The sequence below is a fragment of the Chelonia mydas genome, chromosome 11 (assembly GCF_015237465.2).
Source record: "Chelonia mydas isolate rCheMyd1 chromosome 11, rCheMyd1.pri.v2, whole genome shotgun sequence".
NCBI classification, from domain to species: domain Eukaryota; kingdom Metazoa; phylum Chordata; order Testudines; family Cheloniidae; genus Chelonia; species Chelonia mydas.
The window spans coordinates 42,049,992-42,194,170 of record NC_051251.2 but is presented as its reverse complement, the minus strand read 5'-3'; the positions used below and the strand labels follow the sequence as shown (position 1 = coordinate 42,194,170).

Sequence of the window (144,179 nt, the reverse complement as noted above, 5' to 3'; positions counted from 1 at the left end):
GACTGTACCCAAAGAGAACATGTGCAATAAGAAGATAGTGTGGGGAAAATAGTCAACTGAACCTCAAAATTTTGCTTTCAGTTCACATTTTGAGCAAAAAGTTTAGTTTAGTTCTTATCTGTTCTTAACTAATTCTCCCATCTCTAATTAAAACTCAACTGAAAATCCTTGGATGGAACAATTCCTTTTGTTTCCTTGTGAGTTGGACAGTGGTCAAAGTGAGTGGGAGTTCGTAGTAGCTGAGCTCCAGAGCATTTTTTTCAGCAGGAGATGAGAACCAGCACTCCTAGTGTATTAAAAGAAAACCAAATAGAATTCAGACTCATAATCCATCTAGTCCAGTATCCTGCCTCCACAGTGGCCAGCACCAGATGCTTTGGAGGAAGGAACAAGAAGCTCCCCAAAAGGCAGCTGTAGGCTTATCTATCTCCCCGCCCCGTGAAATCTCATCCTGTTACAGTACTTGGTAGCAAGAGACAAAACAAAACAACTTTAATTTGAAGCTGGAGATCTGGGTTCTATTACTGGCTGTGCCACATACTTCCTGTGTTACTCTAGGCAAGACATTTAGGGCCTGAGCCAACGCCCACTGAAGTCAATGGGAATCTTTCCATTGACGTCAATGGGAGCTGGATTAGGCCCTTATCCTCACAATGTCCCAGGCTGTCCATCTCCATCAATGGTATAGTAATATTTTACCTATCCCAGAGGGGTGTGGTACGGTTTAATTAATTTGCTTGTAAAGCGATTGGAAAGTCTCAGATGAAAGATGTGAAAGGAATATGTAAGTGTGAAATCTTACTGTGAGAGGCATTGCTAAGCAGTTAACATTTAAAGCGTGTTCTGAAGTCAAGTGAACTCATGCTTACAAACTTAGGTTCTGATTAGTAAGGTTCCTACACATATGTACAAACTTAAGCATGTGAGCAGACCCACTGGCTTCAGTGGGACTACTCATGTGCTCAAGGTTATCCATATGCTTAAGTACCTTGCTGAATGGCAGCCTTACAGATACTCATATGCTGAAGATTAAGGACATGCTTAAATGTTTTGCTGAATCAGGACTTAAAATCCTGATTGCTCATATTCTGTCTGACCATTCATACCATACATGTTCAAGCCCAAGAAGTTCTAAATGCCAGTAGTATTGATTATATGAAATGTCACAGGTGAATAGCAGTACACTTATAACATAAAAACAAGCAAAAAGTCTAAGGGCAAATAGCTCATGACAATTTCCAGGAACCTTCCTCACCCAATAACACACTACTTTTACTTAGCATTAAAATCACAATATGAATTTGCATTTTGAAATAGTTGTGTTGGTGGTCTCTTCATGCTTTCTGAACATCTAACAGTTAGCTAAGCAAACACACGTGACTGATTAAAAGAAGAAAGGGAACTCTTTTTACAGGGACCATTAAACTTTAACTACCATCTGGCAGGGAATGATTAGAAAAGATCAAAATTAAGGCAGTCAACACAAATACTGTGTGGATACCTCAGGGAATTGACATGGATGGAAGACGGTGGACTTGCGGCTATGTTAAGAGACAGACATAGAAGGAAGTGGTGAACACATCCTTTATGGGTGTTTCCCTAATGGTCACATTCATAGCTACAGGAGCAGAAAAAGAGTAGAAATCAGAAACACCTGGGAATAATCAGACACTATCATAAAAAGGAAAGTTAAAGCATTATACAAGAGCCACACCATTTTTGTTTCTCTACAAGTCAGGAAGGAAATGTTTATTGTGGAGGTGTGTTGAATTTGGCAGGTAGTTAATATTCAAATTAGCCTTCTAACTTTAAACTGGAATTTTAAAGGGGGTCTGTGCTATATCTTTTAGATGAATGACCTTAGGGAGCATGGACCTGTGGTTAATCTGACTGAACACCGGATGTCACTATTTATACACACAAATAGTCATTCTGGAGGTATTACATGTATGATTCTTAGAACAATCCGGCCACAACTTTTCCACATTAGTTGAAAGCATCTTGAATTGTCTGTATTCTTGATGTAGCAATCTCAGTGAGCCAGAGCTTCCCCTCTGCGTGTGTATGAACAGGACACTTTTCACAGCAGATCTTCTGCATTGGTGGAAGGGGTGCCACTTATAAGGCCTGGTTTCCTGACCTCTCTCCCTCCAAACACACCCACCCACCATCTGCTGCACTGCACTTTGTGCTATGCGTACTGGGGATGGTAGGGGAGTCCTTGACAGACTCATCAGGATCCCAAATCTGCACTGGCTGCTCCCAAACTGGCTGGATTTCTAGAGTGTAGCCCATATCATCTCCCTCTGCCTTGCCTTTGTGGTTGTTACTGAACAGCTGCAACACATTCCTGCCACAAGCATTAGAGTTCAAGGAGGGGCAATCATCTACGCAAGACAGCTCATGCCGCCACTGAACTGTGGCAGAGAGGTCCTTTTCCTTTGAATCCCCAGGAGTTATGGGATTGGGAGGCTCTGCCCCTCAGACACCCCAAACTCCACCCCCTTGAAGGGAAGCTTTGCATTAAACTTCATAACACCAATCTCAGAGAGTTTTTCTGCCTTTCTGGCCCCAACTCTTGGGGCAGAGGTTAGCTGATCTCTGAGGAAAACCATGCACCAGAGTGCTGACGCTAGTCCAGAGAATGCATTTGTATCATTTCTTGCTTGTGTTATCACAGCACTGTGTTAAATATGGAAGAGTTTTAAAAATCTAATTTAGTTTCTTTCATGTTTTAGGGCTTGGGTATTTTTACATTTATTCAATGTGGTCAATCAAACTAGATTTGCCAGTTTCACTTCTGCTCAAGCACAATGCTCTTGTGTTTAAAATTTCAATATCACAGGGAAAAAATTGAATTAAAAATTCATGAAATCTTGCTAGTTATATTAGATTTTATAAATACATGTTTATGTTAAAAAAGAGAGAAAAGGTTATTAGGACATTAAATAATTCTGATTCCCCTTGGCTTTTACTGCAGTCAAGAGATAAAAAATTTCACAAAATCATAGCCACGGTAGATATACAGCATATTTTAAGATCAAAAACTACTTTGAATTTAAGTGAAAGTGTAAGAGGAAGTTTGCAGCTTGACAATACTAAAAGTTGTCTTCTGCAGAGAATAATTCAGCAGGGTCCAAATATTGACAACAAAGTTTCTTCTTCTGGCTTGATTCTGTGAGACACTGAGCACCTCCAGCTGAGCCCAGGAAGATCTCTCAGTGGCATGTTGTAGGTAAAACCACTGGCACTGATTTCCATTTTAGGATCCTATAGATCCCCCCCCCCCCAATTTGTCTATAGGTCTTGTGGATTTTCAGTCTTCGTCTCCCACCCAACCATACTCAAAGCTGCTCATTGGCTTGCAGTATCAGGTCATTGACTTGAAGGTTTAGCTCCTTCCTTCGTGCCTGTTCCTGCTAGATGCTTAGTACCTGCAGCCCCCAATGAAAAGTTTGATTCTCATCCCACTGAAATCAATTGTAAAATTCCCACTGATTGCAACAGGAGCAGGGGCAGGCCACGGGAAGGCAATAGGAGCTGAAGGCATTTGATTTCTTGTGGACTGAGTTCTAAATGACCTATCATGGACTTCTTTTTCTTCCTAAAAAACATTTGAAGTCATAAGGCCATACCGTTAACTATTTTATGCTAACACTCTAAAATTCGTGGTCAGGCTGGACTTGTTTCAGCCTTTGGGGCTTTTAGGCTCTGATTCAGCAAAGCTCTTAGGATCAGTTTTTAAAAAAAAGGTATTTAGGTGCCTAAAGTTGCAGATTAGCACCTATGGGGATGTTCGAAAGCACGTAAGGCTGAGACCCTGAAAGGTATTTAGGCACCTAACACTGAAATCAATAGGCGTTAGATACCTAGGCACTTTTGAAAATCACAAAGCACTTCTTTAGGCACCTAAGTACCTTTAAAAATCTGGCCCTTAAGCACATGCTTAACTTGAGTGAGACATGAGCACATGCTTACAGTTAAGCTCGCGCTTAAATGTTTTGCTGAAACAGAGCCCTAAATATTAACTGAAAATATATCTAGTGTTTTACAGATGTTTGGTTTCAGGTAGTGTATATATACGCTTGCCTTTTTCCAGGGCAATATTAATGGTAAAGTGCCCTGGAATCTGGGCAACGGGCATGTAGAGCCAAATTCTGGCTGGACTGTGCAGTTGATCATATCTAAAAATCAGTGGCCCTTAGGGGAACTGCATGGTTGGAAATTGTCTGCCCTGACTCTAGCACTCTAACCTACAGAAACCCTGTTCCACCTATCCTTTTGCCTATGGCCACAAAGATGTGCTGTAGAGTTGGGATTACTGATCATCAGGCATTGTGATGCAACTGTATTAATTTAGCCACATTCTAAACTATTTCCAGCCCCATTTCATGCATATTTCTGGCAACAGAAGTAATCTGGGCAGGATGGCAGCCACAATATGGCAGCCACATTAAGGTTGCTTTATTTATATGCCAGTTGTTGGGGGGATGGGTTACGTCAGTTTCATGGTTCTAGACAGAATTTGGCCAGAGATGTTCTGTAAAGAGGTAAAATTGTAGTGTCCTTTCTCCTCAAAATATATTACAGTCTTATGGCAATAGAGGTGCAATAGAGGTCCGCCTGACAAAGCGATACAACACTGGTAAGCTTCTGCAGTTTGTGGCTTTGGCTTTGATGCAGGAACCTCTCAAGTATGCTCAGAGTATATAAAAGCCTATGGCTGTCTCTTGTTAACAAGGTGCAGAGCTTTTCTTCTCCGCATGCAAAATTCCAAACACAGAGCCAGATTGAAAGAGAAATACAGTAGACATTTGTGATTTTATAATGCCCACAAGCATCTACAGATGTGATCCCATGTAATGAAGCATGTGGCCCTAAACGGGAATTATTTGCAAACAGCAGGATCTCCTGGCAGAAGCGATGACACTTGCTGTGTTATGAAGGCTTCCCTTCTAAAACCATGTTTGGTTAGCACCTATGCCCTGTTGAAATTGGCACAGCAAATTCAGAGTGGGAACAATGCCAGCCTAGCAGATGGGAATGACTGTAGGGATGCCAGAGAACCAGTATGTTCATCAAGTTTGAATATTAGGGACAGATTCCAGTCCAAGAATGTAAAAATGACAGGCTGTACACTGCGTCTGTACCGTAGGTTAAAGGAATATGCTTTCTCTTTTGAGTTACTATAGTGAATTCAGTGCTGAGACCTAGGAGCTTCAGGACTGTAACAAATGCTTTCCACTTATTCAGCACCGTCCACAGCCAGTGATCTCAAAGCAGTTTACAAATATCAGTGAAGTTAGCTTCATCACTACCCTGTGAGGCACGTAAATATTAACTCATTGTACAGATGAAGAAACTGAGGCATAGCAGCATTAATGGACAGGCTGTGCCCATTTTGGAGGCCAGGATGCAGGACCACAATCCCCAAAGAAAGCTCTGGGAGGATTCTGTCTCAGAAGACAAAATACTTCCCCAGCTCCCTGCCATGCAGGAGGTGTGCATATGCTGTATTATTCCTTTGGATGGTGCAGACTGGGTACCACTGTGCAGCTGTCCAGCTCTTCCTCTCACCTTTGGAGCAGTTTACTCTCCAGAGGCAATAGGAATTAAGGATCTTTATATTCCCATGAGCACAGGACAGCTACTTCCCCCAACCCTTGTGCAGGGGGTATGAAGGCTCTTTTCATCCTTCCAACTTCTTACCACGCACAATCTTGCCCTACGTGACTTGTCCAAGGTCAAATAGGACATCCATGGAACAACCAGGAATAAAAGCCAGGTCTCTCTACTCTCAATTCCGTGCCGTCACCGCAAGACAATATTGCCCTCTAAAAGTAAGAACCTGATGCCACAACCCCACTCTGTACAAAGGCCCACAATTTCAAAAGGGTCTACTAATTAGGGATGCCACCGTTTTGGCCCCCAAAATTCATGGACATGCTTGAAAATTTTGGCCCAATTGTGGCCTAAAGTTTGGCCTCCTATACAGTTCTTTAGAGTTGCAGGCAGGCCTGGGTTCCCCTCCCAGCCACTGGGAAGTGGCACAGGACCTAGAGGTGTAATGGAAGACTGTCTGATGGGACTTTAATACCGCGGAAGGAAGGAGGGGCCAGAAGGTTGAGTCAAGAAGAGGGAGCACTTTGAGTTGCAAAGAAAGAGAGGGACCACAGTGTGAGCAAGTGGTGACTACTACAGCTGCAAGCCAGGATATTCTGAGTATGTTTACATAGGGTTGGTGATCTATGGTGTAGTTGGAAAATTGGAAGAGATGGTTCCAATAACAGGTTTTGGGAAATATGAGATAAAATTCCTGGTGAATTTAAGCTATTACACTTTTCTGTAGTATGGCAAATTTTTAATGGAAAACTCAGGGTCCACATTAAAATGTACTGCATGTTAGCGCACTAATACACTTTTTTTAGGCCCTATTGGAAATCCATCCACTAGGAGACAGTCTGAGGCTATGAGAACTCTTTTTACAAAGGTCTGTTTGAATTAAGCTTGAACAGAGGTCCCAGAGGTAAATAACAACGGCTACTCTGACTCCTCCTAAAAGCAATAACTGAGGCACACGTAAAATATAATATCAGCTGTTATGTCTTAACAGGGACTAAAAGCAACATTTAACAAGTGTTGTGTAATGGCAGGTTTGATGTTGTTAAGATCAAACAGCTAGTGAATGCATTTTTGAAAAACATTCAAGAATGGGTATCATGACATTAACTGCACAATACTCAGGAGACCGTAGGAAGGTTTTACGAACAGATTAAAAGACATGGTGTTTGAGAACAAAGAGCACAATCTGAGTATAGAAGAGCTATAAGATCAACTGAGGAAAAATGGGAAGAAATGTAAACGTTTTATGGCAAATATAAAATGCACCTCTGGGTTGCTAATAAGTAAACTTCAGGTTTGTATTAGAAGTCTATGACTGGAACTTAAATTTACCTCCTGCTTTTAACATAGAGGGTCAGCAGTAATCTGGGACACATATCCTCCACAGCCAAGACTTACAATGATTACATTATTAATGCATGGTATTAATGGTCCATATTAGTCAGCCTTCAATGTAAGCTCAGTTATTTAGGGTGATATAAGAAAGCACAGAGTGGTCCCTTTGTCGCCAGCTGAAACTGAGCATTCTCAACAAAGAAGGAAAGCCATGTAAAAGGGATACAACGAACACTAAACATATGATCCCAAAATTGGTAGTGACAGATGTGGTTGAGGTTTTTTATTATCAGAATGACATCTAGTACTTCTAATGGGCTAAATGGATTCTGATGTTCAAGTGAGAATCCAGTTAAAGGATAATAATAATAAGTAGTGTGGTTTAGAGGTTAAGGCAGAGTATTGAGAGAGAGGAGATTTGGGTACTGTTCCCAGTTTTTCCATGGAACTCCTTATATGATCTTCAGCAAATCACTTAGCTCCTTGATTGCTCTATATCTAAAATGCAGTTAATAATACCTTCTTGCAAGGGATATTGGGAGACTTAATTCACTGATATTTGTGATGTGCCTTGAGATCCTCAGAATGAGAATTGCTTAACAGAAGTACAATGTATTAGTTTATTACTACAACAACAGGCAGTTTAATATATAACACTTTCAGGGCTAATATAGCACTCTCTGATATTTAACTGTTGTTAAAAGAAGCAAATGGCAGGCTCCCGTGCTGCACATATAGAAAGACCAACACAGACAGGGTTGGCTACTGCTGTAATTTGGAGCATCCAGGAGTTGCTTTAGAGTGCCCTCCCCCTTGTCGATAGGCTGTTCCGCAGCTGGAGGCAGCGGTCAGTCCGGTCTGTCAGAAGCAGTTAGCCCATGCTGCCACTCACACCACCATGGCTTCACTGCTGTTTTTAGTGCATTAGCTTGGTCAAAGCTAGAAACATGTACGTTTGCCCTAAACTGGAAATTACGCCTCTACCTGCAATGTAGGTGTGCTTGGGGGACTCTCCTCCTGCCACTGAAATACCCACTTCAGTCTCCTAGCAAGGCCTCTGTGGCTGAACTGTGCAGTGCCTATACTTGGGGAATTCTACCCTGGCGGGCTGATGAGCTTTTTTGCTGCTGCCACACAGCAGTCTGCAGGGGCTGTAGCAGAGGCGAGAATCCCTCCCAAAAAGCTGGATAGATCTAAGACACCCTGGGCCAAATTCTTCCTGATGTAATACTATACCTTATGATGGAATAACATCCAGATGAATTTATCCCCCTATCTCTAGAGTGTGTTTGGAAGCAAAAATTGTGCTTGAAATTGTAAGTCTTGAGCTCAGTATTATTTACTGGTTTCTGCCAGCCATACCAACAGAATAAAAATTTGCATGGAAGATCATTAAACAATATATGGTGTTATTAAAAAGTAATTGTGGGCCTGATCCTTGCACTTCAAAATACCAGCTGAGTGCAGAATTGATCCCTAACTTACTAATACAACACATAGGCCAAGTTCTGCCCTCAGGGTGAAATTCATTCCCATGTATGGGGCCAGCACAAGGTCTCTGCACAACTTTAGATCCACATAAGCCATACTGTGGAGCAATGTTGGGTTTGTGCTGTGCATGTCTGTGGGTGACATATCTACTCTCTGCTCTGTGATCCTTAGCAGAAATTTGCTGAGATGATCATATCTACTTTATGCCGGAAAGTCTGGAGTCCCAGGTTTCCAGGCAGCAGGGAACATGCCCTCCATGTGCATGAGGCCCTTACTTCAGAATGGCCCATTCATTGCTTCAGTTTCAATAACCACTTCATAGCCCTGTACTTTGGATCATTTGTGTGAAAGTATTGAAATCTGCATTAAAGAGATGCTGCCAAGACACTGGCTTTATACTGATTCACACTCCTGGAGAGAATTAATATAACAGCACACAGATAAAAAGACTAAGAGAAAAATTCTGATTGGTTTACACAGGGTTTGTTGTTGCTTGTATAGAATCTTCCTTAGTTTATGTTTATGGCTATGCCACATTACAGATCTGTCCATTAACATCTCAGGGCCCTACGATGGCCTGAGGGTTCATAGTGGGAAGAGCAGACTGAAAGAAAACAGATCCTGCTACATCTTTTCCTTGGACCCAATACATTCCCTTTTCCCTGCTCACTCTGTTGTTGCTGCTATGAGTTAAAGCAGCCTGAACTAGCCCCTGCCAGCCCTGGGGATTAGGGTGCAGAGCAGGAATATAGCATGTAGCCACCTTTGCCCCCCATATTGGCTCAGCTGAACCCCAGGATCAGGGCTAAGGACTTCAGATGAAGGACCGATAAGCAACATTATCATTACATTACTGTGCAGCTGATGAAAGTGCAAGTGGATCTTGATTTTTTTTTTTTGGTAGGGGAGTTTTTCTAGTTGCTGACATTGAGCCTGTCTCACCTTTGTGACACAATAAATATCAACATCAGTAGTTCTTGTGAATCTGAAGGAGAATGCGATCAGCAGCTCACTCCTTGGACATAAAAGAGGACAATTCTGAGTACAGCCTCAAAGAGCAAGAGGAGTAGGATAAAGAAATTAGTATAATGAAACAAGCAACAAGTCCACAGTGGGCTACCACCACCTATGATGCCAAGAAAGACTGAGAAATGCTTCACATTATGTTGACTGTAAGGGCTTGTCTATGGGGGTTTTTGAACTGGTTCAAACTGAGTTAATCTGCTTGTAAAACGCTAACACACACAACACAATGCATCACAGTGCATTAACTTTACATTTACCAGGAACGCTGGAGTCCTCATGCAAACTGGACTACATTGGCTGAAAGTTGAATTACTTTGGTCTGTTATTGATGTGCACGCAACAGCTACCTCCAATGGCTATTCCACACAACTTTGTGCTTGACCATTACTAACCTGTCTCTGTGCCTGTGTGCCCTCTTCTGGTGTCAAGTTCCCAGAAGGACGCCCCTCCTGTATAAAAGCTGGCACAGAGCCGGATTATGTCTATTTTCTCCTGGCTTCAAGTGTATCTGCTTTCTTGTGATACTACAGCAATTCTACACCACAAACCCCACAACATGCCTTGTGTTGCTGCTTGGAGCCATACTGAGATCCTGAATCTCACTGCCATTTGGGGAGAAACGTTAGTGCAGGAAGCTCTTGTGGCCAGCCACCATAATAAAGACCTGTTACTGGAAACTACAAAGCAGATGTCCATGAGATGGCATGACTTGGTTGCCTACCAGATAAAGAGCAAGAAGCTCAGGAGGGCCTACATTAAAATGAAGAATGCAAGGAAAACATTGGGCAGGAGACATGTGACCTGCCTCTCTCATGATGAACTGGACAGGATTTTACACAATTATACAACTACCTGACCCAGATAGTTTGTGGAGCCTGCTGCCAGCTCTGCATCCTCCACCCAAAGATAACAAGCGACACTCATCGGCGGATGAGTGGGACGGGGCCAGAGAAGAGCTGTCTCTGAGCCAGGATCTGTTTGGGATTCAGGACTCTGACACAGACCGGGTTGAAAGCCAACCCAATTCCAATTCCATTCAGCACCCCAGGCCAGGACCAAAGAAAAAGATCCTCTGAAGGGAACTTCAGCATGTAAGTACCTATCTTTACAATTTATTATTTATTATTGTGTTAACTACACTAGCTTCTGCTTCAGGTGAGCCATGGCTGCAGCCATTTTACATGAATGTGAGCTAGAAGCTTTTCTGCGTCTCCAGCCTTTGCCTCCCTCTGCCCATACTTTCCACTCAGCCCTCCTATCCATGTTCCCAAGATGGCAGCTGTTCTACCTGGCCTCCATTACATGCTACAGCCCTGACCACTGGCCATTCTTAGGCCTACACCACGGAGGGCACACATCCATCTACCCATTTTCCTTTCTTTTTCCCTTTCCTCAGCTGTCCTGCCCAGTGAACCCATTCCCCACCAGCACCATTCACTGCTCCAAAATGGCAGCCAACAACATAGCACTGCTGCAGCCTCTACACCACCCTCTCTGTGGCAGATTCAAATAACGAAAACATTTATTTGCACAAAAATGAATGGTTTATTGAGACAGCACCTACAGGAAAAGAAGCCTGATTAGGGTTCATAGTTTACATGAGGTATAAATAAATATTTTATGCACGGTACAGGTACAAAAAGTACTGCTCCCCACTGAGATACTGCAACACACATTCTACCATAAAGTCATTGCAGGACCCTATCAATATTTCCATGCACTTTTTCCATGTCTGCAGGGGAGATAAAGCAGAACTTAAGACTGAGAAATTGCTCAGTTTTGGTTCTCACATTATAGGAGATAGCCATGTGGTCCTTTCCCACAGTATAGCTTGCAAGTCCCTTCCACTCCTGGAGCATGTCTGTGAGGACCATCTTGGTGAATAACTTCATAGCGTATCTCGCTGTTTTGCCCTTGTCTTTTTGAATAAGGCCATTCTCTGCTTCCTAATCTCTTGCCTCAGTATAACATCATCCAGTCAGGACAACCTAAAGGAGATGTAGAGGGGATTACTATCCAGATAGCCCCTGTTGCCCACCATAACCTCTCCAACACCAATGCACAAAGAAAATTGCAAAGCGGGACTATACGGGAACTATACGGGGAACATAATTTCCCTCCTCCAGCACAGTGGCAAGACAAGACAGCATATACTTTTACACACAAAAATCCCAATGTACCCAGTACCTTCCCCACACTCACCCCATTTACCATGTCTGAGGTGCCCCAAAGATCGGGAAGAATCACAGGGAGTTAAAGTCACAAGTACTTATTAAAGAAATGCTATCATGGTCTATCTAGATGCATACACCCATAGCCACAGCACCTGCAATGGCCAGACAATCAAGGACAGGGCCTTTACCAGTGGCAGAGGGCCTGGCCAACGAGACAGGGGTGGGGGACAAAAAAGGAAGACTCGGGATGAGATGTTTTCAGAACGCATCACAGAGTCCCTTAAAAAAATCCAAAATTGGGTGAGAGGTAGAGCACTATTTGAGGACCCAGAGAGAGAAGAAAAAGAACTCTCATAAAAGATTGTGGCAGTGGCTGAGGACAGAATGGGAGTCACCAGGAAAAACATTGCCATAGCCAAAGAGTACATGCAAAAGGGCAGGGAGATGCAGAGGCAGCTCATGGAAGCTACATTAAGCCAAAAATAAGACATGCTCCTGTTTGCACAGCAGGCACTGCAGACCTGTGCACCTGGACCCCGCCATGTTCTTCAGCTCCTTGACAATACAAGCTAGTGGGACCACTCCTCCCTACTGTACTTACACAGACATTCTCCTCACACAGTCAACCTCTGGGCACAGAGAATATTTACAGTAGGGAGACCAGCACTTTTGAGCCCTCCTGACAAGTTTGAGGCATGCTGTTCCACCCCAGTAGCCCTGCAAACAAGATGAGGAGGAGCAAAGATCTATACTCACCTCTGATTTTAACCGTCCTCTGACTTAATGTTCTGCCCTGAACTTTCAGTTTTGGCTGCACTGTTGTTGCTTAATGGTTTTTCCACAGTTGGGGGTTGGTAGCTTGGTTTGTTGGTTTGTTTCAAGTAACAATTGTTTTGATAATAAAGTTTTAATTGAACCTATATTTGTTACATTACTGTTTGTTGTCTCATAATAAAAACAGTTTAAAATCCATCCATTTTAACTCCTCACTAAATAGAAGCCAGAAATCCCTTTACATAAAGGAAAAATCATGGAGTTTTAAAAAAAATAGGCAAGGTCCCACTTCCACCATCCATAAACTATACCACAATGACACATTATAGCTTACAATGACACACCCTGCCCCTCACCCCAACAGGCTAAAGTTGGATGAACAGCTGCGCATTTTCAGGCGTGAGAGTCAAAATAAGAACAATAGGCATCCCTAACAAAATTCCACTGGGTGTTTCCGTTTTCTATAGGTTACTTGCTGGCTGCACCTCTGCCTCCCACCCATCAGTAAGGGTTTCTCCCTGGGTCTCACAGAATACAACATGCTACTATAATGGTGAACTCCTTTTTCTCTGCTGCTTCCAACCTATTCCACAAACAGCACCCTTTCCTTATCAAATGGCCAAATGCACACTCCACAACCATTCTGCAACTGCTGACTCATAGTTTAAAAGTTCCTTCCTTCTGTCCATGCAACCTGCGAAAGGCTTAATTTAACCAGGGAAGCAGGAGATAAGCTAGGTATCCCAGAATAACTGGAGAAACCTCACTACATTAATGTCCATAGTGTTATGCTGGGGGTAAACAGTCCTTTCTCCATTAATGCAAATACACTTGAGTTACGAAAGATCACAGAATCAGGTCTCTTCTGGACTGTCCTGCATTTATATTTGTAATCTTGCCATAGTTGTCAACCAGTTCTTGGAGCACCATTGCAAAATTGACCTTTCTGTTTATAAATTCTGTACCCTGGTGTGGGGGGGCAAATGATAGGCATGTGGGTTCCATTAATTATGCCGATAAATTTTGGGAAACCCATGCTTGCAAAGCCATCAATTTCCTGAGCATTACCCAGCTTTATAACCCAGTGCAATAGTACCTTTTCCATGGCATCATGCACTGCATGACAATGGCCTCAACATTTGATAGCTCCATGCCAAACTGCTTGGCCATGAAATAGTAGCATTTTGGAGTGGCCAGCTTCCAAGTGTCAGTGGCAACCTGCTTCTTCACATTTATGGGGAAAGTGCATGTTGGTATGCTGCTGCAGCTCCAGGGTCAGCCCAAAAAAGGTAGTGTGACAGATCCCCAGGGTACAACCTGGAACTGTGGGACTGCTGAGCCCCCTTAACTCTCTAGCCTGAGCTGTCTCTCAATGCTGCGCTAGTGACAAGCAGTAAACCCCTCCAGGTGCTGTGATCACTCAGCCAACAACATGCAGGGACACACCTAGCTAAGTTCCATGAATACTCTGTAAGCCACTCATGACACACAGAGAAACACGAGCAAATCCCCCCAGCCTTGCGCCCCAGAAACGTACCTTCTAACACTGCTCAAGAGCTTCTCTTGAGCAATGCAAGCTCATTAATTAGTTCGCCACTTTGTCAAAGGATAGTAGATCTGCACCAACCTTTGTGATTTGAGCAGATTCCCCAAGCACTTTAGACAAACTCACCAGTCAGGATAAAACGCTAAAATAAGTTTATTAACTACAGAAAAATAGATTTTAAATTATTATAAGTGGTAGTGTAGCGGGGTAGACACCCACTCCTGCCTTGAGAGGCTTAGAACAGCCCAGGAGAGAGCTGAGTAGGGAAGTAGGGTCAGCTGGGGCCATGCCCCAATTAGGGCTCAGCTGGCCTAATAAGTAGGCAGTGAGCTAGGAGCTGACACTCAGTCAGTCATCTTTGGAGAGGGAGGGACCTGGTTGTAGGGAGCAGAAAATACCTTGGTTGGTGCAGGGCTGGGGCAAGGCCAAGTGAGCTGGGGCGCTCTGGCCTGGAAAAATCCCAGGCTGCGGCCTAGTAGAAGGCCAGGCAGGTACTAGGGTTGCAGAGGGGCAGCCCATGGGTAGGCTGAGGCAGCAGATCCAAGACCCTCCTTGCCAGTGATGAGTGGCTTTTACGCTGCAGTCTGCCCCTGATACAAGAAGCTAGTTGGTGACTGGCAGTAGCCTTACGCTGGGGCAAGGTGGGGGGGATCCTGAGAGACAGTGGGTGTACTGTCAGGGGGCAGCCATCCAAGAGACAAGGGGCACCAAGTCTGGGAGGGATGCGGGGCCAGCGGTGAGGCAGATCGCTGGCCTGCAGAGGGTGTTCTGGAGTCTGGTGAGCTAATTCCCAATGAAGACCAGCAGGAGGTGCCGCAGGGGTGAGTCCACACACTTACAGGTAGGCATAAAGGACAGAAATGGTTACCCTAAGAAACAAAAGTAAAATCAGTGTCTAAATTCTAAACTTTATCAGACTAAACAAGATTTTAATAAAACTGCTTTTCTCACCCAACTGGATGTTGTGGGAGGTTACAGTTGTTAATACACAGGCTGAATTCCCTTCTCAGCCTGGAACCAATCTCCCCAGTTCAAAGTTTTTGTCTTTTCAGCATTCTTGTTGCCTTTGGGGTAGGTGGAGGAGGAGAGAGGCCTGGAGCTGATGTCAGTCTCCTATTTATACTGCCCCAATCCATGTGCATGGAAAGATACTGCCCCAAACATGAAGGAGTCAGGGGTCACATGTTCTACGTACCCTGCTGAGACACTGGGCCTCCATTGTCTATGTGCTTCAGGAGGGACCACTGGGAGGGTGGATTTTCATTAATGGGCCATCAACATGTGGCTGGCTAGTCCTAATGTAACTCTGTCTTAGGGTTGGTAGTTGCTCCTTTGTTGACACCAAAAGGCCACCTATGGGCATCTCCCAGACTCACAACATATTTCAGTAACAAACACATAGCTAACTTCATATACAATGGTAATCCATACAATTCAGCAGCATTGTAATGTTCAACAGATTGTGACTTCTCAAATGATACCTCACAAGGCATACTTTGTACAAAACATATAATCATATAACAGTGGTGAATGTGGGGGTACAGGGTATCACAGGTAGCCCTTCCCATCCTGAAATTCTTACCACTGCTGGTCATCCCAGGTCCACAGAACAATCCTTTCCCACCAATCTGTGCTGGTCTCCCAAGCCCAGAAATGGCTCTACTCTGTGTAGCTGATCCAGGAACAGCTCCTCTAGCACCAACTTCTTCCTTTCTCTCATCCCACTTTCCCCATCACTGAATCTCCTAGTGCTGCTGGAGAAGCTGCCACATTATACATGCAGTGGGTAGTCTCCAAAGCTGAATTTGTCCAGCTCTGAGTGCTGAAATGCACCCCAAGCAGCCTCTGTGTATGCACGGCTCCCACTACAGTGGAGCAGAGCATTGTTGGGTCCAGGCTGGCCAACAGCAATTCAAAAATGGTGCTAGCCTGCCCAGAAATTAATGGGGTGGAGAAAGGGATTTTTCAAAAATTTGAAGTCACCTGGCTTCCCACAACTCACAGTGAAAAGAATCCCAAGATGTGCACTAGTTGAGAGCGCTGTGCAGAGCGGTCACAATGGAGCACTCTGGGATAGCTCCCGGAGGCCAATACTGTCGAATTGCGTCCACGCTACCCCAAATTCGACCTGGCAAGGCCGATTTCAGGCTAATCCCCTTGTCAGGGGTGGAGTAAAGAAATCAATTTTAAGAGCCCTTTAAGTCGGCAAAAAGGGCTTCGTCGTGTGGACGGGTGCAGGGTTAAATCGATTTAATACTACTAAATTCGACCTCTACTCCTAGCGTAGACCAGGGCTATGAAGCAAAGGACAATAGGATATCTTCTAGGAACATAACACCCTCAGTTCACAAGCCGTCTCCATGTGTATGCACGATGCAAAGTGAAAAGTGGAACAGGCACTGCAACGGCATCCTAGTGGTGCAGCTTGCATACAGGGCTTTACCAGACATGCAGCAGAAAGCTTCATATGCTCCCCACATGTAGACAAGTCCTAATTCTCAATCTGGTGCCTTCATTGAGGACCTGGGAATAAAAAATCTATCACTGAGCAAAACATGCACGCTCTCTGGCTCCCTTTCTCTTTCTGTATGTACAGCAGCGGTGGGAATCATTAGTAGCAAAGAAAATATTTAAGCATTTTCCAAACATTTCATAATTTGGATTACACAAGATAAAATGTGCATTAGGGATTATTCTTACTGGCTTATGCAAAATTTAAAATGTTCTGGAAAAAGTGTGTGTTTCCTATTTTGGCAGCATTAGTAAAGAACATTGATATGTCAATCTGAAAACTGTTATCCCAAAAAAACTAAGCTAAAAAAACCTCAAAGTTATTAAAGTACTAGAAATGGAAATCATTGTGACACTGAAGTGGGATAACTAAAACACAGAGCTTTATAATCATATTCTTGGTGTAACTAAATTTTCTCTCAAAAGGAATTTTACTTACTAAGGGCTTGATCCTGCAAACCCTTACTTAAGTGAGTACTGCCATTGACTAGTCACATAAGTAGGGTTTTGCCAGTTCAGGCCCAAAGTCCTGCCGCATTAGGCTCAAATCTTGTAATGAGCTCCACAGGGACAGCCCCTGTTGCGCCTGGAAGGGTCCGATTGATTTCAGTGGGACTCTGCACACAGGCAGGGGTTTGCTCATGCAGAGCTCACTGCAAGAATAAGGCCTCGCTGCTACCAATGCTAGAACTCTTTTCTTCCACACTGCTACATTAGTAAAAATGTCACCACTTAACTATTCAGAAAAACAAACAAAAGCTTTAAGACAGAACCTTCCTCTAGGTCACCTGGTGTGTTTTATGTCTGATTTGTGGTGCTTGACCTTTTATAATGCAAGATGATTGGGGAAGTGATCTTTCTTCTGTGTCTTGTACACTGATGGGTACACCAATGTCCATTACAAAATAATTAATTTGTTGCTTAATAGATTTTTAAGGTCAGAAGTAACCATTAGATCTAGTCTGACCTCTTGTATAACATAGGCCATTGTATTTCACCTGGCTCTCCCTGTCTGAGCTCAATAACTTGTGTCTGACTAATGTATAGCTTCTAGTAAAGCATCCCGCCTTAATCTGAAGACAAGAGGTGGGGAAACAACCACTTCCTTTGGTAGTTTGTTCCAATGGTTAATCACTTTCACTGTTAAAAATGATGCCTTATTTCTAATTTAAATTTATCAAGCTTTAACTTCCAGCCTTTGTTTCTTGCTATGCCTTTCTCCACTAAATTAAAGAGCCCTTTAGTACCCGGTATTTTCTCCCCAGAATGATACTTTTACATAAGCTGAACAGTTGGAGCTCTTTAAGTCTTTCACTGTATTTTTTGCAACCCTCGGATCATTTGTGTGGTTCTTTTCTGCATCCTCTCATTTTTTCAGCATATTTTTTAAAATGGAAACACCAGCACTGTATGCAGTATTCCAGAATTGGTCTCACTAAGGTGGTGTAGGGAGGTGATTTTACCTCCGTTCTCCTCTGTTTATATATCCCAGGATCACATTAGCCCTTTTGACCACAACATTACATTGGGAGCTTATGCTGAGCTACCTGTCCAATATGACTCCTAAATCCTTCTCAGCATTACTGCTTTCCAGTCCCTCATTTGGTTGGTATGGTCCTGCATTCTTTGTTCCTAGATTATCATAGTTAAGTACTAACAAGCAACTTCAATTTTTTCTTGGAAGTCTTAGTTCTGGTCTTTGCATTTATTTTGTATTCATGTTTTACCTAGGGTAAAACTTTTCCACTATTTTAGGGATGCCCTTTACTTGAGCTGTAACTCCCAGTATCAAGTCAACATACTCTTGTCCTGCATGTCAACAACAATAATGCAAAGACCAAGCCCTGTAATTTGGGGCTATGGCATAAAACATTGCAGGGAGCTGTCCCATAAGAATAATGGTTGTGGTTCCTTGGCAGCATTTTCACTATGAAAGAAAGTGAGCACAAAAACTGGTCCAAAAAGTTTTGGACCAGTAAAAGGGGCAGCACTGCTGTGACGTGTGAAAGCAGTGGAAACAAAGGCGGTGTCACTGGAAATGATTTCTCAAAGGAAGTACCAGGGGCCTGGAGCCCAGGCGGGGCGGCTGGGAAACACTGTAGGCTCTTCGGGGCAGGGACCAGCTCCCAGTGCGGCTCTGGCGCCTGCCCATGCTTGCTTGGCCCTCAGGCCCGGCTCCTCGGAGGGATTTCAGTGCCGAACGGCCCTGGCACGACGCTAGGAAGGCGAGCGCGGGAAGAAAGCGGGACTCGGAGCCGCAAAGCCCCAAGCAGGGCGCGCGGGAGGCTGCGCTCGGCGCGGCTCAGTCCCGCCCCCTGCGGCGGGACCAATAAAGTTGCTACAAAGTGACCTTGGGCTGCGGCGTTCCCCCCCCCCCCCCCCCCCCCCCACATCCGGGCGCTCCTCGCCCCCGCCGCGCCTGCGCACCCCGCCCCATTCAGTCCGCTCGACCTCTGCCGCTGCAGCCGGTAAGTGTGGGGGAGCCGGGGACGGTCGCCCCATCTGCCCCCATCTACCTCGCGGCACCCCGGCCCTAACCGCGGTTGCTCTCTCCGCAGGGAGGCGGATTCCAGCGAGGAGGCCCCGGGGACACAGCGCCAGCCCGCAGCCCTCTGCCATGTTCGCCTGCGTGAAGCTCGCCTCCTCCCCGGCCCTGGTGAGTGCAGCCGGCTGCGCCGCCGCTGCGGCTCGGGACAGCTCCGGCGCGGCCCCCTGCAGGCTGCTGGCTTCAGGTCCCAGCTCCGGGAGGTAGGGGGCGGCGGTGAGGCTGCAGCGGGGGCTTCCCCAGTGCCAGGAGTGAGCTGCCGCCGTGGCCCGGCTCCCCCGGCCTGGCTTCCCCGGCCCCTTGCTGTAGGTCAAGGCCCTTCTCTGCAGCCTCCGGCTCCGCGGTGAGGAGCGGGATCTGGGGGGAGAGAAGCGATCCCCCCGCCCCGAGGGCTGGGCGCTGCTCGTGAGGCCTGGCGCCCGCTCAGCCCCTTGCTGTAGGTCAAACTCCAGCTTATCGCTTCCGCTGTGCAGGAGCGAGACACTCTGCCCGTGCCGGGATCACTCGGCGCAGCCGGCGCCCTCCCCGTTCTGCCGCGGACACGGGCCGGTACGAGTCACCGTGACCTTAGAGCGGTGGGAGCCCAAGGACACCAGCAGGCCGCGCTGGAGAGAGGGTTCATTCATTCCTCCCTTGCTAGATTTAATTTTGGGTGTTGTCTCTCAAAAGTTACCAATTCCTTCTTACAGAGTAGCTAAGGATTTTTAAGTGCATTGCAGTGGATTTTTATTACTGCTGAAAAACTCAAGTTTCTACTTTATTCTTCTTAGCTCTGAAACATGAGGGCAGTTACCCTTTCAAAATGAGATCTGAATTATTCTTGCAGTCTTCTGTATTTCACTGTTCAGCTATAGCATGATACTCACAAATAAGCAAGTCAGAAGCACTTGTTTTGATATAAACAAATGGGTAGCAACTTGATTAGTGTCGGGTTACAAATGTTCAGTGTCTTGCTTTCATTTCAATTTCTAAAATGTGTTATCTCACCCTTTGTTTTAAGTGTGATTTATCTAATAGCAATAAAAACATTATTTGCTCTCAGTATTACAGTGCTGTTTAGCAATGGCTCCAAATAATGGATTAGCATGAACATCGACATAAAGAACCCGTTCCAGAAAAGAGGACTGTGAGTTAGGGAATCAGGTGATAAATGAAAGCTTTCTTCTTATCTTGCATTGACATTGCTAGATTTGTCAATGTCCACTGCCTTGACCTTAAGATGAAAGACTTAGTGACTAGCAAAGTCCTTGATCTTATAAAAAAAAAAAAATCACTATTAAAAGCCAGTGCAGTTATGTAGAAATATGTTTGTGGTCAAATATGACACTCTATTTTCTCTTACAGATCCGTGCAGGATCAAGAGTCTTGTACAGACCAATTTCTGCATCAGTGTTGTCTAAGCCAGAGGTCAGGACTGGAGAGGTACCTTATAAACTAAACTCTGTAGCTTCCTAAACTTTCTGGTGAGCCCAAGTGTTCTCATCCTAGTTTTCAAATGTACTTTACTAACTAAAATATTGACTGTATGACAGATCCGTAAAGGGTCATCTAATACATTTTCTCCCATCAAAGCTACAGTCCTTTATGTTCTGCAAGTAACATACCGAAGTCTAAACTTCCAGTCACAGACTCTAGTAAACTCTTTAACCACTCTGGTTTACTATATTTGTAATAGAAGAATGGTAGAATAACTCAAAACTTCAAAATAGCTTTGGAAGATCTCAGTTTGTCTCTGTATTTAAATGCTTTTCATGTTTGTTTCTCAGGGCAGCTCAACACTTAATGGAGCCCAGAATGCTGTCTCCCAAGTAGCACTTAGAGAGTTCCAGACTAGTGCTGTCAGCAGGGATATTGACACTGCTGCCAAATTTATTGGTGCTGGCGCTGCCACAGTAGGAGTGGCTGGTTCTGGTGCTGGTATCGGAACAGTCTTTGGTAGTCTAATCATTGGTTATGCCAGGTAATCCTTTTTTTAATATCACTTAAGTTGCATGCAAACCTATTTAATGATAAACTTGAAGATATATATTGGTAGCAAAGTCTTGATAAACTTCCACTAAAACAGTTAGTGTGTAGAGTTGAAGTAAAGCCCCTCGAATAATTCTTCTAACATGACAAGCTGTTAGAGTATTAGGTAACGGCACACCAGGCACAAGTGCTGAATTTCTAATATTCCAGATTTGGGTATATGCAAACCTTACGTGACTTCTTAGGACAAACCAACTACAGCTAAATCAGTGTTTCATGTTTAGTTCTTCAGTACTAGCTTCAACTCTGAGACTCCAAAACCTATCCTAGACTGAATATAGCTTAACAATATTTTGTAGGGGACAATCCTACATTAATAGAGGGACAAACTGGATGGTGGATGTTAATATTTAACTTGAGATCCTGTGCCTCTTTTAACCCAATTATCAGGATTGTTCTTAAGAAGTAAGGTTGATTACAGGGCTGGAGCAAGAATCTTTTACTTAATGTTGTGCCAAATGCAGCTTTATAGAGTTACTGCAGTAACTACTTCCATGGCAACCAATTTCAGACAAGTGATTCCACTGTTGGAGCTTGAGAAGGGGAAACACCTTTAAAGAGGGAGAGATCTTAGTTCACTGTGTTCATAATTTTGTTTCCCCTATTTCATTTGTTTAATTCCCATACAGTAGTATCTCGAATCTTACTACTGAGCAGACAGCAACTGGCACAGGCATGAAATTACTTAACTAGCTGTAGAGTTCCTGCTTTCTCTTCTCCCCTCTCGCCCTCCCCCCGCCCCAACAAAAATATATTTAAACACTTTAACTTGTTTCCATTTATGAACACTCTTACAAAGTATCAACTTGGCATTAAATGCCTGGTTTTATTTCCCATTCAGGAAACAAAAATATGCTTCTAACCAAACTAGTTACTTTATCTCTTGAAACTACAAAAAAAATAACTGTTTCAAATTGACATTTGTGCTTGCTTTTTTTTTTTTTTTTTTTTTTTGTGGGGTGGAGTGGGGCAGGGAGGCAAGTGTTACAAGTTACTAATCCATAATTACTTTCTATTCTCTTCTTTCCTCCCACACTTCCTCAAGGATACTCAGTTGCAGTTTTAGGGGGCTGGCAAGCCATCTAAGGCAGAAATAGTTGAGTATTATGGGTTATCTGTAAGCCACCTAAATATTACAAGGGTGTTCAGAATAATCTGGATATATAACAAACTCAGGCCCCCAGGAATACTCAATTGTGTGCATTGCACACCAGTGGAATTAACCAGAGAAATCTTAGGCTGGTAGGTAATTACTGCATATGAACTCTCTCCATGTTGATATCTCTGTCTACCAAGGCTCTTTTGGTTTTGCACTTGTATAGACAGGGCCTTCATGTTTGTAATCTTGTGCTTGTGTAAAATGCCATACCCAAACATGGGTATATTAATATGCAGTGTACACAATTTAAATCCAGTCTTAACTTATTTAGAAGTCACGATTGTATGGTTAACTCTGTTAACGTTTGTGTGGGTTTACTGTGTGTTTTCCCTGCTATTAGCAGGGAATCTGTAGCATGAAAGTAATTTAAAATCCTTAACTGGCTCTGTCAGATGCATCAAACTAAATTAGCATAAATTGTTAATTTGTATGTATATAAAACAATCTTATACCTGCACGTTCTCTTTTAGAAATCCCTCTCTGAAGCAGCAGCTGTTTTCATATGCTATCCTGGGATTCGCCCTGTCTGAAGCTATGGGTCTCTTTTGTCTGATGGTTGCTTTCTTGATCCTGTTTGCAATGTGAAGAGATCTGCTGCTCGTAATGTTAGCATTAGTAAACTACAAATGTAATTGTATGTATTTTACTGAGGCTCCCAAAATGTTGGTGTCGTGGAAATGAACATTATTTCCAAAGTCATTTCATTAAAGATAATAACTTTAACTGTCTGGCTGTGGCCTTCATTTATTAATTTGAACACTCTGTCTATTGGGTATGATTTTTGGGGGGGGAAGGATATTAGTTAATGTGAAAAACTGTAAATGGGGGCCTATGCTGACCTGCAGTCACCACAAATTTCTCCTGATCCCAGTGAATTCACATGGAGTATAGGACCCTGTAACCATAACTTCAAACAGAACGCCATGAAGTTTGAAATGCACATTAAAGGCTTTCTCTATGTAGTTATTGCATATATCGTGTCAATTTTAATTTGAAGTTTGATGCATTTGTCATCTTTCTGGTTAAAGACCCCTAAAATAACCTGTCTAAGGCTACTGGTGACCTTAGGTATATGAAATACTAATGACTTTTGAAATAACATTCAGAACCACAATTAAACTTTTAGACCTACCTTCCTCTACTAAAACCATTTTGTTTCCTGTTCCCATGTTCAATTCCAATACTGCTGAACTTGATAATGTGTTCCATAGCACCTTTCATCTAAGGATCAAAATTGGGGTAGTCAATAGGAAGATAAAATCTGGACTGTCAGATGTTTCTGAACAGACCCTGAAATCTTTATTTACTACTTATTTTCTCTGGCATCTGGACTTTGACTGTACCTTGACCAAGACATTTGGACCTTGATAAAAAATAATTGACTACCCCTGATTTAAATGCTTGACAAACTGTGGGTAATGCTGCTACTTTAAGAAAGTCCACTGTCTTTTAAGAGTCCCATAGGTCCAGAAGCTTGGCCTGTTTCAAACCTCATTGCTCAAAAGGGGTTCTGCAATCCAATCTCCTGTATCCAAATCTTGGTCAGTCTTGACCAGTGTCTCAGACTCTTTAAATATCAGTTTACAAACTAATTGGGTCAGAGTTGACTATATGCAGGGAATCTTTAAAATACCAGGTGTGTTGTTCTATAGTGATTCTGCTTTAACAAACAGTATTAATGGGACTGATGACCATATGCAGCTTTGATTGTCTAAACTACAGTTTTCATCTGAGAGATCACTTTCTCAAACTACACACATTCTTGGTGGAGGAGATCAGGCCGTGAGGTCAAGTGTAGTGCTAACTTAATGCATATACCGGTTAGCTAACTCTGATTACTTAAAGGCTACTACTTGCTATGAAATAGAAGTAATTTGTATGGAAAGTACAGAAAATCCCAAAGAAGCTGGGGGTGTGTGTGTGTATGTATGTAAATTTTTTTTTGGTAAAGTAGGCATGGCAATATAATTTGAGCTGTTAAATAACCTGTACACTAAATCTTGTGGCTGTCTTTTAGACAATTATGTACACAACTCCACATTTTCTCTACCACAAACATTGCAATAATTCAGTCCTAGCTGCCTTACTAGCACAATTGTAAAAGTAGTTATGACTAGCTCTAAAAGAAAATTGAAAATCCAGTCACAACCTCCCACGTGGCAGCAATATTAAATAAATGCATGAGACCCTTTACCTCTCACAGAAGGTATATTCGGTAGCAACAAACTGCTAAAGGCTTGGATGATCACAACTGCTTGTTCTAACCTCCCAGCAAGAAAAACATCGCTAATGTTCATATTAAACTCTGTCCCTGAAACTTCTACCTGTTGGAAGTAATTTAAAATAGGATTTCTTGGAGTTTTGTAACCTTAAATTTACTTCCAACTAAGTATGTTCCATTATTCCCCCATTTAGTCAGCTGTCTTGCTGCTGAAAAACATTTAAACATCAAGCAGGCAGCAGAAAAGTCTTTGACATTCAGAAAGACGATTTTTTAAAAATATCCCTAATATAAAAGACAAATTGAACACTTGTAATTTTGGTATTGAAGTAAATTATTTTTCACTGTTAGTAGATACTCAAGAGCAAAAAGCTGCCACTGTAACATGTTTCTGTTTTCATATGTGCATATTCTCCTTCAATATTCTATCCTAAAACCTTTGTTAAGCCTGCAGGCATCTTAGTGTTGAGTGTATATTAACTGTTTCAAGTACACAGTAAGGAGGGCTTACCTACACGACACTTATGAGGTTAATGTAAGTAGGCCTAACCAATCACCTACTTTCTGCAACTGGAAGAGGCTTGGGGAGGGGATACCATACAAGCTTTTGGGGTCAACACCAGCCTTCCCCACCCACCCCCTTATGGTGATGAGAAAAAGTGTATGTGTGTGGTGGCCTCTCCCAAGCCTTGCATGGTTTGGGGATGGTGGTAGAGGGAGGCTAAAACGTCTCTGCAGGCTACTGAGAGCTCTCTTCTCTGACAGGTTTCAGAGTAACAGCCGTGTTAGTCTGTATTCACAAAACCCTCTGGTGGGAAATAGGAGCTAGCTCCTGTCTGAAGCTTGCCAACAAGCCAAAATGTAGTTTTTGAAAAATCTAGTGTGGCAACTTTAAAATAAACCCCATTGTTCTGCTTAGTCCTTGGATATTAAACAGAGGAGCTAAATGAACCATCATCTATGTTATTTGCTAAGTAATAATTCATGTTTGCCATTTGTATTGTGATAATGCTGGGGGATGGGGGTATGTTAAGATCCCAATATGTTAGGGATTGTACAAACCCATAACAAAACTACAGACTTGCCCATTAGAAGAGTTATTGAGATTCTTTGGGATGTCAAATCATGTATCCAGCTGATCTCAAATAAATCCAACCTTTCCCATAAAAGATAATCTACCATCTTGAGACCAATATTCTGTTGTTTGATTTATAGGGGGGAGGGGGTGCAAAATTCAGGTTATAATGTCAAACTGAGTGAAAATTTAAAGGGACACTGGTCAAGCTGATTTTTTTTAAACTGACTTTTTTTTTAATGGAGTACTCTTAGAAAAAAATATGGCCTTAAGAGGTTGTTTTTAACAAGGGGTTTTCTTCATTATTATTTGTATTGCAGTAGCTAGTAGCCCTGATCATGGATTAGAACCTCATTGTGCTAGGCACTTTACACACAGAAAAAAACAGTCCTGGCTCTGCTGTTAATATTTAGAAGGGTCTTTTTGGTGGACCCATATGCAACATTACCAAAGATGCTTGCAGACACTCCTACTCTTTTATCTATGTACGTGCCTATTTGTAGCCTCTTCAATTTCAATTTACTGATAAATACTCTTGCAAAGCTCTGGGTAGACAATGTGCTGTTAACCAAACAGAAAATGATTATACAACTGATGAGAGACAAGATGGGGGAAGTAATATCTTTTATTGGCCCAACCTCTGCTGGTGAAAGACAAGCGTTTGAGCTTACACAGAGCTCTTCTTCAGGTCTGGGGAAACTACTCATAGTGTCACAGCTAAATACAAGGTGGAACAGATTGTTTAGGATAAGGAGTTAACACATGTTGTAATAGACCATTCAAGGGAAAGTGGGGAGTTAACACTGCTGCAGTAATAGGACAAAAAAGGAGAGTCAGTGGATTATAGATTGTTTTAATAAGCCATAAATTCAGTGTCTTTACTGAGTCCATGATTTTTAGTCTAACAAAGTTGTGAGTTTAAGCTCCCAGTGTTATGCAGATTTCCTTTGAGGATGAGGGCTGAGAGGTCAAATAATTGACGAATGAAAAAAAACAAAAAAAACCCAACACATTTTATTCTTTAACCTCAGAGGAATTTTAGGTGCTACATTAGGATCTACTGTAGTTAAATTTTTCAGATAGAAATATGATTTGAGTTGACAATATCTGACCCATTATGGACTGCTTACTGCCATTAAATGATCAACAAGCCTCAGACACTGCAATAAGACTATTAAATGTGAGATACAGATGTGATTTTTGCATTTAATTGAGCTGTTGCTTTAGGTATAATTAAAATAAATGTTTATGTAACTAAAGGAAACAGTTTACATTTATAGCAGTAAGTTTTTTCTGCATTGATTAAGAGCATAAACATTCTGGTTCAAAGAACAGACTTGTAAATGAAGATCCTATCGTTTTCCCCATTGCATTTTAGCAATCATAGTCTGAGGAAATTTCATTGCCCTGTTAACTGTGTGACTCTCACTAATGTTAATTGGATTCAGGTGTCCACAGTATACTAAACTTTGTTCTGGTGATAATGCTAACATTTTGTTGTATGCATACTTTGCATTGCAAATAGCTTTTATTAAATTGAATAAATATGTAAATCTTATGGTTGCATTTTAAGGAGCTATAATTCTGATATTATTCAGCACCTCTGTTTAGCAATCAGCAATGTTTAAATTACATAACATTTTCCTTCTTCATTTATAAAGGTTGCCTTACTGTCTTGGATCAACCACAAAAGATGCTTTTAGTACTATAGCTGCTGGAATTTTTTAATAAAAATGCAAAATGTTTTAGCTAATGTTTTGTATTTTATTTAAAGAACATTGTCAACTTAAAAATCACACTTTTTTGAAATTGGAATTGCTAGTATGTTCAAATATTATCTAAGAATTTAATAAATTAAAGATTAGAAGAGAACTATATTTTTATAATGTTCAATTTGTTTATGCATTAAAAGCATTTTGTGTATAGTCATTTGCACTGGTTTTCCACTGTCCATTTTTCATATTGCTTGTGGGTTTTTTGTACAGTAACATTGGCAGAAAAAAGCATTTTTCATAATAGGAAAATATTGTTGCTAAACTAGAAATTGTCAGGTAGTTCATAGTCAAGTGCAGTTTCCTAAAATACTTTAAATTTTTTTTAATTTGAAGATATTTCAAATGATCAGTATCCTTTAAACTTTGGCTAAGTGCACTCCATACTTGCTAATAGTATTTAAAGTGTGCAAACTGCATTTATTTTTCTGCTTTCAGTGTTTTGAGATACAGGTACTTAGCATAATTCTTACAATATAATTTGGTTTTATTGAGCTGTGTAACCAGCTCAATGTATTAAAATTTAAAATGATAGATTCTGGTAGTATAGTGATTGCAGACAAAGTGATGGCAGGCATTTTGTGCTCTGTAATAGCTCATATGCAGCATAAGACATACTGGTTATGACTGAGGTGGTCGAACCCCTTCTCTCAAAAGTGGTAAGATTTTTAAACTGCCAACTACAATAGAAAGCCACCCATCCACATCTGATCTGTAGGAACTGAGTATTCTGGTAGCATGAGGCTAGTGTCAGCACTGGCTGTGAGACATAGACTTTGTCTTCACTGCAGTGTAATTTCAAGTTGGACATTACAAGTCAGTACAGCATGACCACACTGCAGAACAGCATTGAGTACCCCACATATGTAGTCACACACTGCGTCAGTACTGGTGCTGTATTCAATCCTGAAATGCAAAGATTTCTGGGTACATACCCTATGTCCTATGAAAGTGAACCCTGGGTATGTGGCAACATGTCTGACCCCTATGGAGATTGTTGGCAGAAATGGTCTAGGCCCACAAAATTGCCAGGATGCAAGCTGGTGTTCTGTTACCTCCTTGAGCTTCAAGGAGGTAATCTGCTTGTTTTAACAGTTGGGACTGACCCCCCCCCTGCTGTTTTTTATTGAAACAATAATTATTTGATGTGCCTTTGCAGAATTTGCCACAAAAAGATGGTGGAGGTGGCTTGCTGATACAAGCACAAGACAAAAAGGCCAGCATTATGCAGATATGGCCGCATGGACCGAGCAAGTGCTGTCTTTCCTGTCAGACATCCCTAGGCACACTAGGCAGACAGCTGCTTCTAGATCAGGGCCACAAGCACAGAGTGGTGGGACTACATTGTGAAACACAGGATAACCAGCAGCGTCAGGGTCCAGAGCTTTTGAATGAGGAAACTACATTCATGGAGCTGTGCAAAGCGCCCACCCCAGCCCTTGTGTGTCAGAACACCCAGAAGAGAGAGGCAATAATGATCTGGAATCATGTTACTATTGCCTTGTGGAAATTAGCAACCTTGGATTGTTATAGATCTGTCCGTGATCAGTTTGGGGTTGGTTCAATGGTCACCATACACAAGGAACTTATTACTCTACAGTAACACACGGCAGTTCAGATGGGAAATATTCCCCTCTAAAATGCAGAATTTGAATGGATGAAGTTTCCAAACTGTGCCGGTGCTATTAATGCCACACGTGTTCCCATCCTATACTCCCTTTCTGGAGCAAATGAGTACTTATCAGGAAAGACTACTACTTCATTATGGATCGCTGTAGACATCTACATAGGACGCAGTGGCACAGGCAGCCCCGATTCTAGGGACTTCCAGAGATCTGGTCTGATTCAGCTTGAGCTAGCTAGTACTTTATTCCCTCCTAGCCACACAGTCATCTATGGGTGTTTGTGACCACTCTTTTTAGATGACCCGGCTACCCTCTACTGTACTAGCTGATGAAGGCGTATCCCAATTTCTGCCAAATGGGCAGGAGACTGTACAAGTAGACACTGAGCAGGTGCAGGATGGTGGTGAAATGTGCCTATGGTTGGCTGAAGACAAGATGGTGCTCCTCATAGACTTGCTTGGACTGTAGTGTGTATGATGTCATACATTTGATTAGGGTGTGTTGTATGCTTCGTAACATATACAAGGGTAAGAGGAAATATTTTGGGCAGAATGGATTGAAGACGTCCAGAGTTTGTAGTCTGCTTATAGACAACCAACTAGTGGACATCTTGATAGTGGTGCAGGGCTCATTACAGCAAAGACCATAGGGCATGCCTCTGGCATCCCTGAGCTTCATGGAGTATACTGAGGCTGGTGCCACACTTTGGCCAGAGGCATGAAATGAAATGCAACATTGGATGATTTGGTATGAAAGTGGACATGTCAATTTCAGTTTCTTGCAGTTATCCATTGTAACCCCAGACTCCAGCATGTGGCCAAATAAAGCTTTACTGAAGGTAAACATATTTGGGCAGTCCAGCCAGCATTACAAAGTTGAAAAGATGTGCAGAACATTAACAGGTGTAAGCAAGAATATAACAGTGCAAAATATTCAAACAGCAAAGAGCAAAATAAACTGAAAATATTGATGTGCACTGTTACATCAGTTTGTTCCCCTGCATAGGAATAGGGGCAGAACACAGCAGCTACTGCTGATGGTGTGCGGTGCTATGGCTCATTGATTTGCTCTCCCACACCCAGACTTGTACATATGCTGGAAGACATGGTGCGATGGAAGTGAAGTGATGGGACTGGACAGGTGGGTTGGGCAGTAGAGCTTGGAATTAATTGGCTCATGATCCCTAAAAATCTCTCAGGCATCCCTTTGAAATGCCATGTCTTGCTCCCTCATCTTCTTATCATGGCAAAGGCACTGTGCCACCATCTCCTTTTCAGCCAGAGTTCACGTCTCCTCTGACACTAGGTCCTCCTTTGCAGCCATCCCTTGGCCCTCCTGCTGTTGCTGAACTCCATTTTGTGATGCTGGTCTTACTGCCCGGAGAGTACCAGCTCTTCTGTTGTTTGGCGCTCAGGCTCTATAGCCATTAGCTCACAGAGAGCAGTCTCTAAGGTGTCCTCTCCTCCCTCACTACATCCGAGCCTCTCTTGAAAATTCCTAACAAACAAACAAAAGGTCTGAATGTGTGTGAGTCCCGATGTAGTTTTACATCCTTCCTGTGGAATTTGGAAAAAGAAATTGTAACTTTTATCTCATGCCATTCCATTCACCGCCTTGCTGTGATTGCTAGCTTCTGCCAGATTCCAAGTTTTGTTAACGCACATTCCTAGAAAAAAAATGGTGAGTACCAGAACCTTCCCACTAAGCAAAATCTTCACTGTAATAGGGGAGACTTTTCTTGAGAGGTGGGTGGGGAGATCAGTCCTGATGAAGCAGCAGCATTGGTGATTATATCAAGCTTGGTCTAAGCTGCTGTGGTGTTAGGTGATGTGGTCCTGTTGGAGATCCCGAGCTGGAAGAGGAGAGAGCAGATATTCCAGGGCTCAGACTGGAGACCTTCTGATTGTGCATGGGAAATCTTTCTGTGTCTTGTAGTAGCTGAACTACAAAATGGCTAGAGCTACGGGGGAGGCAGAGGGAGGCCTGCCTTGCACAGGTATAGACCAAGTGGAACTCTGACTTTACAATAACAATAATGGTTGTGCCCACATTACCTGGCTGAGATGCTATATCCTCCACTGGTTCTTCCATGAAAAGCTCCTCCACCCTACTGTGCTTTGGTTTACCAAAGAGATCCTGTGATTTGGGACTGAGGTCTTCTCCAGGCTGGCTGTTCACAACCAAGGGGATGGCTTCTGTGCCTTTACAGACATCCAAGTTCCAAGCCTGCACCCATCCTGACTTCACATATGAGCTTAGGCTGAAATGGGAGCTGTGCACGGGACAATGCATAGAACACCATCCAGCACCTCATAAAACAGGCAGCTCTTGGGTGGCATGGGGCTTGGAATTGTTATTCTTGGCACTCCAATAACTCACCTTGAGCCCATTCTTCTTCTCCCTGCGCCGTTGTCCAGTTCAGTTGATCCTATGATTGGCCAGCAGTTTTTGGGCTATGGAATCTTATAGATGGGCAGTTCTCACTCCAGGCCAAAGGTCAACCAAGATTTTAGTATTATCCTCCGGCCAGGTGGCAGTATGCTTGGCAAGCATTCTTCTCACTGCTGTGTTGGAGACCAGAGATGACAAAAGTTGAAGGTATTTCAAGCAGTGTGGGCCCAAAGATGCTGAGTAGAACTATAGGAAGGTAGCCAACTTCCAGGTAGGGGACAGAGCACAGGTAGATGACAAGACAGAACATAGGAATAGGTGCTCTGGGGACTTCTGGAAAGGGATCGGTGGAAAGGGATTATCGATTGTTATGACTGGTCGTAGCTGCACATTTTCATTGCAGTCACTTAAAGTTAGCATAAAGGAGCAAGCTAACGTGGCTTAGCCCATACCTCAAAACATGATGAATGGCTCACCATATGGCAAGACTATGATATAACTGGAGGGTGATGGTGTCTGTATATGGAGTGTGTTAACAAGAAAACTTGTGACTCACAACAAGTTAATTCTCTAGAGAAGACAAAGCCCATGTTACAGTGTGGAGCATGACAACTACCTTTTGGCCAACAAGTGAAAAAACTTGGAGCAATGCTGAGTGATCACATCATACATTTAATGACTAAAGCTTAGATGTAATCATTTACACAGCCAGCCAAGAAAGCACAGAAAATATAAATTAAAGAATTTTAAAGTTTTTCTAGTTATAATTCAGAAAATCTCCTTGCCTTTGAATAGGTAAGATTAATATGAGGATTAGGCCTACACATGAAGATCTGTAAAGCCTTGTCTGGATTTTCTTAAAGTATAATGAAGTTACTACTTAATTTGGTACTGTAGATCCCTACCAGTTTTGAAGTGTATTTTTTGTACATCATTGTCATATGTTAGGATATAATCTATACATTTGTTTTATTTAGTCATTCAGTAATCATTCTGGTTCTTGAGTGTGTCTTAACTAATTGTTACAACTGTGCCACATTGGAAATAAAGGCTCTGCACATTGTTTTATGGTCTAACATAAACTTGAAACCTGCAATAAGAATATTTATATAACCAAAAACATGCCTTTCTTTCTATCCATCAGTAAAAGTTGAACAATGCAACCCTTTTGCTCTCCAGCCACAACAGGCTCAGAACCAAATTGGATACAAGTAACTCTTCCAGATAACATTGGGATTTGGTCCAGACTAAAATTCTTAAATCTGATTTGTCCAGAGGTATGCCTACCGCTCTGCTCAATGTTAAAGTACATCTCCTCATCCAAATGCTCACCACATAACATGGCCTCATTCCGGCCTCTGTACAGGCACTTAGGATAACCTCTGGGCATGATTATGCACTATCATTTCAATCGACCACCTGCCAAGTAATCCTGAATTACTCCAATCAGCTCTCAATATGAGATCATTTCTGACTTTGGATCTCTTATCCACTCTGAATACGCTTCATCTTAACAAGACCTACTCTGTTCCTTTGCAACAGACCAGTCTTGCCTAAATGAATGACACCTATGAGAAAGGCCCAGCCCCGTCACAAGGAAGTACACTGTTGGCATCAGCTGGGTGCAAAAAACATAAATACCTTGTCAACAAACAACTAACTGGTAAAGCACCCCAAAACCAAGGCCAATGAAAGCAATAACTTTTTTTAAAATGACAACAAACTGATAGCCAAGAAACAACCATCCTCAAAGAGAAAAGGGGTGATTAGATGATCCGGGTGAATGAAGGACATTTACTGTATGGATTTTCCCATTTTCACACTTCTGTGGCATAGTGTTGGCTCCCTGATCCATCTAATGTCTCTTGGAAAACCAGAGAATCAGAATCACAGCTCTCTCTGCCCACTTACGGATCCTAGCTGGTGGGACCCAACTTAACTGCCCCCAGAAGCACCAAAAGACTTGACTTCATAGATATTTATTTAGGTCAGAAGGGACCATTATGATCATCTATTCTGACCTCCTGCACAATGCAGGCCACAGAATTTCACCCACCACTCCTACAAAAAAAACCTCACACCTATATCTGTGCTATTGAAGTCCTCAAATCGTAGTTTAAAGACTTCAAGGAGCAGAGAATCCGCCAGCAAGTGACCCGTGCCCCATGCTACAGAGGAAGGCGAAAAACCTCCAGGGCCTCTTCCAATCTGCCTTGGAGGAAAATTCCTCCCGACCCCAAATATGGCGATCAGCTAAACCCTGAGCATATGGGCAAGATTCATCAGCCAGATACTACAGAAAATTCTTTCCTGGGTAACTCGGAACTCACCCCATCTAATAGCCCATCACAGGCCATTGGGCCTACTTACCATGAATATTTAATTACCAAAACCATGTTATCCCATCATACCATCTCCCCCATAAACTTATCGAGTTTAATCTTAAAGCCAGATAGATCTTTTGCCCCCACTGCTTCCCTTGGAAGGCTATTCCAAAACTTCACTCCTCTGATGGTTAAAAACCTTCGTCTAATTTCTAGTCTAAATTTCCTAGTGGCCAGTTTATATCCATTTGTTCTTGTGTCCACATTGGTACTGAGCTTAAATAATCCCTCTCCCCCTCCGGTATTTATCCCTCTGATGTATTTATAGAGAGCAATCATATCTCCCCTCAACCTTCTTTTAGTTAGGCTAAACAAGCCAAGCTCCCTGAGTCCCCTTTCATAAGGCAAGTTTTCCATTCCTCGGATCATCCTAGTAGCCCTTCTCTGTACCTGTTCCAGTTTGAATTCATCCTTCTTAAACTTGGGAGACCAGAACTGCACACAGTATTCCAGGTGAGGTCTCACCAGTGCCTTGTATAACGGTACTAAAACCTCCTTATCCCTACTGGAAATACCTCTCCTGATGCATCTCAAGACCGCATTAGCTTTTTCACAGCCATATCACATTGGCAGCTCATAGTCATCCTATGACCAACCAATACTCCAAGGTCCTTTTCCTCCTCCGTTACTTCTAATTGATGCGTCCCTAGCTTATAACTAAAATTCTTGTTATTAATCCCTAAATGCATGACCTTACGCTTCTCACTATTAAATTTCCTCCTATTACTATTACTCCAGTTTACAAGGTCATCCAGATCCTCCTGTAGGGTATCCCTGTCCTTCTCTAAATTGGCAATACCTCCCAGCTTTGTATCATCCGCAAACTTTATTAGCACACTCCCACTTTTTGTGCCAAGGTCATTAATAAAAAGATTAAATAAGATTGGTCCCAAAACTAATCCTTGAGGAACTCCACTGGTAACCTCCCTCCAGCCTGACAGTTCACCTTTCAGTAGGACCCATTGTAGTCTCCCCTTTAACCAATTCCTTATCCACCTTTCAATTTTCCTATTGATCCCCATCTTATCCAATTTAACTAATAATTCCCCATGTGGCACGGTATCAAATGCCTTACTAAAATCTAGGTAAATTAGATCCACTGCGTTTCCTTTGTCTAAAAAATCTGTTACTTTCTCAAAGAAGGAGATCAGGTTGGTTTGGCACGATCTACCTTTTGTAAAACCATGTTGTATTTTGTCCCATTTACCATTGACTTCAATGTCCTTAACTACCTTCTCCTTCAAATTTTTTTCCAAGACCTTGCATACTACAGATGTCAAACTAACAGGCCTATAATTACCCGGATCACTTTTTTTCCCTTTCTTAAAAATAGGAACTATGTTAGCAATTCTCCAATCATACGGTACAACCCCTGAGTTTACAGATTCATTAAAAATTCTTGCTAATGGGCTTGCAATTTCATGTGCCAATTCCTTTAATATTCTTGGATGAAGATTATCTGGCCCCCCCGATTTAGTCCCATTAAGCTGTTTGAGTTTCGCTTCTACCTCAAATATGGTAATGTCTAGCTCCATATCCTCATTCCCATTTGTCATGCTACTTTATCCCTAAGATCCTCTTTAGTCTTATTAAAGACTGAGGCAAAGTATATGTTTAGATATTGAGCCATGCCTAGATTATTCTTGACCTCCATTCCATCCTCAGTGTTTAGCGGTCCCACTTCTTCTTTCTTTGTTTTCTTCTTATTTATATGACTATAGAACCTTTTACTATTGGTTTTAATTCCCTTTGCAAGGTCCAACTCTACCTGACTTTTAGCCTGTCTCACTTTATCCCTACATGTTCTGACCTCAATAAGGTAGCTTTCCTTGCTGATCCCTCCCTTCTTCCACTCCCTATATGCTTTCTGCTTTTTCTTAATCACCTCTCTGAGATGCTTGCTCATCCAGCTTGGTCTACAACTCCTGCCTATGAATTTTTTCCCCTTACTTGGGATGCAGGCTTCCGATAGCTTCTGCAGCTTTGATTTAAAATAATCCCAGGCCTCCTCTACCTTTAGATCCATAAATTCTTCAGTCCAATCCACTTCCCTAACTAATTTCCTTAATTTTTGAAAGTCAGCCCTTTTGAAATCAAAAACCCTAGCTGCAGATTTATTTTTATTAATCCTTCAGTTCAGTTTGAACTGAATTAGCTCATTATCACTTGAGCCAAGATTATCCCCTACAACCATTTCTTCTATGAGGTCCTCACTACTCACCAAAACCAAATCTAAAATGGCATCTCCTCTAGTCGGTTCAGGAACTACTTGCTGAAGGAATCCATCAGCTATCGCATCTAGGAAAATCTGAGCCCTATTATTATTACTAGCACTCGTCCTCCAGTCTGTATCTGGGAAGTTAAAGTCTCCCATGATCACACAGTTTCCATTAGTATTTACTTTATTAAAAACATTAAAAAGGGCTCTATCCATATCCAAATTAGATCCCAGCGGTCTATAGCACACCCCAAGCACTATCCCAGGGGAGGCCCTAATAGTTTTCTTCCCCAATTTAATTTTTGTCCAGACGGACTCAGTCATATCCACTTCATCGCTTCTTATTTCTTTACATTCTATCTCATCATTGATATACAGTGCTACTCCACCACCTTTACTTTTATTTCGGTCTTTCCTAAACAGCACATACCCTTCAATACCTGTAGTCCAGTCATGACTACTATTCCACCATGTTTCTGTTATGCCTATAATATCTGGTTTCACTTCCTGCACCAGTAGCTCTAGTTCCTCTATTTTGTTACCTAAGCTCCTCGCATTAGTGTACAAACATCTTAATTTTTGCTGTTTGGCCTCGCTCACATTCTGTACCCTATTAGGCACGGTCATTTTACTACCAGTATAACCTATTAGACTTGTATCTACACTGCCCTTCCTCCTACCCACGGCTGTATCCACTCTTACTTCATTTTCTTTCCTCTCAATGCTAAATTCTGGCGTGGAGATTACCTGGACATCTCCCAACCATCTCCCCCTAATTCCTAGTTTAAAGCTCTCTTAATCAGTTGTGCCAGCCTCCATCCTAGAAGTCTATTTCCTTCCCTACTCAGATGAAGTCCATCCAGAGAAAACTGTCCTCTATCCATGAATGCCTCCCAGTGGCCATACATCCCAAAGCCCTCCTTATAGCACCACTGCCTAAGCCATCTGTTGATAGTCATAATCTTGTCACACCTTTGTTGCCCTTCTCTAGGAACAGGCAGAATCCCACTAAAGATCACCTGAGCCTCAATTTCCTTAAGCGTCTTCCCCAGCCTAGCATAGTCTCCCTTAATACTTTCCAGTGAGAATCTATCCGTATCATTTGTTCCCACATGAAGGATAATTAGAGGATTCTTTCCCGCTCCCTTTAGAATCCTTTTCAACCTCAGGTCTACATCCTGTATCTTAGCACCTGGAAGACAGCATACCCTTCTATTCTCTGGATCAGCTCTGGTTGCAGGCCTATCTATTCTTCTCAGTAAAGAGTCCCCAATCACATAGACCTGTCTTTTCCTAGTGACAGTGCTATTCTCCAGTCTATCCCCTGTTCCCTCTGGCTGCAAGTTCTTTCCATTCCTATTCTCCCTTGTAATCCTCATTAACCCATCCTGTATCCTCCTGGGGCTCATATTTGGTGTAATCTCCATTAACTCTTCCCCTTTTCCTATAGGACTTTACCCTGAACACTCAAAAAATGCAGTCATAAGTAATGATTTTAAAACTGATTATATTCAGAGTCATTAGCTCAAATATTCTGAAGAGCGGACAGCAAGGGCCACACCATCATAACTGTGATTGGACAGCAAAGGTTTATCAAACAGGCTTTGATAATGTTCATCCCTCTAGGAACTTGAATACCAGAAAACTCTTACACAGGTTGTGGAAACAGAGAGACAGGCACAAAATGAAATGCCAGTCTGATGGGACAATACTATAGATAGTGATAGAGTATTCACTGTACTGACTTTACTGAAAACTGCATCACCTGCTCTTCTAGTATGGACCACAACATGAAAAAATCTGGTGGCACTCTGAACACCATGAACTCAGAAAACCTGCTATGTAGATTGTTCTAGTCCTAGCTTGTTTGGTATCTGACACAGAGGCAGTTAATAGCGACCTTCATTGCTTCTACTCAGAGATTGCTCTGCTTTCTCCCCAACCAGATCTAGGCCACTATAATGGCTCTATAGCATATGGTGGAGTGAGATATATTGGGGTTTAGCATCAGCAGTTCTTACTCCTCATCTTGTCCCTGCTGCTGTGTGTCTCCTGTTTTATCTGTTCTTGCCTCCTGTCCCCCCCCTCCCCCCTCCCCCGAGGTTTCTGGGCCAATTTGAGACTAAGGAAAGGCAGGGAACTGAATGACTAGCCTTGTAGCCCACAGTTCTCTGATCACTTTTAGGTAACCATTGCTGCAAGCCATGTCGTGCTAGAAGCTGGTAGCTGGTACATTTTAAAATGTAGCTCCTCAGAAATTGGTGCTATGTGAGAAAAGATGGGAGTGGTATAGTTGGAACAGGTGTGCTGGAAAAATTGTATAGTGAGGGTTCTGAGTCATTGAACCAAACTGTAAACCCTGTATATGATAGAAACCACTTCAAGCCAGAGGGTGTGGCAGCACCCCCAGCACCTATTAGTTGGAAAGTATAAAATCCCCATTGTTCCCTACTCTAAGCCTTTCAAGCCCCATGTGCAATCAAGAATTATTTTACAGTTGTGTAAATCTCCTACATATATATTATAACCTTTCTCCCACATGATCTCAAAGTACTTTACAAAGTACAAAGGTTGTGTGCAATGTTGCTGTCCTTGTGTTAGGCCCAGGATATTAGAGAGACAAATTTCAGAGTAACAGCCGTGTTAGTCTGTATTCGCAAAAAGAAAAGGAGTACTTGTGGCACCTTAGAGACTAACCAATTTATTTCAGCGTAAGCTTTCGTGAGCTACAGCTCACTTCATCGGATGCATACTGTGGAAAGTATAGAAGATCTTTTTATACGCACAAAGCATGAAAAAACGGGTGTTTTACCACTACAAAAGGTTTTCTCTCCCCCCACCCTACTCTCCTGCTGGTAATAGCTTATCTAAAGTGATCACTCTCCTTACAATAAGAAAAAGAGTACTTGTGGCACCTTAGAGACTAACCAATTTATTTGAGCATGAGCTTTCGTGAGCTACAGCTCACTTCATCGGATGCATACTGTGGAAACTGCAGAATGCATCCGATGAAGTGAGCTGTAGCTCACGAAAGCTCATGCTCAAATAAATTGGTTAGTCTCTATGGTGCCACAAGTACTCTTTTTCTTTTTGCGAATACAGACTAACACGGCTGTTACTCTGAAACCTCTCCTTACAATGTGTATGATAATCAAGTTGGGCCATTTCCAGCACAAATCCAGGGTTTAACAAGAACGTCTGAGGAGGGGGAGGGGAGGTAGGAAAAAACAAGGGGAAACAGGTTACCTTGCATAATGACTTAGCCACTCCCAGTCTCTATTCAAGCCTAAGTTAATTGTATCCAATTTGCAAATGAATTCCAATTCAACAGTCTCTCGCTGGAGTCTGGTTTTGAAGTTTTTTTGTTGTAATATCGCAACTTTCATGTCTGTAATCGCGTGACCAGAGAGATTGTAGTGTTCTCCGACTGGTTTATGAATGTTATAATTCTTGACATCTGATTTGTGTCCATTTATTCTTTTACGTAGAGACTGTCCAGTTTGACCAATGTACATGGCAGAGGGGCATTGCTGGCACATATCACATTGGTGGATGTGCAGGTGAATGAGCCTCTGATAGTGTGGCTGATGTTATCAGGCCCTGTGATGGTGTCCCCTGAATAGATATGTGGGCACAGTTGGCAACGGGCTTTGTTGCAAGGTTCCTGGGTTAGTGGTTCTGTTGTGTGGTATGTGGTTGCTGGTGAGTATTTGCTTCAGGTTGGGGGGCTGTCTGTAGGCAAGGACTGGCCTGTCTCCCAAGATTTGTGAGTATAAAAAGATCTTCTATACTTTCCACAGTATGCATCCGATGAAGTGAGCTGTAGCTCACGAAAGCTTATGCTCAAATAAATTGGTTAGTCTCTAAGGTGCCACAAGTACTCCTTTCCTTTTTAGAGAGACAAAGTGAGTGAGGTAATATCTGTTACCGGACCAATTTCTGTTGGTGAGAAAATTTTTGAGTGTACAAAGGCATCACTTCACCGGCCATTGTGCAGAGCCCAGCGACATGGTTTAGGACAGTAAGTGAAGAATGCTAAATTTAATTGAAACTTAAGGGGAAATTTAGCAAGACAAAGTAGAATTACTGAGGATGCAGTTTGGTTGTGACACTCAAGCTAACACTACTTTTGCAGATGTATAATTGCATCTTTAATTATCATTAATTTGTATTACCATAGCCCCTTAGAGCCCCAGTCATGGACCTGAACCCCACTGTGCTGCTAGGCATTGTACACAGAACAAAATGATGGTCCCTGCCCCAAAGACAAAGTAAATTAAATTACCACAAAGGGGTCAGTTTTACATTTCATCTAAAGTGCATTTGCTTCAACCACGCCCCCGCATTATTTTCAGTTCAAACCCAGAGGGAAGAGTAACCATTCGACAGTCGTCAACTAAACCAGTAACAGCTCTTGAAGGTCCCCTTTTCACCCGCGTGACTTTGCTGGCCCTGCTTAGCTTATACCACTACCAGCCTCCTTCCCCCATCCCATTCCACTGCCGGTGACTTGTTGCTTACCCCTTCCGGCCACACAGACACTAAAGGGCCCCATCCTCTAAGCCAATCAGAGGCCTGCTCTGTACCTTCACCAGCAGCACCCCGTGAGTCACGTGACCCCTTTTCTTTGGCCTTGGGGGGAATGTCAGTGAGTTATCGCGAGAAGGGACGGAAGCCTGTTGGGGACCGGGCCTTTAATGTGCGGTTCGACCCATCTGCTCGGGGTGAGTTTGTAAACAGAGCGCGGCGAAGGGGAGCCCGGCAGCGCCTCCGTCGCGTTGTAGCGGGGTTTGTGCGCGGCGCCGCCTTAGCCGTAGCGGGCGGGTGAAGGGGGGCGGCGCGGCCTGGGCTAGCTGGGGGTGTCCGAGAGGCATTAACATGGCGGCGCCGTTCTCCCTAGAGACCCCCGCCCCCACCGCGGCCTGTGGCCCCCGCCGCCCGTAGAGCCGCGAGGTCCGGGCCGGAGCCAGCGCGGAGGAGAGCGTTACCCGCCCCCGAGGTAGGCTAGTCCCCGCGCCTGCCCCAGGGCGAGGCTCCTTTCCCGGAAGCGGCCTGCCCTGACAGGTACAGCAGGCTCCCACCCGTCCCTGGGGGCGGAGGGGCCGCTCTCTCCGCTGCTGCGGGGGGGGCTGAGGGGTGCGGCGAGGCCTGCCCCTCCCCCTGCCGCTGAGGGGGCCGAGCCAGCCTCTCTTCGCCTGTGGCTGCCCTGGGTAGGGAGGAGGGCGGAGGGAGATGGAAAACCCCAGGTGCCCCTCAGCAGCTGCCAAGAGGGGAGGGCTGGGCAGAGCTGACCTGCCGTAGAGGGGGCTGTCGTAGAGGGGGCTGTCGCTCTGCCCCTGGATGTGGATGAACCTCCGTGACCTGTGTCTGTTTCCGGCCTGGCCTGGGTTGTGGTGGTCTGCTTGGGCCCATCACCATTGTGACTGGTGAGTGGGAGCTGGACACTGTTGCCAATTGTGTGTGTTTTCTCTAGGGTCCTCTCAATATCTATAACCTCTTACCTACTTGTGGTCCACCAAGAAGATGCTTTATGTGAGGCAGCACTGGTGCCCAGACATTCAAAGCATGATGGTTATATTCTAGGGCTTGAAAATCTTTCCTAATGTGATCCTCTCTTGCCTCAGGATTAAGTTTGCTAATTGGAGGTAGGGACTTCATGTGCTGCCACATCCTTCCACCTATTTAATTTACATTGCAACCTCTTGACTTTCTCCCACTTATAAAATAATTTTGGTCTTGCAAATAAAATCATTTGGGATACTCCTGTCTCACATGTATTCTGGTTGCCTTTTCTTTCCCCATCCATCCCTCAAATAAATTGTTTGTTCTTTCCAAAAATAAATACATTTTGATCTCTTTCTTTGATCTCCATAATTAATGGATTTTTGAGGTGTGTCCCCACCCTTTAACTAGTAAGTTCTAGGCTGTCTGCTTCTCCAAATAAATGAATTCTGGCCTTTTTGTTTTCTCCTTTCCACCCTCCACCCCATTTAGCAAAATCTTTGTTCAAATCTCCCTTATATCCCAGTCCGTGAATCCTGGATTTTAGTGCCTCTATTGCCCCAAGCTGTCTTGAGTGCAAGAGTTTAGTAGGACTAAAACAAACAAAAATAGCCATATATGTGGCCACTGAGAATATCCACACTTACATTAGATATAAAATATTATGCTTTACAGCAGTGGTTTTCAAGCCTGTGGCCAAGGGACTGCAGACTGTCTAAAATTTCCAAAGGGATCTGCACCTCCATTTGAAAATGTTTAGGGGTCTGCAAATGGAAAAAATGGTGGAAACTACTGCTTTAGAGTATAAGACAGCCACTAGCAGATGGGGTCAGGAAAAAAAATCCCCTATGGGCAGGTTATTCCATAACTGTCAAATGCAGGATTTCTTGAACTTTTCTCTGAAGTATTGGTAGTGGCTATTATCAGAGGCCCCAATACGGCAAAGGCATATGCATATGCTTAACTTTACTACTAGAAATAGCCCCATTGATTTAAAACAAATGTTTGCAGAACTGGGGCTAGAGAAAGGATGCTGGATTAGGTAGAACACTGCTCTGATCTGGTAGTTATAACACCTACTAAAACACCATTGTGAAAATAACACTTAGCATTTATATAGCATATTACAAATTCAAAGGGCCTCATTGCAGTGTGTGAAGTTTAAAAAAACAAAAAATACACTAAACTTTACCAGGATTCCTTGTTACATTAAAGATTACTGACAGAAATTTAAATGAATAATAATAAAAATGCATTTTTTGGGTGGGAGGGTGGGCAACTTATTTGTTTATCATCATTTTATATTTGGGTAGTTAAGTTGTACATTAATATTTTGATCTTCATTGCACACTCAATATCTTTTTCCTGATTTGGAGGCTAGTAAGCCTAATTTTGTTGGTATAGGTGTATTCTTCTTAGTAGGAATTTTTGGAGCCATACAGATTCTGCCATATAGCCTTCTTTCTACTCAGAAATGTTGTCTTATTTGGTTGTATTAAATCTTTTGGGTTCACTGCTGCTCCCATACCTGTATAATCTAATCTGTTTGGTTTTGCATAGGATATACCCAGATAATACTTGTGGCACTTTAGAGACTAACAAATTTATTGAGCATAAGCTTTCGTGAGCTACAACTCACTTATGCTCAAATAAATTTGTTAGTCTCTAAGGTGCCACAAGTACTCCTTTTTCTTTTTGCGAATATAGACTAACACGGCTGCTACTCTGAAACCAGATAATACTGTATTCCCTTAATTTTTGACATTCAGCTGTGTTTCCGATGTGCCTATTATGTCAAGGTCTTCTTCCATTTTTAGCCATTCTAGTTCATCTTTGGGTTTTTTCTTTGTTTAAGCTTCTTGTCTGTAGATATTTAAGACCAAAAATAAAAGCCATGTGCCGATGTTTAACTCTTAGCTGACATACATTTCTTTTCTGAAATTTTATCTGATCTCTACCTGGTGCACCTCCAATATTAGAAAATGTTTATCAAATTCCCACTTAAAAAGAACCTAATGAAGACTTTCACAGTAACAAGCATAGTATGGTTCAGTATTATATAGTAATACTTACTGAAGTCATCAAGTGGTGTGCATTAGCTAGCTTATTTAACTACATGATCTTATTATTAGTGTTACCCCTGTCATCTCTTCAACCATCCCTTGTTGCTTGTTACTCTCACTTGTTACATCTTGTCTTAAATTAGACTGTAAGCCCTTATGAGCAGGTACTGCTTTCCTACATATTTGTCCACCTAGCACAAAGGGTCCCTGCTCCTTCTTGGAGCTGTAGGATGTTATTGCAGAACATATAATAAATAAAAACAACTATATAACACCAAATGTAGATTCTCCTGGCATTAATGGGACACTGTTAACCTACAATCACACTTCTATCTGAAATACCTTTACTGTTGTTACAAGAAATACCTATGATTACTATCTTAAAATCTTACTACTCTAAAGAGATTAGGAAAAAAACAAACCTTTTTCAATTTTCCTTTGTCTATTTGTCAGCACTGAGTTTTCCCTAATTTTTCACATAACAATAATGGAAGGACACTTCAAAAAATCTGATTGTAAAACTGCAAAAACTGGCAGAAGAACTCAAAGGTAGCTGTGTGGTTTCTCAAAGGACTTTTAACTTATTTTTGTAAAAATGACTGGATTGTCCCCATAATTAACAAAAGTGCATATTTGATATAAATGGAAAACATAGTTTAAAAAAAAAAAAAAAAGTAGTAGGTAGTACCTGAAAGATGATTATTAGCAGGAAAATATATGTGTAAAGTATATGTAAGTAGAAAGTCTGGATTATTACATAATTCTGTAATATGTTTCCAAATCTATGCCACATTGTTCCTGATAGTATTCTGCATTAATTAAGTAGTAGAAATTCAGGGTGAAATCCTGGCCCTATCAAAGTCAATGAGAGTTTTGCCATTGGCTTGAGTAGGGGCAACATTCACACTCTGTGACTTAAGGCACAGCTGGAGCTATGCCACTGTAGCACAGGCTAAGTCTACATTTAAATTTCCTCAGTGCCAGAGCTGCATTGCTGTAGCATTTATTGCAGCATCTGGAGGGATTCTCGCGTCACTGTAGGAGGGTAATTAAGGGTGGTAACTAAGTTGATTGAAGAATTCTTCCATCGACCTAGCACTGCTTACATGCAACTCTCAGGGATGTGGATTTTTCACACCCCTGAGAGACATAGCTAAGCTGATATAGCTTTCCATTGCAGACCAGCCCATAGACACTTGCTACAGCAACAGAAGGGGTTTTTCCATTGCTTTAGTAAATCCACCCCATCAACAGACAGTAGCTAGGTGGATGGAAGAATAGTGGTGTTTATGCCAGGGCTTAATGACATCTTGCTGCAACGTAGCTTGGTCAACATAAGTTTTAGATGTAGAATCAAAGAATCATAGGGTAGAAGGGACTGGAAGGGTCATCTAGTTTAAACCCCCCGCCAAGTTGCAAGATTTGGTTTGTCTAAACCACCTAACACAGATGCCTATCCAGCCTCCTTTTGAAAACCTCCAGTGAAGGAGCTTCCATGACCTCCCTATGCAGTCTGTTGCATTGTTCTTACAGTGAGGAAGTTTTGGCTTTGACTGAGTCCAAGAAGTGTAGAACACTTCTGTCTCTAGGTAAATGCAGACAAGTTTCACAATGGAGTGCTCAAAGTGGTGAATTCTATTATTTTGGTAAAGACCCTTTTAAAATCTACTGTTTTGTATAACAGAAATCTTACCAGTGAAACAATTCTTCATATCAAAAACTCAGAAATGAGTATTTGTATCAAATTCATAGCTATATGATGGTGTGAAACAATGTAGAAATGAACTTTCTGGCTTTATTAATAAAAGTTGAAACAGTAAAAATGACCTTGCATATTGTAGTGACAGAAGATAAGTTTTCATTTCTGATTAATTGAATTTCCATGAGAAATTTTGAGATATAAGAACCCAGACAGGTGAATTCAGAAGATAAATCATAATTCACTTAGAAATTTCCACAAAAATATTCTTTTCTGAGAGAACTAAAATTTTATTTTTGCCAAACTGTAAGTCACCTTTGTTTCCAGATTCAGCTAATTATGTAGTTTATCATAAGGTGATGTAGCTTCAGTAACAGTAGAAACAGAAATGTTTCGAACAGTAATGTTTTTAAGGACATAAAATACACTTTAGAAGAGAATATGAATGTATTTAAACTTATTTTTATATCCTATCACCCAAACTCACATTTGCTTATTTGATCCTTCCCTATATTTGTATCAGTATTAGTAATTTTACTTTTTCATATTCCTATCAGAAAACCTCAACACACAAAAAATTATCTCTTGCATATTGCCTGCAGTGCTTACCCTTCCACTTGCCTTACACAGAAAAATGTCACCTTTATTCCAGCTCTGTCCCTGTCTCACCAAGTCATACTCTCCTTGTTCCTCTGCACATACCCCATTCCATAATTAGGTCTGCTGATGCTGTTGGGCTGTGTACTGGATCTTTCTACTTCAGGTCATTTGACAATCTGGACAAATGGGTTTCCTTCTGCTTTTTGGATTGGTAGGCAATGTGACCAATCACCAGCTTCAAACTTTTTTTTACTTTCTGTCCAGCTGCACTCCTTCTACGTGCTCTCTCTGCTTTATGAGCTTCCAAGAAGAAAGCAGCGGTTAGCCATTCAGACGGGCAGAAAATGCTGTGGCTATTTGTGCTTAGATCTCTTCATGATGCTGTAGTTGTTAGATCCCTTCTTTCTCTTCGTCAAGACCCACTAGAGCAAACCCAGCTTTAAGTCTTCTTCCCAGGGCAAACAAAATGGCCTCTTAAAGCAAGGCAAATAGTGGCAACAGCAAAGTAGGAGGCTCTGGCTCTCCTTGCCTTTAGGTCAGAGGTAGGCAAACTATGGCCCGTGGGCCACATCTGACCCGTGGGACCGTTCTACTCAACCCCTGAGCTCCTGGCCCGGGAGGCTAGCCCCTGGTCCCTCCCCCACTGTCCTCCCACCCCCACAGCCTCAGCTCACTGCGCCACCAGCACAATGCTCTGGGCAGCAGAGCTGCGAGCTCCTGGGGAAGCAGAGCTGCAGAAGCTGGCCTGACCCAGTGCTCTGTCCTGCGCGGTGCGTGGTTGGCTCCAGCCAGACGGCGTGGTAAGGGGAGGGGGGTTGGATAGAGGGCATGGGAGTTCCGGGGGTGTGGATAGGGGTTGTGGTGGTCAGAGGGCGGGGAACAGGGGGGTTGAATGGGGGTAGGGATTCTGGGGGCGGTCAGGGAGAAGGGGTAGTTGGATGGGGCAGGGGTTCCAGTGGAGCGGTCAGGAAGGAGGTGGGGGTTGGATGAGGCGGCAGGGGGCAGTTAGGGGTGGGAGGTCCGGGGGCCATCAAGGGGCAAGAAGCAGGGGGGGTCAGACAGGGGGCGGGGGCCGGGCCATGCCTGGCTGTCTGGGGAGGCATAGTCTCCCCTAACTGGCCCTCAATACAATTTTTGAAGCCCGCTGTGGCCCTCAGACCAAAAAGTTTTCCAGCCCCTGCTTTAGGTAGTGAATCCTCCGCCCTCTGCACAGCTCCTGTCTTGTAAGTGAGTGTTAGGAGCTTAGGCTCCTGGTTCCATTCCCATCTCAAAGTGTTTACTGCAAATTCTCCTGAACTGTATTCTGAAGGCCTCACTCCCTTTAGCACTGTCCTTTTATGACAAGTGGTGCCTCAAAGTGGAGCCCACCCAGCTCATTTGTAGTCCTACAGGCTTCAGTGACCAAGCCCCCACTCTCCTTTGCAGGGACAGAACATTGCTCAGAAGATCCACTTGTGCAGGGACTCTGACACACCACAGAAATTGTCATTTAAGCACCCTTCAACCCTATACAAAAGCCTCATGGCAGTACACTGGAGCATATCCTGTGCTAAGGAAAGCACAGGAACTGGCTTGTAAAGAGTATAGCTGGGTGGGAGAACAATTCTTGGAGGCCAGTAATAATTTCTCTGCCTAGTAAGTTTGAACATCAGATGAAAACCCCTTGGTCCAGACTGTCAAATACTTTGTCTCAGAAGATTGACTTACGGTAGGGAGAATCTCATTTTTGTTTTAAACACTTGAACCCTTCCTTTTCACTTTTGTGTTTCAAATCCGGTGGTGGTGGAGGTATCCAATAGGTCTGTAAAACGAGGCATTTACCCACTTCTTTGAGGAGGGTGGATTTTCCTGTAAATGTGAAGCAGTAAATAAACTTCATTTTGTTTCAGCTTTCTGCTTGTGTTCTAGGAATCTGAGAGAAGCTGTTCCAGCCCCTCCAGGTCAGTGCAGCTGTGACTTTTTTTTTTTTTTAAACTAAAAATTTTAATTTGTTTTATTTTTCATTATTTATTAAGTACTTTAATTTGGTAGATTTTCCATCTACCAACTTCTATACTGAAGTGAAAGGTGTGACTTTCAAAAATGCTCAAAATCATCCCAGCTCTCCTCCCCTAGAAATAATGGTATAATTCCCATTAACTTCAGTGGGAACTAAGATTAGGCTAGAGTGGAATGCTTTTTAAAATCTCACCCAGAAAGTATAAAAGTGTAACAAGTGAGCTAGCATTTAGAACTCTGTTACTTATTTTGGTTTGTATTGTTTCGGCTCTAGAAGATACTGCTTTTAACTTTAGATAATTTTAATCCGGTAAACAAAAAAAACTGAACACTTTTCCTCTTGCTCCTTTGTCCCTTTACCCCATCCAAACTAAGATTCCCCATGTTAAGGTTGAAACAGTAGAAAATTAATACCTAAACTTAAAGTAAATATTTTAAATAAACGTACTTTCCTGTGTTCAGTTTTTTATTCTTATAGTCTGCATCACTGCTTATTTTATTGTCAATCACCTAAACAGATCTTTTGTTACGTTTATGTTCTTATCTGAAAAAGACATTGTAAGAAAACAAGAATCAGGAATTAAATAAATCAAACATGCCTTTTTTTATTTTTAAGTGACCATTCTTCCTTGCCTGCTCTGGCTTACCTGTCCAATATTTATTTTAATTGTAGTACAATAAGGATTTAAGGATACAGTTTAATGCCCCTTCAAATCCAAGAGGCTTGCATTAAACATTTTTTATTAAAAGAATCTAGGGTAATTTTTCTGTGTATATAAACAAAGCCATGAATTAATAACAGCAGTGCAGACCAAGTGGGCTACTAGCAGTCATCAATGCATATAGTATGTTTCACTACTGTTTAGGTAGCCTAATAGCTCAAAGAAATGTTCAGTTTCCGCATTTAAAAATAGTGTTTGCTTTGACATTTTCATTGTATCATCACATTCAGTTATGGGCTACCACCCATCCACCCATTGTGGAGGAAAAGAAGAGAACGAGAGATGAATGGATTTTGACGTGATCTGCAAAAAATAAAATAATTAAAAATCTAAAATGTAAAAACTTCAAATACAGTATAGCAAGTACTCTAGTTAATGTCCACTCCACTTCCATTTGCACTCTTTTCTTTTTAAGAAGTTTTAAGTGCAATGCTTTGGGCTTGATGATTAAGCTTTGCATTCATATAGAACATCATTATGTTGTTTATTATTTGTAATACCGTAGTGCCTAGAAACCCTAGTTATGTCAAAATAACTTAATCTTGATGAATTAATGTCGATAAAATATAAGCCTTTTGCTTGAAGGACAGGTGTATGGAGTTTGTTCATTTGATACAGTGAAATTTGCCCTGTAGTTAAAAGGCCCAAAAGACACACACTATATCAACTATCATTACTGTAAGTTCTGTATGTTGTAAATCATTAATTATTTCAGCATTTCTTGTAGATGAGATGCACTGTTGCCCTTCAGACTGTGTTTAAAGTGTCACCTATATTGGTAATGAAAACCTGTCAGAGAAACAAGTTTAAAACAGTTTGCCTGGCCAGTGTGGATTCTGCATAAGCTTTAAAACATGTATAGATTCGAAAGGTGAAAAAATCTAGAGAAATGGTTTTTAAATGCTTACACTATTCTGCCTTTCCATACTGATCAGATAAGCCATGTTATCCTGAACTACCATTGTGGATAGGGCTTGAGTCTCATGCTAAATTATGTTGAATTCTGGAGGGAGGCATTCTGTATGGGTAAAGTAATTGACAGATGGGTAAATACTACTTATTTTCTTAGTTACAATTTGGGGTGAAGTTACTTTAGTGTACACCTATTTAAAGATGTGGCTGTGATCAGAGAAACAGGATGACAAGTGAGGAAATCTTTTTCGTACAAGCCCAATCTAATTTGGGGGAAAGGATTATGCAAGTGGTATTGATCAAGGTCACCTGCTCTGGCTGCCTGACATTGACCAGGTTCTTTAGTTTACTTCTATCATGTGTATAAATAATACAAGGATCGCAGGGCTGGCTCACAAGTACCTGTCAAGGAAACAATTTCCTTTTTCCCATTTGCATTTGCTGTATCTTAAACAGATTATTTTGGTATCTGAAGGCCACCTGTGTTGCTTCCATACATCTCTCCCCACGTAGGACTAACATCAAAGCATACATGTGAAGGCCAGGGATAAAGCAATACAGCATACCAGTAGACAGACAGGTAGAATTACATAAACCAAATGTCTTAGGGTAACATGGCTGAAAGAGTCATATGATTCCAAAGGATATAAAATGCAGCTTCTAAGATCATCTTCCTGGGTCCATTATCCTCCTCCTGTTTCAGTGCATCAAAGTCAAGCTTCTTGTCCTCACCTCCCGCAACCTTCAGAATTCTGCCCTAGCTATGTTCTTTTGCTTGTCTCTCATCACATTAAACATGGCTTCTCTGTTCTGTTAACTATGCTAGTCTTGTTTAGCCGTTTGTCACCTTCTCATATATATGACTCTGCACCTTCTTACACGTGGAACCTATTCTTTGAGCTGATCCCAGATCTCTCGTCAAGTCCCAACTGTGCCATGACACTTAAATCAGTGTTAAGTCAATTATGACTCAGATGAGGATAGTTGGCACTTATATATATTTGAAGATTTTTTTTATTGTACATTATGCCCATCAAAATTGTATATATTTGATTTCTGTATCCCTCTACCCATCATATCCTACTTGTAATCTTAGATTATAAACTCCTTGGAGCAGGGAGCATTATTATGTGTTTTTGTGCTGCTAGCATTAGGGGACAAAATCCTAGTAGAGGCCTTTGGGCACTACTATAATACAAATGTTCAATTACATTTTTAAAAATTACATTCAGAGAACTTTAAGGTTGCACAGTCAAACACTTGGAAGTTTAGGAAATGCCAGAACTAAGACTGCTTGTGCAACCTTAATTCAGCCCCCTTGTGCATATTCATTATAATACCACCAGTGGACCAAATTCGGTGATGCATCCTGGTCACGTGCCTCCTGAGGCATACTGAGCATATGCTAAGAAGATTATAATACAATCTTCAACTGTATGATCACATTTTTTTCCCACAGACCCTCTGCCTTATTCATAGTACAGGATGACTGGTGCTCTGGAGGTGAACCAAGGTTGTGGAGTGAATGAGGCTATTGTTTGTCGGATTCCTACCTCATTTGCTGCATAAGTTGGAAAGAGTATAGTGAATGAAGCAGCGAACTGCAAGAAGAGAGAGAATAAACTTGTGGTTAAGACAACTGAATGCTACTCTGGGATTTGATTCTATCTACTGCCACAGGATTCCTATGTGATGTGCAGCAACTCCCATAAGCCAGATTTTTCACAGGTTGTTTGTTCCTCATTGTTTGGGTGTCTAACTGAACACTAGGGGCTTGATTTGCAGGTGTTTTAATTTAAAAAAAAAAAAAGGGGGGGGGGGCAAATTGAAAATCTAATTGTTGAGCCAGATGGGTGGTCTGAAGGATTGGAAACTTTACCTCCACATCAGAGACCACTAGGACGATAGTTAACAGAGTAACTGGTAGCAATCATAGTAGTATGCTGTGATTCTCTTTGTGGAGCAGCCACTAGATGAGGTGGAGACACACTTTGTGGGTTTTAAAGATTTTTCCTGGCTAGCAAAGGAATGTTGAGGTTCAATAATCCTGCATTATATTCCAGGGTCAGGATGGGTATGTGGTTTTTGTGGTTTTCTTTACCTCATACTCCTATTTCTATCTCTTTTACATTTGAGTCTTGTTGCTTTCTCCTTTTCCATGGACAACAGCAGGGGACCATTGAGATTGCAAGAGGGACAATCTGTCTCTTCCGTTCCGGCCCCTGGCAGCTGGGAGAAGCAACTGCAGGGAACAGCCTACTCAGCCCCCTGGGCTAGAGCATGTTCAGTGCAGTTGAAAACGGGAGCTGTGTAGGGGTGGAGTTTGCTTGGTACAGATAGAATATTTGGAGAATTTAGCTGCCAAGCTCTAGCCAGTTTCTATGGCACATGTGCAAATGGTGGTTTTCAGAGGGTTCTTTCTGACCATAGCTGGTCAGATCCTTATATTTAAGCCTAAAGATTGCAAAACTTGTCAAAATACAGTTTTTCAGGTGTTAATTGGCAGCCCATTACAGCATGATGTCTCATGCTCATAAAACTACCTTATGCCGTGTCCTGCAATAAAATGTTAACAGAGGCCAGATTAGCTTTGACCTTTGTCCAGTGAATAGTTCACTTCAATAAAACTTATTTATTTTCCTTTCAAAGCAGAGAGTCAAACCATTTAAATTTTGGTTCAGTGTGAGTGTATCAATGTTTTTCCTAACTCTGGTTCAGACACTAACTTAGAAAACTTTGAACTGGTTCAGATACATTTCCGGCAGATTGTCACACGCTCTTATGCTTGCATTGTAACTCTTAGCAAAGGAATATTTATTATTGTATTATTCAGGAACTTTCTCAATGAAATTTCATTAAAAAATTTTCTCTGCAGAAATGTATCACATTTTCAAACTATGAGCCGGGTTTTTGGGTTAGGATGAATCACAAGTCACATAATACCCATACCCCATGTTATCAAGGACATACCTGAGGGACTAGGTAAGAGTAACCTCTGTTGGGGCTGGGAGTGATTAGCAATTGGGCCAGCAGAATGGCCGGAGCAATGTACTGTATTTAGTTGGCTCTGTGTGTTTAAGCCAATCACCTCAAAGACTTAATGCAACTCAAAACATTCCAACATTCTTGTAAGATTAAAAAAGAGAGAGAAAGTTATTAAGTAATTAATTTTGAAATCAGGGATGCAAAAAAAAGCAGTAAAGGAAAGCAGCAGACCTATTAAACAATAAAAGATTCACCACCAGGAATTGCAAACATTAAAATTAATCAATATGAAATAATTCTGTTCTGAAAAAAACAAACCAATCTCCCTGAAACAGTGGACAGAGAGGAGAAGTTCTAGGCCCAGCCAGCCAGGGAGGAGAGGTGATAATGGGGTTATTATTAGTCAGAAAAGAACTGATACAGCACCTCTCCCCCTTCAGCTAGAACTCCCTTCCCTTCCTTCCTCTTCCTTTCAGGCCCTTCAGAGTCCCTCCATCCCTCCTTCAAGTAGTCTCCCATAGCGTAACACAATAACTGAGCCTGTGCAGGGTGACCGTTAGAGTGGCATCAGGAAGGAACTTCAGGGTCAGGGAAACAAAGCCAGGAACAGCCCGGAAGCACAGCAAGCCTTACATTCTGAAGTTAATCAAAAGTCCTGTGTTTCACACTCCTCCTGCCTCACCCATCATGTCTGAAGCCTGAGTTACTGGCCTCTAGCACTCAACAGCAAGCAAGAGGAGATGGTGAGAGGAGGGAGGTGTTCTGAGAGAGGTAGTTCTCTTCCAGGGGGAGTCGTCTACCTGAACAAAATAGAGAGAACTACCAATCCCAGAATACTTTTTTCCACCTCCTCCTCCTCTCATTTCTGGTTGCTTCTTGGGAAGTGTAGTCTCTGCTCCTCTCTCTGCAAGGTTGGCGCATCCTGAAAAGACCCTCCATACCTCCTGATGATTGAACCTTCTACTTTGAACTGTTTTTTGGGTTTGATTCCCATTTGGGGTCAATATGATTCAGAGGTTACTGTCTGGGGTCAGTTCTAGTTCACTCAAAAAAATGTTTCTGAATTGTTTTTTATTTCTGTTCAACTCCTTGTTTCAAAGGGCTTGACTTTTGGTCAGAAATTAAATATAAAAAATAAAGGATTATTTCCCTCTCAACCCAATAGATTTAAATCAGATAATCACTCTGTGTGCTATTTTATATTGTCCTAATCCTGTACTAAAAGGGAGAATAGTCAGATAGCAAAGCTTTTGACATTTCAAATCCTGAAATAGACGAGAGGCTTACAGTAGAACTTCAAAGATACAGACACCAGGGTTACAGACTGACTGGACACCAAGTGAAGTTGGGAGTAACCAATCAGGTAGCAGCAGAGAGCACCACCACTCCCTCCCCCCTCCCCCCCAAAGCAAATACTATGCTGTGCCCACGTGTGGGGCAGCCACTTACAGCAAGACACTGGGGCTGCCAGCCCAAGGCAGCCAAGCAGGAGCAGTGCTGGGGTCTGCACGTCTTTCACTCCTCCACCCCTCCCCCGCCAGGAGAGGGTCATGCTGTTTTTACCCTCCCTCCCCCGGCTGGGAGGGACGCACAGCACACCACATATATCATTCCCCCCCCCCCCCCGTAGGGATGGGGACAAGCTTGCAAACTCAGCTGCTGGATCTGGAGCCCAAATTGTGCTTTGTTCAGAGTTATGAACGTTTCAGAGTTACGGACAACCTCCATTCCCAAGGTGTCCGTAACTCTCAGGTTCTACTGTATTTGGAACAAGCTAGATCTGCTAGAGGCACTCTGGTACTGTACTGTTTCCTCTGGTATGGAGTTAACTTGCCACTTTGAAGATTAACAACAAGGTATACTGTCATGGTGGACACATAGAGGTAGTTGTGCCCCTTCTCATTCTTCATCATGATTGTCTTCAGGCCTTTGGAAATCCTAAAGGCTACAGAGCTGCTTCAACTAGCTCCAATATAGGAGTTGTCCACCAGTGCCCCTTGGAGAGAGATCCAGCAATGTTTAGTTAATTAATTTCAAGGCCTAACTGAGACTAGCCCATGTTAGATTTGAAACTGAACCAAGAAAAAAAAAATTGGAATGGAGTACAGCAGAAATGGGATGGTAGTCTCTCTGGGAAGACTTTGAATCATCCATTGAAATTCAAGATGACTGCATATTCCAATATTCTTTTAACGATGCTATCTATAGTGTACCTTGGAGTTTAGACATTCATTTTTGTGCCATGGCACTTGCCTGTGTTCCTTTAAATCTTTATAAAAATCATGATAGTACATATCAACAGCCTGCTTAACAGTTCAACAAATACTGAATGCCTTTGGAAACCTGGGACAGGTCATGAACTCTTTGAAGGGAATAGCAGAACAATTTCAGTCCATGGTTTGTCTTGGCATTCAAACTCTGATATGTCAACCTTTCCCTTGGCAGCCAAAGTCAGAGACTCTTAAGTGTTTCTTCTTGGAATAATCTCTTTGCTCCTGATCTGAGGTAGTCAAAGTCCTTTACTGTTGAACATGTGTGTAATAGAATCAATGCCTTGGAACCTCTTGCACTATATCTTTGCTGCTTTTTCAGTTAAGTGCTTATAGCTAGAGTCATGAGCTCTCCTTTATTGTGTGTGTAGTAGCCAGAAGATCTATCCCGTGGTTGTGAGACAAATTTAGTAAAGGGGAGTGGGATCTCTACCCTTTTGGAACAAGTCTGTAAGCAGTGGATATCAATGACATACATCAGTGACAACGGCCAGTTTAATGGATCTATCTGCGAAGAGTTGAGCTGTCTCATGTCTAAAGGTTAGTGATGTACTAGAGAGAATTCACATCCAGTGAAAATTTAGGCATTTCCAAAAGTCTCATGACCTTTCACGTCCAAACTGTTTGGAGGAGAAGCAGATTTGATCAGTGCGTAGCACATTCTGTTAATAAAGCTGCCATTGCTTACTTCATCTAGCAAGCAGCAGTTGAAACCACCATTCATTGGAGCTGTGTAAAGATACTTTTTTCAATGGTATTTTTCTTCAACTTCTGAATCTATTTCTTATGGGGGTTAAATAAACTTATGGTCTGGGAGTATTTGTCATTTTTTAGTTCATGAAGCAGTTTGGTTGCTTCATTTCCTTATCTTCTATCTCTGAATGTTAAAATGGGCTGGCCCTCTACTGACCTGTTGTATCCACAAATACTATCCAGTACCATTCCTGTTCTTGGTTACCTAGAGAAGGAGGCTCTGTCTGTGGATATTTATTTAGTTATTGATCTGCTGGTCTGAAGAAATACAATTGCATTTTCTTTCACCATCCCTTTCTTTTCTTCTGGCTTCTCATTACATGTTTGTTTGTTTGTTTTTTTAAAAAAAACCTGTCTCTGTATCTCATATAAACCAATTCAGACTTATCTTTATAAGTAGATCTTACTCTTCTTTGGTATCGTGATACTTGCAGGGATCCAGATAAGAGACATTTAGTTAGAAACAGTCTGACTTTTCTTTTTGTTTTTCTTCTCAGTAGTGTTCGTGTATGTTTGTTCTGGATTTTTTCCCACCTCTTTGAGATTTTAGATTAATTAAAGAATTGTGGTTTCTCTTTTTATACAGTGACTTCTTGTAAATACAGACAGTAGTGAAACTCCTGTGTTAGAGGAGCACTCAAGTAAGACCAGGCAATGGCAAAGAAGCTAAATTAATTCTTTGCATTGGTCCTCACTACAGAGGATGTACAAGATACCCACATCAGAAGCACTGTCCCAAATTGATGTGTCAGTAGAAGAGATTTTAGAATAAATTGATAAATTAAACAATAATAGGTCAGCAGGACCAGACGGTATTCATTCAAGAATTCTGAAGGAATTTAAATAGGAAATTGCAGAACTACGAACTGTGGTATGTAGCCTATCACTGAAATCAGCCTCTGTACCAGAGGAAGGTAGCTAATGTAACAACAATTTTTAAAAAGGGCTCTAGAGGAGATCCTAGCAATTACAGGCTGGTAAGCCTAACTTTAGTACAGGGCAAATTGTTAGAAACTATAGTAAAGAATAGAATTGTCAGATATAGATAAACATGATTTGTTGGAGAAGAATTATTACGGCTTTTGCAAAAGGAAGTCCTGCTCTGCCAATCTATCAGAATTCTTTTCAGGAGTCAACAAGCATGTGGATAAGGGTGATCCTGTGAATAGATTTCAGAGTAACAGCCGTGTTAGTCTGTACTTGGAATATCAGAAAGCCTTTGACAAGGTCCCTCACCAAAGGCTCTTAAGGAAACTGGGGGCTTTTCTAAACTTACAGAACTGTAGCAGCTATAGTACTTAGTGAAGAAGCTACCTACGCTGACAGGAGAGCATCTCCCTTTGGCGTAGGTACTCCATTTCCCCAAGAGGGGGTAGCTATGTAGAAGGGAGAAGCCCTCCCATCAGCATAGTGCTGTCTACACCGGGAGCTATGTCAGTATAACTGCGTCACTGATGCTTGCATGAAACTGTGTATTAAATTGAAAAATAGTAGTTCTGAGAAGGAAGGCTGTATCTATGGAGAGAGAAACTCAAATACTGTATATGCATAAATAGCAAGAATACAATGCAATCTGAACCTGATCCATGGTAATGAATGGTATTTTATAATTTATCCAGACACATTACAAGGGAATAACTGCATTTTGTTTATTTAGCATGCACAATAATTGTTTTCTTTAATTACAGTTCATTGCCATGAAAAGGAGAATGTGATTAAACTGCTCACCTTATGAAATTTGGCTTACATGTGAAATCTGCCAGGTATAGACATGTGTGTCTCTGTCTCTGTCTGTTTAGAGCATTGCTAAGTAAAGTAGCATTTTGGTCTTCTGCTGACGACTTATACATATATAAAGTCTTTAGGTAAATATTATTATTATTTATTTTATTAATGTTATAGCATTTCTGAAATGGTATTGAAATGTATATTTTTATAAATATTATTTTTTAAAAAGACGTCTCTTCTGTGGAGATGTGCATAGGCATCCCTAATACACTGAATTGGCTTTAAAGGTAGATCATGAGAAAATCAGGGAATGAGTTGTTTTCCCTAGCTTATTGGTGCTGTGCACTTGTCTCTTTGGATGTTATCTGCTACGCTTTTTTTTTTTTTTTTGTATTTGTAAAAACCAGACATTTGCAATATATTTTTATTCCAATTATAAAAACTGCCTAAGTGATATCTTGTGGAACATGCTTCACAGATTACACATGTGGTATACAGTTTTTTTAATAATTTTGTCTTTCGAACTGAGATGCATGCTCAAAATCTGCTATGTGTACCTATTTGGATTTGTGTATCTATCTCACAGGACTTGTAAAACATACCCTCAAAGCCATATGTGTTGAAATATTACTCCATTGATTATCATAGAATCATAGGACTGTGAGGGACTTGAGAGGTCATCTAGTTTCTAGTTCACTCCCCTGTACTCATGGCAGCACTAAGCATTATCTAGACCAGGGGCGGGCAAACTTTTTGGCCTGAGGGCTGCATTGGGTTTTGGAAATTGTATGGCGAGCAAGTTAGGAGAGGGGGGTGTGGCCTGCTTCTCCCCCCCGCCCCATCCATCACTCCCCCCCCCTCCCCCCGTTCCCTGGCCGCCCCCAGAACCCCTGCTCCCCGCTGCCCATTCCAATCCCCCCCTCCTTCCTGACTTCCCTCCAGGACCCCTGCCCCCATTCAACCCCCCTGTTCCTCGCTCTCCGACTGCCCCAACCCCATCCACACCCCCACCACCCCGAACTCCCCTGCCCTCTATCCAAACCCCCACCCTCCCCCCACTCCCTTACCGCGCTGCCTGGAGCACCAGTGGCTGACGGTGCTACAGTCACACCACCCAGCTGGAGCCAGCCACACCACCGCGCAGCACAGAGCACCGGGTCAGGCTGGGCTCTGCAGCTGCGCTGTCCCAGGAGCTCGCAGCCCCGCCGCCCAGAGCATTGCGCTGGCGGTGCGGTGTGCTTAAAAACTGTTATCCTAGTCCCTCTCCTAGTCTTCTCTTCTCCAGACTAAACAAATCCAATTTTTTCAGTCTTCCCTCAGAGGTCATGTTTTCTAGACCATTAATCATTTGTGTTGCTCTTCTCTGGACTTTCTCCAATTTGTCCACATCTTTCTTGAAATGTGGTGCCCAGAACTGGACAAAATACTCCAGCTGAGGCCTAATCAGCACAGAGTAGAATGGAAGAATTACTTCTCGTTTCTTGCTTACACCCCTCCTGCTAATACATCCCAGAATGAAGTTCGCTTTTTTTGCAGCAGTGTTACACTGTTGACTCATATTTAGTTTGTGATCCACTATGACCCCAAGATCCCTTTCCACAGTACTCCTTCCTAAGCAGTCATTTCCCATTTTGTATGTGTGCATTTTGTTTGCATGTATTATCAAATACTTAGCTCACTGCAATCAGAAGAGAGGCAGCGTGGTTCTTGCTAGTAGAATACTAAAATCTTTAGTAATTCTTCCAGCCTAGGCTTTGGAGGTTGATATATTGGTAACTTGTTGCAATTACTTTTAAATATTTTGAGATATCTTTTTTTTTTTTTTTTTTTTTTTTTAAATCTTATTTCAACCTAGGTAATACAAAGACCTGTGGAATATGAGTGATGACAAACCCTTTTTATGCACTGCCCCTGGATGTGGCCAGGTAATAGGATGCTTTGAATCTATTAATGTTGGTCAAGTAGACAAACACAGGTAAATGTATTTTATGTTAGATTGAAGAGTAGAAATATTTCTTAATGACAGATGCTGGAAAGTTAACTGCATGCTGTAATTATTTTGTAAAGCAGGTGATAGCAAGAATTTTTAGTAATTTTTAAAAAAATTCAAAAACACTGTTCACAGAAGGATAGAGTCTTTAAAAAATAAAAACAAAAGAAAAACCCCACAATTGTCATATCTGTCACAAAAAATACTTTGTTTTAGTTCTGCATTTGTAATTTTCTAAATGGAAACAAATAATGCATTAATTTGTGTAATAGTGATCACATTCTTAACTCTCTAGAAGGAATTAGCAGAAAAACAAGTGCAATACAAAGTGTAATATAGCTCCAGTATTCATGAAATCTGTGGAGGTTAAATGATAGCAGGGTGCTTGTATAGTGAAGCCTGGGGGCATACTTTAAGTTTGAGAAAACATCTCAATTTTCCCCAGTGCATTATAATAATCCAGTACTAGCCTACTGGTTCTAACCATGCTTCAGGAAGAGAGCCTTCCCATTGATTGGCTAGCTTCTGAGAAAATCCCTTACAAACAGGCTGTACAGGGAGCTGAAATCCTATTCTGGTCTTGTGCATTTCCAAATTCCCCTCCCATTTTGAGCTGAACCATAACTTTTTTTTTTAAAAGGCTCCAGAGGCAATCCTGACAATTACAGGCTGGTCAGCCTAACTTCAGTACCAGGCAAACTGGTTGAAACTATAGTAAAGAACAGAATTATCAGACACACACATGAACACAATATTTTGGGGAAGGGTCAACACAGCTTTTGTAAAAGGGAAATCATACCCCAGTAACCCTATTAGAATTCTTTGAGGGTGTCTCCGAACATGTGGACAACAGTGATCTGCTCAATATAGTGTACTTGGACTTTCAGAAAGCCTTTGATAAGGTCCCTCACTAAAGGCTCTTTAGCAAAGTAAGCAGTCATGGGACAAGAGGGAAGGTCCTCTCAAGGATGAGTAACTGGTTAAAAGATAGGAAACAAAGGTAAGAATAAATGGTCAGTTTTCACAGTAGAGAGAGGTAAATAGTGAGGTCCTGCAAGGCTAAGTGCTGGAACCAGTGCTGTTCAGTATAACTCATAAATGATCTGGAAAAAGAGGTGAACAGTGAGGTTGTAAAATGTGGAGACAATATAGAAATTACTCAAGATGCTTAAGTCCAAAGCAGCCTGCTTTGGACTTACAAAGGGATCTCTCAAAACCGCGTGATTGGGCCAGGAAAGAGAAAATGAAATTCATTGTTGATAAATGCAAAGTAATGCACATTGTAAAACATAATTCCAACTAAACATATATAATGATGAGTTCAAAATTAGCTATTACCACTCAAGAAAGAGATCTTGTAATTATCCGAGGACAGATCTCTGAAAACATCTGCTCAGTGTGCAGTGGCAGTCAAAAAAAGCTAACAATGTTAGTAACCATTAGGAAAGTGATAGATAATAAGACAGAAAATATCATAATGTCATAAATTTATCAAATATCATAAATCCATGGTACGCCCACACCTTGAATAATGTGTGTAGTTCTGGTCACCCCATCTGAAAAAAGCTGTATTAGTATTGGAAAAAGTGCAGAGAAGGGCAACAAAAATGATCAGGAGTATGGAACAGCTTCCGTATGAGGAAAGATTAAAAAGACTGGGACTGTTCAGCTTAGCAAAGAGACGACTAAGGGGGGATATGATGGAGAAAGCGAATAAGGAAGTGTTATTTATCCCTTCACATAACACGAGAACTGGGGATCACCAAATGAAATTAGTAGGCAGCAGGTTTAAAACAAACATAAAGAAGTATGTCGTCTTCACACAATGCCCAGTCAACCTGTGGAACTCATTGCCTATGGATCTGAAGGCCAAAAGTGTAAGTGGGTTCAAAAGAGAATTAGATAAGTTCATGATGGATGGATTCATCAATGACTGTTAGCCAAGATGGTCAGAGATGCAAACCCATGCTGTGGGTGTCCCTAAGGCTCTGACTGCCAGAAGCTGGGAATGGATGACAGAAGATGAACCACTTGATAATTGCCCTGTTTTGTTCATCCCCTCTGAAGCTTCTGGCACCGTCCACTGTGAGAGGACAGGATACTGGGCTAAATGGACCATTGGTCTGACCCAGTATGGCCATTCTTATGTTCTTATAATGCCTTCTCAACTCACAACAGGATTGGAAAAGGGATACTATATTTTGTTCTAGGTTATTAACCTTGTTTTTCTTCCCTTCTGTACTGGTCTGGTCCAGTTTCTATGGTTTTAGGTAATACTTGAGGTTTTCTTGATGCAAACAGTGATGAAATATTCACTTTTATTTTATCTGCTCACAATTTTGTCAGTATCCACTGCGAACTTGCAAGTGGTCCTTCCTGCAGGTGTAGTGAGGAAGACATATGTAGACGTCAGGGGAGGTGCCAGGATGTGAATCTCCCAACCTGGGTCAGTTTGTAGTTGGAGTGGTAGCCTATACCACGAAATGAAGCGCACACTAACTTTAAGGAACAACTAGGGCTTGATAGTTAGATGGACACAACTCTCATAATAGAGTTAAAGTTAATATTTCACATCACATCTGGGCAGCCTGTGGTTAGCTCCTTCTGAGCAGACTGAAGACCTTTTAATTGTTACCTGTTCTTATGATGATTACGTAGGTATGTAATCTGTGGTCAGAAAATGTAGCTGCCCATACCTGTAGGGGTTTTCCACATGTAGATGAGTGAAATTTTCCACTGTGTTAAATAATATTGAAGCTAATAAGCCATTTTCCTTTAGGCTTGTCTTCTGTGTTTCTTATTATGTACTAATGACCGCTCAAGTTATGCTTACTCTGTAAGGAAAAGTCATTGCATTCTTGCAGATAGTGCGGTTTGGTTTGTGTGGGGATTTTTGTTTTTTGCACAATCTTGCTTTATAGAAGCAAAAATATTTATTTTAGTACATCTCTAGGATTTGTTCTTAGTCTTATACGGTACCATTTGTGTGGCAGTGTCTAAGTACTGAGTGGTAACGTTGACTCTGAATTTGATTTCTTGTCAGTTTAAGTGAGACTGATCATCATTTCAACATCAAATTGCGTATTTAACTTCTGATTGTAATGTTTATAATTGAGAGATTCAAGGAGGTGAATGTTCTTTGATTTTTTTTTAAAGGGAATTTTAGAGTATTACATTCAAGAGTTCAGCTTACTTTTATTTTTGAAAGAATGTTATGGCTTATATTTAAAAGAAATCAAGAGGAATCCTAATCTGAAACATTGTTCTTTCAAGTAATTTCTGCTTAGCTTTTTGGGCTCTATGCCATGGAGTTAGAGACTGAGAAAACTCAATTGTGTGGCAGGTTTCAGAAGTTACTCGTGATGTGAATTATATAAAAAATGGAAGTATACAGTCGTAGAGATCAATGGGAATTGTGGTTTTTGTCGTCGTGGTAAATGTTGTAGCTTCTTGCATGCACAGTGAGCAGGTAAAATATGTGCTCGTTGCTGCAGTACAATAAAGGGAAAACCAACCTGCACTATGCCTTGCTCTAGCAGTGCCACAGGTCCCTCATTTTCATGAGCACTGAAATATTCACCATGTTGTAAATTAAAATAAATTTAAGGGACATCATCAATTTAAAAATGAAATTTCTCTCTGAATATTTTACCTGTTACAGGAATCCTTGAGGATTGATATAATTGAAAGGGAGTTGAAGAAAATGTTTTGTGCATTTGACAAAATAGTTACATTGTTTAACAATTTTCCCTGTAAAGTTGATCAGTTTCCACTTTGGTTTGTTAGGATATTTTACATTTTTAAAAAAAGGTAATATGTAGAGTTGGGGTCAGGGGCAGGTAGACAATAATACCTGAAAGTACTTTTAGCTAATTTAAAAAAAAAAAACTGACTAGCACTCAAGTTGATAGCATCTCTTCAAGAATTTAATTTTTAAAAATTCAGTGATTTAAAAAATCCATATTAACTGAGAAAAATAAGCGAAATGCTCAAAACTTCATTAGCCCAGAGTTGTTTGCCTTCACTTGTCTTGTGCCCTTTCAGAATGTGGAGAGTGGCAAATTTAAACTTCTGAAAACCCACAGTGCAGGGTTAAGGGTACATTCTATCCCAACAATACAACCTTTACTGTACTTTCACTGGAGCTGGCAGTAGGGTAGTGTAAAGGTTAATAAACTGTCAAGAGAAGTGGAGGATTCTCCATCTTTTGATGTTTTCAAATTAAGACTGGTTTATTTTCTGGAAGATGGTTTAGTCAAACGCAAGGCATTAGGCTCATTGCAGCAGTAACTGGATGAAATTCTCTGGCCTGTGTCATACCGGAAGTCAGAATCTCTGTTCTAATGGTCCTTTCTGGCCTTAAAAATCTCTAAATCTATACTAGGTAGATCTGAGAAAGAACTAAGCATGTCCCATTATTTGTGTTAAATGCCGGAAGTCAAATATGTGGAACTTATCTGCACGGACTCCAGGTATATTCACTGTGTTAGGTGTACTTGTTTTGAATGGTGGAGGGATTAATTGGAACAACTTGGTAGAGCTGTGCCTGTGATATAAAGAGAGGTGCAGGTGTACCTTGAGGGATCAAATATGCTTCACTTCAGCACTGAGTTCTATAGATTGTCAGTAGAGTTGTGCCAGTTACCTTGTTATGAAGATTATCAGCAGTGTAATGGCATACATGACAGTGGTGTCCGGGGCTTTCTGAGGGATAAGTGAAGGTAATGTCTCAGAGCAAATCCTCAGGACAAGGATGAAAGTGTGGTAACATTTTTTGCAAATCTGGGGTGGTTTGTGTGGAGTAAACTCAGTGTTTGAGTGTAGACCAAGGGTAGGTAGGTAGTTTCCTACACCTGACGTAAACCCAAGGTTTGCCTTGGAAAAGAGAAGGTACTAGACTTTATCCTACTGTGCTTGTGTGCTCTGTTCCCAAGTGTTCTGAAGCATCTATGTTGTGAATGTATGTAATTGGTATGCTGGGGAATCGCTCTAAAAGAGCAGTGTTAAGATTGCATTGCAGGGGTGAGCATGTACCTAAACTTCGTATTTTCAGGTTTTCAGAGGTTTAAGTTGAGCCATTTTCCACATTCTGGAAGGGCACAAAGCGTGACTGGGAAACATTAACTCTGCTTTAATGAAGTTTTCGTGAATTTAACTTCCTTTGGATTTTAAAAAAAAAAGCACAATAATTCCTCAGTGTGCTCATGTACCACAGCCCAGGTCTCCACCTCCATTGCCTCTATCTCCTTGGCAGGGATTATCCCAGCCACAGAATACACTGGCCGCACATTAGTGTCTTCAGTGCCCTTACATCATCTCCCTATCTCTCTGCCTGCCTGGCACAGCTTGGTTCTCTCTCCTCAGCCCTCCTGTCCACAGAGAATCAGGCATTAGCATGGAACATGCAGTTTGAGAAACTGGGGAAAGGATGCAGCAACGGTGCAAGGACTAACGTAGAGTCGGGAGAGAGGAGCATTTTTTGAAGGGAGGAGTGAGGTCATCAGAGGAAGGATGATCCAGTGGTTAGGACTGGGGATTTGAGAGACCCAGTTTCAATTCCCTGCTTCACCATAAACTTCCTGTGTGACCTTTGACAAGTCACTTCGTGTCTCTGAGTCTCAGTTCCCTATCTGTAAAATGGGAATGATAACACTTCCTTACTTCACAGAGGTGTTGTGAATGTAAATACAGTAACTCCTCACTTAAGGTTGTAGTTATGTTCCTAAAAGATGCGACTTTAAGTGAAACGATGTTAAGCGAATTCAATTTCCCCATAAGAATTAATGTAAATGGGGGGGGTTAGGTTCCAGGGAAATTTTTTTTTTGCCAGACAAAAGACCCCCCCCCCCGCCCCGCACACACACACACACAGTATAAGTTTTAAACAAACAATTTAATACTGTACACAGCGATGATGATTGTGAAGCTTGGTTGAGGTGGTAGAGTCAGATGGTGGGATATTTCCCAGGGAATGCCTTACTGCTAAATGATGAACTAACAATTGGCTGAGCCCTCAAGGGTTAACTCGTCGTTAATGTAGCCTCACACTCTACAAGGCAGCACAAATGGAGGGAGGGGAGACAGCATGGCAAACAGAGACCCACACCATGCCTGTGAGAGAGGGAGATGTGCATTTCCACTTTAAGTAGGCTGTCACCACTCTTAAGTACACTACCTTGTCAAGTTAATCAGCAAGCTGATACCGCAGCAGCTGCTGCCAGGAAGCTCCCTAAGTCCTGAGCCCTGTTGTGTGTCCCTCCTGCTCTATGGAGATGGGGTAAGCGGGGTGCAGGAGCAGGGAGCCCCCCTCTCCTACCCCTGCCCCCACCCCCCAGCAAGCAGGAGGCTCTGGAGAGCAGCTCCAAGGCAGAGGGCAGGAGCAGCACATGGCAGTGGGGGGAGGGACAGCTGAACTGCTGGCAATTGATAGCCTGCTGGGTGGCTGCTGCACAGGGAACTTAGGGGAGCGGGGAGCTGATAGGGGGGCTGCCGGTCCATCCTGGTTCCAAGCCCCCCACCAGCTAGCTCCACCGGGCTGCTCTTCCTGCAAGCAGTGGACAAAGCAGGCGGGTGCCAAACGACCTTATAAGGGAGCATTGCACAACTTTAAACGAGCATGTTCCCTAATTGATCAGCAACATAACAAAACAATGTTAAGCGGGACGACTTTAAGTGAGGAGTTACTGTAGTTAAAGATTGAGGCACTCGGATACTACAGTGATAGGAGCCATGTAAGTACGTATAATTGATGTTAATATTGATGGATGTGGGGTTTTGGTGGGGGCAGAGCTGAAGCCACTACAGTATCACCTGCTGCACATCTCTGACCCCCTTTCACTCCACTCTTTCCAGCACTATTCCAACCCCCCCCTTACTGCTCCAAGCCCCATATTCCTCCAAGCTGCTCAGACTCTTCTATTTCTGCTCTGACACTGCTCTATCTCCTCCAACATTCCCTCCATATGCCTGCTGCTTTGAGCCCTTTCCACACATTTACCAGCTCCACCCTTCTCTTTGGCACTCCGTGCCCCTGGTGATCTTGGAGGGGCTATAGGCAGGTGGGAAGGTGGTGGGGCTATGAGGATTCCATCAGCTGAAACCAGGAAGAGGCAGGTGGGTGGAGAAAAAGTATCTACCCCAAATCTGGCCATAGTGTATGGGGAAGAGGCTCTAGACATCCATTTTCAGCAGAGGATCCAGATCTTGGCTCTTACGTGGTGAGGCAAGGACTCAGACTTCCCCGTGAAGGGCTGGAACCCCCCAGGTCCTAGCTTACATGCAGAGTGGGAGGGACAGGGGCTAAGACCCCCTCTGAGAGGCAGGAGCCCCCTGGTTCCTTGAGCTTACCTAGCCCCCAGCTGTGGGGCTGTGAATGGGAGGAATCTCCCTTCTCCTCCCTCTCCCCCTTCTACTGCCACTACCTGGCCCGGGCAGGGCTAGGGGAGGGGAGAATGTGGGGCAAACCAGCATTTGAATTATCCTTGGCGTGTTTGGGTCCCTCAGTAGCTGTGCCAGAATACAGCCCTAAGGGGAAAAGCCCACCTCCCAACCTCACAATTCCTGTCCTGCTCCAGCCCTTCCCCCCATTCTCCTTCAGTGCTCTGACACCTCCCCTGTACACACATTCCTCAGCGGTGTCCCAACAAAGTAATAAGAATTTGAAAAAATTGTGAAAAGCTCCTGAGAGTGAGTTGTGTAGTAGATACCCCTTGACCAATGACACATTGACTTGCTATTCTTTTGATCACACTCAGTTCCATTGGTCAGGAAACAGACAAAGACTGACTTGTGATTTAGTTATTCTGTCTAGTAGTCTTTCATCTTCTCTCTATTTAATTAATGGCCATTTCCTGGACAATATTTCTAAAGTAAAATCAGAATCTGCATGTGGATTTTAGAGTAATTTAAAATATTGTTCTTAAACCAGAAACATTGGTCTTGGTAAAACTTCCAAAAGCAGCGCTGCAGAATACAGGCAAAGAGCAAGGATGTGCACAATGCACATTCTCTGAAAGCTGCCAAAGGCAGGGGTAGAACTCAAAATAGATGAGTACAGTGAACACATCATGTTTCCTGAAGCCGCCTAGTTATTGTGACAACAGCCTGCCTGGCACCCTTGCTGCACATGTGCATTTCCATCTCTTTGGCTCATCAGTTTTGGCAAAAGCCATTCTGGAGATCTAAACTCTGTCAATAACTTTTTCAGTATTGTATTGACTGGGTGCCATATGCTAGCTAAATTAAATGTTGAGATCAATGAGATCAGTTTGGGGACTGTTGGAGCCATAATCTGAATTCCAGGTGTGTGCAAAAAAAAAAAAAAAAGATTTTATAAAAAGCTGAGGGATTGTATCTTTGGGGACCCCCCCTTGCTCAAATGACCCCTTTATGGATTATTAACCCTACTCTACAGGCCCGTGCGGCACAGCAAAGACAATCCAAATAGGCATGTGGATTTTAGAGTATTCACAGTGGTCAACCCTTAAACAAAAAGCCATGTTCAACCTTAACCATGTTCAACTTTAGCTATGGCAGCGAACCCACTCTTCTGTAATTGCAAAAACCACAGAGGTTACTGTGCTCAAAGACAATAAATGTTTATAATACTCCCTTTGTGTCAAACGTGTATCTTGACTTTTTGATGACTGTAGGGTTCTTCACAGTATCAGGAAGTAAAAATTTGTTTTATGTTGATTTTTACTGACTCATAGTGTTGTTACTTAATTATTGTGGACATTCATTATCAGTATTGTGTGTATATATATATTTTAGTTAACTCTTTCTGACCACTTGATGGGAGAATATTATATCCAGCATTAACAAGAACAGATGTGTATGTTTAAAAAAAAATCAACTGATATTTTAGTGATAATGATGGTTTTACATGCTGTGAAAATGACTTTCCATATAATTACGTTCACTTTGGTCAAATTCAAAGTTTTAACTGTACTTTAAAACTTTTTGCTACAGCGTTTTACCAACGAGGATCATTTGGCTGTCCATAAACATAAACATGAGATGACACTGAAATTTGGTCCAGCTCGTAATGACAGTGTCATTGTGGCTGGTTAGTATATACTTTTATTAATAAATTATCCATCTTTCTCCTGGAATGTACACAAATTTTGTGGGGTTTTGTACATGATATAATTTCTGTAGACTGGTGAAAGAAAATACCAAAGAATTCCTGTATGGTAAAGATTTGCAACATGTATTCATTATCCATTACATTTCTATCTAAATCACCTCTCTTCACGTGATATATAGGATAAATACAGGATTGTCAGTATTGCAATAGTTGGTTCTTATATGAATGCTTACATAAGTTAAAGCACATACTGTATAACCTTTTATGGCTAACCTCATCTGACACTTAAACGCTTCCCCAAGGTCTTGGTTGCCCTTATAGTTTACATGTACGTTGAAATAGTTTTTTTGTTTTTTTTCTAAAAATACTACACATTTTACAGACTTCAGTTGTCTCAAGAAAATCAATCAATAGTATTGTAAATATTTTAAAATAAATAGTTTGTTATAAAGAAGACAAGCCTTTTAATTTTGTCTAAGTCAAAACTACTTATTTACAATATCTGAAATCAATATTTCACCTCTGAATCCCTTTCCCTTTCTTGGTCAGTCAGAATCTTATTTTCTTATTATTGTTTTATTTCTTTAAAAAATTCCTCTCTAAATTTATTAAGTCTATGGCTCTTATAGACACAGACCAAACATGAATGAACCATTAAACTGTAAATTTTGCTAAGTAAGTTCCTCTTGAACTTCTTGGGGATAGAGCATATACTACACTATGGATATAGTCAAAACATTTTCCATTGGTGGAGCAGTCTAATTTAATTGTACAAATGCACTAGCCCCTCTTTCCAACCTTCTGTTATCTCAAGTTGCTAATTTATTAGGAGAGGCAGACAAATGGAATTCTACAATTAAAAAAAACTGGCAGACTTTTAAATACCATAAATGCTATCTGCAGTGTGTGCAGTTTGCGGGGGACATCTATCCGGCAATCAGGTGAGTGTCAGTGAAACAATGAGAGAGTTCTTTATCTGCCTTCCCAAGTGCGCTACAGTACTTCCATGATCTTCACCGACTGTCATCCACAAACTCCCCTTGAAATTAGTGGAACCTTGTGTAATGTTATCTCCTATATTTATAATACATACTGTACAGTAAAACAGCTTACTTTCCCCTGACAGTGCATAAATTCTAAGTGAAATAAATGGGAGTTTCCATACTATCCAAAATATAAATTTAAAATGAGTACAGAAGTCATTCACACAATAGTCAATGGAAGTGCTGTGATTCTAGTTTTATTATGCAAACATCTTTTAAATCAAAAAAAATTGGGATACTATTTTCACCACACTTTGCATGCAACTTACAAATGACACAGCATATGAATAACAAAAGCAGTAGTCCCTATTGTTCACAATAAAAGAAGAAATACAAAACAGGTCCATGATTCCATCAGGATCCTCTCTGCTAATCCAGGCACTTAGGAGTTGTTCCTTCAGCCAACAAATGGAGACAGAACTCAGACTTTTGATTACATCTTCCCCTGTATCTGTACCATGAGGGACTTACTGGTCTACAAAGCTCAGTTGTGTGTCTCCAGCAGGTGGAGCAACAGTTCTACTTCTGGCTGGCCTGAATGAAAGAGGAAAAGAAGTGTGCCTTGGAGGCCTAGGAAACTTTTTGGCCACATACCATATCTCCCTTTCCAGTCTTATCCCTGGGGTTTTGAATGAGAGAATCTTCCTAATTACCAAAACTACAAGTGAATGCCACCTTCCAAAAGTTAACAGTTATTAATGTAAATACAATATTTTTATCTGATTTTTCTTTATGTATGTAACCATTCAAGCCTCCATTGTAGCCTGCTACTTAGTGTGTATATGAAAGTGGAAAGTGATGAGGTAAGAGGGAACTCCACTCAACAGAAGAGCAAGTCTAATGAAAGGCTTCCCTCTGATAGCAATCTCTGCTCACCCGTTCATGTGTATTGTTGGGTTTTACACCTATTAATTTGTACCAGGGCATAGCAAAGTGTGCCCCCGTCAAAGTGGGAACGAGCCTTCATCCATATCGTAATGTTTATTTATAGAGTGTATTATTAAAAATAACATTAAAAATCTAAGAAAATTGGCCCATGTATCTGATGTGTCTATTTTTAATCATTTAAATATTTTTCAGATCTAACTACTCTCTCCAAAATAGGTGGAAGCAAAACCCACATTATGAAATAACTGACAGCTAAGTTGTTTAATAAGCAATTTTAAGAAAAACTAGCACAGAAATATTCCAAACTGGCCAAAATATTATTTTTACACACACACACACAGTAAAAATATCAAATGTGTTTTGAGTTAAATTGCCAGAAAGTTTTGAAGAGTTATATGTCCGCTTTAATTGAAAAATTATTTAAAATAAATGAGTTGGTAACCTTAGCAATAGTGGTTTTAGGTAGAATGGGCTGCAAGTCTCTATAATTAAAGGGAAAAGTTGGATCTTAAATTTGTTTTTAAATAATGTTAAAGAAGAGTCCTTATTTTAACGAGGTGGTTGTTTGCTTTAGTGTTAACTTTAGGATAAATAACCACAGTAATTAAAACTTGGACATTGGTGGTATTTTCATATTTTTATTTTGAAAATAGTAGTAACGTGTACTTACTAAATGGTATTTTGGGAAAAAAAAATGTTTCATTTCATTTCAGATCAGACACCAACACCAACTAGATTCTTGAAGAACTGTGAAGAAGTGGGTTTATTCAATGAACTAGCAAGTCCTTTTGAAAATGAATTCAAAAAGGCTTCAGAAGATGACATTAAAAAAGTATGTTGGCAACATTGGGCTTAGAAGTTACTGTATACATTTTTTTTTTTTTTTGGTCTGGAAGTATATAGTGTACTGAGAGATTTGTTTGTTTTGATAAAGCAGAGGAACCATGTCATACTGGAATGTACGCTTTAAAAAAATTAATGTTCTCATTATTTTGTTTTTCAACTTTGAAATGCATCAGTCATCAACACAGAAGTGTACGTATAAGTTGTGTGGAGAGAATACAAATTTAGGCCCCAATCCTGCAAAGACTAACACACCTGCTTCATTTTACACAATGTGACTTTAATTGGCTTTACTTCTGTCTTTTAATTATTTAAAGGCCCAATCCACAGTTTATTAAAGTGAATGGGCACCTTTCCATTGACTCCAGTAGGCTTTTGGTGAGGCCCTAGATGAGTAAATGGTTCTAAAAAGAATCCAGTTCTTACAAGAGGAAAAAATATATACATAAAATCTTATACTTTAATTGTTTTGCAGGTATACAGATTAGACAACACTTTAACAATGTACACATTATTTTAACAACTGAATATTAGTAATGAGTTAAACAGTGGTAATCAAATTCAGCAACTAAAAGTGAAGTATGGTTTGAGAACCGATTTTACTACTTTAACTTCAGTAAAAGTGACGTTTAAATCCCTTGACAGACAGATCCCATTTGAAAGACAAATGTTGATAACAACCAAAACCACCACACTTGTTCTTATTGTACAAATTGAATTTTTGTGTGAACTTGAATTGAATCCTTTCCTAAATAACTTTATTTAAATACATTTAGATGTGTTGTCTTTCATTTTAATTCCTTCCCATTTATAAATGCTTAGAGCCCAAACCTGCAAACACTTACCAATGTGAAAAAGTTTACTCATATGAATATAGTTATTCACATGTACAAAAGTATGCAGGATCACATCTTTGGTTTTCTTTGTCTCTGTGTGGAGGTAGCAGAGGCACTGGGAATATAATAGGACCTTATGATCCCTAACAAAATCTGTCACCTGCCATTTTCTGTGTGCCCAACACAGCTCCAAATTATGACTCCTACTAATATGTTCCCACTGTCTCGCACCATTATATGTAGCACTATTGAGCTTGTGAGTACTTGCAGGAGGTTTCCAGAGTGCTCGCTGCCATCTTAGGAGGCTACAGGGATCAAAGAATTTTTTAAACTTCTTTGCAGTTTCTTCAACACTGCTCTTCATCCTCCCAGCTGACCTTCATGTCTTAGGGAGGGATATTGTACTGTGATCTCCCTGAGTGACTCCTAAGGGCAGTGATCAAAGGAGAATGGGGTTAATAGGGAGTATCGTGTGGGAGGAGTTATCTAACTGCATTTTCTGGTTTTCAGAGGTTTTAGTTTCTGGCTTTTAACTTCCATGTTCTGGAAGAGTATAGGGAGAAGGGGCACTCCTAAACAATTTCTCTCTCTTTAATAAAGTTTGGTTGTCTCTTAAAAGAACCAGATAGAAGAGTATAATGAAAGGTAAAAATCTTTCTGGAGAGAATTATTTTCCTCTAAGGTATTTTGGCAGATGGGCTAGTTTGCAATATGTGAGTCACTGGCTAAATACTCTGGACTTTCTCTTTCTTTAACCAGTATCAGTGATACTGGTTAAAATATATGTTTTTAAAGGGATTCCAGATGTAGTCCTCATGCCCTTAAAAGTTTTTCTGTCAGATTTTAACAATGTGAAGCCATTTAAGCAATTAAATATATTTTCCCCATTCTCTTTTTAAACAATTGTGTCTTTTTCAATAATTATTCAATATCTTTGTTTGATAACATTTTTTCCCTTAGCTTTCGGAACTTACATAAGGTTTTGATGCCATACTTGTGATTGTAGTCATTTGCTTGGTAACTATAAGATTTAATAAGCATCGCATTGTGACTTCATGATGTGAGTTCAAAATAAAGTAGAAGTTAGGTTGTAATGGAGAGCAGTTATTCAGAACAAATCTGCAGTCACACTAAAGAAAATTACTGGGAAAGAAAAATGAGTCTTGTGTGTTTTTTTAGGTTTTTTTAAAAAAGTTTTGCCTGAGGTTGAGATTTCCAACTTAGACTTGCATATATTTTGAGATTTAAAGTGTTTTCAAACTTTAAACTTTATTCTTAGCAATGTAATTTAAAATTTTAGCATGTTATGTGGTAAAATGGTATTCGTGATTTTGAGAGTTCTTCATTACAAGCTGCTTATGATTGAATTGAAAATGTAATCAGTTACAGACAAGGAGCCCAATACAGTGTGACCTACATGGTCAGATAAATGGTCACATAATTGTCCTCATTCTCAAGTTGTTAAAATCAGTATGGCCAGCTGTAGCATTCAGAGTACTAGAAGAGAGCAGGCCATGCAGAAGCCCAAGGGACTCAAGATAATACAAGGCAGGGACAGGGGGAGTGGCTTTCTGGAGAATATGGCTATCTTGTGAAGCCGAATACCTTAGGCTCCATTCCCAGCTGTTAACTTCCTAAAGTTTTCAGGAAAGGAACACTTCTCCTACAAGAACTTACAGGGATTGGCCTGTACTTTGGCTGGCCTGAGGACTTGAAAGGAGAGGAACCAGACATCTGCCCAAGGGACTGAAGGTCATGTAGAAGTGGGAATGATGGGGTAGCTTTATGAGCTGGCTCTGCTTTAGATGACCTGTGCTCCTTGAGAACAGAGCCGCTACTCCATAGGGTTGATACCTTCCCCAGCAGCTTATTTTGTTTTTACATATTTTAATTTGAGTGACTAACAGGTTTATTTGCATGTTTACTTTTCTAGATGCCTCTAGATCTATCTCCTCTTGCAACACCAATCATAAGAAATAAAACTGAAGAGCCTTCAGTTGTGGAGACAACTCATCAGGATAGTCCTTTACCTCATCCAGAGTCCACTACCAGTGATGAAAAGGTCAGGAACTTATTTTTCTGGATTCAAAACATTTTATAAAGAACATTCACAGCAATATACTTAGTTTTGTATATATTTACTGGAACTACTTTGGTGACCTAATTGTTTATTGTACAGTGATGGTAGTCATATTGTAAAAGATTCAAAGCCGTCAGCCCTTCAGTTAAATTTTGCTTAAAATAAGCATCCCTTATTCTTCCCACTTGTCCTCCAACAAATTTAGGAGAGAGCAGTTTTTTCCTGGTATTTCTTCTTCTTGTCTTAGTCTCATCTACATGGGTTCGGCTCTTTGAATCCTTCTCTATTCCAGCCTGTCTTGAAGCAGTTCCTCGGAAATGCCACAACTAATTATGTCCTTTAGTATAACATCCATCCGTCTAGTTTCAGGTCTTCAAGCCCTTCTCTTATCTTCCACTTTTCGGTTTAACATCCTGTTTCCTATATATTCCTCCAATGTCGGGCATATGAAAATAAACCATCTAAGTCTGGATTCCCTCAGCTTTCCTATAATTGGTACCACCTTCACACTTCCTCAAATTGTACATTCCAAACATGGTCCATCCTTATAACTCCATGCATCCATCTTAACAGTAATTTCCACTGTATTCAAGAACTGCTCCTGGCTCTTCCTTGGTGTCCAGCACTCAGAACCATACAAAAGTGCTGGCCCAATTACCATCTTGCAGATCTTGCTTTTCAGTTGAATAGGCATTCTCTTATCGCAGATCACTTCACTCACTTTTCTTCATTTAGTCCATGAGTTTTCTGTTCTGTTTATAAGAAAAACAACTTTTTTTAAAAAGGGTACCTTTATACATCATAAATAGGGCTGCAGATTTGTCACAGCTTTTTTATCAAAAAATCATGGCATGATATTGGTAAATTTAGTAAAAGTCACAGGTCTAGGGACTGCTCTGTGATTTTTGTTGATAAATGCCTTGACAAATGAGGGGGCACTGACCACCTGCACCAGCACCGTCCCAACACCACAACCTTAATCCTGGCCTAGATAATGTGATTGTGGCTGTACAAATGACCACATAGTTTACTTTTGTTTGTTTGTTTTTTTGCCAGGTTACCATATAAATTCACAAAATGTCCGTTTTTCTGCTATCAGCCTAACATTTTGTCTGCCTTCTTAGGTTCTGCTTGCTTTTCAGTCCCCCTGTTTCCCAAAGGGGAAACAAATGTGTTTCTTTACTGGCTATTATACTTCTGGTATTAAAAGGACAGAGTGGGAGGCAGGGAGAAGGGATATCTTTCATGATTCAGTGCATCAAGGATGAGAGTGTGACCTGAGCCACCAGACCTTTTCTTGCAGCTGAATGGGCAAAGCAGCTGAAGCAGTTGCGTTATCTTGGGCAAAGAAGACTTATAGGAGGAATTTGCTGCCATCTGGTGCTTGTCAGCTGCTCAGGATCACAGCTCTACTCTTGCAGTACTTATGAGCTCTTTAAGGCAACCACATTCTCCTTCTGCACAGCTCCTAAACTTAACCTGAGCAAGGTTACCCTTTAGGAGATCTATACAGCAGATTTCTTCCGCTGCAGTCCTCCTCTGGTTTCCCACAATGAAATGCTTCACGCCCTTGTTCAAAATCTGGGAGGACTGATGAGCCATGCAACAAATGCAGGTTGTGTTTGGCTGTTTGGTGAGGAGCAAGCTTCAAAGCTGAAGGTCTCTTTATTGAAAAAGCCATGCTGCCAATCCATTCCTATTTAAACTAGAAATGCTTCCAGTTTGACCACTTCTGAATTCAAAAGGCACCATGGAAAGAGAAGCAGTCTTTAGGGCAGCTAGGTCCCTAACTATTTAGGGCATTATCAGTCCAAATCTACAACATAAGCTTCATTCAGAAATCAAATGGAAGCCAGTGCAGCCTATAGGGCACAGGTGTAATATGTTCGCTAAGTGAAATACCATTTAATAAGTGGGGTGCTGAAATCTGTACTAACTGAAGGGTTTTTTTTCATAGTTTTAAAATGTCCTCCTGAGTACAGCAGCAATCAAATCTGACAAAGGCATAGGTAACTGGAAAGGCCTGCATCCAAAGGAAAGATAAAAACCAAGTCCAGATAAAGTGCTCTGCTGCTGCTACCTGTACATACCTCCAAGAGCAATAGAGGATCTAATAAGGAACAGACAATGGGCATGCTTCCTCGATCGGTGGAGATAATAATCTCTTCCTCCAACCTACAAATATCACTTTTATCTGATCTTGATTTGAGTTGCCACTAATTGGTTCTCATTTTAGCCCTATCCTGGTTTGGATAACTGCTCAGCTCCCTGTCCAGAGAATGCATTTATTATGTGTTTTCATTTTATGGAGTATTTATATTCTATTTCAATACAATTAATGGTTATTGAATTTAGTAATAACAAACATTACCATATAATTTCCAGTTTGCTGTATAATGCAGTGCTGTCTCACTAATTTGTTGGGGGGTAGTTGCCATGTACAGTAGGTAAAGTTTATAGAACAGTATACAGGATCCCATGTTAAAGGGAATTCCTTGTTTCAGTACCTTCTGTGAAGTGCTTTGGGGTCTTCAGATGGAAGGTATGTGTAGATGTGCTAAATGCTTGTTTAATATTTTCATTGAATCCTAATTGATTGCCAGTCTCAGGATTATGACAATCACATCCTCAGTCAGTTCTGTTACTTGCCTGGTTTACAAGCACAGTGATCTATCTTCTGTGCTTAAATCATTCTTTAAGATTCACTCAAGATGTAGGTGAGGTTATTTCTAAGCATCTTGAAAGACTGTGAAAGAACTGTAGAATCCTGTGAGTATTTTTCACTAGATAGATTCCTAGTTAAATAAGAGAAATTAGTTTTTAAAAGGAGTAACAAATGTACATAGTTTTTTTGGTTCTTACTGATTCCAGTAGCTCTTTTGTTTCAGCTGTTACATAAACCTAAAAGAAATATTCACTTTATTTTTCTCTTTGCCTTATGTCAGGGCATACTGAAAAGGTCTGTTTACCAAGAACTGATGCAACCGGTAGCATAATATTGATTTAGTTCCTTTCCCCTGTATCTATTGGACTTATTAATATAAACCCTGACAGCATATTGAAGCAATATGTCTCATACCTCAGCAAACTGGTCTTGAATTTGTCCTAAAGTTGTGATGAACAGATGCTTTTCTTGATTTTGTTTGTCACAGCCTTAATTATTGAGCCTATATTTTTGCTGAACTTACTCAGTTTTTTAAAACAGCAGAATTCATTTCACTCCAGCAGTCTGTAAGTTTTGTAAATGTTACAAAGATTGCTGATTTTTCTCTGTAATCTATGTTCACTGCACAATCTTTATTGATGGTCTGTAATTTCAGTGGGAAATTTTCATTTTTCCCATAGGAAGTGTCACTTCAGCAGACTGCACAGCCTACATCAACAATAGTTCGTCCAGCATCACTGCAGGTTCCTAATGTATTGCTAACAAGTTCTGACTCAAGTGTTATTATTCAGCAGGCAATACCTTCACCAACTTCTAGCACTGTCATTACCCAGGCTCCATCCTCCAATAGGCCAATAGTGTAAGTTATATGTGATAGTAAAATATTTTATTACAGATTTCTAAAAAGATTTTGTCTATTTTACATGGTACTTTTGATCACTTTTTCTGCAATTTAATAAATAATGCGGCCTCCAGCTCCATATTCTCCAACAGTACAGTGAGTTTACATTATAATTCTGACACAGTTATGTCAAACAGAATTACTATTAAATGTACAGAATGTGGATAATATTGATACCTTGTTAAAATGGCAAATAGTTTAAGCTGTATTAAGTTTGGACAGGGTTAAACCAAATTAATAATGTATCAAGCTTTGTAATAAGAAATGTCAATATCTTTCAATTCTGTTGTGTATTTGTGTCCTGTTAAAATATTTCCTCCTCTTTGTTTTTCTTAGACCAGTACCAGGTCCTTTTCCTCTGCTGTTACATCTTCCTAATGGACAAACTATGCCTGTTGCTATTCCTGCCTCAATCACAAATTCTAATGTTCATGTCCCTGCTGCAGTTCCAGTAAGTTTACACATGACCTATTATACATTCTTAATTTTAAAATAATGCAGACTTGCATAAATGCTGCTTTTTTTTTTTTTTTTAATTTCAAACACTAACATTTAAAAAAAAAAGATTTTTGGACTTGATTCACATATTTTTGGTAACTATTGTAATTTGTGCTCTGAATACTTGTGAGAGTAGTATATCTTTATCATTCCAAATATTACTTAAATGGTTAGAAATACTTTAATTTACTCTGGAAGGGTAAAAAGCTACTGATATATCTTAAGCCTTAGAACTTAGATTTACAGATTTTGGTAGCTGTTTTGGTTCTAGTGGGCAATGCAATCATATAATTTGTATTATGTTGGCATACTCAAAGATTGTTTTTCATTTTTATGACTTTCCTGGTCAGCTTGTTAGACCTGTCACCATGGTGCCTAGTATCCCAGGAATCCCAGGGCCCTCCTCCCCACAGCCAGTGCAGTCAGAGGCAAAATTGGTAAGTTAGAATTCCATTGATCTTCAAGAAGGTTAATCAGAAAAAATGTTGTTCTTAATAATTAGGTCTTACTACAGATGTAGTTGTTTGATTTAGTCATTGTTATCGTGTGGTATAAATTTTATTTTCTACAGAGGACAAGCTCTGTGCTGGAATCTCAATGCTGGAAAATGAGAGCTATCAATTTGTTTTGGTTTTATGGTAATTTCAGATTCTTATATGATTGTTAGCACCGGGACTAAAACACATTTATGAATTTAGCAGCACCAGTGAAATGTATTTTGAAGAAGAACAATTTTTAACTGTAAACTCAGTCTCGCTCCTCATAGTGAGGAGTAGACGTATATGTGGCTTTCGGAGAGGGAGGAGACACAAGCTTAATATCACTTCAGCAGTGAACCTTGCCTGCCAATAGAAGCAAAATGGAAGAATTACAGAGGTAAGCCCATACCAAAATGGTGTGAAGCTTCTTAGCAGAAAAGACTATAGAAATAAAAACCAGGCTTTTCATAACAACACACCTCCTAATATTCCCAGCTGCTTATGGTCTCTTCTTCCAGGCATGTAACCTGTTAGGGTTTAGGGTATGATGACCTGGAACAGGTGGAAGATAACCAAAAAGGGTAAAGAAAAAAATCAGTTATATAAGTGTACATTAATAGGATCATAATTATAGTGTAAACTTTAATTAATCACTTCCAATAAAAATGTGTATATTCTCCAATTTGTTAGCTAGTTGCTTCAGTGCTTTTTTATCTAACTTTTCTTCATTCCATCTGTTCTTGTAAAATGGAATGGGAACTATATGAAAGAAAAATTAAATAAATGTCCCCCATGTGCATCAGTAGAAGAGCACCACAAACTGAATCTGTCTTGTAGATTACATGAATTTTACTTAGGATAGTGTTGCGTTATTCCTGACACTCATTTATTTGTATATAAAAAATTAAGAGGAGAATCAGGAGCAGTAAGTAGATAAAAATATTATTTTTAAATGCAAAGCAGTAGGGGAATTTAGGGGCAATAGCACCCTGCTAGGGCACTTTCATGGCGACAGCAGGAGCAGGCAGCCCAGTTGCTACCGCTGCAGGAGCCACTTTGAGACTGTTTATATAGCTGACAGGAGGGGATAGAGAGGACCGCATAGAGAGATGAATCCCTTAAAATCCTTTATTAATGTGGGGAGAAGGCTGGGAAGGCCCTCAGTCAGTGAACTTTCTTTTTGGCCTCCACTCCAAACCCTAGTCTATTCAGTAGTGAGGAAGGGTGCAGGGGTACGCCGAGAGATGGGCCAAGGACCCTTTCCACATCAAGTATCTGTCTGTGTGAGGTGAGGCTGCTGGACACACAGAAACCCTTTTCTCTAAAATGATACAACCACTCTGAGGAGTGCATTGGCCACCAGTGAACTCTGAGTAGAACTCTGCTACAGTCAGAGCTACTCTCCTATCTCCGCTCCCTTTGGGTGAGGTGGCGTCCGAAGTGCTGCAAGAGGTGGGAGGACAGTACTAAGGGCTTTTTCTGCTCAGTTCCCTCTCTCATCCTTCAGGGAAATTGAAAAAGGAGTCCTTCATTTTCAGAGTCAGGAAAAAAATAATTGTAACTGCCTTCTGAGAGAATGTATTTATCTTAATTCTGGGAAAAGATTAATATAAGAATTGGGGATCAGATAAGAACAAGAATTCTATTTCCTCACCTGATGTATTCCACAGGATCAAAAGACTCCTATTCACAGAATTTCACTATGTGGAATCTATTAGAACTTCAAGACTAGAGGTCCAAATAATTTTTGTTTAGTTGGGCAAGAAATTAGATTCTTAAGAGTAAGATTAAATCATGTAGTAATATGCTTTATATGTGAAAAAATACAAGTGGTAAAAGCTTTTGATTTCACATAGGAAAAAGCAGTCACTCATAGAGAAGGCACAAAAATAGCATAAAGAAAAACAGAGATTGCAAGACTTAAAATTTAATAGTCTCATTAGTTTTCTCATTAGAATGTAGGTAATATGTGCACTTCAGTATTTGCTTATCTTCTTTAAGTGGAATGGTAAAAGCATACTCACCATATTTCTTCTTTTCTTTCTTGTCTCGATGAATAAGGAATGAGCAGAATATATCAGAATTGTGTATATTTGTTGTGCTCTATATAGCGTATATTCACAGAAATGATTATTTCTATTAAAGTGTAAAGAACTAAACAAGAAACCTAATATTCACAGAAAAATTTCTCCAGCAAAAAATTACATAGCCCAACAGCTAAGAATGATAGAAAATACAGTATTATCAACTGGCACCCTGGGTTACCAATTTTTTTAATTCCCATTAGATTTTCAGAATTCTGATGTCTTTCTGGTATATTTCTTGCACGTAAAAACATGTTAAACATGAAACTGCTGCAGTGTAAGCTGCAATACATTCTAAGTTCTGCAAATGTCAAAGTAATTGCATTTACTTTTATTACTTTTGATGGTCTCTGTTAAACCAATAGAGGGCTTCGACTATTTAATTATATTTGATTAATATTTCCTTGATAAACTAAGTTGATGAAAATACCTTTTTTAAAAATGCTGTGCTCCGGTTGTCAATAAAACTTAATAAGCAGGTTTAGCTAGATACTATTAATATCAGTTAAACACTATTTCTAGGCTTATTACATATTTCTCTTAGTATATCACTATGATTACTAGCTAGAAGACAAGGATGCAGAATTTTTGAGTTCATTTGGAACTTTCTTATTGATATTGTAAGAGACAGCTTAGTCATGTGTGGACATATTTCATTGCTGTGGATTTTTCTCATATTACACTAGGGAAATGTAACATAAAAACCTACTTTACGTAATTGCTAAGACAACTGGTTGCCCAACTTGCTAAAACAACTGGCTACCTAATGTCAAAACTGTCTGCTGAATACATGACATTCAGTGTGACAATAAATAGGCTGCTGACCTAGGGATGATGTCTTGACAGTTGGTAAGTGACTTGGAGGGCTGTTATCTATTGTTTGCCTTTAGCTGTCATTAGTTAAACTTTTGTCTTCTATAATGCAAAAACTGAAATTTCTAATCTCTAATATAGTATCTTGCATCTTTTTTTGCAAGTTATATATAAAACAATATTATTGTAAGGTACTGTCAGTTGAGACATTCTGACTATTCCAGAAATTCAGGATGAAGTGATTTTGATGTGGTGGTGGTGTTTGAGACCCTAACCTCTTTTTTGACAAGACACATGACAATTTGCCCAAAAGGAGGCAACCATGTTCATAGGTTCCTGCAGGGATGACCTAATTTTTTGCCCTTGGGCAAAAACTAGCACTATCATTCCCACCAAAGAAACATCTTCTGCCATCCTCAGTAAATCAGGGAGCATAATGAACATTGTAACATTTAAGATATAACAGCAAACTATCCTGATGTGAAGGAAAGATTAGTGAGCGGCCAATACGGTTGCATCAGGAGTTCTTTAAAGATATGAAAAACTAAAGGGAATGCTACAAAAAGTGAAAATTTGGACTTGTTGCTAAGGATGAGTACAAAAGAATATCATAAGCATGTAGAGACAAAATGAGGCAAAGGCACAAAATGAGTGGCACCTAGCAAGAGACATAAAAGGCAATAAAAAGAGGTTCTAGAAATACATTGAGAGCAAGAGAAAGATAAAGGAAAGTCTAAATCACTATTTAGCGAGGGACAGATACCATCCAGAAATTCTGAAACATTTAATGCCCATTTTGCAGCAGTTTTACCTAAAAAAGTGAATTGTGACCAGATACTCAATACAATTAATATTTACAACAGGTGGGAAGGATCACAAACCAGAATAGGGAAAGAACAGGTTAAAAAATATTTGGGTAAGCTGTATGTTTTCAAATGTGCAGGGCCTGATAAAATTCACCTTAACGTATTAAAGAAACTAAGGGCATGTCTATACTTACCAGGGATCAAAGCTGCTGTGATCGATGCAGCAGTCAATTTAGCGGGTCTAGTGAAGACCCTTTAAGTCGACCGCAGAGCACTCTCTAGTCCACTGCGGTACTCCACTGGAATGAGAAGATTAAGGTAAATCAATGGGAGCACATCTCCCGTTGGCACAGTGTGGTGTAGAGCTAGCAGTAAGTCGGCCTAAGCTATGTCAACCCCAGCTACATTATTCATGTATCTGGAGAAGCGTGACTTAGGTAGACTTGCTGCAGTAGCGTAGACAAGGCCTAACTGAAACAATCTCGGAACCATTAGGGGTCATCTTTGAGAACTCATGGAAGATGGGTGAGGTCCCAGAGGACTAGAGAAGGGCATGCGTAGCACATACCTTTTAAAAAAAAGAACAAAGAGGGTCTGGGAAATTTTACACCAGTCAGCCCAATTTTGATACCTGGAAAAATACTGGAACAAATTATTAATCAGTTTGTAAAGCCCTTAGAAGATAATAGGTTGATAAGGATAGCCAGCATGGATTTGCCAAGAACAAACTAGACTATGTTGCCTAGACCAACATAATTTCCTTCTTTGTTGGAGTTACTGGCCTAGTGGATGGGGAGAAGCAGTGATATATTGTGATTTTTTAGTAAGATTTTTGACACAGTTACATATGACATTCTCATAAGCAAACTAGGGAAATGTGGCCTGGATGAAATTACTATAAGGTGGGTGTACAACCAGTTGAAAGACCATACTCTGAGTAGCTATCAATGGTTCGTTGTCAAACTGGGAAGATGAATCTAGTGGTGTCTTTTGTACTAATTTAGATGGAATAAATGGGCCCAAAGAGTCAACGATGTTGTTATGACAGTATCCAACATTAAAGAGTGTTAAAGAAGGTTTGGGGTCTGGTATACAGAGACCACAGTCTACTTAGTGCAATGGCAAACACACCCTTAAAAATCTTTTTCACCTTTTATTAAAGAGAGAGAGAGCGCGAAAAGGAAGGAAGAACTGGTAAAGCATTTGAAATGTAAAGTATTTGGGAAGGCTTTTATTTTAACATCCCTTGTTCTTTTCCCTTTAGCTGGAGAGAGAGTTTTTAGAAGGAAAACCCACTTACTTGACAGTCTATTAGATGGTATTAAAGATGGTAATAACTGCCCTTTTGGGGAAAAGAGAAGTTAGTTGAGAAGGGCTAGAGTTGTCATTGCTGTGAAAGTCCAATCCCATTTCTTAAAAGACAAAACAAAACACACACTCAGAAGGGGAAAGAAAAGAACAGCAAAGATAGAAAATGCAGATTCTGTCTCTAGTGTTGACTTTCACTTGCAGCCTCACTGCTGGAAAAAGAAAGGAACAGCAAACTGTTTTATTAGTTGCTCTAAGGCCTGGCAAACTTGTAGCACCTTTGGGCTGTTTAGGGTATTGCTTTTAGCTGCCTCTTTTGGGTTACAGGCTTACAGCAGTGTTGTAGAATATAAAGTCTTGGCCAGCTAAGCCAGATTCTCTTTAAACAGAAGGCAAAAGGCGAGAGTTAGAAAGGGAGTGGTGGGTGGTGTGATAAAGTCTCAAATCCCAGGTGGTATTTGAGATTCAGCTGGAAGTGGTAGAGGTGGCAATGTCATCTGAGTCCCTCTCTTGCCTAGGTATGGTCAGGACATCTTGGAATCAGGTTGACAAAGGTCCAGTGATGTTACAGTAGATCCTGCAGTCCCAGGACATAGTAAGAATGGCAGTCATAATGGTGAAGCTTGCTCTTTCCCCTTCTCTTGTCTTTCAGTCAGCCATTGTCACAATAGCCAGCTTTTTCCCTCCACAAGTCTCTCTTTGAGGACTCCGAAAGAGAGTGATGGGCAGAATAACCAATTTTCTTACTATTTTGTCCACCAGTTATACCTAATTTCTGACACATTTTTGACTAGATGAGCTCTTGAGGTCCCTTCCAGCCCTTCATTTCTGTGGTTAACAGAAATTACATCCATTTGTTACAAGCTCCTTTGACTTTCCTAATATTCTTCATGGGGAAGGACGACGTGGCGAAAGCAGCAGAGTTGGAGTCAACTTTCAATGTGTGTTAGGCACCTAACTCTCTCAGGTGCTTCTGAAAATTCCACCCTTACTCTGTTTTCCCATCTGTACAGTGGGGAAATAGAACCTTAGATGGATGTTGCATGCATAATTTATTGCCATTTGACTCTAGTTTAGCATACTTTTTTAGAGTGAGCCAGAGTATAAAACCACTGCATATTTTGATAAATAACTGTTTCCTTATGGCTTGTGTGTAGCAAAGCTGCAAGCTCAAAATCATATTTAGCACCATTTGTTGTGGTAATCATAAGAGTGAGCTTTACTAAAATAAATGGAAATTTTGTTTTAAATTTCAGTTAAAAATAATGTGTCCGCAAAGATGCTCTTTGATAATAGATATAAGTCATCGTTAAAATTTCATTTTGGCTTTCCTAGAAGACAAAAATCCCACAGTTGTTGGAGATAGGTACCTAATCCGATTCACATACCAAATATAGCCTTCACTCATGTATTCATCTAAAGAATGTCCTTCTGCCCATTTTTTACCTTCTAAGTATGAGCAGCTTCTGAAGTCTCAGTTCAATTTCTAAATCTGCTCTCTAGTGACATTTCTAAGTGTTACCAGCCTGAAGTTGCCCAATTTAATGTTTAGGTTTGCCTGTCATTTGGTTGGTTGCGCTCTATTCCGCTTCCACACATGTGTTTGAGTCTCCCTGCAGTGCCTGGATTGCACATCTGTAAATATTTTCTTAGTTACAGCCTTCTTTTGATTTGACTTGAAAGAATGTGTATCTGGTCTTTGAAGATGTATCATTGAGATGTCTGGTGCTAACAGTCTGGAAAAAAGTTTAACCTTATAGGATAGTTTTCTTATGTTTTTCCCCTGTGCATCCAAACTTCATACCAGTATTAATTTGACAAAACGAATGTGCAAGCACAACTGCATATTAACTTTGTAAATATGTAATTTAAATAGTTGGATTTTTGTCTTGTTTTTCATTTGGTGTGATTGTTGTTTTTCTGGAATCCCCAACCTGGGAATGTCAGACTCCTTCAGGGTGGCACAGTCTTGGCTTCTTATGTGAAGGGAGCTGTGAGACTGTTACTGCCATAGCCATGTTCAGTCTCCTTTGCTGCTGTGTTCTCTCCTCTAGTCTGCACTATCACTGCCTGTCATCTTACAGGCTGTAAGCGGACTGTAGGGGGACAGTACACTGTGAACACAGTTGCCTTGGGTGGGGAGAAAGAGAGAAAACACTGGAGCAAGAAAATAACATAAAGAATGAAAATAAACCAGAAAAAATATATAGAGAAGAAAAAAGAACAGAGATAAAAAAATTCCTGGAGAGACAGAAAATAGGAAAATGGTTATCTAGCTCTGATCATTTTGTTGTGAAGCACTCTCCATTAAGACTGTGTTAAAAATGTACTGTATAAGGAACAATTGAGTGTATGCTTAAATCATAGAATATCAGGGTTGGAAGGGACCTCAGGAGGTCATCTAGTCCAACCCCCTGCTCAAAGCAGGACCAGTCCCCAACTAAATCATCCCAGCCAGGGCTTTGTCAAGCCTGACCTTAAAAACTTCTAAGGAAGGAGATTCCACCACCTCCCTAGGTAACGCATTCCAGTGTTTCACCACCCTCCTAGTGAAAAAGTTTTTCCTAATATCCAACCTAAACCTCCCCCACTGCAACTTGAGACCATTACTCCTCGTTCTGTCATCTGCTACCACTGAGACCAGTCTAGAGCCATCCTCTTTGGAACCCCCTTTCAGGTAGTTGAAAGCAGCTGTCAAATCCCCCCTCATTCTTCTCTTCCGCAGACTGAACAATCCCAGTTCCCTCAGCCTCTCCTCATAAGTCATGTCCTCCAGCCCCCTAATAATTTTTGTTGCCCTCCGCTGGACCTTTTCCAATTTTTCCACATCCTTCTTGTAGTGTGGGGCCCAAAACTGGACACAGTACTCCAGATGAGGCCTCACCAATGTCAAATAGAGGGGAACGATCACGTCCCTCAATCTGCTGGCAATGCCCTTACTTATACATCCCAAAATGCCATTGGCCTTCTTGGCAACAAGGGCACACTGTTGACTCATATTCAGCTTCTCGTCCACTGTAACCCCTAGGTCCTTTTCTGCAGAACTGCTGCCTAGCCGTTCGGTCCCGAGTCTGTAGCGGTGCATGGGATTCTTCCGTCCTAAGTGCAGGACTCTGCACTTGTCCTTGTTGAACCCCATCAGATTTCTTTTGGCCCAATCCTCTAATTTGCCTCTGTATCCTATCCCTACCCTCCAGCATATCTCTCTCTCCTCCCAGTTTAGTGTCATCTGCAAACTTGCTGAGGGTGCAATCCACACCATCCTCCAGATCATTAATGAAGATATTGAACAAAACCGGCCCGAGGACCGACCCTTGGGACACTCCACTTGATACCAGCTGCCAACTAGACATGGAGCCATTGATCACTACCCGTTGAGCCCAACAATCTAGCCAGCTTTCTATCCACCTTATAGTCCATTCATCCAGCCCATACTTCTTTAACTTGCTGGCAAGAATACTGTGGGAGACCATGTCAAAAGCTTTGCTAAAGTCAAGGAACAACACGTCCACTGCTTTTCCCTCATTCACAGAGCCAGTTATCTCATCATAGAAGGCAATTAGTCAGGCATGACGTGCCCTTGGTGAATCCAGGCTGACTGTTCCTGATCACTTTCCTCTCCTCTAAGTGCTTCATAATGGATTCCTTGAGGACCTGCTCCATGATTTTTCCAGGCACTGAGGTGAGGCTGACTGGCCTGTAGTTTCCAGGATCATCCTCCTTCCCTTTTTTAAAGATGGGCACTACATTAGCCTTTTTCCAGTCATCCGGGACCTCCCCCGATCGCCATGAGTTTTCAAAGATAATGGCCAATGGCTCTGCAATCACTTCCGCCAACTCCTTTAGTACTCTCGGATGCAGCGCATCCGGCCCCATGGACTTGTGCTCATCCAGCTTTTCTAAATAGTCCTGAACCACTTCTTTCTTCACAGAGGGCTGGTCACCTTCTCCCCATGCTGTGCTGCTCAGTGCAGCAGCCTGGGAGCTGACCTCGTTCGTGAAGACAGAGGCAAAAAAAGCATAGAGTACATTAGCTTTTTCTACATCCTCTGTCACTAGGTTGCATCCCTCATTCAGTAAGGGGCCCACACTGTCCTTGACTTCCTTCTTGTTGCTAACATACCTGAAGAAACCCTTCTTGTTGCTCTTAACATCTCCTGCTAGCTGCAACTCCAGGTGTGATTTGGCCTTCCTGATTTCACACCTGCATGTCCGAGCAATATTTTTATACTTTTCCCTGGTCATTTGTCCAATCTTCCACTTCTTGTAAGCTTCTTTTTTGTGTTTAAGATCAGCAAGGGTTTCACTGTGAAGCCAAGCTGGTCGCCTGCCATATTTACTATTCTTTCTACACATCGGGATGGTTTTTCCCTGTAACCTCAATAAGGATTCTTTAAAATACAGCCAGCTCTCCTGGACTCCTTTCCCCCTCATGTTGTTCTCCCAGGGGATCCTGCCCATCAGATCCCTGAGGTTGTCAAAGTCTGCTTTTCTGAAGTCCAGGGTCTGTATTCTGCTGCTCTCCTTTCTTCCCTGTGTCAGGATCCTGAACCCGACCATCTCATGGTCACTGCCTCCCAGGTTCCCATCCACTTTTGCTTCCCCTACTAATTCTTCCCGGTTTGTAAGCAGCAGGTCAAGAAGAGCTCTGCCCCTAATTGGTTCCTCCGGCACTAGCACCAGGAAATTGTCCCCTACACTTTCCAAAACTTCCTGGATTGTGCACCGCTGTATTGCTCTCCCAGCAGATATCAGGGTGATTGAAGTCTCCCATGAGAACCAGGGCCTGCGATCTAGTAACTTCCATCAGTTGCCGGAAGAAAGCCTCGTCCACCTCATCCCCCTGATCCGGTGGTCTATAGCAGACTCCCACCACGACATCACCCTTGTTGCTCATGCTTCTAAACTTAATCCAGAGACACTCAGGTTTTTCTGCAGTTTCATACCAGAGCTCTGAGCAGTCATACTGCTCTCTTACATACAATGCGACTCCCCCACCTTTTCTGCCCTGTCTGTCCTTCCTGAACAGTTTATATCCACCCATGACAGTACTCCAGTCTTGTGAGTTATCCCACCAAGTCTCTGTTATTCCGATCACATCGTAATTCCTTGACTGTGCCAGGACTTCCAGTTCTCCTTGCTTGTTTCCCAGGCTTCTTGCATTAGTGTAGAGGCACTTGAGATAACTCGCTGATTGTCCTGCTTTCTTAGTATGAGGCAGGAGCCCTCCCCTTTCGCGTTCTCCTGCTCGTGCTTCCTCCCAGTATCCCACGTCCCCACTTACCTCAGGGCTTTGGTCTCCTTCCCCCAGTGAACCTAGTTTAAAGCCCTCCTCACTAGGTTAGCAAGCCTGCTTGCAAAGATGCTCTTACCTCTCTCCCTTAGGTGGAGCCCGTCTCTGCCTAGCACTCCTCCTTCTTGGAACACCATCCCATGGTCAAAGAATCCAAAGCCTTCTCTCCGACACCAGTTGCATAGCCATTCGTTGACTTCCAGGATTCGACGGTCTCTACCCAGGCCTTTTCCTTCCACTGGGAGGATGGACGAAAACACCACTTGCACCTCAAACTCCTTTATCCTTCTTCCCAAAGCCACGTAGTCCTCAGTGATCCGCTCAAGATCATTCTTGGCAGTATCATTGGTGCCCACGTGGAGAAGCAGGAAGGGGTAGCGATCCAAGGGCTTGATGAGTCTCAACAGTCTCTCCATCACATCGTGAATCCTAGCTCCTGGAAGCAGCAGACTTTTCGGTTTTCCCGGTCGGGGCGGCAGATAGATGACTCGGTCCCCCTGGGGAGAGAATCCCCGACCACCACCACCCGCCTCCTCCTCTTTCGAGCGGTGGTCATGGAACCCAGGTCCCTAGGACAGTGCATTTCATGCCTTCCAATCAGCGGAGTCTCCTTCTGTTCCCTTCCCTCAGATGTATCATCTAGTCCACTCTCCGCATTAGTACCTGTGGAGAGAACATGATGCTGAAGCATAATGATATGAAGTTAAACAATAAGATGTATTGCATTCAAGCTTCTGCCTACAATATTAAATTTCGGTAGGTAAAACAGGCATTCTAATGTACTTCTTTTGAGTTGGATGTTCATGTACACAGTGTTAGCTTGCATTACTCTATGCTAGTGTTGTCAGGCACGAGGTGTCAGTTGCTCTTATTTCTATGAAAATATTTTTTATTGTTAGCTTTTAATAGGGATGATGATTCATAGATTCCAACTCCAGAAGGGACCACTGTGATAATCTAGTCTGATCTCTTATGTAGCACGGCCCATAGAACTTCCCTAATGTAATTCCTGGAGCATATCTTTTAGAAAAACATCCCATCTTGATTTAAAAATTCAGTGATGCTGAATCCACCATGACACTTAGTAAATTATTCCAATGGTTCAACTTCCAGTGGTCCAGTCACTGGTTCATGTTATACCTTTCTCTGCTATACTGAAGAATCCATTATTAAATATTTGTTCCCCCTGTAGATACTTACACACTGTAATCAAGTCACCCCTTCACATTCCATCTGTTAAGCTAAGTAGATAGAACTCCTTAATTCTGTCATTATAAGGCATGTTTGCTCATCCTTTAATCCTTGTGGCTCTTCTCTGAACCCTCTCCAACTTATCTGCATCCTTCTTGAATTGTGGGTACCAGAACTGAACACAGTATTTCATCAGCGGTTGCACAAGTGCCAAATATAGAGGTAAAATAACCTCTCTATCCTGCTTGAGATTCCCGTTTATGCATCCCAGCATCACATTCACTCTTTTTGTCACAGCATCACATTGGGAGCTCATGTGCAGCTGATTCTAGGAGTCTTATATGAAGATGTGCTTTACAAATCATGTAGGAAGTGTGCCATATGCACAAATTGTGGGTTTTCACACACACAGGCTTAGTGTCCATTGTTATACAGGACTCTCTCTTAATATCACACACAAAAGTAAAACCACACATGCAGGTTGATTTTTGTGTGTGGTGTTTTTGAGGTGCCCAGAACACATGCAGGTACAGTAGGCAATGGGGAAAAATATATTATACCGTATTGTAAGGGAGGGCTACGTTATTTCAGAATTGGGTCTTTGATCTGTTTGAGAAGAAAATCTGAAATTCCAGATATCTCTCTGTTTATGTGTGTGTGTGTGTATACATATATGTATGTATGTAAGTATATATATAATAAAAGGATGGTTTACTTCAAGCTGTGTAGCATGTTTGTCATTAACATGCAGTTTGAGGATGATGCAGACAAAAAACATTAGGGAAAACGTTCTGAGTGAACCAGGAAGTTTCCTAAGAAAGTAAATTAAAAATCTTTGTTTAAACAAAATTCTACTCTGGAGAACCCTCCATGCAAAGCCTTTTGTGACAAACTGAGAAATATCTTGAACACAGTAGGTAGCCAGTAGGCTTTCTGCAAGGGGTTTCTACTGAGAGTTGACAGAGGGCAGCTTGGCAAATGTTCAGAAACCTATATTAGCTTGGTTGAGCCCGGCATGGGACCTTGTGTTCAGCAGAATTCTTCTGACCTGCCTCTCTGCATGCCGAGCTAATCAGCAAACACCTAATGAGCCTACTCTAAAGAAACAGACCCTCTCCCAACCTAGTTCATTTTCATACATTCTCTGGGGGTGGAGAGACAAGACTTCATGAGGACTGATGATGCTGCAAAGACCACAATAATGATAATTAACTTGCTGAATTTAGAAGATTATGCTGTTAATTAGTTGCAAAATAAAGATAAGTAATAGAGCAGCAGATGGTAGGATAACACCCAGGAGAAGGAGGGTTATTACTCTGATGAGCTTTTGTGGCAGATATGAAATATGGATCTGACTTTTTCATAAATTGTTTCTGGAGAATATTATCTACTTTCTGTGAGCTGTTGATGGAGTGATCTATTCCTACCAAATTTTGACAGATGTGATAAGGATTTGTTTTCAAGGGTACACATGCACAATAAAAATTTCACTAGTAAAGATTTAAAATGTTAAAATATTTTAAAATCAGATTTTTATTCTGTGATAATTTAACCTCACTTGAATAAGCATCTAGATTATGATTAGCCATTATTATTTCTTCACACATAATACTATAACTATATAAAGAATAAATCTCTAATATATGTGGTAATGTATCAAATTTTTAAAACTAAAATTCATATTTTGGGTGACTACCCCACTATTCAGTTGAATGTGTACAATGTGTACCCCTATGCCACATGCAAGTATTGGAATACTTATCTGGTATTCAAAATCTGTATAAAAACATAATTGTTAGAAATGATCCTCCTTGTTAAACTCCATTATTCTAAATTATCTGAAGCTATTCCCTTACTGGATTTTCAGTGTTCCACCCATTTGTAGATAACTTTCACCTACAGTAAATATATCATTTAAGTTTCTTATATACATCTCTCAATCTCTGCCATGCCTAAAACAGAGAATTGTTTTGTATTCCTATTTCTGTGGTAAATATCTATTTTGTTTCAACTATATAACAAATTTTCAGATGGAGTTTATTTACTTTTAAATGCAAAAAATGTGTTTTGTTTTTTTTAACTGTGTAACCTTAGCATTATATACAGAAGTCAAGTTTCCAAAACAATATTAGTGTGGCCATTTGCAAGTCCTGTGTATCTGATGATATACATTTCACAGCATAGGCAGTAACATTATGTTACACATTTAACTGGAAAAATTTCAATAGAAAATATGCATGTGCACTCTGGCAGAGTTAACATTGCTATTGGAACCTTACATTTGAATTTCCTTTGATTTTAACTTTTTGCAAACTTAGTATGAGAGGTTTTTGTTTTCAGTTCAATAGAACCATGGCAGGTAGGAGGTTAAAAAAAAAAATGGAGCTGGATGTATACTGCAAAAAGGCTTTCCTGAAAATATTAATATTTTTAAAAGACTTTTCTTTGCCTATCTTCTCACCTCTTTGCATTTTCTTTGTTACTGATCTAGCAAATGGCTATGCTAGCAGGGGTGTTCATTGAACCTTCTAACTTTAACCAAATATTACAGCATATTTGCACAGAATTAATTTTTATTTTGTAATGGTTAGCATTTGCATCGGAAACCTGATTTAAAAACTGGAATAGAAACAGAACATCTAACTTGTACCTAATAAATATAGTTCCAATTGTAACTATTTAGTACTTGCAATGAACTGCTTATCAACAAGCTGTAGTTAAAGAATTATTTGAAGTTATTCAGCTGATAATTGAAAATAATACATTTGAGAAAAATCAGTCTTTGCAGAAAATTTGTGAAGAGAAAATGAGCTGAGATTTGTGATATAACTATTAAATATTTGCCCAGCTCTAGAAATAGAAAAGACTTATTAGATTATCCAGTCCATTGCCCTGACAGTTTTAGAAACTTTACCATTAGACTACTAGTACTCCAGCTGTACTTTCAGAATGAGGGGGAAATGGTTCTGATTGGACATTACATTTTTGTAAGGAGAATTGAGTGAACAAAGGATGAACCTTTGCTCCTGCTCTTGTTTGACTGCAGACAGTTGGTGGCAGGTCTTGGAGTTTTATTTTTTTGCAACACTGTGTTTACAGTAGTAAGAAAATTAACTTATTTTAATGAGAGTTTAGAATTTGCAAAATATAGAATTCAGTAAAAATTGCCGGCACATGACTGCAGTTTTCTTCTGTGTTTGGCATTAGAATTGACATCTTAGTTTGGCAGGAAGTTGGTGCAAGTTACTCCCTTTCTTCCTCACGCAAATTGTTCCAGCAACCTCCTGTGTCCCTGCCAGAGTGGTCAGGCAAACCTGGAAAATGTGCAGTCTAAAAAGGGGAAGAGCTTCATTGGCACTGCTTTTTAACATTATTTTAATTTTGTTTTTTGTACATAATATTTAATGTTGCAAAGTCAAGCACTCAAAAGCTAGGAAATGCTATGATAAAGGTTCCCCATGTAACCTTAATTTGATCCTCTTATATGTATGCATTATAATAGAATCATAGAATATCAGGGTTAGAAGGGACCACAGGAGGTCATCTACTCCAACCCCCTGCTCAAAGCAGGACCAATCCCCAACTAAACCATCCCAGCCAGGGCTTTGTCAAGCCTGACCTTAAAAACCTCTAAGGAAGGAGATTCTATCACCTCCCTAGTGAAAAAGCTTTTCCTAATATCCATCCTAAACCTCCCCTGCAACTTGAGACCATTACTCCTCTTTCTGTCATCTGCTACCACTGAGACCAGTCTAGAGCCATCCTCTTTGGAACCCCCTTTCAGGTAGTTGAAAGCAGCTGTCAAATCCCCCCTCATTCTTCTCTTCCGCAGACTAAACAGTCCCAGTTCCCTCAGCCTCTCCTCATAAGTCATGTGCTCCAGACCCCTAATCATTTTTGTTGCCCTCCTCTGGACCTTTTCCAATTTTTCCACATCCTTCTTGTAGTGTGGGGCCCAAAACTGGACACAGTACTCCAGATGAGGCCTCACGAATGCTGAATAGTGGGGAACAATCACGTCCCTCTGTCTGCTGGCAATGCTGCTACTTATACAGCCCAAAATGCCGTTAGCCTTCTTGGCAGCAAGGGCACACTGTTAACTCATATCCAGCTTCTCGTCCCTGTAACCCCTAGGTCCTTTTCTGCAGAACTGCTGCCGAGCCATTCAGTCCCTAGTATGTAGTGGTGAATGGGATTCTTCCGTCCTAAGTGCAGGACTCTGCACTTGTCCTTGTTGAACCCCATCAGATTTCTTTTGGCCCAGTCCTCTAACTTGTCTAGGTTCCTCTGTATCCTATCCCTACCCTCCAACGTATCTACCACTCCTCCCAGTTTAGTGTCATCTGCAAACTTGCTGAGGGTGCAATCCACACAGTAAGCCTCCAACAACCTTTGCTGAGCATGTGCAGATCTGGATGGACTTCTATGAAAACAGCAAAAGACACCTCTTTGATATCAGGACTATCCCCTTTGCCAAATTTCAGGTTTGTGCTCCAATGCATGGAGGTGCCAGAGCTCTTCAAAGAAATTCCTGGAAAGAGAAATTTATCATAGGAAAAAATAGTTTTTGTCACTCTTCAGCCTCAGATTTAGCAAAACCTCTTGCTAAAACTTTTTCCAAAAAAATTCAGTCTGAGAATAAAGAGAGAGAGCATGGAAAATTCCAGTCCAAATGATTAAAGTTAGACAAAATTTATAAGCAACTGAAAGCGGGGACTTATAATGGAAAGTGCTAAGTAACTTAACAGTGGGCATCACTGCCAGTTATGCTTGTAATATCTTATCATACTCCAAATAGTCTCCAGGTGTTGTAGGGCTGAATGTGAATTTTAGGCTATTTAAACACAAATATCTCAGTTAAGCGCTTTGTAAGATTTGGATTTTAGCTGAGCATCTACGTGTTCGGATGCTTATCCAGACCTGTAGAGGCATCTATATGAGTCTCCATCTGTCCCCACAGCTTCCCTTAGGTAAAGCCCTGTTGGGAATCAATCTGTGGTCTTCCTCCTATGGGTAGTGGGGAGTCTTGTATTCAGAGAAAGGTGGCAGGCCTATTTTCTACTGTTCTTCCTGGTATCTTCCAGGGCTTCCCGGGGTGAGGAGCAGGGAGTGCTTCTGCCTTACTCATCAATATATCTGCATTTTGCCTTTATTGAATTAATGACCTCCCTTCTTGTGCACTTTTGTCTATGGTACACAGGAGAGCTGAATTTACACTGTAAGCCTGGTGGCATTCAAAAAAGGATAATAAATATTGATGTTTTTTCTTTTATGTTTGTGCAGAAGGTAACAATGTGCAATAATAAAGATTATTCAAGAGAGATGTGCATTTTAATGTATTTTAGACCATCATGTAATAAAAAAATCTTTTAATTTGTTGTAAAAGTATACTAATGTAGTTTTTAATGAAGTTGATGGTTTTAAGTACAGTACTGATCATTAGAAAGATGCACCCTCATGCACAGTTTATCTTGCAGGGAAATTGTTTAATAACACTGAATAAAATCTTACTGTGGGAGTGCAAAATTTTGAAAATAAAAACAAACCTATTAATATAGCCATTGAGGATACCTACGTCTGTGTTTTTTATTAAGAAAGAGACAGAAAATATCATATTGCCTCTATATAAATCCATGGTACACCATGGTATGTGCCAATGTGGTCGCCCCATCTGAAAAAAGATATATTGGAATTGGAAAAGGTTCAGAAAAGGGCAACAAAAATTATTAGGTGTATGGAGCGTCTTCCGTATGAGGAGAGATTAATAAGACTGGGACTTTTCAGCTTGGAAAAGAGATGATTAAGGGGGGATATGATTGAGGTCTGTAAAATCATAACTGGTGTGGAGAAAGTAAATAAGGAAGTGGTTTTTTACTCCTCATAACACAAGAATTAGGGGTCACCAAATGAAATCAATAGGCAGCAGGTTTAAAACAAATAAAATGAAGTATTGTTTCACAGAATGCACAGTCAACCTGTGGAACTCTTTGCCAGATGAGGTGAAGGCCAAGACTATAACATGGTTCAAAAAAGAACTAGATAAGTTCATGGAGGATAGGTCCATCAATGCCCATTAGCCAGGATGAGCAGGGATGGTGTCCCTAGCTTCTGTTTGCTAAATGCTGGGAATGAGCGATGGAATGGATCACTTGATGACTACCTGTTCTGTTCATTCCCTTTGGGGAACCTGGTATTGGCCAGTGTCTGAAGACAGGATACTGGAATAGCTGCCCCTTTGGTCTGACCCGGTATGGCCGTTTTTATGTTCTTATGTCCTTACACCACATTAGGCATATAAGCTTGTAAACAGAATACATTAGCTTTTGTTGAAAATCTGCTGTAATTCTAATTCACGTTTATAGTGAAAGCATAGCTTTTATTTTCAAGCGGTTGTAAACTTAATTATCAAATAGATTAGTACAGTCAATGAGATCTGCTTTAGAATATAGCATATAGTTAATATATAAAATCATCTGTGGCTCTTGAAATATATTGTATACAGATACAGTTTGTAATTACTATTTTTTGTAATTGTGTTGCTTAATAAATCAGCTAATAAAAGCTTTTGTAAACCATTGTGGAAAATATTTAGCCCGTGCACTATGTAAACATTAGTTAATGCTCACATCTGAGTGAAATAATGTCAATTATTTAATGCATCATCAAGATATCATCTTAGAATAAAGAATATGATTTTAAAAAACAAACTATAAACCCACCAGATGTTTTTTAATTCGGTTTTGAAAGAAATTTCCTGTGTCTGGGTTTACTGTCTCTGTGTATTTATCCACTCTTGTTTCTCTATCACATTGTACACTGTCCACTCCACTCCACTCCATCATTGGTATTAGTTCACTTCTCTGCAGGGTGGATTTGATTTAAATCAAATTGATTTAAATCATGATTTAAATCACTAGTCAGGAACACTCAATTTAATCATGGTTTTCTACGTAAAAGTGCATTCTTGTTGGTTGTTATAATCTTAATACATATTCTTCACAACTCAGAGATAGATGTAGGTTTCATTTTTAGAAGGTATACACTATACATTTTTAAACAGATATATTTTGAAAACTTTTCAGATTAGTTTTACAGCTATATCAGAAAATGAATGATTGTTTGGTTATTTCATTTACCAAAGGTAATTGAAGCAGATATTTATGAAGTCATTGGGAAGTGAACTATCTCCAATTCGGCAGGTTAATCATTAATATTTGGAGGATTTTCTTGCCATGCTGTATTCGGAGAAGAAGACATTTAAATTGTTTTATTTAACTAAAACAACAAAGTTAAGTATTCTGGATTTTTTCTTCAACAGCAAACCTATAATAATTTAACAAAAAAGCATTTGTCCCTCACTTCTCACATTTATCTCCAGACTTCTCCTTGTTCAGCTCTATTCCGCCCCCAGCAGTCGTCTATTCATTGAACTTTTTGAAACTTTGCACTTTTAGAGTGAGGTAAGGGATTGACTCTGCGTACACAAATTTGCAGAGGGACAATAGAGTTGAGGTCCGTTGTTTCTCACCTTTATTTATTTTATTTTATTTTATTTTATTTTTTATTTACTTTAAAACACTTTTGCTGTTAACAAGCATGTTACCTTTGGAGACACACATCCACAGTTTGAGAACTGCAAAACTAAGCATCTCTGATGGTCTCTTCTAGACTGAGCACTGAGTCCCATTGGGTAGATAGAAAGATTAACCTAAATAATTTATACAGAAGCCTGTGGAACCCCATAAGATTGAGTCCCTAATCCATGAACTATTGGAACTTATTTACCAAACTTTTCTTAAACATTACATGAATATATTGTCTCATACTATAGAATTAGAATTTATAATCCCTATTCCATGATGAAATACATTATAGCTTAACAATATCTTAATTAAAACTATCTTTAGATAGGTGTTTTTTCCTCAAAAACCATTTTATCAAAATCTGATTTTTTTATGTATTTATTTATTTTTAAAATCATTGATTTTTCGCCACCCTGCTTCTCCTACACTGTTCTGTGCATTTTCTTCCATATGATGCTCTGTAGAAGGAATGCCCTTCCTAAACTTGTTCATAAAGCTGTTACCCTTCTTCATATTCCTTTTCACTACTCACTTCTACGGTGATGGTTGCAAGCAATTTTCAACTAGTAGAAGGCCAATTAGACTGTTGAAACATCAAAAAATTGTTTTATCCTCTTGCACCCTGTGTGTGTTTCTTACCTTAAAATGTGAGCTCATTGTGTATGTTTGGAAAGTAGCTAGCAGTATATGGGTGCTACTGCTATATAAACAGCTATTATTTAATGAAAGTTATCACAGTATCTTCCATTATGAAAAATGTGACAGAATATTTTCTTTCTATACTTTCAGCGATTGAAAGCTGCCTTGACCCAGCAGCATCCTCAGGTCACAAATGGAGATACTGCCAAGGGGCATGCTAGTGGATTGATTAGGACTCAGTCAGAGGAAGCCCGACCACAGTCATTACAACAGCCTGCTACATCAACTACAGAAACACCGGTATGACAACAAAGCCAAGATGTACTTCTAACCTTTTACTGTTACGCAAAAATCTCTGATCCTCTTTCCTTTATTTTATATATTGAAAATAAGATTGAGGTGTGTTATGAACCAATATTGGAAAAAAAATGGGGGTTGTCTTACCTACTTGGTAAGAAGCTAAGGCCTCCTGATTTCCTTAGCACGCTGGCATTGAATTCTGGGGTAAACTGAAAATTGTGCAGCAAGTTAAGATACATCTGGAAAATATCACCAAAACAAGGCTTACCATGGTATTGTATTAGTTTAATATTAAATATCATGAACACCTCTTAAAATATTTTTTCAATCATTTCGGGTTCCTGCTTAAGGTACCATTTGCTTGAAAGAGCTGTTATTGACTGATATAGAAATGGGGGACTCAGCTGCATAATTTAGTTAGTTTACTGTGCTCTCTTGGGTGTTGTGAAAATGGTGATGTTGGGAGAACTATTCTAGATGATGACTAGGAATAGGATGAAAATGGGTGGGAACAATGAGCTAGGTTAGAGAAGGGGAATAGGTGTGCAATTGGGAGTTGGGGAGAGGTCTGGTCCTCTTGATTCTCGGAGAAGGCTTCAGAAGCTACAGTTTTTACCTCAGAGGTGTGATGTTGACTTGCTTTCATCTGGTCAGAGGAGCCTGTCTGGAAAGCTCTTTCTCAAGAAAATCCAGTCTTACTAAGTAGCACAGTTAAAAGAGAACCACACACCCCTTTTGTGGGGGGAGAAAGAGACAAACATGAAGGAAGCAATGCTATATTGAGTGTATTTCAGATGGTAATTTTCTTTTGTAGGTATTAATGTACACGAGGAAAATGACATTTTGTAGACAGAGGTTGTCAGCAATTGGTCACTTTGTCTGTTCAGGAGTTCTTTCTTTCCCCTAGCCAGTGTCCTTAAAATCAGATGACCTGTATCTCTCTCCTGTCTGTTTTCCCAGCTGTAGAATTTCTGCCAGTGGAAAAGCTGGTATGAAATACTTATTCTCAAATATCATTGCTCCCGTGTTGGCAAGCTCTAGCTTTTAGAGTTAGACTTTCAAAGAAAAGATGTATAGCGTCTCTCTTCTCTGATACCTGTGGATACTACGTTGGCTCTGTAGTACCAGGCTGGAACTCTCTCACATGGTAGTTTTCAGAGTAACAGCCGTGTTAGTCTGTATTCACAAAAAGAAAAGGAGTACTTGTGGCACCTTAGAGACTAACCAATTTATTTGAGCATGAGCTTTCGTGAGCTACAGCTCACTTCATCGGATGCATACTGTGGAAACTGCAGAAGACATTATTATATACACAGAGACCATGAAACAATACCTCCTCCCACCCCACTCTCCTGCTGGTAATAGCTTATCTAAAGTGATCATCAAGTATTGGTCAAACTGGACAGTCTAAAAGAATAAATGGACACAAATCAGATGTCAAGAATTATAACATTCATAAACCAGTCGGAGAACACTTCAATCTCTGTGGTCACGCAATCACAGACATGAAGGTCGCTATCTTACAACAAAAAAACTTCAAATCCAGACTCCAGCGAGAAACTGCTGAATTGGAATTCATTTGCAAATTGGATACTATTAATTTAGGCTTAAATAGAGACTGGGAGTGGCTAAGTCATTATGCAAGGTAGCCTATTTCCCCTTGTTTTTTCCTACCCCCCTCCCCCCCCAGACGTTCTGGTTAAACTTGGATTTGTGCTGGAAATGGCCCACCTTGATTATCATGCACATTGTGGGGAGAGTGGTCAGTTTGGATGAGCTATTGCCAGCAGGAGAATGAGTTTGTGTGTGTGTTGGGGGGAGGGGGGTGAGAAAACCTGGATTTGTGCTGGAAATGGCCCACCTTGATTATCATGCACATTGTAGGGAGAGTGGTCACTTTGGATGAGCTATTACCAGCAGGAGAGTGAGTTTGTGTGTGTGTGTTTTTTGGAAAAAGGGGGGCGGGTGAGAAAACCTGTATTTGTACTGGAAATGGCCCACCTTGATTTTCATGCACGTTGTAAGGAGAGTGGTCACTTTGGATAGGCTATTACCAGCAGGAGAGTGAGTTTGTGTGTGTGGTTTTTGGAGGGGGGTGAGGGGGTGAGAGAACCTGGATTTGTGCAGGAAATGGCCCACCTTGATTATCATATACATTGTGAAGAGAGTGGTCACTTTGGATGGGCTATTACCAGCGGGAGAGTGAGTTTGTGTGGGGGGGGGCGGAGGGTGAGAACCTGGATTTGTGCTGGAAATGGCCCAACTTGATGATCACTTTAGATAAGCTATTACCAGCAGGAGAGTGGGGTGGGAGGAGGTATTGTTTCATGGTCTCTGTGTGTATATAATGTCTTCTGCAGTTTCCACAGTATGCATCCAATGAAGTGAGCTGTAGCTCACGAAAGCTCATGCTCAAATAAATTGGTTAGTCTCTAAGGTGCCACAAGTACTCCTTTTCTTTTCACATGGTAGTGGATCTCTTGAACAGTAACATCACATGCTAGTCTTTTTAAGGATGTTCAAAATAAAGATCTGAAGATAGACTCCCTTCAGGATTTATAAAGCAATTGGTAGGGCCTTAAGAATCATGCTAGAGTATTCCTCTAGGGTTTTCCTTTTAGAGGTGAGGTGATGTTCGGTTTTTAGAGCAGCTGAGAAACAAAAGCAAAGACTTTGTCATAGTTGCATGGGATTTCAACTTTATCATGAAAATCTTCTCAGGGATTTGAAAAGAGCTTCTGTGGAGTGCTTTAGAAGATTTCTAACCATAATGTTGTCTTAATGGCCATCTGCTTGTCCAGAAAATTGAGGATGAAGCTCCCTCTATCCTTACCACTTTTTTCATCAGATCAAGCTAGTAACTAAGGGTCAGAATTGAAAAGGATTCTTAACCTTCTCTCTCTTTGTGCCTATAACTAATAGCAGGCTCGTTAATAGGAGGTGTAAATGCTGTCAATACAATCAAGCAGTAAGATGTGTTAAAATTTTTCGTCACAATTGTTTGGTGCAAAAGGAGACAGTTGAAAATAATTTGTGTGTGTGTTCGGTCAGGAAGTTGTTCTCCCCTTGTTCTGTCAGGCCTGTGAAACTGACTGAGGAACATACTTTCATACATACTATAGAACAAGCTTTGCACTTCCTATCTGCAGAGAACTTTGAAAATTAGAAAAACAGATCCCCTGTTTGTTCTTTTATGAAGTACCAAAAAAGGCATCACAGCTTTTAAAGTTTAGGTATCTTGGCCAAGGCTTCCAAAAATGGACGTGTACGTTCATATCTAGGCACCTAAAGAAGAAGTCTGATTTACAAAAGTGCTGAGCACCCATTAAAGGCAATAGGAGGTGGTGGGTGCTCAGCATTTTTGAAAATCAGGCCATTCAAACACTGAACGTCAGACGTCCCTTTTAAAAAATCTTGTCCCCTTCTGGTTTTGGGGCTAGGTTAAGCAAGTGTATGCTGCCCAGGGTAAAGAGGCTCTTCTTACTGAGTCCATCCACAAGAGCAATGTCTATTCTTGGATTGAGACTGTGTAACGTCGCCACCTCAGTGTCGTCCTCTACTTTTTATGTTGTTAATCTTGATGTGACAATCTCTGCAGATGCTGCCCTGAGAAGGTAGATTTAAAAAAAAAAAAAAAAACACTTGGTCACAATTTTTCTTCTAGGTATACATACCCTGTGTATAATCTGGTTAATGAGTACTACTGTGAAAGTTCTCAGTGTCTAATCAGTAAGAAATATTTGCAAATGGTCAATTCCTAACTGTTAATTTAACTTCTCAAAGTCCCTTTATACCAGTCTACATTTCATATTATGAGCTGTGGCAGTTAGGATTGGTACTTTGATTTTTATTTTTACTTATTATTACTTTTTGCATAACAAGTATTGAGCATGCAGAGTCAGCCAGGTCCCTTTATGAGGAGAGTTAATTCAAGGTGCGATTTTATCCTCCTTATCAGCTGATAAGACTTGAAGATCCAAGGCTGTATAGCTATAATGCAGTAGTCCTTTTATTGGGGACTATATTCTGCCCATGTAGAGGGTGGGCTGTATGATTTAATAGGATATTTTCATTTCTACTACTTTGATCCTATCCATGTCTGGGCTGGCATAGAGGGACTTGGAAAAGCCAGAAATAACAGGTAAGAAATTACTCTTCTAGGGATCATTAAATACCAATGCTTTGTCCAGATCCTTGTGATGAGCAGTAGTTATATATTGGGCAATAATTACATAATAACAACCAAAGTATAGTTAAGTTTTAGGAAGATAGGTGTTTGGAAAACACCAGAAACAGAAACTATATGAAGTTATTGCCTGATAAATTTCATTTTACAAAGTCATTTTTAGTTAAAGGGTCTTTTAAAAGTTAAACCCTGTAAATATTTTGTCTTCCTGTAACTTTAAAATGGGTAAAAGAGTGTTTGAAAAAAAAATCTAAAAAGTTATTTCTTTCAGGCTTGCTTTTATGCTAAGTATCCAAATGGAATGAATTTTTACAGCAAGATTACAAATCTGGAAACCAGTGGGTCACGATTAAAATACTGACAGAACCTTAAATGTAGTGCACTAGTGAGCAAAATCACAATGAAAACTATTAGACAGTATTCATAGAATTAAGATGTATATCTAATGTTTCCTTTAGTCAAAAAATATATTTTAAATATTAGAAGAGAAATATTGTTGATGTTTTCCTATGTAAATATGTGTACATTTATACATGTAAGTCAAACCCTTACATTTGAGTTACATGTTATGTTACACTGAACTATGATGTTCCTGTTTCCTTCAGGCTTCCCCAGCTCAGCCCACACCCCAAACCCAAAATACAGGAGGTCGTCGAAGAAGAGCAGCAAACGAAGACCCTGATGAGAAAAGAAGGAAGTTTCTAGAGCGAAACCGTGCTGCTGCTTCAAGATGTCGACAAAAAAGAAAAGTGTGGGTGCAGTCATTGGAGAAGAAAGCAGAAGACTTGAGCTCACTAAATGGTCAATTACAGGTATTTTCTTTTTTGGTTACAAGCAAGAAGTAAAGAGTTATCTGAATTTTCAGTTAGCAATCCTGGGGTCATGGGGAGCAAACTTGGTATGGGATTTACAATATGAATAGCTTTCTAAAATGCAGTTGAATTCAGAACAGACATAATCAGTGAATGCACAAATCAGAGGTATAATGAGAATGAGACTATGCAGCTTCAAAGATATGTGAAATCTGGGATCTCACCTACTTGGCCTTTGTTCCATTTTAAGTAACTTTAGGGTTGTGACACAAACCAACAAGAGCAAGTCCATATTGAAGTGAAGTCTCATTGGCAGAATGTTAGCCTTAATTTAGAAATGCCTTGTTTATATCAATTTGTGTCACTGCCTGAGTTACTTAAATTCAGATTTTTGTTTCCTTTGTATTTTTTAACTGTAGTTTTTTTTCTTTAAAGTGAGTGTAGTGCTCGTGAAAGGTGCCAGATTGACAGCACTGGAAACTGAAGGCCTCTATTTGTCCACAGAACAGATACAACACAGGCAGTGGCAGTGCAAATTTCACCCCACTGCCCTACCAGTGCGCCTCAACCCTATTTTTGAGGGACCATGTAGTATGAGAGGGTTGTCCAGTATCTGTTCCTAGTCAGCCTTTGGTGCCTTTGCTGAGACTGCCAAGAATGTGTCAATTAATGCCAAGTTGTGATGTTGACTCCCACCCAAATCCAGTGAACTGAAACTACCAATTCATTTCATTTAGACAATAAAGCAGGCAACTGGTGATACTGGCATTTTGCTACCAGTCTGGGTCTAAGCTCTGTATCAGACAACTTGAGCCAGCTAGGCCTCTTTAATAGGCTTTTAAACAAAAAAAATACAACCACCCTCTTAGAAGTATATAAGAATTAACACAATAGACAATGTCTCCTTGTAAGGTACCAAGGTAAATAAAAAAAAACATAGCTATCTTTTATTTTTATTGAAGATTATCAGAAATATAATAGGATAGAGAATAAAGCAAAGAATCACAGTAACATTCATTTTTTGGTTCCTGAATATTAATATACAGAAAACTTTGGGTTGCCAGCTCCTCACTGGTATAAATTAGTGTGGGTTGACTGAAGCCAGTGGAGCTTCAGTGACTTATACTAACAGAGGATCTGGTTCTCAATCTCTTGACATCCACATTTTTAAATGAAACTTAGAAGCAAAATATTGTAAGATGTATTGACATAAATTACTTATGCCATACTGTCCTTCCATTTTGTCCTCAAAACAGTTGAATGCAAAACGAGAGGAAGAATAACAAAGAGCAAGAAAGAACAAATTTTCAAACATCCATTCTTTATTCTTTGACCTGCAGAGTGGGCAGGCATGTTGAGCACAATGCTGCAACATGCTGAACACCCTTAGTTCCTCGTCTGCAGGGCTCTTCAGCATGTCCGAGGATCCTGTCCCATTATGCAAATGAGACTTAAATCTAGGTAAAGGACACAAAGCTGTCACCAAAATTCAAGAAAAGATGCATTATATCTCAATGTTGGTGGAATTACATTCAAATATAATACATAGTGTCTCCCCAAACTCTCTCACTGCTCAGTAAACATTTTTCTAATAGTAGTGGAGTAACAGTTCTGACTTCAGAGTACTATAATACAATGAACTTGTACAGCACCAAAGTTAATTAACACAAAAATAGATGGGTGTGGGCTTATAAATGGTAATATTGATAGATTTTAAAAATACATAAGCTTCTTCACTGCCATCTATTGACTGCACCATGATTTTATTAACACTGATAGGAGTTGTGTAAATAAGTTGTGCATATCCCACCAATTATCAGACATACTAAATGAAACTTTTTGAAGATTACTGAAGAAATTAAAATATATGCCACAATTACTGGCCAAAATTCGGTTGCTTCAAGCGCTTGCACATGTCCCTTCCACTGTAGGTATGTGCGCCTCAATCACAGTCACTGCAGATTTTTCCCTCAGTGGGACCTGCCTGGGAGGCTCAGGCGCTTTCTGGTGCTGCACAGTCATAGCGTCAGTGTAAAGGGGCCCAGATGACTCCTCAGTTCCTTCTTACTACCTGGGATGGTCTCTGAAACTGTTCTCTTTGCTATGGCAAGCTTTCTCAGTCTTCTTTATTTTTCTGATAGTTGTGTATAATTAATAGTTATAAATAATTAATTAGTCTTCATTAGTATAGTTTGTTTTTCTCTTTCTGTTAGAGTTTTTTCCGTGCTCGGTGCCAAGGCATGCCTCGGTCACCGGGCTTCGAGCCCTGTGCCTCCTGCAACAAAGCTCTGCCCCTGAGCGACCTGCACTCCAGTTGCTTGAAGTGCTTGGGTGAGGCTCACTTCAGGGATCGCTGTCAGATTTGCAGGGACCTTAAACACCATATGAAAGAGGACTAGGAGGCCAGGTTCAAGTTCCTACTTATGGAGGCAGCGCAGAGACCTTCCTCTGAGCCGAGCCAGTTGGACTCAGCACCGAGCACCTCGGCGTCAGTGAGGAGCGCTCCTCCAACCATGTGAGAGTCCCAGCACTGTTCGCCATCCTTGGTGCCAAAGAAGAGGCATAAAAAGCAGCCAGGTGAGAGGAGACGTTCCCCAACACCAAAGAAAGCCAGGCATGGGGAGCAAAGCAGAATGCAACCTAAGTCAAGCCACTCCTCTGCCTCAGCATTGCAGCAGTAAAAGCATTGTGTCTGGTTTTGGATGAACCATCGGCACCCAGTGTGGTACCAGCGCTATTGTCATGCTGTCCACACTGGAGGTGTTTGCTGCCACCAGGGACCTGCTATTGCTGTCAGTACTGGTGTCACTGGCAGTACAGGCGTTGGTGGTATTGGTGCCAGTGGGAAGGAGAAAGCAGGTGCCCCCAGTTACCGTCCGGTACTGGTCCCCGCGGTACCGTCCAAGGAGAAACCAACCATGCTGGCCGCAACACAGCCTTCCCTGCCTCAGCACCGATCTCCATCACTGGTGGGAACTGCTCCTCAGTGGTCACCAGATGGAGACTCCTTGTCTTTGAAGTTGGAGGTTGGGTCAGACGCCTCTCATCCAAGGAGTTGACCCCGCCACTCCTCCAGTGATCCCTACCCTGCCCTGAATTGGGGCACAGGTGGGCCATTGAGTGCTTGGCCTAGTGGTCACTAAGGCGCCTATGCCAATGCAATGGCCCTTTTGGAGCCCATGGGGGTTTCTACCAAACCCAGGACTCCACTTGAGGCTGTCCTTTTCGGTGGCCCCCAAGAGAAGGGTTCCACCACCCCATCAGGCAACACCCCATCCAGACTCCAGTCAGCTCCATGGGATCCAGTCGGCACAGAAAGGGAAAAGAAGTACCCTCAGGTGATGATGAGGCTGTGTCAGGAGCAAGGGTTTTGCCTTCCTATCAGGCCTACCAGGAGTTGCTACAGAGGGTAGCCCAAAATATGGGCATGCAGGTGGAAGTAGTAGAAGAGTCCTCCCATAGTCTGGGCGACATTCTGGCCATGATGAGCCAGTCAAAAGGTAGTCCTGCCTCTCAATGAGGCCATCATAGACCCTGTGAAAACCTTGTGGCAAATCCCCACTTCCCTTCCCCAGACCTCAGAGAGCCAAGAGGAAATTCTTCGTTCCTGCCAGGATTATGAGTTTCTGTATATTCATTCCACCCACCCCACTCCCCCAATCACAAGTGTTTTCTGCTGCCAATAAAAGGGAAAGGCAGGGTTTGCAAGGTGTGGTACCTAAAGCAAAGGACTCCGAAAAGCTGGACTTATTCAGTAGAAAGGTCTACTCTACCACGTGTCTGCAGCTCAAGATTGCTAACCAGCAGATGCTGCTCGGCTGATATGGTTTGTTGAACATGTGGGATTCCATGTTGAAGTTCAAAGACTTGGTATCGCAAGAGGTGAGGCTGGAGTTCTCGCTCGTGGATAAGGCGAAATCTATAGTGAAGGTTTCTGTGCAAGCTGCCCTGTATGCAGCAGATTCAGCAGCCCGGTCCATGGCTCTTCCACAGTGGCCATGCATAGGAGTTCCGCAAATCCTCCAGGATCTCCCCTTCGAGGAAGCTTCACTCTTTTCAGGGCAGACTGGTGCGAAGCTTCATGGACTGAAGGACTCCAGGGCGACCCTTATGTCCCTGGGATTGTTTATGCCATCAACTTCAAGGAAGCACTACAAATCTCAACAGTCCTCCAGGTACTCTGCCCCACCGGCCCGTCAAGACCCACAGAAGAAAAGGAGCGGGAGCTTTACGTATAGACCACCACCCCCTGCTATCTCAGCATCACTGTCTGCCACACCCAGGAGATTCCAAGCCGGCCTTTTGGTGGGACGCTCGAGGACATTATACCAGTCCCCTTGTTTCCGGATCCGGTTTACCCTGTATTTGTGGACCACCTGTCCTGCTTCATCTATTCATGGTTCTGTACCACTACGCAATGTTTGGGTGCTGATCACAGTGGAAATACTTGACAGTTGATTTTCACCCCTCGTCCCCAGCCTTCCTCCCTGTACCTCTTCAGGGATCCTTCTCACAATCTTTGGCCCAGGAGATTTCCTTCGGGTGGTAGCCGTGGAAGAGGTTCAACAAAATCTAAGGGGTAAGGAGTTCTCTTCCTGTTGTTTCTTAATTCTGAAAGCCTATTCTAGACCTTCACTAGCTCAACAGCTATCAAGAAATTAATTTCGCATCTCTCCCTGGCTTCCATTATTCCCTCCCTGGATCCTGGGGACTGGTACGCTGCTCTCAGTTTGAGACGCCTACTTCCCTATATCAATTTTCTAAGGCCACAGAAGGTTCCTCAGGTTCATTGTGAACCACACACTCTGCCAATTCGTATTACTCCTGTTTGGCCTGTCAGCAGCTCTGCGGGTGTTTACAAAATGCATGGCAGTAGTGGCAGCCTTTCTGAGGAGGTGAGGGATGCAAGTCTACCCGTATCTGGATGACTGGCTAGTCATCGGCCGGTCCAGGACCATGTAGAATCATAGAATGTCAGGGTTGGAAGGGACGTCAGGAGGTCATTTAGTCCAACCCCATGCTTACAGCAGGACCAATCCCCAACTAAATCATCCCATCCTCCTCATTGCCCTAGGCCTGCTAATAAATGTACAGAAATCTACCCTCACTCTGTGTAGCGATGCAATGACTCACCGGTGCGGCGCCTCTTTCTGGTCGTCTTTGGAATTAGCTGTCCAGCATACAGAGCACCTCCTACTGGCCGCTGTCTTGCCTGCCGCTGCTCCGTGTCCCTCCCAGACCCGGGTGCCCTTTACCTCGGGGTTCTGCCTCAGGAGTACCTCCACGCTCTGGGTCTCCCATCCCAGAGAAACCCCCACCCTCTAAACCCACCTTGCCTCAGTGGCTACTGCTAGTCATCTAGCCCCTGCTCACCGGGGCAAACTGCAGGATGTAATGACCACTCATCACTGGCAAAGGGTTAGGACCTGTTGCCTTTTCCTATACCCAGGCTGTATCTCTGCAGGCACAGTACCTTTGAAGGCCTTCACCAAGGCCTCCAGCCTGGGGGTTTACCAGGCTGGAGCTCCCCCGCTCCCTTTGCTCTTCCACAGCACTGCTCTGCTTCAGGTACCTGCTCCCAGGCAGCTAGCCCTCTCCACTCCAGGGATATAGTGAGACTCCTCACAGCTCCTGGCCCACATCACTCTTATCAGGGCCAGCTGGGCCCTGACTGAGCTGGCCACACCTGTGGTCAGCTACTCGGTCAGCTTCCCCCAGTTGTTCTCACTCATCTTATTTCAGGAGCGGGGTAACTGCCCTGCTACACTCTGGTTCAGAGGATAGAGTTTATTGAAGCGGTGCTCAACTCTACCGAGGCCTGAGCCTTCCATCCAGAAGGGCGGTTTCAGGTGACCAAGTCCTCCGACAGTGCACCTCAAGGGCCAGTCAATTGCAACTGCCCAGAATTGTCTGAGGCGTTTCGCTCACATGGCCTCCGGTATGTATGTAGTGCAGCATAAAAGACTGCTCAGACACCTCCAGGCGTGGCTGGCCTTGGTGTACTCACCAAACCGTCACCATCTAGACTCCGTTCTTACAGTACCTTCCTTGGTCCTCGCCTCCTTCAACTGGTGGCTGGACCCCACTGGTGGTCTGCACCAGCATTCCATTTTCATGGCCCAAACCATTGATATCCCTGGTCTTGGACACATCAGCACTAGGCTGGGGAGCTCACCTGGGACCCCTCAGAACTCTCAGGACCTTTGTTCTCCGGAAGAGTTCTCACTGCACATCCATGTCAGAGAGCTCAGGGCAGTTCACCTGGCCTGTCAAGTGTTCTTGCCTCACATTATGGGCAAGAGCATGTTGGTTCTTACAGACAACACTGCAGCCTTGTTCTGTTTCAACAGGCAGGGAGGGGCTCACTCTTTCCCCGGTGTCCCCTATGTCGAGAAGCAATTCAGCTGTGGGAGTTCTGCATCGCCCACTCAATCTACCTCGAGGCTTCTCACCTTCCAAGAGCACAGAATGAGCTAGCAGATCACTTTAGCAGGTCTTTCTCCAGTCACCAGGAGTGGTCTTTTTGCCCGGATATCGCAAAGGACATTTTCCAGCAGTGGGGGACTCTCCAGGTAGACCTATTTGCAACCAGGCACAACAGGAAGCATCACCAGTTCTGTTCCCTGTGAGGTCACAGCCCAGGATTGCTCACGGGTGCCTTCCTACTCCCAGGGATAGGTCAACTGTACTATGCTTTCCTTCCTATCCTGCTAGTGCACAAGGTTCTGCTCAAGATCAAGCGGGACTGGGCACACGTCATTCTTATAGCTCCAGCTTGGCCCTATCAACACTGATTCGCGATGCTGCTAGGCCTTTCCATGGTGGCTCCAATCCTGCTCCCTCTGCATACAGACCTGATCTCTCAGGACCACGGTCAACTACTTCAACTGAAGCTCAGCTACCTCCAGTTTATGGCCTGGAAGCTCCATGGCTAAATCCCAGAGAGCTGGCTTGCTTGGAGCAGGTTTATTAGGTCATATTAGGTAGCAGGAAGCCCTCCACCAGGTCTACTTAACTCTCAAAGTGAAAGCAGTTCTCCATATAGGCTTCTCAATGCGGGGGTCTCACCCATGCAGTCTTTGCTGCAGGACTTTCTTGAATGCGTATTACACCTGCAACATCGAGGTTTAGTGATTTCCTCAGTTAAGGTGCACCTTGCATATCTGTTTTCTACCATTGGGTGGATAACCAGTTCGTTTTTCCACATGAGATGTCTATCCGTTTCCTCAAGGGCCTAAAAGGACTATACCCCAAGTGTGAGAACACATCCCTCCATGGGACCTAAACCTGGTCTTCTCAAAACTTATGGGTCCCCCGTTTGAACCGTTGGCGACATACCCCTTGTTATACCTTTCGTGGAAGGTAGCTTTTTTAGTGGCCATTGCTTCCGCTAAAAGGGTCTCGGAGATCCGCGCCTCTGTACACGGTATTCTTTAAGGATAAGGTGCAGCTATGTCTTCACCCTAGCTTCCTCCTGAAGGTGGTTTTCCAGATTCATAGCAATCAGGCAATATTCCTGCCAGTTTTCTACTTGAAACCATATGCAAATAGGGAAGAACAGTGGCTTCACACACGGGACATAAGACATGCCCTAGCATTCTATATAGAAAGGACCAAACCATTTCGTAAATCCACCCAACTGTTCATACTGGTAGCTGAGAGGATGAAAAGTCTCCCCATCTCTGCTCAGAGAATTTGGTCAGGGATCACATCGTGCATTCGCACGTGTTACGAGCAGGCGGGTATTCCGCCACTAGCTATCCTGACTGCCCACTCCATGAGAGTGCAAGCGTCATCAGCGGCATTCCTGGCACAGTTCCCTATTCGGGACATTTAAAAGCAGCAACTTGGTCGTCTGTGTTTACGTTCTTTGCTCATTACACCATCACTCAGCAGTCTAGGGACAATGTCTGATTCAATCGAGCTATTTTGCAGTCAGTATGTCCATGAGCTCCAATCCCACCTCCTATGTAACTGCTTGGGAGTCACCTACAGTGGAATTGACGTGTGCAAGCACTCGAAGAAGAAAAAACGGTTACTTACTTTTCTTTAACTGTTCTTTGAGATTTGTTGCACATATCCATTCCACAACCTGACGTCCTACCCCTCTGTATTGGAGTTGGCCAGAAAGAAGGAACTGAGGGGGCATAGGGTTGGCTGGGCCCTTTGTACCAGCGTGGCATAGTATATGAGCAGATGGCCCGAGCCGCCCCAACCATTACCACTGAGGGAAAAATTACCAGTTACTGTGCTCGGGGCATGCAAACACCTCCAGTAGAATGGATATGTGCAACACATCTTGAAGAACAACAGTTATGGAAAGGTAAGTGGTTTTTTTTTCTTAATCAAAGTTATTTTCAAGTTTTACTAATACACAAACTTAAATCCATAACTCTCTCTATTTTTTAATTTTCCAATAACTTAAAACAAGCTAAATAACATATTGTTTGCAATTTATTAATGACTGAGCTTGAGAACCATGCCAGATATCTGCCTACAGCAAATATTTATGGTGGAATTTAAAACTTTTAATTAAATATAATATACTATATTCATTCTAACCACTTCTTTAATACCATTTTTTAGTGCTTTATAGTTGCAAAATGTCCTAGTACACTTCTGCTTTTCATTAACTGTAAAAGGAATTCTGTTTTTGCTATACTCAGTATCTATGTTCAAAATTCCATTTTATAGACATATTATAAAATTATAGCAATTCTTTGGATATTTTAGTAAAAGTAATGTAGTTGTCTTATATCTATATTTAAATTAGCTGTCTCACCATAAATGCTTGTAGCTGTTAAAAAGGACCGGGCAGCTATTTGGAGAAAACAGTTGGTAAACATTTGCTAGACTCCACAAATCTAAAAAGAAGCTCAAAAATTCTTTAATTCTCCACTGCTTGTATTTCCATTAATCTGGCTTGTCACATGTTGTTGGCAATAGAAGTAAATTTTGAGACAAATGGGAAAGCCAGTCAGGTCACCAGTGAGATAAAATTTTGTGTTACTTTGTGCCTTTTGTGCTGATGCTGCAACCACTTAAACACATGGGTGACATTATTTATGTCCCATTGAGATCAGTGGGATTATGCTAATAAGAGTAAACTTACTTAGGTGGCTGTTCTATAGCTTTTATCTGTTAGCATTATTAGGCCCATATCTACACCTAGAGACTTTCTTCATTTAAAAAAAAAAATACGAGAAGCGTTTGGCTTCCAGATTGTCAAGAGTTAATTCAGTAACAGTGAATTCAGGGGAAAGAAATTTCTTTCCGTCTGCCAATACCAAAACCGTTAACTGTGAAGAACAGAATGACTTGTAAAGAAAATTGAATGTCAAAGAAATAATTAAACTGTACTTTATGTGAAAACATTAATCAATCCTGCATTTCCATAATAGATCTTCACTTGACAGCCTGGCACAGCTGATCAGCATAGTGGGCAGTAATGACCCATGATTACTTACGTTCTATTTAATAGTAAATGTAATAAGTTTGGAGCTTTGCCTTAGCATAGTTTTACAGACTGCATGCTAGGGTTTAATAGTTCATATTTTGTTTAATAGCTAAATGCCCTGCTCAGCTGAATTTTACTGTTGACATCATTAAGCTATGTCTAAAAATAGACTGATTTCATAAAGACTGAAAGTTGTATTGAGCTATTGAACAAAAACAACTGTCTTTCACCAACGTTAATAAGTAGTAGTCCTAAATTCAAGTATCATACAGTGTTGTGTTAAATTTCACAGGGTTTTTAGAATGAAGACACGAAACAATACATATAGAAATAGGAAGATGAGACTGGATATTCTTTCTGATGTAATTTCTACATGATATATATTTTACTGCATGTTCTCTTAGCTTCCCATAAACACACTTCTATACAAATAAAGTCTACTTTAACCTTCCTTGGTACTGTCCAGTATCCTATCTCCTTCTTAAGTTAAACGGTTGTGTATAATTCCCATTGCTTCCCTTCATTTTCTTGGTTTTAAATGATACTATTCTATTTTATTATATATGTAGTACAAATGTCTATTAATTGCATCACCTCAATAACATTCAATATTTTCAGTTAGACCAGCAAAGTCTCTTCTTTAATACAAGCTCTTCTACATCAGTTGCCCCACACATGCAATCTTTTAAAACTTGTATTCTGTTTGCTTTTGTGGACGGCTTTCTCAGCCAATATGTTTCCTTGTTAAAAGATCTCAAACATTATATATAATTCTAAGTATTGCCTCTGTGCCTTACAGAAATATTGCAGAATACAGTATTCCTGTAACAATAAAACATACTCTGTTGTCTGTTTTACTATAACTAAGGCTATGATTTAGTCACGGGTATTTTTTTAGTAAAAGTCACAGACAGGTCAAGGGCAATAACCAAAAAGTCACGGCCAGTGTGCTCCACTGTGCTCCTGGCGGTGGGGGATGGCCCAGGGCCCTGCAGATGCTGCTGCTCCTGGCGGGGAGGGGGCATGGCCCGTGAAGAGCTTGCCGCACATTCTTACCCGTTTTTATATAGGGTTTCCTTTAGGATAATCCTTTCACTTTCCCTATAATGTAATCCCTTCTGAATGGCTCCCTCTTTATGGTGACTTGAACAGACACATCACAGGTGTTGCCTTTTCACACACACACCCCCAATCCCTTGTGCAACAAAAATGCTTAATCCATTCCATAGACTATATACAAATACATGTAGTCTGGACCTGTTACCTTTTGGCTGAAACCAACAACAGGCCAGAGAGGTTCTCATGCTGAATCTCATGAGGATTGGAGGCAGAAAGAGAGTATTTTTTGGCTGGGGGAATACAGATATGTTGAAACAAGCTATGAGGAATCTAATAGAGACTTAGTTTTTCTCCACAAATTTTCTTTCTGATAGTGTATTTTGAAATCTCTGAATTTAGAAAATGTGTATTTCATCACTATTACTTTGCTCAAGATGTATTTCATATTTATTTGCATCTAACCAAATATTTGTCCATTTACTTAGCTTCTTGATGTTGTCATGGTATCTGAATACATTAGTGATGTGACAGCTCACCTGCCCGGTGCCATGAATCTAAATTTTCATTTTTTATTACACCAGTTTAAGTATTCCTCCTTTGTTTTCCTTCCATTTTCCTGTTTTCTGTAAAGAATACTATATATGAAGATTTAGGAGAAGAAACCTCAAACTGTCATGTACAGAGCAAAAATATGCTAGGGAATATAGAGGTTGGGTCTAGCTTTATTACACTCTATTCTGATTTCATTACCTTCCAAAACTGGTTTCTAATAATATCCAGATGACTGCCCTTACTTGAACTTGTGTGTCATTAGTCTTCATGCTGTATACAACGTAAGTACTTACATATACACTATGGTACACTTAAGAATGATTAATTTCATACTTTCATCAAAATCATGTAAGACTAACTTCAAATGCGTGGTATCTGTTAGTACTAAACACTGATAAATATATAGTATATGCCATTGTTAGCTGGTGGTGTTTTTGCGTCATCTCACTTGTAAATGATGATGCTAGTTTGAGTTAGATACCTCCAGAGTTTTTTAAATTTTATATATAAGAATCTGACATTTCATCTTTCACTTTCAAGTCTGCTTAAATATAAAGGTTTTGAGTTATTTTCCATATTTTTATTAGAAAAAAATAAAAAAATTTAAAAACTACGTGGGATTAGGCTATAAAATACTTTTTCAACAATTATCTTTTTTCAAAACATTCTGGAGTTATGGTGATAATTACCCACCTCGTCTTCTATCTGCCATTAGTGTATGGAATTGTTCAGAATTAATTTTCATAAAAATTAGACACACGTGGACAGGAAAAAGCAAAAGGACACAATCTAATGTAGGCTGAATAGTCAACACGTTTAAAATTGCTACATCTTGTTGAGAATATTCTCTGGAGTCAAAATGGCCGTCTCCTAAAAGGAGACCAAACTGTTTGTTTGGTTTTTTGTTTTGTTTTTTTTTTAAACTTATCTTTATATCTTAATAAACTACTATTTACATAGGATGTACCCTGAGGAGTGAAAGTAAATTTACAATCTCGAGCTCTCTCTGCTCCTTCTGCAGCAACGTTAAATTCACATACCCTATTCTCAGAACTATTCAGGTATCTTTTGTGCCAATTCAGTAGACAAACACCTATTTACTAGAGCTAGTCAAGAAAAATTTCATGAACATTTTTTTTCTGAATTTCTGACCATTGAAATTGGAGCATTCCACAGGACAATGTCAATTTTGATGAAATTCCACTGAAGACTGGGTAGGTTTCTGATGGAACTCTGTGTGCAAAGCAAGTTTCAAAAGTTGCCTGGTTTCCTACCAACTCGTTTGCTCATCAGCCTGAGCTCCTGGGCTCCTCAGCAGCCTGGCTGGCTGGCTGACAGAGAACCTGAGTCTCAGCACCGGGGCTTCCAGGGGTCCAGGGCAACCTGCCACGTGGACTGCCCAGGAGGCAGGACTTATAAAGCTGGGCAGAAAACAGTAATTCCATTTCCCTAAATATTTGAAATTTTGGGGGGTTGTCACAAATAGGAACAAAATACAATTTAGAAATCTTGAAATCCTCTGTGAAACAGAATTATCATTCTCTGCCTAGCTATGTTTACTTTCAGTGTATCTGTTCAAGCAATGTTGGGGGACCAAATAGAAAAGAAATACCTGCTAAGTTGCTAAGAGGGGCATTGCAAGTATGAGAATGTAGGAGTTGGGGGTTTTAAAGGAAAACATTATCCCTTTGAAATAAAAATCACATTTTTAATAATAATGTTCATTTGTAGAATTACATTTGTTTAGTGCAAGGTAAAGTAAACTATCAAAGTCTGTTCTCAAATAAATTTTATTTCTTTAGCCTTTGTTCTTTTCAGTTCTTTTAAAAACCATAGTGTTTTATTTCTAACCTCCAAGCTAATATATACCATATTTGACATAATTTTATCTTCAAGGACCTCTTTCAGACCTAATTTTCTTCCGTTCTTTCCTTTATTCCCCTCTTTTACTGAATATAGTAACACACTGATAAACTGAACAATTTTTTGCTCTGTCAAGTTTCATAAGCTACTGTGAGAACATACTCCTCTTTAATATGCATATTTCTATGAAGGATTTTTGTTTGATGCAAAAATTAAACCATCAAAACTTGCATTGAAAATACATTTTGAAAAGATACGGGAGCAGCAAATATTGACAGGTAACTTAATGTTTTGTAAAAAATATGATGTTGCTTAAGACAGTTTGTAACTATTTTTTTAAAAAATAGTTACAATGTCTAAAATGTCACGCTGTTCTTAATTTTGATTCTTGTCTAATATAATACCAGCTGTTATCAGGCTCTTCATCAGTAGAGTTCAAGGTACTTTACAAAGGAGGGCCAGTATCATTATCCCTTTTTTACAGATTGGGAAACGTAGGCACGAAGAGGTGAAATGACTTGCCCAAGGTTACCCAGCAGGCCAGGAACAGAATCCAGTTGTTCTGAGTCCCAGTCTAGTGCTCTACTAGGTTACACTGCATCTGAGTGTATCATTATTAATTCTTCTTTCCTACAGTGCGTTTGTTCTCATTCCCATTACTTGATTTTTGCATACTGATTGTTTCCTGTTAATGGCTATAAAAAAATAAAATCAGAACATTGATAGATCACTCTCCTGTTATCAATCCTGTTACATTTTGTAGGGAGGTACTCTTTTATAGAGTCTAAATGTGTTTATAAAAAAAATTCTTTCCACACTCACTGAGCATATTCGGGGTTATAACATATGTTATATGGTTAATGTGGATGGTTAAAATTAGGTTTACGTGGTTGAAAGATAACCTACAAAATCATCTAGAAGAGACTTAAAACAGTCTGATCATGTGAATTGGACTATGTATAGAACCTGCAGTCTACTAACTACAAAATGTAATACAATAAATGTAATGGCATTTATTATTAAAAAAAAAATCTTTTTACAAGTAATATCTATAGTTTAATATTACAGTGTTCTAAAGTCAAAAATAGTTGGGTTTTTTTTGCCATCTGCAGCCATGGAAATGTGTACTGTGTTTTATTTACCCCTAAATGAGCATTCAAAGATCTTGTAAAATTTAAGACTGTTAATACATACCTCTGAAATGCACATAGTCTGAGCCTGGTAAAGTGCATAACTTTCTTCTCCTTTAGAATGAAGTCACCCTGCTGAGAAATGAAGTGGCACAGCTGAAACAGCTTCTTCTGGCTCATAAAGATTGCCCTGTAACCGCCATGCAGAAGAAATCTGGCTATCAGAGTGAGTAATGTTCCATTACCTATAGCCTTAGGCTGCATCAGTGAAATACTGCCAAAGTGAACTGAGCAACCATTAAAAATGAGAAGTGCAGTTATAATATTTAACATTCAATATATAAAATTCTGCAAGCTTATTGCAAGACAGGAACGAATATATGATATTTTGCAACTATTTTTCTAAATGCTTTCAGTTTAAAAAATGTTGTAGATTATCTGAAGTTTAAAGACAGTTTTGGTTGGTTTTTCTATAAGTGTATACCCATAATTAATACTAAAGGACTCTAAGCTGCAATAGCTGCTTCTAGTATATATGATTAAAATATTGACAGTATATGGTGAACAATCTCTGTAATGCATTATCTTAGGTAAGATGAAAGGTCCTTGTTTCTTCCATTTCATAATGAGATTTCCATTGAGGGGAGGGTAACAGCTGTCCTTATTTACTAGCACATCCAGGATCAGTCAACCCATTAAAATAATCAGATGCAGGTTCCTGGCTCTTACTGTATGCTGTCCCTGAGATTGTTTTGACTTAAAATAACTGTTGTTTGTCATACGAATTTAAGATGTTTTGAATTTTTAAAATAGGATTCTAATAGTGAAGGACTTACTGAGAATTCTCAAGTTAAACTGAAATCAGTAAAACTGTAAAATAAAGTTTGTTATTCACTTAATTTTTCACATTTGAAGCATTTTAGAAGTTAATTGTGCTTTTCTTACTTCTAACTTCTTTTTTTGGATATGATGCACAGAGCTAGAACCAGCTGCTGTTGTAGAATAAATGGCCAATTTTGTCCATTGTACACAAATTCGTAACAAATAACTGAGCTGGGAATGCATTAGGCAACATTCATAATATATAACCCACAGCTTTCGTTTTTATGATTTAGTGATATTTCAGGATATTTGTAAATGTGAAGATTGTTTCTGCCATATGTAGCCACTTCATTTTAATTTGCCAGTGTCAGTAATTCGGGAGAATAAAGGAACATTTTGTATTGCATGCAAACAGTTCCTCAGGTGCTTGCGATAAAACTTAATGGCCACCATCTTTACTTGTAGTCATTGTAAGCAGTTTCATCAGAATGGGCAATATTTTTTAATTTAAAAGATTCAGGAGATTTAGCAACTCTCTGTTGCCATATATATTTAGAACACTGATTTTGTCAGTTTGAGCTTATAAATCTTAGTCCTTTGATCTCCAGTCATTTTGACAGGATGGAAAATAGCATCTTGGAGTAAATTGGAACCATATAGAAATATGTTCGGGATTTATATTAACAATGATTGCTGCAGGAATGAAGCCATTATGGCTCCCATCTGACAGAACAACATAATTTCATATAGAAGCTACTAGAAGATACCATTATGCATGCACGGTTTTCCTAAACAGGCTAGGTTTCTTGAATTTTGCTGGTTGGAAGATACATGTGTTTCTCTGGATTTGCATGAAAAATTATTAAAGTATGCATTTTTTAAATAGACTGGCAGATAATTCCAAATTAAGGATTTTTTTCATTAAAATTCTAAAAACTAAATGTTTAGTAATACTGTTGACCTTCATACTTGCAAAAATGCTTCAGTATTTATAAATCACTGCAGATCTTGAAGTTCTTAGGCTTGTCTTCATTATAAAAGACAAAGTCAAACTAACTCACTACTAACCAGAACAGAGAATGTAAAGTTGATAAAATATCTATTTTTGAAAAAAGGAACGACATTTTAAAATAAGTATAAAAAGATGTTCAGAAGGGAACGTGCAGGCATAGTTCACTTAGTATTTTTTTAAAGCCTTTGGCGCAGTGCCACACAAAATAATGATCTACAGGATTAGTGTAATGAGTAATATGGTATGGGGATGATCTAGGTACATGTAAGTAGATAAAGAATGCGCATACACACCAAACTCATCTCTCTCTGTATAAGTGTTATGTCCAAAGCACTTCACAATATCTCTGAGAGAATTAAATAATATCTTAATTTTACAGATATTGGGGCAACACACACATAAAGTGACTTGTGCAAGACTATATGATGAGTCATAGCAAGTACCAATTAAAATGGTTTTAGTTAATGTTTGTGGTTGTGGCATGAATAGAAAATAACTTCAAATCTTTAAAAAAAAATATTAATGAAGTTATGTCCTATCTACATCAGCAGCATGACCATGTTAGCTGAACTTTTTTAAAAGTATTAAATAGTTTCTTATCATCTTGTGTGGTATAAAAGAGGCAGAATTAGAATGCTCCTGCAGTGCAAGGTATTGTGTGCTGCTGGGACACAGTTAATTTATATCCTGCGGACATGGCTTTAACAATTTGGTCCACAATTTAATGGGGTTTCACTTAAAACGCACTTAAACAGGCAGAAGCAAACAATGGCATTGCAGGATTTTTTGACATTTATTTAGGTATCTTTAAAAGATCTTTTGAACAACTTCTGCTTCACATAGAGTGAAAAACACAAGTACTAAGGTCTCTCTTTCTTACTAGCATTTTCCAGTTACTTTAAGTACCTTTCACCTGCTTCTGAGGCGAGAAACCAGAAAAGGCAAAAAGAGAAGTGATTACATTTCATGAGGCTGTTTGGAGGAAACCCTGAAGCAATGTAACAGTTGTCAGCCAAGTATAAATTCATGTCCTTCCCAAGCAGATATGCTACTGGTCAGTTGTTTAGGAAATTTCTTCAACAAGCCCTTAAACAAAATTTTTAAATCGTATGTGTAATCTACAAGAGAAATCTAAACCTAAGTTTTCTATCTATAGTCCCATCTCAGACCCAGTTTCAGGAATACGCTGCTGCAAAGCCTATATAGTCTCTTAAACTTCTTCTTGGTGTGGAGGATGGGGAGAAATGAGGGAGGATGAATAATCTTGAAGGGGCAGAGGGTAGTTGGAGAGTTGTAGGTGTGAGGACATTACTTCTGTTTGTTAGTAAAGATTCAGGAAGCTTCCAGAATGCTAGATGATTGCATTTGAATAAAGCTTAATAAAAATAGGGATTGTAATCGAGTCATGATTGAATCAAACATTTTTTGATTCCTGCTCTAGTTAATTGTAAAGAAACAATTGGGGTCCAGCCATTACAATAATTATGTCAATCCATTGCCTACAAATTGTTCAGGATAAGTCAACCCCTTCAGTGATTTAGCCACCACCCTAGAGAATTTTCTGGCTACTGTAGAATTGTCTAGATATTGACCTACATATTCCCATAGTCCCCTTGCGCCCTCAGTATCTGCTTTTATCTCTGGAGACTTCATCTTCAGTATTGCACTCTGCACTTGACTCTGTCCGTTCTGTGCATTTGCACCAACCTTATGTAAGCTGTCACAACTGTGTGAATAACTGATTTTTTCGGTTTGCTGGCATTTCCAGAAAAAAAAAAGCAGCAAATGAAAAATTCGAAGGAAAAAAAAATTGGAAAGAGTGAAATGTTTTGTTTGACCCAAAACATTTCACTTTTGAGCTTTATCTTTTAAAAATAAAATTGAAGGAAATCTAAAACAAAGTAATTTCAAATAGAAAAATCACAATTTTCATTTAGAAAACGTTGGTTTATATTTTCAGATTTTTTTTGAAAGAATTTTTCAACTAAAACAATATAGCAAAATGCACACATTCACTAAATGTTTTGATTGACCCAAATCTCCAGTTTTGGTCAAAAAACTTCAACCAGCTCTAGTCATACTACACCTTTGGCAGAAAGTGTTTGCAGTTTTTTCCCATTTGGATGTCTGACTAGTGTGTAGCAATACTTTTTAGTGTACCCAGAAGGCATTCGCCCATACTTTGAAGCTTGTTGTAAATTTCTTCAAAATACCCTACTTCCAACACATTCTAGTCTACGTGGTAGCCCACTTCCAAAGGTTAATTGTTCAATAGCTGTGTCAGAATGCAATTCTGTCTTTTTTTTATACCCTGGAAAATTTCCCACCTCCATTTCTGACTTCAGATTTAGGAGAAAAAGTTTCCTTTGGTGTCAAGTAGTTCTCTAAGTGCACTATATTTCCACTGAGTAGAATTTTTTGCTCTTCAAAGGGAAGTTCTTAATTCCAGCCTTTGTCTGCCTTTGTCTGCGGGTGATATGAAGGACTCACCAGGCAGGGGACTCTGAAGTGTGAGCAGCAGAAGGAGCTGGTGTATAGGTTGAGAAGTTTCTGGGACTTTCAGTATTTTCTGTCAATGGGTGGAGCAGTAACAGCAGCACCTGACAGAGGAAGAAGAGGTGTGTCAGCTGGGAGTCCCCATTGTACATCCTTTTCTCCAGTGATGCCCCATCCACTACCTCCTTAGTCTCTCCAAGAAAGAAGGGACACTTCACAGCTCTCCTGTCAGTTTCATAAAATGTTGTTGTTTTTTAAATCTCTTCATTTTGTAAAATACAGGAAATTGCATTGAAGTTTCCATTATTTTTCAGGGACAAATCTCTAACCTCTTTGCATCTCTCTTTTTATTTGGTTTTACATCAATAGAGGTTTGTATACTGCTTGAAATGGGGTATGGAATACCAAGGATATGACCATTACCAAATGGTGCACGCTGAATGAATGAATGAATGAACTCTCTCCCTCCCTCTCTCTCCCACCCTTCCTCCCTCCCTGCTCCCCACCATGGGTGGCTACAGCCCTGTTTAGGAACTTGAACAGCTTTTGAAGCCATTTGTTCTATCTCCTTTTTCTTTATCTTGCTGCATTCCCTTGCCACATGATCTTTTGAGATGTGTGAAAACAGCCACCAGTCAGTGAGCTTCCCCTCCTATTCTGATACCATTTCTGTCTCCTTTGATGTTTGAAGCATCCATTTAAAAAAAAAGAACAAAGTCCACAAAAACATGCTATCTAAATTAATAGGGATTTTGTAGCAGTCTGTTCCAAAGGGTCAGCACTGCACTCTTGAAATAGGACTCATTCCATAAACACCGTAAAAAACACCGTAATAGAGATTCAAACTAAATGTCTATCCCAAATTTAAAAAAAAAAAAAGTAAGACCAAAAAAATGCCACCATGGATAAAGAGTGGAGAGTAAAAGTGGTGAGAAGCAAAAAGGCGCAGTTTAAAACCTGGAAGTCAGATCCTACTGAGGAAAATAGGAAGGCGATAAACATTGGCAAGTCAAATGTAAAAATATAACATGTGAGGCTGAGAGAGAATTTGAAGAGGAACTAGCTAAGGACACAAAAACTAACATTACCCTGTTTTTTTAAATACATCAGAAGCAGGAAGCCTGCCAGAGTAAGTGGGGCTACTGGACGATCGAGGTGCTAAAGGAGCACTCAAGGAAGACAAGGCCATTGTGGAGAAGCTAAATGAATTCTTTGCATTGGTTTTCACTGCAGAGGAGATCCCAACACTCAAGCCATTCTTTTTAGGTGACAAGTAAGAGGAACTGTGCTTGACTGAGGTGTCAGTATAGCAGGTTTTTGATCATCTTGATAAATTAAACCGTGTTAAGTCACCAGGACCAAATGGTATTCACCTAGAGTTCTGAAAGAACTCAAATATGAAATTGCAGAACTGCTAGCTCTGGTATGTAATCTATCGCTTAAATCAGCCTCTGTACCAGATGACTGGAAGGTAGCTAATGTAACACATATTTTAGAAAAGGCTCCAGAGGCAATCCCGGAAATTACAGGCTCGTAAGCTGAACTTCAGTGCAGATAATTGGTTAAAACTGTAGTAGGGAACAGAATGATCAGACACATAGATGAACATGATGTGTTGGGGGGGAAGAGTCAACACAGCTTTTGTAAAGGGAACTCCTGGCTCACCAGTCTCTTAGACAAGGGTAATCCAGTTGACAGAGTACTTTAACTTTCAGAAAGCCTTTGACAAGTTTCCTCACCAAAGGCTCTTAAGCAAACTAAATAGTCATGGGATAAGAGGGTAGGCCTTATCATGGGTCAGTAACTGGTTAAAAGATAGAAAAAAAGGGTTAAAAATGAACAGTCAGCTTTCATGATGGAGAAAGACTAATAGAGGGTCCCCCATGGATCTGTACTGGGACCTGTGCTGTTCAACATATTCATAAATGATCTGGAAAAAGGGGTGAACATGAGGTGGCAAATTTTGCCACCTCAATACAAAATTACTCAACTTAGTTAACTCCAAAGCTGACTGGGAAGAGTTAAAAGGATCTCACTAAACTGGGTGACTGGGTGAGAAAATGGCAGATGAAATTCAATATTAAATTCAAAGTAATGCACTTTCCAAAAAATAATCCCAACTGTACATTCAAACTGATGAGGTCTAAACAAGTTTTAATTACTCAAGAAAGTAATTTAAGAGTCATCATGGATAGTTTCCTGAACACATCTGTGCAGTGGCAGTAAAAACAAACAAAACACCCCAAAACTAACAATGTTAGAAACCATTAGGAAAGTGATAATAAAACAGAAATATTATAATGCCACTTGAAAAATCCATGGTATTCCCCACATCTTGAATTACTGTATGCAGTTCCAGTTGGTCCATCTCAAAAAAGATATATTAGAATTGGAAAAGATGCAGAGGACAACAAAAATTATTAGGGGTATGGTACAGCTTCCATGCAAGAAAAGATTAAGAAGACTAGGGCTGTTCATCTTAGAAAAGAGACGACTAACGAGGGATATGACAGAGGTCTAAAAAATCATGAGTGATATGGCAGAAGTGAATAGGGAGGTGTTATTTAGCTGTGCACATAACACATGACCTATGGGTCATCTGATGAAATTAATAGGTAACAGGTTTAAAACAAACAGAAGGAAGTACTTCTGCCCACAATGTACAGTCAACCTATGAAACTCATTGCCAGGGGATGTTGTGAAGGCCAAAAGTATAACAAGGCTAAAAAAATTAGCTAAGTTCATTGAGGATTGGTCCATCAATGGCTATTATCCAACCCATTCTCTGAGTGTCCCTAAACCTCCGTTTCCAGAAGCTGGGACTGGACAACAGAGATGGGTCACTCGAAATTCCCCTGTTCTGTTCATTCCCTCTGAAGCATTTGGGCACTGGCTGATGTCAGAGACAGGATACTGGGCTAGATAGACCATTGGTGAGCCCCAGTATGGCCACTCTTATGCTGTTATACTAGTTAACATTTCTTTGGAATACATTTGCAAGGCTGCCTACTTGCATGTTTGTCTGACTTTGCTTCTATTCAAGCAATACTGTGTAAAACGGTTACTTTCTGTCTCTGAAAGTAATCCCTTCTTAGTGTGGATATAGGACTGCTATAAAGATCTCATTATGTTGTGGAATTGACTTGCTCATCAGTGAATTTTCATTCTTGCAATTGGTATTTCTGCACTGAAAAAACCTCAGCCCACAATAATCTACCTTCAAGGTTTTTTTGTTGTCCGTGCTAGGTTCTTAGTTATTATTGTAAACTTTGGTGTATCCTTCCTTGGACAGTGTTTGTTTGTGTCTTTGTCATCCTTTTTAGTTTTGGATTCAGTTTTTCTATGCATACCCTATTCAATAAAAATCTTTATTTTGATTGCGCCATTTTAGAATGGAGCTCTTTTCCTCCTTAACTTCTAGCCAGGTGTCTGTCTCCATTTCAGTTAAGTGCAAAAGTAAATGCTTTGGAAGTTGCCGCAGGAGACTCAAGCAACATTCTAGGAAGCTTGGGATGGTACCAAAAAATCTTGCAGTTAAATTTATCATTCAACCTTCCATTTTTATATGAGCAAAAACCTGTTGTGAACTGAGATTACTTTATCTGAAAGATACCACTTACAGGTAAAAAATCTGACTTCCTCAATTTATTGTCACTTGATAATGCCTGTTCAACAATCTGACTAATCAAAAATAGAGATTACACAGTGAACCACATAATGGAAGAAGAGATTTAATTAAAACACTAATTAATTTACCAATTATCACATATAAAAATAAAATAAAAGTTTGATGTCTAAACAATGTTCTCATCTAAATATATATGTCTATCAGATAATCTATTAAGTGGATTTCACATCTCATATTGGCTTCCTTATCTCCTAAAATGCCCCATATATATATGAACTTTCTCTGTTCGAAATGAAGGATTGTGTTGTAAAATGTGACTGATGCATTTATTGAAAGAGTAATTCCTGTTAAATCGTGCCTCTGTTTTTTTTAAAAAAAAAACAAAACACTAAATTTGCACAGGAAGAAAATTTTTTTGTTTTTTCAATACTTGGATTTTCTGATCAAAAAAATTAGGGACAGGAATGTTTGGGTAATTCATTTGAGTACTTCATTGATTCAGAGCAAGCCAAACAAAAGAAGTTCTTGGATGTCTTCTGATTTTTAAAGACTTTTATATCATACATTAATTAACTCTTATTGGCAGATATTTAAGTGCTAAGCAAAACAAATGGAATTTCACCCTGTTGAAAGAATGAAGATTTTGCATATTGAAAACTTTCTTGTCCAACTGAGCAATAGCAATTTACTGTATTACAGAGAGTGATTTTCATAAACATTATTAATGATCAAACTGAGAATGATTCTCTTGCTGAATTACTAGTCAAATGCAGTATCTTGTGGTTTTTAAAAAATCTGAATCCAATTAATTCACATAACTATAGAACAGCTGGTGGCATTTAGACTATAAATACTGTTCTCATATGTGTGCATCATTAGGCTCAGGTGTTGTAGTCATCAGTTCCTGCACTAGATGGAAAATCAACCAAAATTAACTGTGGTTTTAAATAGGTGGGAATAATCATTTGAAAATGTACCTGTGTCCATAAATATTCTAATCTTCTATCCTGGTTTTTGTTTATCAAAAAATACGAACCAAGTTACCTGTTCATCTTTATATATACATATATATATATATATATATATATATATAGCAATTATACTAAAAATAAATGTTTGACAAATGTCTTTGTATATGTGCTATTAATTGTGATTATTTTCAGGACTCGTATTGTTAGCTGAACATTTTTTATGCATATTTTAGAAAAAACAGCAAGTGAATTTTTTTTCTTTAGCTGCAGATAAAGATGACAGTTCTGAAGACATTTCAGTGCCAAATAGTCCACATGCAGAAGCTATTCAGCATAGTTCTGTCAGCACTTCCAATGGAGTAAGTTCCACCTCCAAGGCAGAAGCCGTAGCCACGTCCGTTCTCACCCAGATGGCGGACCAGAGTCCAGAGCCAGTGCTTTCACAGATCGTTATGGCTCCACCTTCCCAGTCACAGCCTTCAGGAAGTTGATTAAAAACTTGCATTGCAACAGTTTCTTAGATATACATTTGTGACTTTAAAGGGAAATCAAGACCAGTCTCCATCTAAAAAAATATGTAGCTTAAAATTACTCATTTTTAAAATTTAAATTTAAATTTGGCTTTAGAGATGGGCAGATGAAGAGGAGACTGAACAGCAGTTTCTAGTCTCCTTGCAGAAGATGGATTTTTTTTAAAAAAAAAAAAAGATGATTTACTAGTTATTTTCTGTGCTCAATGTGTAAAGTGTGTGTAAAGTACAATGTGGTTTATTTCACTTTTAATTTGGTATTATTTCAACCAACTTTGGGGTGAAATATTAAAGCTCATCCCCAAGACTGTGATAGTAATATTATGTGACATTTTATACCAAAGTTCTGCATAGTCCCTATTGACTTTGTAATGTTGGCAAGGTCATAAAGCACTAGGCAAGAGAAAAAGACAGTAATAGTACATTTGCTTTTAGTCTTTTTGCCTTTTTATTGTTTTGCACATTATGAGAGAGAGAACATTGGGAGAAAATGTTTGCTTTGTATCATGTGTAGCATTTTGTTTGGCTTATTAACTGTTTTGTTTGTTTGGTGTTTTTTTTTTAAATTGTTTAACAGGGCCAGTATGGTGTAGGGACATACAGTACTTTTGTGCACATACCTAAACTAGATGAGGGTCATTACTAACTAGATTTTCTTTAAAAACTGATGCCAATTTTTTCAACACTTTCATTTTAAAGCGGGAGCTTTATTTCTGCTGTCAAAACAATGATCTACAATTACCCTTTGTTGGTAGGCTAGTAGAAAACAGTAAAAAGATATTGTACAATACAGGGTTATCAAATATGGAATAATTTTCATAGCTAGCTTGATACGTTGTGGATTTTTGAATCACAGACTAAGGAGTTTACTCATACACGAGTATGGATGCCAGAAAAGCCTAAAAAACCTTTGTTAAACACTTTTTCCCTTCTTCTTTATCATGGTCTTGTATTTGCAAGCTAACTTGTACTTAATTCTTGTGTAAGCACTGTCATCTTTTAGTAGCAAAATTTTGATACCTTTCTTGTGGAAAAATCAGTATCTACCATATCTTGGAAACAATGTAATTATAATGTGGCGTGTATGTGCGCGTATGTGTGTGAGGATGGTTCAGTAGTTTATGCCAGCAGTCTTTGCTTGAATGTTTAAAGATGCCTTCAATGTGATGCTGGCTGATAGATTGCAGTTTAAAAATGTTATTTACAGTGTGAACTTGGATAACTAACATTCCATGATGTACGTTTGTTTCTGATGAGATGATTGTAGGTACACTTTTTCTCATTATCCAGTCGTCTGTAGGATATTGAGTTTTTTAAATGTGCCATTACCTATTTGGATTCTGTACTCATGTTCAAAATACAGTACAATATTTTACAACAGATTATGTTGGGGGGAAAAAAGTAGATGTGTGCTTTCAGGTCAGAAAACTTCGTATAATAGCAAAAGAGTAGCAAATTTTGGCAGTAAGACAGGATTCCATTATGTATATAACAAAGATTTAATGCATTTATAATGGGTTGTGTAGTTCATTTTCTCTTCCTTCTCCATGCTACACTGTTTTAAATCTCAGTGCTATCAAATTCCTTATGAGATTCATTTTTAAATCTATGAAATGTAATTGGTAATACAGAGGAAGAACATAATTTGTATAATATACAATCATACTATAATCAAAACTGGACAAAGACATATCTGAATTGTGTGTATGTCATTTCAGTGCTGTAAGTGTGAAAATAGGAATTCTAAATATTTTGTATTTTAAAAACAAGGAAGTAATTTTTGAGTTGATAAATCCATATGTTTAAATACTTTTACAAGTTTCATGGGGAAAAAAGTTAGTTACTAAAAAATTCCGCAGTGGTAAAATATACCATAAGTCTTGTGAGAAGGGAATTTATCTCAAAGGCACAAAATGTGAATTACACAGGAAAGCTATACAGTTACTATGTTTCATTGTAATTTTGGTGAACTAGATAAAACCTCATTGGTTACAATATCATTCTCTTTCCTAAACACTAAGGCATTTTTTATCTTATTTATGCAAGTGATTTTTTTTTAATAAAACTGTTGTGCCTGTAAAATAAGTCTACATAGGTGTGAGGAGACATGTAAGCATTTAACGAATGGGGTTGGGAAAAGAACCATAATAAACATGTCTGTGTTCAGCAAATAGAGAAAACAGTTATTAGTTGTACAACCATGAATTCCGTTTTGAGACGTGTCACACTACTTCTGTACTTATCATTTCAAGTCTTTACATTTTAATGTTTCACAAACTGTACTGTTTTCTTTTATGTGCAATTTGCATGAGTAAATCATCAGAGAATAATCTTTAAATTATGTTCCTATTTTAATGAAATTACAACTGTTCTAAAAAGGTAGTGGTGTACTCAGACTTCTTTCTCTAGGGTTTTTTTCTCTAATGGTTGTTAGCATTTATGTGGAACTCACCACTAGAGTGTCAGTGTAACGTTAGATAAACATAGAAGAACATCCCTGTCTTCTAGAGAAGGAGTCAAATTCCATTCCTCTACCCTTGGATTCAAACTACTTTGTTTAGAGGAATTATTCTTCCATCATTAGTTCCAGGAGCAGAAGATGGACATCAGAAAGGAGTCTTGCAACATGACCCGTAGGTCACTGATGTGGTTCAACCTGATTTCTGTTGGCAGTGAGTTCCATAGCAGAGTTTAATGTTTTTTTTTGTCTCTCCGCTAATAATCTGTAAAGTTACAAAAGTAATGTAAATCTACAGCTAACTCATATAATCCCTTAATAAACACAGTAAGTATGTAGAAAATAGAGGTGGGCAAATACTACAAAAATTATGAGCATTCAAATTTAAAAATAAAATGTTCCCCTTTTGTTTGCTTTTTCAGAACATTTGGGTTGATTAAGTTTTATTCTCATAAATGTTTGTGGAAAGCTTATTACAAGTTTACATGCTCACACTGAAAGTGGTGCATTCTGTATGGGTCACCCCTTAAAGTATAGAGCAGGGATCTGCAAGGTTTGTCCCGCGGCCCGCCAGGGTAAGTCCCCTGGTGGGCCGGGCTGGACCGGTTTGTTTACCTGCTGCATGCGCAGGTTCAGCCAATCGCAGCTCCCACTGGCCGTGGTTCGCCTCTCCAGGCCAGTGGGGGCTGCGGGAAGCGGCAGCCAGCACATCCCTTGGCCTGCGGGCTGCGTGCCAAAGGTTGATGATCCCTGGTATAGAGATATGGTTCCCAAAATCTCTCCACAGAGTGCTGATACAGAGGCAGTAAAAAAAAAAAGCAGACAGGAACCTGACTGCATCCTTTGAAGCTAGATTTGCACACGCAATTATTTTGTGTAAATGTGATGAGAAAATTCAATTTAAATTCTGCATGTAGTCATTCATTCTTACGGAAGTTTAATATAGGAAAATTGCTTCAAACAAGGGCTACATGATAAAGAAAGAGAAATGTAACATTTACTATTCTTGCTTTTCTCCCAGAGACATTCAGATACCCTTTTGCTTCATGAAAGTCCCTCCCTGATTATAGGAATTATATTCACCACCTCAGGAAAGAGAAACAATACCATCAGTTTTATGTGACAAATCACTACTCACCATCATTGTTCAAATATTGAATGCAGGGTCAGACCTAAGTAAATAATTGACTTTGTGTGTGTGTGGTTCTGGGGCCAAACTGTGTGCGGGAGTTTGGTTTGAACTGAAACTGGATTTATTTGTTTTTTCTTGCAGGAACAAAAAACTTGAAAACATTTCATTCAACCCAAAACAAAATTTGTTCAAACCCAAAACTGTTTCGTAATTAGCTAAATTCCTTTACAAAATGGATTTAGAAATGTCAAGTTTCATTTCAAAATGGTTCAAACACAGTTTTAACATTCGGTGTCAAAATGGCTGAAAGTTTAGACATTTTAAAATTTATTTTCCATTTCTTTTTCAGCTGTTGATTTTCAGTAAGTCTTGGTACCCCAAGGAAGCTCTAGAAGACAGGAAGAAAGTTAATGTGCCAATATTTAAAAAGGGTGAACAGGATGACCCAGGTAATTATAGGCCTGTCAGCCTGACATCAATCTCGGGCAAGATGATGGAGCGGCTGATACAAGACTTCACTGATAAAGAATTAAGGAAGGATAATATAATTAATGCCAATAAACATGGGTTTATGTCAAACTAACTTGATACCTTTTTTAATGAGATTACAAGTTTGGCGCTTAAGGGAATAGTGTTGATGTAATATACTTAGACTTCTGTAAGGCATTGACGAGAATAATATAAAATGAACATGGCACACATTAAATAGATTAAAAGTTGGCTAACTGATAGGTTTTGAAATGTAATTGTAAATGGAGAATTATCAAATGGTTGTTTCCAGTGAGGTCCCACAGGGATCAGTTTGTGGTTCTACGCTATTTAACATTTTTATCAATGGCCTGGAAGGAAACATAGTCATCATTGATAAAATTTTCAGTTAGGAGTGGTAAATAATGAAGAGGACAGGTCACAGATACACAGAGAGATCTGGATCACTCGATATGTGGCTAACTATAAATTATACTTCTAGGAACAAAGAATATAGGCCATACTTACAGGACAGGAGACTATCCTGAGAAGCAGTGATTCTGAAAAAGATCTGGGGGTCGTGATCAATAATGAGCTGAACACCAGCTCCCAGTGTAATGCTGTGGCCAAAAGGGCTAATGCAGTCCTGGGATGCATCAAATGTTAATCTCAAGGAGCAGAGAGGTAATTTTATCTCAGCAGCAGTTGCACCAGTGCAAAATACAGAAATACTGTGTCCAGTTTTGTGTCCACAATTCAAGAAGGCTGTTGATCAATTGGAAAGGGTTCAGAGAAGAGCCACAAGAATGATTAAAGGATTAGAAAACCTGCCTTACGGTGATAGATTCAGAGTTCAATCTTTTCAGTTTAACAGAGAGAAGGTAAAGGAAGTACTTGAGTAGTCTATAACAGAGATGGGCAAACTACAGCCCATGGGCTACATCCAGCCCATAGGACCCTCCTGCCCAGCCCCTGAGTTCCTGGCCCAGGAGGCTAGCCCCCGGCCCCTCCCCTGCTGTTCCCCCTCCCCTGCAGCCTCAGCTCACTGCGCTGCCGGCACAATGCTCTGGGCAGCGGGGCTACAGATCCGCAGCCTGACCCGGTGCTCTGTGCTGTGCAGTGGTGTGGCTGGCTCCAGCTTGGCGGCATATCTGCCAGTTCTGGTGCTGTAGTGCCACCAGCCATCTGTGCTCCAGGCAGCACGGTAAGGGGGCAGGGAGTGGGGGGGTGGATAGAGGGCAGGGGAGTTTGGGGTGGTGATCAGGGGGTGGGGGTGTGGATAGGCTTTGGGGCGGTCAGAGGGTGGGAAACGGGGGTTGAATGGGGGGCAGGGGTCCCAGCAGGAAGGAGAGGGGGGTTGGATGGAGCAGCAGGGAGCAGTCAGGGGCGAGAAGTGGGGGGGGGGGGGGCCACACCTGGTTGTTTGGGGAGGCAGAGCCTCCCATAACTGGCCCTCCATACAATTTCGGAAACCCGATGTGGCCTTCAGGCCAAAAAGTTTGCACGCTCCTTGTCTGTAAGTACTTACCCGGGGAACCAATATTTAATAATGGTCTCTTAAATCTAGCAGAGAAAGATATAACACAATCCAATGGCTGGAAGTTGAAGCTAGACCAATTCAGACTGGAAATAAGGCATACATTTTTAACTGAGAATAATTAACCATTGGAACAGTTTACCAAGGGTCATAATGAATTCATTATCACTAGCAATTTTTGAATCAAGATGGGATATTTTCTAAAAAATATACTGTAAGAATTACATTGGGGAAGTTCTTTGGGCTGTGTTACACAGGAGACTAGATGATCACAATGGGCCCTTCTAGCGTTGGAATCTATGAATCTGTTAAGCTGTTTGCTGAATTTGATCTGAATTTGTGAATAGTTTCCCCCCAATTTATTGGCAAATTTACTATTTGCCCCCAAAAAATTTCCAATCCGAGGCTATGTCTTCACTTCACCGAAATAACTGTCTCTGGTTAGTTGTTATTGCAATGTAGAATCCTAATGGAGATGAGTGATGGATAGCTTGTATCTTGATGTAGTGAGTTGATGTAAATGAGTGGGAGGTATAGAGTTGATTTCAACTACCTGTATCTTGTATCCACTATGATTTTACATCTTGATGTAAAAAACACACCTCTTTTGCAGTGAAGACATAGCGTACTGTTCACAGCAAAACTGTTTCTAGTCAATCTAGTGTAATAAAAGAAAAAGTCAATAAAAATATCAGTTTTTTTTAAGAAAATGATCTGGCTACAAACTCGTCATAACCATGGAGTAAACGATTCATTCAGATCTAGTGAATACTTGTTGGCCCACTGCAGAATATCTCGGACAAATTGTACTCATAGAATCATAGAATATCAGGGTTGGAAGGGACCTCAGGAGACCATCTAGTCCAACCCCCTGCTCAAAGCAGGACCAATCTCCAACTAAATCATCCCAGCCAGGGCTAATCAGTACTCTGATTTCTAATCTTCTTATCATCTTGCTTCTTCATGCCCCTAGCCCCCTTGTTATTTTCCCTCTTGTTGCTGCTCTTTGAAGTTAATAGCTTAGTAATAGGACTGTCACATCAGAGGTAAATAGGTTTTGGCTCCTTCCTTGATCCCACTTCTCGGTTCATTTGCACATAGCAGTCTTGCTGATTAAAATATCTTAAAATCTTATCACTTTTAAACTAAAAACCAAACCTTTCTACTAAGCTATTTTCATGGTATCACACACATTTACTGCCTGCAGAAAAATGATTAAAATGGCATTTTATGTATCCAGGTTAGATCCAAACTCTAGAATTAATTTGCTATAGACAGACAAAAGTACACTGACAATAGAACTTGCTACAGGGTGACAAGGCGAAAATACACTTAATAAATTGGTTCCTCTAGATAACATTACATTTAAATACAGTGAGTCCTCGCAGATATCAATAAAATGTGATGTTAAATTAAGCTGAACAAGATTTTAGATAACTCTTTGATATATTTTACATACACTGGAGGAAATGGACCTATTTTGGGAAACTGGAGTTTGTCTGTGTATAGCTATATCTCTTGTAATATGCTATCTGCTTGTCTTCTCTCATTAGTGAAATGATTAGCAGTAAAGAGATTTGTTTTGTAGTATTGTAAATGTTACTTGTCTGTATTATCTGTGAAAATTCTTACTGTATGTTGCATTATTGCCTGTGTCAGCAATTGTGAATGCACTAATATATACTGGCAGTTAGCATTTTAACCATTGTTTCATGTAACTGCACAGAACAGGCCTGGACAGCACTATTGATGGTCACAGGAATCTTATCTACACTAGTATGATGGAAAATGTTTAAGAAAAATGCAATACAAAACAAAAAGGGTTCAGTTGTCTTCCTGACTTTTTGGGTCCTGGCAACTGCTGCACTTGAGGGCAGGAATGCAGGAGGCATCTCACTTCAGAGGCATTGTCCCATTTGTTGATGTTTTATTATTAAAATGGCGACTGTGCACTTAGATCTGTACAAGACACAGGAAAAACAGTTTGTCAGGGAAGAGATTTAGACACCATAGATAATAGCCATGCAGAAACAGTATTGGCCTTGCTTCCCCGCATCTTTCCCAATCTGATTTTTTTTTTCTTTAATTTCCACCTGTAGATGTATTTCTTTTATATATATGGATTTTTTTACTTGAACTTTGCTTTATATTTTCCCAGAGCTTTTCCTTTTCTTTTTTTCCCCCCCCCCTCCACATTTCTATGCAAAATGGTCCTTGTAGCTTGCCCACTACCTTTTCTTGTTTTCCATTTTTGTATTTTGTTATGGGTTCTTTTCTGTATTTTTTTCCCCAAATGCTTTTCCTGGGTTTTAAAATCTTACTCTTTCCTTGTTTTCCCCCGGGTGTTTCTTTCTCCATGTGGGTTGCCCCTGTAATTGTTTGTTTGTTTTCAGTGGGCTACACTGGAATTTTTTCATGTTTTTTCCTCATTTTTTGCTTGCCGCTAGCATACGGACTGTAATGACCTGCCATTTTCCACACACACACCACCTCCCACCCCCCATATTCCAGCAATGAGCAGTCAAAGGGAGCTTTTTCTGCAGCCTGTATATCTGGAGTCTGATTTGACATGTCAGCTTTTTGCAGCCTATATACACTGCAAGATACTCCACAGCACAATGGAAACCAAAAAGTTTATGAAGGTATAATTTTTCTCTCTCTCTAGAACAAACCTGTCACATGGATTACGTAGTGCATTTTTAAATTTAATTAAAGTATGTTCTGGAATGACTTCGCAAATACATTACGCTATTACAGAATTTTCAGTGTGGCATGAAAATTAGCATGGATGCAGAAATCAGGAGCTCTTGCAACTGAATTAGCTTGTGTGCACCACATGGGGCCCTGCCTCCAAGTTATAAAAAAATAAAGCATGACTGTGCCTTTAAAAGAGGCTTTTTAATCTCCCAATTGTACGGCTGGTCTCGGTCTATCACTTAATAGGATTACAGTTTGTATATTAACAACTTGATAGTTTTTAATTTATTTCATTTGCTGTAAAACATCTCCCCATCATCTTTTGCCATTTTTGTAATGGCGTTCCATATTTTTATTTGCTGTACCTGCACGTAATTCTTTTCTGTTAATAATAACTTTTTTTTTGCAGGGGTGGGGTAAGGGAAGGAGTGGTCTATACTTTCTTCAGTTACTCAATAAAGCTACATAGTTAATTTTTATCTCAGAATGAAGATTTAATCAGAAAAATGCAGTGAAATGAGTATGTAAGAGCAGTCATTGTTATAGCCTGCCCCCAAGCAGAGTGAACACAATGGGTGTGAGAATGTATGATAGGCTTGTTGAACAAATTTGAATGACAGCATTCAAATCTTAAATTTTATGGCATAAACTGGTCTCTCAATAGTCATGGAAGGAATTCCTCCACCTGTTTCCAGAACAGCATTACTGGCTAGGAACATAATGGACATTTCTATCTGACTCTTTCTGAATCACTAGTATTAGGTCACTACTGGAGACAAAATAGTACCCTAGATAAACTGGTCTGATCAATTGAAAAAATTGAATTGTTTCAAAAAGCAGCTTATTGTTGGCTTCCATGATATTTAAAACAAAATGGAAAATTACAGCTAAATAATATATGTAGGAAATCTAAACAGCAGAAAAAGACTTAAGGTAGATGTAGTTATTACTGATACCATATTATCCAGTCAAATGTATCCGAAGGTCAATAATAATTAATTTAAATTTCTTCAGTATATAGTATTTATAATCAAAAGTTATAAAATTATTTTGATCATACTTCAGGTAAGTATTATAAAATAGCCATGGATACATATTTTGTATTGTGAAGGATATGCTTAAGGAATTTTAAATGCATGTTACGGCAAGTCAACACTACAAAATTAAGTCAACCAAAGTTACACAACATACTGCTCCCTCAGTAATTAAGTTGCTTTTCCATGTCCACACTACACCCCTTATGTCCGCGGTGTGCATCCTCACTACCAGCGCTTGAATCAGTGCAGAGAGCAGTGCACCGTGGGTGGCTATCCCACAGTGCAACTCAGCACCATTTAGTGCAGGGTGTTTTGGGAAAGGCTTGCAATACCTCATAGGGGCAAATGAGTCATACAGGGGTGACTGGGAGCATGGTTCAAATGCCCCATGATGCAGTTTTCTCCATCCCATAATTTTATCTGCATCTCATAATGCGTTGTCTCTTTTTCAAAAGCCCCACAAACCCATGCATCCGCCATCTCTGAGAAGCAGAGCTGTGCAGGATCCATGCACTATTGTGATGAGCGTTGCAAGTGCAATGCACCTGATCTGCAACATTTGCAGAACTGCCAGAGGAGCCGCAGGGAACATGATGATTCCTTGGAGGCTAGCTTGCTGTTGGACATAGAAAGAAACAATTCATGGGTGTTGGCCTTCACGGAGAAGCTGCAAATGGTGGAGCACTAGTTCTGGGCCGGAGAAACAAGCACTGACTGTTGGAATCACATTGTTATGCAGGCTTGGGATGGTGAGCAGAACTTTCAGATATGGAGGGCCACGTTCCTGGAAGCGTGTGGAGCTCGCCCCAGCCTTCCGGCACAGCGACACCAAAATGAGAGCTCCACAGCCAGTGGAGAAGTGAGTGGCGATGGCTGTGTGGAAGCTTGCAGTGCCAGATTGCTGTCGTCGATTGGGAATCGATTTAGAGCTGGGAAATTCACTGGGGGGTTGCTGTGATGCAAGTGTGCAGGGCCATTAATCATGTTCTACTACAAAGGACTGTGACTCTGGGCAATGTGCGGGACGTAGCGGATGGTTTTGCAGCAATGGGGTTACCAAACTGCAGTGGGGCGACAGATGGCAAGCATATCCCCATTTTGGCACCAGTCCACCTTGCCACAGAGTACGTCAAAAGAAAGGGCTGCTTTTCTATGGTATTGCAAGTGCTGGTGGATCACTGGGGACATTTTACCGACATAAAGATGCACGTGTCATCTACGTTTAAGAAGACAGGCGTGTTCAGAAAGCTGCAAGCAGGGACTTTCTTCCAGACCAGAGGATCATCATTAGGGCTGTTAAAATGCCAATAGTGATGCTGAGAGACCCAGCCTACCCCTTACTCCCATAGCTCATGAAGCCATACACCAGCCACCTCGACAGCAGCAAGGAGCACTTCAACTACAGGCTGAGCCGGTGTAGAATGACAGTTGAATGTGTCTTTGGCCATTTGAAAAGCCACTGCTGCAGTCCACTCACGAGATTAGATCTCAGTGAAAAAAATATTCCCATGGTTAGAGCTGTCTGCTATGCGCTTCATAATATCCGTGAAACAAAGGAGAGAAAGTTTCTTCTGGGGTGGAGGGAGGAGGTGGAAAAGCTGTCTGCAGATTTTGAGCAGATAGATACCAAGGCTATAGGAAGAGCTCAATAGGGAGATATATGGCTCAGGGAGGCTTTGAAAGACCATTTTAATAGTGAGCCACAATAATGTGTATTGCTGTACTGTGTTCTGCCTGGCCTTTTTTCGTTTTTCTTGGGATTTTTTGAACCCTGATGTGAACCTTGTAATGAGTTGAGGCGGGGGGGTGGGGGTGGGGACGTGCACTATTATCTCTGAATAATGTGAGATCCAGCCAGTATATGTTGTGAACTAATAAAGATGAATTAAGTTTCCAGAACTAGAGTTCTATTCCAAACCCATGCAAACAGACCTATTTACAACTGAATGAAATGTTACAAATACAAGAAAAAGAACCTTGAAAGGGAAAGAACAGTCATTTTCATTTCACCAACACATAGACTGATCTGTGAGAGACGTGGTTACTGTATGTGTGGCTGTGATTATCTGAACTGTTCTCCAGAGTAAAGGGATAGGGGTAGTGCAGCGGCCCTGGACACCACATGGAATGGGAGTGGGGGAGCGTAGGGAGGTACAGTTCTCTATGGGCCGCAGAGGGAGGTGAGCATGGGTCTGTTGAACCTGAAGGTCAACAAGAGTCTCCAGCATTTGTTTGCCTCTTGAGAAGCACTAGCATGTCCTGCTGCCTGTTTCTCTCCTTGTCCGGTGCTTTGCTCCTCTCTGATCTGTCCATTCCATCCGAGATGGTGATCCTGAAAGCCCTGTGTTTGGTATCCGAAGAGCCAGAGGCTTGCAGGGTCTCTTAGAACATGTCATCCTCCGTTTTCTTCCTTCTACTCCTCATCTGGCTGAGCTACTCTGCTGGTGTGGTTGGAGAGACCCTCAAGGCCACATTTTAAGCTGCAAAAGATACAATGAACAGAGGTAGTATTGTGAGTGTATTCACAGGATAAATGGAAACTTGGTATACTGAACTCATTCCCCTTGATCCACACAAGTTGCAAGCACTACATTCTCACTTCTCGTTGGGATTCCTTGAGCGAGCACAGCAGAAGTCCCAGCCAGGGTGAGTACGACGGGACGGGGTGGGGAGGGGTGGCAAGTTGGGACAATAAGCGGGGGATAGCTCACGGGCATAAGTGCCTGTGGAAAGAGCCATTGAACTGAATACTGGCACCGTATCCCACAGGCAGTGGTGATTTTAGGTGATATCTTACTTCTGAGGGTAACAGGCTGAAAGGGAACAGCTCCTACGTTCATACAGCTGCAGACCGGGTCCATACGCTGCTAGCTTGTGTGCTGCAATAGTGCTTGCTGAAGTAATTGCTCAGTGGTGTGGGAAAGTGTCCTAAGGCAGCCTTCCCCAGAAACCTTCAGGAGAGGATTGCAGACTACCTTCATGAAACTTTCCTTGAGATCTCTACGGAGGATTGATGGGACGTACTGGTGCACATAAACTGTTCCACAGGGCCCCCTCTGCCAAACTGTACATGGGAATGAGAAGCAGATAGCGACTCTACCTCACTTGGTTATTTTACTACCTCGTCACTATTAAAAAGATGAAATGATTTAAAAAGAGTAAATGAACAGAGGTGTCCCTGCAATATCAAAGTAACCTGCACACCTACCAGAGGTTCCTTCCACTGCATCAGGTTCGCCCATGCTGGACTGTAGGAACTAGCTCGACTGCTTTGGAGTCAAGAACAGATCCTGGTTCACTTCACCACTGGTTCGCCCAGTTGTCTGTCCCACATACTCCTCCTCCTCTTCCTCATTGAATACCACCTCCTCACTGTTCACTTTGTGGGCCTGTGGCTCCAGCTCCCCCGAAGTATCCATGCGACTCTTGGCAGTGGTCATGAGGTCTCTGCCAAGGATGGCATGCAGTTCTTTATAAAAGCAACATGTCTGCGGCTCCATACCAGAGTGCCTGTTAGCTTCTGTTGCCTTCTGGTGCACCTACCGCGGCTCCTTGACTTTCAAGTGGCACTGCTGCACGTCCCTCTTGTAGCCCGTCTCTCCCGTGCCATGAGCAATCTGCTTATAGATGTCAGTGTTTCTATAGCTGGATTGGAGTTGTGCCTGCACAGCCTCTTCTCCCCATGGACCCAAGAGATCCATTACCTTCTGCGTACTTCAGGCAGGAGCATGTCTGCATCGTGGAGCTGGCATGGTCAGTGGGGAAGTTGCTACATGTGCTAGGTGAGCTCTCCACACCGAGCAAACAGGAAATGGAATTTCAAAAATTCACAGAGCTTTAAAAGGGGAGGGGCGCATACCTGGCTGCTGGGCCATGGAGTTCAAAACAGTGACCAGAACAGTCATGGTGAGGCATTGTGGAACACCTGTTGGAGGCCACTAAAGTCGACGTATGTTGCCCTAACTACATCGACCTAAATGCTACACCTCTTGCAGAGGTAGAGTTATTAAGTCAGTGTGGTGAGCAAGTTACATTGTAGGGAATAACGTTTTAGTGTAGACACTTATGGAGTTAGATGGACATAAACTGCCTTGCATTGACCTAATTCTGTAGTGTAGACTGGGCTTTAGTCATTCTACATTTCCTGCTCTGTAAAATACCAGTATAAAGCTTATATTTACGAAGTATAAACTTTATATTCTACATGTTTATGATTTCATAAGAAAAGAGACTAATATTTTAATTTTCTTGTAATAGCTTTTGTCTTCTGCATCCAGACAAATAAAGCCTTTCAGCAAAACTGCATTAAAGGACTAATGATTTTTGCTGAAAAAATAGATAATCCGGGTAAATTAAGAACAGATGCTATATATCCGTCATTGTGTGATAGAAACATTTGTTAATTCTGTTGATCATTTTGTTGAGCATGTCATGAATTTTAAACTGGCAGATTTACAACTTCTATGACTGTCACGTATGTGTGAGTATATAAAATATTTCCTTATAATATTTCTAACAATCCAAACATTTTAGATCTCTGGCCATTAGAGTGGAGGCAGGGATCTTGTTTTTTTATTTCTTCTCTAAAACACCTAGCACTTGGATACAGCATAAATAGAAGCAAGAAGCATCCATGGGTCTGCAAAACTGTTACCATTCCCCAGGGCCAATCCTCACAGCTACTAGTTCTATTGCTATGGTGTCACCCTGGCTGCACCCATGTAGTTTTGTCCTAGCCTACATACTGCAGCGTAGATTCCAGTGCACTGAGAGGGAAACATGCTTCCCCATTGCTTCCCCCTTCTAGCTGACTGGGCAGCCATTTTATGCAGCAAATTGCTATAAATTGTGACCCCCTTCCTTGCTTATGCCCTGAGCAACACAAGATACACTGTTATCTTTACCTGCTGCTGTAATCTGGCTCTGAGTAAAGAGCATAAGAACAACCATACTGGGTCAGACCAGTGGTCCATCTAGCCAAGTATCCTGTCTTCCGACAGTGGCCAATGTTAGCTGCTTCAAAGAGAATGAACAGAATAGGGTAATCATCATGTCAACTGGGAACAGGGTTAAGGTAAATTGAAAAGAAAAAAAATCTTAAACCATAATGCGAGACAAGGTTTTTCACTAGTTTTACTAACTGTAACTCTTCCGGCAGTCTTCCTGCTGCTATACCATACTGCATTGGGGAAAAGTCAACATGAATTTGGAAAGGGAAGCCATGCCTCACCAATCTACTAAAATTCTTGGGAGTGGGGGTTCAAAAAGCATGTTGACAAGGGGGATCCAGTGGATATAGTGTACTTAGATTTTCAGAATGCCTTTGACAAGGTCCCTCATCAAAGACTGTTAAGCAAAGTAAGCTGTCGGGGATAAGAGGGAAGGTCTGTACTGGGAACAGTCCTATTCAATATATTCATAAATGATCTGGAAAAAGGGGTAAACAGTGAGGTGGCAAAATTTGCAGACGATACAAAACTATTCAAGATAAGTCCCAGGCAGACTGTGAAGAGCTACAAAAGTATCTCACAAAACGGGGTGACTGGGCAACAAAATGGCAGACGAAATTCAATGTTGATAAATGCAAAGTAATGCACATTGGAAAACATAATCCCAACTATACATATAAAATGATGGGGTCTAAATTAGCTGTTACCATTCAAGAAAGAGATTTTGGAGCCATTGTGGATAGTTCTCTGAAAACATCCACTCAATGTGCAGAGGCAATCAAAAAAGCTAACAGGATGTTGGGAATCGTTAAGAAAGGGATAGATAAGAAGACCGAAAATATCATATTGCTTCTATATAAATCCCTGGTATGCCCACATCTTGAATACTGCATGCAGATGTGGTCGCCTCATCTCAAAAAAGATACATTGGAATTGGAAAAGGTTCAGAAAAGGGCAACAAAAACTATTAGGGGTATGGAATGGCTTTCATATGAGGAGAGATTAATAAGACTCGGCCTTTTCAGCTTGGAAAAGAGACAACTAACGGGAGATATGATAGAGATCTATAAAATCATGACTGGTGTGGAGAAAGTAAATAAGGAAGTGTTGTTTACTCCTTCTCGTAACACAAGAACTAGGGGTCACCACATGAAATTAATAGGCAGCAGGTTTAAAACAAAGAAAAGGAAATATTTTTTCACAGAACGCAGAGTCAACCAGGGGAAGTCCTTGCCAGAGGATATTGTGAAGACCTAGACCATAACAGATTTCAAAAAAGAACTAGATAAATTCATGAAGGATAGGTCCATCAATGGCTACTTGCGGGGATGGTGTCCCTAGCCTCTGTTTGCAAGAAGCTGGGAATGGGCGACAAAGGGTGGATCACGTGATGATTACCTGTTCTGTTCATTCCCTCTGAAGCACCTGGCATTGGCCACTATCAGAAGATAGGATACTGGGCTAGATGGGCCTTTGGTCTGACCCAGTATGGCCGTTTTTATGTTCTTATGCATTGCTTTATGTCCGCATGAGCGTGTCTGTTAAGGGTCACTAGCTAGTTTCTTCATCCTTCTTTTGCAGTATCTGCTCAATGGTATGCTGGTGGTTGGCTAACTGCTCATCCAAAGCCACCCATTTTCATTATTCCAGGTACATCTGGAGCACCCTTTTGGTATTAATGACGTTCAGGATCTCAGTGCTCAGCAGTGCTTCCTCCATGCTATGTGACAGCAGTTTGAAAATGGTGCTGGCCTCCTAAAACCAGACAAATTATGGGATACCAGGAAAGGAATCATGGGAGTTTGTCAGTTTGTCCTCAAGTTCTGGAATTCCAGTAGGTATCTCTCAGTGTGCTGCAAGAAAAATCCCAGAATGCATTGAGTCTACCAGTGGAACATTGCACCATGGGCCATCGGCCTAGAATGCGGTGTGGCATTTCAGAAAAGCACACGCTGACTTAAATAGCTTAAAGAAAGTGGTGTGGATGCAGTGTTTCAGTATACTTGTACCTGTATAATTATAGAAGAAAAACTTGTATTAGCAAAGCTTTCCAATGTAGACAAGCCCATAGTTTGTAGTGTTTTGGGGAACAAGTAGCACAGGCCCTGATGCTCCTTAAAAACATGCTAGTGCACATCCCAGCAATAGTGTGGAAGCCCCGTCTCTCCTGCCATGCAATCCTATTTACAGAGGGCTGTGGTAGGAAATGTGTTAATGAGCACTTGTCTGTGGTAAGTCGTTGCTTATTACACACTTTCTTGTTACTGTTTCCTTGGATGGTGTATTGATGCTCTGATTACTCGGTGAATTTTGCTGTGGCTGATTCTTATTTAACAATTTAATTTATCCACATTACTATAAAATTGTGTGCAGACACATCCCTGGTGACTCTTCAGTGACTAAAACTACCTATGTAATTGCGGGGGGGGGGGCCGGTAGAGCCTTGCGGGAGGAGCTGCCAGCGTGGGGCTGTCCGGCAGCCCCACGTTCTGCTTCTTTTGCCACTGTGGTTCCCTGCTGAATGTGCCCCCCCCAAGGCATCTGGGAAGGGGCATGTGACCCTTCTTGACCCTCTCAGGCATCACCTTGCTTTAAGTATATGAGTGGGGCCTTTCCAAGCCAATAGGTGTAACTGAAGGTGCCACCACAAATGACCTATTGCCGTGGGCACCCCCCACCTCCAGCTCCACTTAGGGTGACCAGATAGCAAGTGTGAAAAATCGGGATGGGGTGGGGGGTAATAGGAGCCTATATAAGAAAAAGACCCAAAAATCGGGACTGTTTCTATAAAATCGGACAACTGGTCACCCTAGATCCACTTCTGTTCAAAATCTGTTTCTGCATGTGAATAATTTTCATGTCACCATTTCACAAATCAGTGTGAGTTAAAATTAAAATGGTCCAATATAAGGTATACTAAATTACA

The 144,179-nt window shown here is 40.7% G+C and overlaps 2 protein-coding genes across 52 annotated transcripts; both read left to right on the top strand.

Annotated features, from left to right (window-relative positions):
- The first annotated feature begins 18,512 nt into the window (after positions 1–18,512).
- ATP5MC3 (ATP synthase membrane subunit c locus 3) lies at positions 18,513–22,934 on the top strand. Of its 2 annotated transcripts, none has more exons than XM_037912274.2 (5): positions 18,513–18,947; positions 19,038–19,135; positions 20,369–20,446; positions 20,791–20,984; positions 22,682–22,934. In XM_037912274.2, the coding sequence occupies exons 2-5, from the start codon at positions 19,097–19,099 to the stop codon at positions 22,794–22,796; spliced, it is 426 nt and encodes a 141-aa protein (XP_037768202.1). In that variant the 5' UTR covers positions 18,513–18,947; positions 19,038–19,096; the 3' UTR covers positions 22,797–22,934. The 2 variants fall into 2 exon arrangements, with proteins under 2 accessions (XP_037768202.1, XP_037768203.1); XM_037912275.2 differs by having other exon boundaries at positions 18,786–18,947; positions 20,369–20,431.
- A 17,552-nt stretch (positions 22,935–40,486) lies between these two features.
- Positions 40,487–131,194, top strand: ATF2 (activating transcription factor 2). 50 transcript variants are annotated; one of them, XM_043525867.1, is made up of 18 exons: positions 40,517–40,621; positions 40,798–40,896; positions 41,371–41,542; positions 47,651–47,701; positions 50,853–51,121; positions 57,090–57,164; positions 58,985–59,054; positions 68,090–68,186; positions 70,852–70,970; positions 73,751–73,879; positions 77,243–77,421; positions 77,800–77,914; positions 78,297–78,398; positions 98,308–98,457; positions 103,249–103,455; positions 117,637–117,742; positions 126,710–126,804; positions 130,915–131,193. In XM_043525867.1, the coding sequence occupies exons 7-18, from the start codon at positions 59,007–59,009 to the stop codon at positions 131,146–131,148; spliced, it is 1,581 nt and encodes a 526-aa protein (XP_043381802.1). In that variant the 5' UTR covers positions 40,517–40,621; positions 40,798–40,896; positions 41,371–41,542; positions 47,651–47,701; positions 50,853–51,121; positions 57,090–57,164; positions 58,985–59,006; the 3' UTR covers positions 131,149–131,193. The 50 variants fall into 50 exon arrangements, 49 of the variants coding, with proteins under 49 accessions (XP_043381798.1, XP_043381810.1, XP_037767869.2 ...); XM_043525870.1 differs by lacking the exon at positions 40,798–40,896 and having other exon boundaries at positions 40,488–40,621; positions 47,670–47,701; XM_043525868.1 differs by lacking the exon at positions 41,371–41,542 and having other exon boundaries at positions 40,496–40,621.
- The last annotated feature ends 12,985 nt before the right edge of the window (positions 131,195–144,179 follow it).

Bases quoted from the DNA above. Each gene is read 5' to 3' on its own strand.
- ATP5MC3 (XM_037912274.2), top strand. From the start codon at position 19,097: ATGTTCGCCTGCGTGAAGCTCGCCTCCTCCCCGGCCCTG. The intron at 19,136-20,368 runs GTGAGTGCAGCC...TTTCTCTTACAG, and splicing joins TCGCCTCCTCCCCGGCCCTG to ATCCGTGCAGGATCAAGAGT. The intron at 20,447-20,790 runs GTACCTTATAAA...TTTGTTTCTCAG, and splicing joins CAGAGGTCAGGACTGGAGAG to GGCAGCTCAACACTTAATGG.
- ATF2 (XM_043525863.1), top strand. From the start codon at position 59,007: ATGAGTGATGACAAACCCTTTTTATGCACTGCCCCTGGATGTGGCCAG. The intron at 73,880-77,242 runs GTCAGGAACTTA...TTTTTCCCATAG, and splicing joins CCACTACCAGTGATGAAAAG to GAAGTGTCACTTCAGCAGAC. The intron at 98,458-103,248 runs GTATGACAACAA...TGTTTCCTTCAG, and splicing joins CATCAACTACAGAAACACCG to GCTTCCCCAGCTCAGCCCAC.